We start from the raw sequence: 144,179 nt of genomic DNA on the forward strand, positions 1-144,179 counted from the left end.
TGCCATTAAAACTATATAAACTGAGAACAATACATTTATCTCTTTTTGTAGCAATCTTTCATTTGTGTATTTGTTTTGTTTTTGTTTTGATAAAAATTAGTCCAAAAAAAGAGCCTATTGTGATATTGGAATATGTAGCTGTTAGTTATATTGATTCTGGAGAATTTGTTTCCTGTAACATTAAGTAAATTAAACAAGATGAAACATTAATAAGCATTAAATAAATAACCTTTAACTATATTTTTAAAGTATTTTTATGATGGGCTTAAATGCATTACTAGTGTTTACGCTATTTATAAAAGAAAAAAGAGTGAGCATGGAGAGAGCACCCACAGTTCTCAGAAAAACAGGCTTGAAAGCCTTTCAGTGGGAACAACGTTTTCAATAAGCATGCATTCTGCAACAAAATCTTGCACGTTCTACAGTACTCCCTTAGCTGAGAATCTTACTGATGTGTTGGATTTTTTTTTATAGAGTACTTTCCCATTAGTAATTGATTTAGAAGGACTTCAGGAAGTTCAGCAATGTTTGTGGCAGGTTGGAGAAATATGCTTTCATCAGTATCCATAGAGAAAAGAAAGTGGTGATTTGTACTAAGGAGATGCACTTTGTGTCCTGACCTTTTGCTGGAATTGCATTTTGTTTCTGTGAAGAACATTTTATGTGGAAGATCGACTAATTGCCTAAACTTTTCAATACAAATTAATTTTGTGGGGGAAAAGTTAAGACCTGGAGCCTGATTCTCGTCTCACTTACACGAATATGTAAAGCATAAGTAACGAGGCATTAAGCAGGAATAATTCCACTAAGGTCAGTGGAGTTTTGCCAGTATAAAAAATGGGTATAACAGATGCTATTTGGGCCATCTGTCTACATTAGGAAATTGATCGATTCCAGACAATGCCAGCTATGGGCCACCTGCATTGCTGTTGAACATTGTCTGTGTATTGGGGAATTTTTTTTTTGGTTAAGTATAATACTGTCTTAGAACTGAGCTGAGTCTGAATCAGTTTAAGAATCAGTCTCTAAGAACAGGTTATACGTACAAACACCTGTGAAAGATTATCTAGGTATACTTGGTCCTGTCCCACCATTGGGGGACCTCTCAAAGTCCCTTCCAGCCCCACATTTCTGTGATTCTTGAAGATGAACAGGTGAGTTCTTAATGGGAGAATTAGTATAGATGAATGCTGGTTGGAACATTAACCTATCATCATAAGATAAATCATGAATGCATTAAATACTATGGTCCTGATCCTTATTTTACATCACTGTAAGAGTGTAAAAGGGCATTACAGTGAGCATATATGTCCATTTTAAGATCCTTGACACTGCCCAAACATTGCCTTAGTATAAACAAGAATCAGGCTCAGCGTTATATTTAATAATGTGGCCTACAAAAAGAGGTTAATCCTGACAAGGAACGAAAGTTATTTGATGTAAAACAACTTTCTCGTTTGTCTCTATCAACCTTTTGGAGACCACATGGTGAAATACTGAAAAACTGATTTTTGCGAACTTTGTTTTGAATTCTGAACAGCTGTTTGGTTGGTTCATGGCCATTTAATTCAATATTAGTAGTTGAAATACCATGTTGTTGCATGGGTGTAATTTGTAAATTCACATGTGTAAGAAAGCAGCAAGTGGCTTAGAACTTACAATCCAATTTTTAACAGACCACAGATTCCACTGATGATTGAACCTGGTAGTATTCTGAACAAACAGGGCTCTCAACCATGCTAGTAGTTGTTTCCATTTCTTCTCATTGACTCAACAGACATCTAGTCTTTAGAGCCAGGGAGGGCAAACTACGGCCCGCAGGCCGGATTCGGCCCGTCGGGCCTTTCCATCCAGCCCGCAGGATTTGCCAGCCCAGCGGTGCTAAGGCAAATTCACTGCCTGCCCTGGCCCCGCACCACTCCCGGAAGCGGCCAGCACCACGTCCCTGCGGTCCCTGGGGGAGGAGGGAGCAGAGGGCTCTGTGCGGTGCTCTCATCTGAAGGCACCACCTCCCGCAGCTCCAGTTGGCTGGGAACGGGGAACCACAGCCAATGGGAGCTTCAGGGATGGTACCCGCAGGAGATGGCAACGCGTGGCAGAGCTGCCTGCCCTGCCCCGCCCCACCCTCAGGAGCCACTGCTGGACACGCTGACAACTTCCAGGAGTGGCATGGGGCCAGGGCAGGCAGGGAGCCTGCCTTAGCCCCGCTGTGTGCCGCTGCCACCCCGGATCCGCTCCTGCACCCGGCACCGCAAACCTCTGCCCTGAGCCCCCTGCCGCACCTGCCCTTACACCCCAACCCCCTGCCCTGAGCCCCTGCCATCCTTCCTGCACCCCCAACCCCTTGCCCCAGTCCTACATTTATGGCCCTGTATACAGTTTCCCCACCCAGATGTGGCTCTCCGGCCAAAAAGGTTGCCCACTCCTGCTTTACAGAGATGTTGTGGATTGTGTTGAGTTGGTGGTGGGTTATGTTGTGCTGGGATAATTCTGTACACTTGTGCAGGTGGCGAATGAGGAACGTGTGCTGTGTTGAGAGGCTGTCTGTAATTTGGGTTTAATGTGTGTGCTTGTGTTCTGCTGGAAGAGTTGTGTGTGCTACTGGGTGTATCATTTGGGCCAGGTGTGCAGTCTTCCTCATTCAACCAATGAAATTGTTTCATGCAAATTAGCTTTAGAGTAAAGCTAGTGTTTGGTTGAGTTACCGGAATGCTTACAAAAGAGAACTTATTCACTGAAATCAAGATTGGTTCATGAACAGAGAAACATAGATTAAATTTAGAGAATTTCTTTGCAATGAATAATTTGCTTAGTTGCAATATTTAATAATCATAGAATTTGTTAACCATAGTAGACAAAGGAAGAAGTTTTGTACCATTTCAATGCTGTTAATATCATCTGGCACCTAAAATATTGCTTGTGATTTATCTTGTTTCATTTCCCCAAAAAGATTTTTATGATGGAAGGTTAATCTCTTTATGCCAGTGCTTGTGCAGATCTTTAATAATGTAAGGTAGGCCTGATCATCTTGTATTAATGTATGTAGTATTGTAGCCATGATGCTCCCAGGAAGTTAAAGATGGCAGGTGGGTGAGGTAACATATTTTATTGGATCAACTTCTTTCAGTAATAGAGACAAACTTTTGAGTTTACACTCTGTGTAAATTCAAAAGCTTGTGTCTCACCAACAGAAGTTGGCCAAAAAAAGATATTACCTCACCCACCTTGTCTGTCATCTTGCATTAGGGTTGCCAGATGTCCAGTTTTTGACCGGAACGCCTGGTCAAAAAGTGACCCTGGAGGCTCCGGTCAGCACTGCTGACCAGGCCATTAAAAGTCCTGTCAGTGGGGCTAAGGCAGGCTCCCTGCCTGTCCTAGCTCCATGCAGCTCCCGGAAGTGACCAGCATGTCCTTGCAGCCCCTAGGCACAGGTGTGATCAGGGAAGCTCTGCGTGCTACCCCCGCCCCGAGTGCCACCGCCGCAGCTCCCATCAGCCAATGGGAACTCCGAGGGTGGCGTGTTTGGGTATGGGCACCATGCAGAGCCGCCTGGCCATGTCTCTGCTTAGGGGCCAGATGTGGCAGCTACTTCTGGGAGCAGAGTTAAGCCAAAGCAGGCAGGGAGCCTGCCTTAGCCCCGCTGCACTGCCGATTGGGAGCCCCCTGAGGTAAGTGTCACCCAGCCGGAGCCCGCACCCCTAACCCCTGCCCCAGGTTGGAACCTCATCCCACACGCAAACACCCTCCCAGAGCTGGCACCCCCTCCTGCACTCCAATCACCTGCCACGGCCCTGAACTCCTTCCTGGAGCCTGCTCCCCGAACTCCCAGCCCTCAGCCCCCTCCCGGAGCCCCCAGCCTGGTGCCCCCTCCTGCACCCTGAACCCCTCATTTCTGGCCCCACCCTGGACCCTGCACTCCCAGCTGGAGCCTGCACCCCTTCCCACATCCCAACCCCTGCCCCAGCCCAATGAAAGTAAATGAGAATGGGGGAGAGTGAGTGACGGAGGGGGCGGGGCTGGAGTGAGTGGGGCAAGGATGTTCAGTTTGTGCAAATTAGAAAGTTGGCAACCCTAGGTTGCATTGAGGCTATTTATTATGATTTTTAAATTTTTACCGTTGTATAGTTTTCCTTTATTATATCCTATGACTTGCGTGAAGACATTTAGCAACTAATGGTTCCAACCTGTTTTATCTAATAAGCACACATTTTAATACAATATAAAACACAAACATTAATGGTACATTACCACTCTGCATTTACAACATTTGTTTTCCTATTTGCAGCTGAAGCACATGTTTGTGGATGGTTTCCTTGTGCTTACCAGTGTCTCCAGAAGAAGTCATCTTATGTTTTATTTTGTGTATATTCCTTCCCAGTATACGTTTTCTGAAAAAGCAGCATTTTTCTAACAACTGGGGGGAGGGAGGGTTAAAAATGATGGCTATGGTCTCTTTTAATGCTTTTTGTTTGTTTGTTTTAAAATAAGTTGATCTTGAAACTTGTAAATTTCAAAGCTTTAAAATGTGATGAATCCTTAGTGCATTAAACTGAAATTAATTTTCAAGGGGTCAGAACGTGCTGCCATGACTCTTCATGTGAAGGAAACTAACAGACTGCCAGAAAATGTTTGATAACAATATGAAACTGAACCACAGAAAAGGCAGTCTCTCCCCCATCTCATTCTTTGAGGAGTCTAGGTGATAATCCTAGCAAACAGAACACTTTTGTGTTTGGTTTAAGGGAAAAGTGCATGAAGTGCATAATTTTCCCAGCAGTTGAGTGCTCTCACAGAAGTATTATGTTTCCATGGTAACTATTAACTGGGAAATTGCTCTTCACTGGTTTCCCCCCGACAGCTTAAAGTGCAACAGTGTTTGGTACTTCCCCCTTTTGCATTGGTGCTATGTTCCCATGATATGTTAGTTTTGCTCTTTTATGCAGAGTTGACTTTTGAAAGCAATCATTGTATTTTGCATAGCAATACAGTATGTGCATACCCTCTGCTATAATTTACATGCTCAGCACACAATTTAAAAGTGATCTCCAGTATGTCAGATAACATACTGGGGCCTGAAAAACTGTGCCAGGTACTAGACAAATCTCTTTATTATGTTGTCTGTGTAAGAGATGCTCCTCCCTCTAATTTTTGTTGTTGTACATACTCTGTAAATTGCACAGCACTTTTCCATCGTGTGTGTTAGCAATGCACTACCGTACGCATTAGCAGTATCTTCGATTGGGCTTGCTTTCTGCTCTTGGAACTATTATATTACATTCCACAATTTATTTTAACAACAAAGTTCACCTGCATGCTGCTGTTCAAGAAAATGTACTTATTTTAAAAAATTTCAAGTGTAAGTAGCTTTATATTAATGCTGTATACTGCCATGGGGAAGATGTTCATTCATTTTCCAGTCTCCTTAGGCTTGTTACAAATGGACTAAAGAATGAATAGTGAAAACAGATATGATATGTTCATTTGAGGATATTTACTTTGCATATTTTGATATCTGATGTTGACAAGTTTTCAGTGGTTTATAAAGCTTTAATATTTTGAATCTCAACATCTACTGTCACTAAATAATTGTCTGACCTCCCCATAATTTCACGCAACTGTGAAAATTTTAGTAGATAAAAATGGGAAAAAGTACTTTAAAATAAACATCAGTGTTATCTGTTGAAATTATAAAGACTTAAAAATCAAATTCTTCCAAGCCTAAATATAAGTGCAGTATAATCTGGTTCTGGACCCAGATTTAAGCAACTAATATAAATCCCTTGGAAGGGAAAAAATCCTTTGTTACAAAACAATTGCTTAAAGAACAGCATTAACATATTTTGATGGAAGCCTAGCTATGAGGTGGGAAAAGGCTGTGTAATGTAGAAAGAGGGATTTTTAACTACTTTAAACAAGTTATCAGCTGAATGTCAATCTGGTGAACATAATAATGAGTAAGCAACAGGGTTTTAACTAACACACAAGCTGATAAGATCCTTTTTTTAATAATTTTCCTCCTTGTAATCAAATTATATTGTATAAGATAGATAAAACATTGCTGCCACCTAGAGGCTCTTGCATATTTTGCTGCATGCAATGTGCAATGCTGATATTTGACAAGTTCACCCCAAATCCTCAGGTTTTGCTGCATTAGGCTGTGTTTTACTGAAATTATTTGTTTGTGAGAATTTAAAGTAGGTCATTTTGTTGTTCTGGCAGACAGTCACCAAGGACATATTGAGGCTAGAGTGGATTTAAAGCACATTGTTTTGGGAGGAGCATCACTCCTGACTGTGGTGACTACCCTGGAGAGATGGGAAAGGGTGGAGAGATGATCATATGAAATGAGGACATTTGGAAGGAGTGAAGTTTCAGTGGGTAGATGCAGTGGATTGGGGTTTATGAATAAAAAGATTATGAATGTGTCTAGTGAACCCTGAGAGGAGAGGACTGCTGCATTTTTCCATTTCTTTGGTAACTAAATAGTAGCTGCTTTCTCACAGTTATTTTTGTATTTTCTTTTGAAAGGTAATTCTTTCTAGAGCAACTACATTTGCGTATTGTAATATGACTGTTCCTTTCAAATGTCCAAGCCTTTAAGATTGTAATAATAATACTGGCCTAAAATTTCAAAAGTGACTTGATTTTGAGTGCCTCAATTTTTAAGTCGTCAGCCTGATACAACTTTAAAGGGACTTTAGTTTCTGAGAGTGTGGGCCTCAGTACTTCTGTAAATCGGGCCACATAAGGAGAGCATCTCGAAATTGAGTTTCCAGAATCATTGGTCATTTATGAAAACTTAAACTAGCACAAGTAAACGGTACAGTTAAGAAAATTTATAAAAATAACTTTAAAATCTCTGTAAAAGATAGCAACAAATAAACAGTTCAGTTTAAATCTGATCAACTTTTAACCAGAAAGTAAACAAAAATTTCTTCAGAACTAGGGGAACTTGGATCAGTCATTAAGTGAAGGCAGCTTAGATAGGCAAGCTGCCCACCACTGCAAAGAAATCTGCTGATTGAGCTCTGCATAACTACACCCATTGGGCTACATTCAGGGCCTTCCATGACTGTAGGACTGGATTTGCCCCAATATGCACATAGATACTGCCCAATCAGTGATTTTTCCATTTAATTGTCTGTGAGATTTACCTTAAGGGGGTGGAGGGGAGAGAAGGGGCAAAAAGGATGTGGGAACTGAGGGTGTATGGAATTAGTAAATGACTTCTGACTGTGTGTTCTTAAATAGAAATTGCATCCGTTTTCCAGAAAATGGGTGAATTAATGTGCCAGTTGTTTCTGGTTCTTGTGTTCTGGTGTTCTGTAGATACAGCCTTTTTTGCATCTGTGAAAACATGAGCTAACGGCTCAGGCAGACTTCATTCTCACAATGAACTTCTTGAAAGGAAATGACAGGCATATATTGAACTATGGAAGTGTGGATACCTGTGCCAGATAATCTATGATATAAATGCTAACTGAATATTTTAATAACTTGTTCCTACTTTCAAATACATGGGCTCACATTGCTGGGTAAAATCGATGAAGATTTGTGTGAGCTTAGTAGGTAATTATATCAGGTATATGGTGATGCAATTTAATTATCTGAGGGCAAGATTGCACTTTTTAGAAGTAAATAGAGCATTGATTTTTAAAATATTAATATTTTCAAAAATCAGTATGTGCAAAGTAAGTTGGAGATAATATAAAAAACTAATGTCCTTGGCGCTTTTATTACAGTCAAAGACTAGAAATGAAAGCACAAGTTACAGGTGCTTTCATAGAAAAATTCCAACTGAGTCCAGATGAAATGAACGTTCTTCGAGGCACAAGAGATGGCCCAATTACTGAGGTAACTCATAATACATTATAAGTTTTGTGCTGAGTTAAAAACACAATCGTACATTATAGACCTTCCTATCACATTACTTTCCTATTATATAGAATGAATTCATCTCTTAATAAAATGACGAGCTTCTGATAAATTTCAAGTGTGTGTGTGTGTGTGTGTGTGTGAGGATATCGTAATGAGTAAAAATAATCAGAGTAAAAATTTCTGTTCTAATTAATGACTTTGATGAGGGGCAGTAAAACTGATATTTTAATGTTGTATTTCTCCTCCACTACAAAAATTTTTTTTAAAGCCTCAAATTCTGTATTTTTAGTTTGTTAAAACTCTGTCTTGACCAAGTAAAGAAACTGAACAGTTTGTGGTACTTTCAGATCATGTAACACCACTATTGTGTGTGTGTGTGTATATATTTTGCTTGGCTACTGCAATATTTAAAGTGTTTAAGATGATTTAAAGTAGGACTTTCCCTCATTGTTTCATTTGTTGTTGTTTGAAATATTAGGTGCTGACTCACTTATTTTTAGTCACCTTCTAAACTAAGTTTTTAAACATATTGATATGTTTTTGCTTAAAGCATATTGTTCTTTGGTGAAAGCAGTTAAAATATCCAGAGAATTAAGTACATTTAATAGCTTTTATTATTTTAGTTACATGGAAACTTTCAATGAAATACTGAGTCTCAGTAGGTATTCTGTATCTCATTTCCACAGACATCCTGTTAGCAGTGAGAGCATTATTAAAGACATGGAGCAGATAGCCATAAACAATACTAACGAAAGCACAAATGAAAGCATGTTAAATGATCATGCACTTGAGTAATTGCCATGTATTTAATAAAACACCAAATGTTACCTTGAAAGAAACATTTCATTTGTGATAGAAAACAGTAAGTTCAAAATACCGACATTTTCATAAAGCAGTTTTCTCAAATGTTTACTTCTCAAGGGTCTAATCCAAAACTCCTTGAAATTTTTTTTTTTTTTTTGACTTCAGTGGATTTTGGATTAGGCTCTAATCTTTATTTCTGTAGTTATCTCTATGCTCCTCCTCGCATTTAGGAGGCGATGCTGCATGCCCTCTAATCCAATACAGTTGAGGGAGTGCAGTAGCTCACAAGATCAAGTCCTAAAAGATTCTCTTACCCATTCCTGAATGAAGTTGCTGAAGTTCAGACTCTGACAGAAACTAAACTAAATCCATATCCTAACCCTTCTCACTACACCACACCTGTGAAAAAGGGAGTTCTCTGCTGTCTTCCTCCTTGCCTTCCTGGAAGAAAATGTATATTTCTTCCTGGTGAGCTCTCCAACAATGGAAAGAAGATCATTTCTCCCTATGTCCAAATGGAGTATGAGCTATGAATTCATGAAACTCCTTTCATGTTTTCTCTCTCCTCTTTGTGTAGGAAGGGATGGAGAAGAGTAGGGAACATGAGCACCTACATAACTGAGTAAATTTACTCAACATTTGGGTCAGGACAGAGCAGGGAACATTCCTTTGTTATGCATTCTTCTTAATCTACCTAAGACTGTGCAGAAATTGTGGGAATAGAATTGCAGTTGGGGGTACTGAAGCAGCAGACTAGATGATGCACAATCAGCTAGTTACAAGTCTAGTGTGCACCTGGACTGTAGATAATTCCAGTGCTTTTTAAAAATATATTATTGTAGGACTTGAGAATTGCATTCTTCAGAATTGAAAAACACAGTTGGTAAAACTGTATCAGAAGATGGTTTTATTTGAGTCTTACCTTTAACACAGGTGATAACAAAATACAGTAGTTGATTATACAATCAATGACTACTTCAAGTAAACACAACAATTTTAAAAATTAGATTTCCTGTGTAAAAGTATAGTGGATGTCTAGTGGACCATGATGACCTCATGTGTGTCCTCCAATAATTAAGCACAGTAGGGTTAATTCAGAAAGCTACCAGACAACTATTGTGCTATGCTAGCAGAAAATTTATGGTGCATGTTTGCTTTGATTTTTTTGCTTTTATTATTTTCTGTCAGAAATTTACTATTTTTGTTACGTAGCTTACAGTGTGTGAATTTGCAAAGCTGTTCTCAAATCCCATTTCCCTCACTCATGCATTAAAAACTTTAAAATACCAGCCTCTTTAATCTGAAAGTATCTGTAGAATAATTTTTAATCTGTTGTCTAAACTCATTTTGGCCAAAGTTTACTGTGCAGGTTCACATGCATGCACTACAAAGTATTATGAACTTCTTAGGAAATAAAAAGTTGACACATGCCCAATGTCATTGTCTCTAAATCTGAAATAGTACAGACACATTTTTAAACTATAAAAAACACTTCTGAAGTTGTTTCAGATTTCAGATATTTTCTCTGGAGAGACCTTGTATGTCAAAATTAGTCAAAGATTAACTTTGCCTTTTAATTTTTATTTAAATGAAAGAAAACCTATATTTTGCTACCATGTGGGTTATAAATCCCCCAAATCGGGGACAATAATGGAAATATGGTGCATCCTTAATGATAACATAAAATACAAAAAAATGACTCCTGTGGGAGTCTTTTTAACTGCTGATAGTGTATTATATATATTTTTGGCTTTTATTTTGATATGCAGAATGATTTATGATTAAAAAACTCTGGATTTTATTTTGTCTACTGCAAATACTTAGTTTCCTTAGTGGATTATTATTCCATTCATATTTGAACAAGAATTAATGGAGAAGAAAGAGTCATAGGAAGGAATGATAAATTCAATTTTTATCGTATTTGATTTGCAATGGCAGTGGGTTCTTCAATTGGATAAGCAAGTGAAGCTGCTGGAGATGTGAAATTGAACCCAATGTGGGAGAGGTCAGACGGTAGATGTAAGAAATGTTTGTTGAAACTCTAGATATGGCAGAGGTCACAAAGTGGAATGTGTGCAGAGCAGAGGTTTCCTAATTATGATCCATGGAACAATTGCTGGTGTTCCAAACAGGCTTCTTATGTGCTGCTGGCTGTTGCCATTTTTATCACTGGAGAAAAGCCGAACAGAAGAGGAAAAGCAGGTAGTCTGATGGCTCTGTTTCAAAAGAGGAGAGAAAATATTCATTGCACAAAAGTCATTCCAGCGTTACTTTTCCATGTATGTGGTTGCTGTGGTTGCCACAAGGCTGCTGTGAGCATGTGTGTGTTGTGGAGGAGATGTTCTGCCCAGATGCATACACCACTTCATCCAAAAATCCTGACTTCTAATATCAAATAGTTGACAGTACAACTTCCAGTATAGCATTTTAGTACTATTATTAAGTTTTATTTTTCTTCATTTAAAAACTGGAAATGTTTTAAATCATGAAATTCCTTTTTTAAAGGATTTTTTCAAGGCATTAGGAAGAGTAAAGCAAATTCATAATGATGTCAAGATTCTTCTCCGTACAAACCAACAGAGAACAGGGTGAGTTTAATCTGAATAACTGCAAAGAAGTTATTTAATAGTTAAAGCAGTAATTGTATGGAGATGCCTTATTTGTTCTTTCAAATGATGACAAAAGATGCTGCAAACTGAACAAAACATAATATAAGTTATTCATTTTTAAATTTCCATTTCTTTATAATGCTAACTTTTTAAATTAGATTTTAGATGCTTCTATAAACATCTAATAAAATATTTTTATTTTGTAGCCTAGAAATTATGGAACAGATGGCTTTGCTCCAAGAGACTTCTTATGAGCGACTTTACAGATGGGCTCAAAGTAGGGTTACACCTTTGTTTTTGTTTTTAGAAGATTTAGATTTATGAATATTAGGGTAGTCAACTTTTTAGTGTTTTAAAATGGGGGTAATCTTAGCTGGAACCTTTTCTTTAACTAAATCAGAAGGACATCTAAGACATTACAATGTAGAACAGTTGTTTTCAAACTGCGGGTCACGACCCAGTACTGGGTCGTGGAATATAAGGTACTGGGTCACGGCGTCTCTAGTTAGCACCACTGACCGGACCGTTAAATGTTCCATCGGCAGTGCTACCTGGCTAAGGCAGGCTAGTCCCTACCTGTTCTGACACCGCGCTGCACCCCAGAAGAGCCCAGCAGCAGGTCTGACTCCTAGACAGGGGGGCCACGGGGCTCCACGCAAAGCCCTTGCTCCGAGCACCAGCTCTGCACTCCCATTGGCTGGTTCCCACAGCCAACGGGAGCTGGGGGAGGGCGGTGACAGCGGGCGAGAGCTGCGCGGAGCTGCTTGCGCATACCTCTGTTTCGGAGCCGGACTTGCTGCTGGCCGCTTCCGGGGCGCAGCGCGATCTATGGTGGTAGGACAGGCAGAAAGCCTGCCTTAGCACCCTCCTGTGCTGCTGTCTGGGAGCCGCCTGAGGTAAGCCTGCACCCCAAGCCTGGAGCCCCTTCTGCACGCCAAACCCCTCATCCCTGGCTCACCCCAGAATCCCCTCCCACACCCTGAACCCCTCATTCCTGTACCCCAACCCTCTGCCCCAGTCCTGATCCCCTCCCACATCCCAAACCCCTCATCCCCAGCTCCGTTGGGTTGTGGGTATCAACAATTTTCTTCAACTGGGTCGCCAGAAAAAAAGTTTGAAAACCACTGCTGTAGAAAGACCTGTGTAATTGGCTAGCAGCTGGGAACTAAACCAGTCACCAAGAGATTCTGTTCCTTCTCTTTGAGCTGCCCTTATATTACAGGGCTGATCTGGACTCTGTTGTTAAAACCAATTTCTTGCTTGTCACATGACTTTCTTCCATGGCTAGGATCCTAAATGAATAAAATTTGGTACACCAGGGACATACTTACTTACTACTGGGACATAGGATACCATGTTCTGACTTTTTGATGGTTTCAGGAAAGTTCTGATTGGTGCTATCTGGCAATCACTAACTGTAGTTTAGAATGTAGGAGTGGTTTGATGCTACAGAAAGAGTATTTAATTTTGGAATGTTCTTTGTTTCAATAGTAATATTTTATTCTTTCCTCATATAACTACTTTCTATTTTGGTTCTAAGATTAAAGATTTCCCAAAACATGTTGGCAATGTAAAATGCAAATGTTCTGTATCTCTCTTCTCTAAGAGATTATAAGGGAGATTCCTGGGACCAGCTGATACAGTCAGTGAATTTATGGGTTAGTTTTTAGTCATCGGAGATCTAAATTTATATTCATCTCAGATCACATGGAAAATGAGATTGATAGTTGCAGCCAACTCCTTAATGGAAGTTTATCCATATCAAAAATCAAACTACACAATTTGACATGATTGTATCAGCCTTTTCTCATGAATTATATAAGACTAGAAAGTCATAGTATATCCATCACTTAAAAAAAACCACTCATGTATAAAGCTGCTCAAAACTAAATTTGCTTTCATTTTCCCAATAATTGTCATAAAATGTTGCAGTTCCTTATTTACTGCCAGAGTTTTGCTGGTTGGAAGCTTGTACAGCTCTTACCTGTATACAACCTGATGCTAAGAGCCGTTTGTGTCTCACTTCCATGAGAACCAAATTCACTTGGTAACTTTCAGAGTTCCTAAGCATTTGCTCTTTCCATTGATTTTTGTCTGTAGTTGTGGGTGCCCAGAACTTCTAAAAATCATATGTTCAGTACACACAAACTGAAGCACTCAAAATCAATGGCCAGTGTGAGAATTTTGCCTTTAAATGGCTTTATTCTATTTTGAGCTGGCTTGTTTCTTGCAGTATAGGAGTGTCTGGTTATCTCTTTGTAGGCACTGCTTCATTTAAAATTGAGGTAAAATGTGCAGTCTTTTAAAACCATCTTTATTTAAATTTGTATACGGTAATACTCCTGGTTTAAAAATAGGAACTTGATGGCATGCACAAATCTGTATTCAGTAAGCCTCATTTTATACTGTTCATAAAAATTGTTAAAAATTGAGAACCACATCACTCGCATAGAAAACTACTGCTCATGGGGAAATGATAGTGATACAGATATGGGCAACCTGTTACATATTCTGAAAGTTATATTGTAAAATGAAGAGACTCTACTTGTAACCTAATATCTTTCTGGGACTTTCTCTCCTAACTCTTTTTGTTTCCTGCATGATAGCAAGACATAAGAGATGTTATAGCATCTTTACTGTCTCAGTAACATAGGTTTACCTAATATTGTATTGCTATTTTATAGGTGAGTGCAGGACTTTGACACAAGAATCATGTGACATTTCTCCAGTTCTCACCCAGGCCATGGAAGCCCTGCAGGATAGACCTGTTCTGTATAAGTAAGTAAGCGTTTATGATTATTTCTAACACATGTAGGGTATCTTTTCTTCTCTTAGCAAATAGATCCATTCTAAGTCTGAAACACATGTACAAACAATGATACTGAACATGATGATGATTAGTCTGGCATAAAATTTTAAGAAAGGCATGTTTCAGTGTCTCTAAACTTTCAGGTTTCAGAGTAGCAGCTGTGTTAGTCTGTATTCGCAAAAAGAAAAGGAGTACTTGTGGCACCTTAGTCTCTAAGGTGCCACAAGTACTCCTTTTCTTTTTTTCTAAACTTTCAGTATATTCTTTGTGCAATCACTGTACAAGAAGTCTCACTGCTGGTCTTCTGCAAACATATTTGGGATTTATTTCAAATAAAATGTTATACCAGCTATTCTTTCATCCAATTAAAATGTGAAAGTGTGTGCTTTCTCAAGGTTTTTTTGTTTTGTTTTAGTGGGACTAGTCTAGGTTTCTTTTGTCAGAATGTAAGTCATCTAATTACCCTATTTACTTGTGGAAAGTAAAAATTTGCCAAAGCCTACTTAATTTTTATACAGATTCTACCAATACTTAGAGTATTTCCTATTATGTTAAATATAGTAGTCCATTAAAAGCAATGTATTGTATATATGCCCTACATGCTTTCTTTTCGTATAAAGAACGCACTTGAAGATATTAGGTCTTCCAGTTCAGTGCATTGCTTAAAAAGTTAATGATGAAGTATAAACTACTGTATGTGGTTTAAAATGGAGATCATCTGACAGCCTCATTTCCTGCATTGTTGGAGGCTCCCAGTCAAGACCTTGGTCAGGATTTACAGGACTTGATCCAAAATGCACAAGTACATCTCTTCACTAGTACTAATGGGGGACAGGGTGAATTGTGTGTTCTCCAGGATTCCATCTTCCTCATATCCCCTCCTCTCTTGGTCTATGTGTAGCCTTTCCCACCAACATGAATAAAGTTAATTCTGTTTTTTTTCTGTCTTTTGAATTCTTTAACTTTCTACTTTAATAACATAACTTTAACTTTTAAAATACAAATTTTTGTTTTATAAAAAAAGGACATTATATGTGTAACTATTCTATTGACATCAAGAAAACTTTATTTCCTGCACTACGTTAAATGGATTGCACAAGCTAAAGAGTAACTAGTTATCTTCTATAGTGAATGCTTAATTCTTGATCAGAATTTTCTAACAAGATTTTTAAACCTAAATCCAGTTTGCAGATAACAAATGCAAATTAACCACAAGGTGGCACTATCAGAACTCTTTGTTTTTGCTTGGGATGCTCATGTTAGCATGTTATGCGTTGTACTGCATTTAGCCTGGATAGAGCAAAATACTTAAGTGTGTCAAATTGTTAGCAGACGATTAGTCACTTTGACTTCAATATGACTACTTAAGTGCTTAAAGTTAGGTAAGGGCTTATGTGCTTTGCTGAATTAGGGCCTTATGAGCAATATTATTTGTGGCAGAATTGAAAGAAAGTAATCATGCTGAACATCACTCTTGAAATAACATCAAAAATTCATTTTCTTTTTCCAGCCATTGTGGTGGTGTGTTGTGACTTAAATGGAGAGTTAATTTTCAGTAATTATATGTATAAGTAATTTGAAACAAAAGTAATTTTAAATAGAAATAAAAAATATATTTTTATCTCCTTCTGGGGATAAATGGAGATTCCTTAAATCTCTCCCCAATGCCCTTTTCGGACCAGTTTAGGGTAAGCCACAAATTGCTCACTATATTTTATTAGGGTCAAACTATACAGTACTTCTACAATAAATACTGTGTTGTGTTTAAATTATCCCACTTCAAAACCTTGGAAAGTGCAGTGATGTGTTGTTAACCTTTACAGCAAGTTTCTGATCTTTGGTAATGCCAGTACTACTGTCTGTGTGAAAGATATTTCAGATATCTTTTGAAGGTTCTTTGTGATCAAGTCAGATGTCTGTTCTTGCTGCAAAACTAAGAATGTGAAAGAAATTGTTTCCCATAAATGAAAAGGTAAACACTAATGAAACACCCTGTTGGTGCTTTATAAAATCTCAAGGAACACAGCTGCTACTCCGAAACCTGTCATTATGCAAGGTACTGAATTTAGCCATATGGAGTGGAAATTTATCAACTTCCCACTGAATGCATCCGATGAAGTGAGCTGTAGCTCACGAAAGCTTTTGCTCAAATAAATTTGTTATTCTCTAAGGTGCCACAAGTCCTCCTTTTTTTTGCGGATACAGACTAACGCGGCTGCTACTCTGAAACCTGCTTCAATTAAAGGTCTCTAAGGGCTTGTCTACACTGGCACTTTACAGTGCTGCAACTTTCTTGCTCAGGGGGATGAAAAAGCACCCCCCCCCCGAGCGCTACAAGTTTGAGCTCTGTAAAGACAGTGCACCAGCGCAGGGAGCTACTTCCCTTGTGGAGGTGGGTTTTTTATAGCGCTGGGAGAGCCACGGCAGCACTTTAGTGTTGCCAGTGAAGACATGCCCTAAATCTTTACTAGAGCCAATAGTAGACTTTCACAAAAAGAACAGAGGTGGTAGTTTATGATATAATTTACCAGCCATAAAGTTTCTACCTAATTAGGAATAACATTTAAAGTATGTTCAGTTTTTTTTCTGAGTGAGAGCGAATCTTCACAGCAAAGTCGGGTTGAGTTATAACTGAAGTTTTCCCACGAATTAAGTGGTTTATTAAGCTTGAGCTAACTAGTTCAGGAAGGGGGTTGAAACTTAAGCTGGCAATGCAGTGGAGATGCAACAGCTTGAGATACCACAACTCCTCTGCAGCTAATATTTGTGCTGCTAATCAAATCGCTCTGTAACTAGAGTGTGGTTTTGAAGTATGGTCACTGGAGCTAGGCTAGCTCAAGTGCAGTTACCTCGTGTGTGCTAATTTGAGCTAACTGTGCTTTGATTGGTTAGGAAATGATCATTGTTTTTATTAAGTGTTTCAAGAATGGCAATAATGTTTGTCATAATCGTAATATTTTATGACACAAAGGTTGCAATGAAAAAATTTGTTCAAATTAGTTTGTAAAATCAATGTATTTTGGAAACATTCTCTGTATTTTAGAAACTTAATTTCTCATTAGTGTTCATATAATTTTTTAAATTTGAGAGATACTTGAACATTTTAGATTAATTGTGAGTCCAGAGTGATACCAAAAAAGGAGGAAATGTACATAAAGTGATACTGTGTTATGGTGATTTGAATTGAAGATTATATTTTTTTACTCTTTTTTTCCATTTAAAAACAAAACCAAAAAAACACAGCTATTCTTGCACACAATCCAGTAGTGGAACAAACACTTCAGAAGTGTTCAAATCTGGTATTGTCCTCCTTGATGAGATGTTCAGAGATTTAAACAGTGCTGTTGTGCAAAGTGAAAGCCAGCTGTCTTCCCAAAAAATTTGTGCTTACATTTAATACAGAGTCTTCCTCGGACAAGCAAAAGTTAGGAAAATGTGGAACAGGTAACAGTAGAAAAATCTGCAATTTTTCTTTCAATATTTTGGGTTTTGTCTTGTTAAAACTTAGTTAACAAAACTTAATAGCAATACTGACATACTTCCTGGAACTGCAGTCAGTCCAGAGAAACTGAAATAAATGTGTCATCTGGGTCTTCACTTCCTCTTCCCAACTAGAATAAAGACAAATTTGAAAACTGTGGGTTTTGTAGATGACGCATGAGCAACCACAGCAAGAAAGGACATTTCCCTGTTGATTTCTCAAGGTTTTCTCCACCCTCTTCCCTCCCCAGTCTCCAATTATAGCTCCACTGGGAATATGGCCTGTTGTTGAAAGAGAAGCTAAAGGAATCCAAATACTATTTTCCTTCTCCATAATGAATACTTATAATAAAGCTGTAGTAAATACACCATTTCAAGTGCAGGTAATAATTAGTTATTGCTGAATTTTTATACAATGCAGAACTTATGACATAATTATATTGTATTCTATTGAGGTAAAAAGAAAAATGTAATTTTCTATTTCCTCTTGCAAACATAATTGTCAGTATTATGTTACAGTTCTCGAAACCGAGGAGGACAAAATTACAAGATCTAGTAATTTGCCAAATCTGATACTCTGTAATATCATTACTTGTTTGGAAGAAAGAATCAATTTGGTTTGTGCAAAACACCTATGGTCTTGTGCTGTTTTTTTCGGGGGGGGGGGGACACACCACGACTGCTGTCCCTATGCTGTGGATAATGAGTTGACGTTAGCGCTCTAGTACTTTAACCAGATACTCTTCCTAAATACTAAAATTCATTTAAAAATCCATCTTTCACTTGATTCACCTAGCAGTAGCATTTGTTTTGTTTACATTTTTTTTTTACCAATGGATGGCAAGCAGACTTAGTTGGTTGGTAAAAATATAATGGATTATGCAGAAATTTAAGTACCTATCAATGTGCTTATTGTTTGCAAAAAAGTAACTAGCAATTTATAGTCAAGATAAAGAAGGACTACTTGTGGCACCTTAGAGACTAACAAATTTATTTGAGCATAAGCTTTTGTGAGCTACAGCTCACTTCATCAGATGCATGCAGTGGAAAATACAGTGGGGAGATTTTATATACACAGAGAACATGAAACAATGGGTGTTACCCATTGTAACGAGAGTGATCAGGTAAGGTGAGCTATTACCAGCAGAGGGGAGAGAGGAAAAAACAAAACAAAAAATCTTTGTAGTGATAATCAAGGTGGGCCATTTCCAGCAGTTGACAAGAACGTGTGAGGAACAGTGGGGGAGGGGAGAATAAACATGGGGAAATAGTTTTACTTTGTGTAATGACCCATCCATTCCCAGTCTTTATTCAAGCCTAACATAATGGTGTCCAGTTTGCAAATTAATTCCAATTCAGCAGTCTCTCATTGGAGTCTGTTTCTGAAGTTTTTTTTTTGTTGAAGAATTGTGACTTTTAGGTCTGTAATCAAGTGACGAGAGATTGAAGTGTTCTCTGACTGGTTTTTGAATGTTATAATTCTTGCCTTCTGATTTGTGTCCATTTATTCTTTTACGTAGAGACTGTCTGGTTTGACCAATGTACATGGCAGAGGGGCATTTCTGGCACATGATGGCATATATCACATATGCTTTAAAAAGCAAATACCCTTGCAATCTCAGTGTATATTTTAAAGAAAAGTACTTATTGGTACATGACTGTCACACATCTTTCTTTACCTTATGACATACAGAATGTGATTCTGTCCTCACAAAATTTATCGAAAATGCTGTAGAGCTTTCCTCAGCCTTTGGAAGCTGGGGGGGAGTAACACCCCTATTTAGAACATTCTGATAGTATATGATTACTTTTTCCTCTTTTGCAGAGAGACAAGATTGCCAGAATTTGTATAAAGTTTCAAGATGCATTTGCTTTTAGTGTTCACAGGCTTAGAGGGGAAGTAAAAGTAGATACACAAAATAAAATAAAATAAAAAGAATAAAGAGGAAATATACTGTAGTAATTAATATAAACCAGAAGCTAGGAATTATAGAAAATTGATACGAGAAGCAAAAGAAAACAAGGAAAAATCTGTATCCAGCAGAGATAAGGACCCATAAGGAGGAATTTATGTATACAAAAATAATTATAACAGTGATATCCGTCTGTTACTAGTTGGAAATGGTAGAATTGTCAGTAATAATGCAGCAAAGGCAGAAGTTAAGTATTTGGGAAAAAGCTAGATAATGTAGTCATACCATATTATGATAATACTACACTTTCCACTAGTAACTCAGGAGGATGTTAAAGAGCGGCTACTAAACTAAACATTTTAAAGTCATCGGGGCTGGATAGTTAGCATCCACAAATTTTAAAAGAGCTGGTCAAGGAGCCCTCTGGACCATGAATGTTGGTTTTCAGTAAGTATTGGAACACTGGGGAAGTTCCCGAAGACTTGAAGAAAAATATTTGTGCCAATATTTAAAAAGTTTAAATGGGATGATATTGGTATTTATACTCCAGTCAGCCTGACATTGATCCTGATCAATAATGTAATAATGTTGGGCAAAATAATGTAATGATTCATATAGAACTCTATTAATAAAGAATTTAAAGGAGGGTATGTAATGGGGTGTTCCCTCACACTAGCCTGGAAAGAGTTAATGTGGCCCTGTTAGGTCACACCTGAGGAAGAATCAGGCTTGATAAGCAACCACTGATTGAGAATGAAGTCCAGCTGAGCAGACAGGGCTAGTATAAAGCCAGGAAATATGCAGCAGAAAGAGAGCTGCAGCATGAAGGCCTCTAGTAACTCCTCCTTTCCCCTCTCTAAACCCAGAGAAACACAGGAGAATAGAAGCCCTGGGACCCTGGCCCTGAGGGAAAGGTTTACCCAGAGGAGGGTGGACAAGGAAGCCTGATGGGGTAGAATAGGGAAAGGCCCAGGAAAAGGGCAGTAAGGTTTTGGATGGTGCAGACCATGGCTGCTGGTTCAAGGGTCCCTGGACAGGAACCCAGAGTATTGGGCAGGCCCAGGTTTCCTTACTAGCTACTGGGAAAGTGAGTTGAAGGACTGCTGGGAACGATACCATCAGCCAATCCTGTGAGACTTTGATACCTTATTGTGATCTGGCCAGAAGTCCAAGCCTCGAAGAGGGTTTTAGTTTTCTTAAAAAGAAAAAATGCAGAGAGGGTCATTGTGAATCAGATTTTTACAGCTAAATCACAAACCTCAAAATTTGAACTTTGTATCGTGGAAACATTGACACAACCATATATATATATATATATATATATATATATATATATATATATATATATATATATATATCCATCCATCCAAATGAATGGGCACTAGTACAATGCTCTTAAATTAGGCTGATGTACATTGTGAGGGATAAAATGTTATTTCTGAATATCTTCATGTTTCAATTGTAGGTACACCCTGGATGAGTTTGGAACAGCTAGAAGAAGTGCAGTAGTCCGTGGCTTTATAGATGCTCTTACCAGAGGAGGTCCAGGTGGTACTCCCCGACCTATAGAAATGCACTCCCATGACCCTTTGAGGTAGGATAGTAGTGAAACTGTTCATTACATAATCTTTTTGTCATTCATACAATAAATCCTTTATGTGGCAATTCTTGTTTTCATTTAGATATGTAGGAGACATGTTGGCATGGCTGCATCAAGCTACTGCTTCTGAAAAAGAACATCTGGAAGCTATGTTAAAGCTTGTAACCACCCAAGGTATTATTAGATTTTAATGCGTATTTTGCAAATCATAGAAACTGAAGTTAGTGGTGAGCAATATGCCAGAAAACTACAACAAAACTCCTAGAGTGGACTTCAGTTGCTCCGCTGAGGGTAAATGGTATTGTAAATGACTTCAGAAAATGTAATAGTTCAGTTTGCTAGGAAGAAAACCTTTAATCAAAGAGAATATTTCAAAATTCACTGTTGTGTGTATTTTCCTGCCCTCTCAATATATTTAGATTTAGAAGTTTTTTCATGCTGGACTTTTCATGCTGGACATCAGAACTCAAGTGCATTTCTGAAAAGGAATTTTGTAAAAATGCCATTGTAGGGTACCCTGCTTGTATCTTGGGGATTTTGGTATCAGATTTACTTTTTCTAGAAAACAAATTTTTTCTAACAGCCTGTCCTGTGTGCTCCTGCTCAGCCTATGGATCAAGTCTGGCTTCTTTCCATCTTGTACCATATCACCATTAAAATGGCCCAAATGCCAAATAGGGACCCTGCAACTCCATAACCTTCAAATTCTTCTGCATTAGCTAGTCCACAGAGCCTGCATTGAGTCTTCAGCCAGCTTGCAGCTTTTGAGGCAGATTTGGACCTGTTCTCAGTAGTGCAATGGTAATTCCTGTAGAAGATGCCAGTGTGATCTACCTCCATAGCTACAACCAGGGGCTTGTTACAGCTGAGCATGCAATCCTCACCTATAACAAGTATTGAGAGTTACCAGTGAAAGCCAAGTTTTTGTCATACTGAGATACAAACAGCTACTTGGACCTTAACTGGTTCACAGGGCCCTGCCCTGGGATTTAAATTTAATCTGACTTGTTTAACGCACCCTTATTTTCCTGTACTTTTGGAAATAGAAAGTGGCATTCCTAATAGATGTCACGTCAACAAGAAGGGTGTTGGAAGAGCTCCCAGTTTCAGTCAAACCACAATAAGGCCAAAGATTGAGAAGTGTGGAAATTTTGTCTATTTTGTGGTTATGTATATTTTGTCCTTTGAAAATGTTTAAACATTTTCTACTCCTATCCCCAGCTTTCACCACATTTAGTTCTGCTCCAGTTATAGGCATGCTATAAAAGTTGAATACTTTTTTGTACCATGTTTAATACATTTTAAGAAGCAAAAAGTCCAGACAATGCTGTGGGGTGTGGAAGAGGAAAAGACATGTCAATTCCATTAATTTTACATGTGCCACAGGAGCCCTATGCTTCCACTTCTTTTAGGAGAAGACACTCTTTTAGGAAGCGCTCTCTGAAAGCTGGAATCAGAGTCCATCTCCATGCTCTGCTTTTGCTGTGTGCTTTACAGCCACTCTTCTCCCCACAGCCTCACCTCCTACTCTGAAATCACTATATACTAGAAATGTAAGGCTCTCTCCTTAAATGCTCCCTTTGAGGTCAAATAATCAGAATTGGGGGTTAGATGCTCTACCACACACGCTCGTAGTATCTGTAGCCATAACCACCCTTAGCCATAGATTGGACCAACATATCTGAGGATATGAAAAATATGAGTGTGCATGGCAAGAGTATCTGACCACAATTCCCTGTTTAGTTTTCTGGGAGAATCTGGCACCTAACTGAGAACCCACGACAGGCTGTCCAAAACTGGGAGTCTCCTGGGGAAAGCTGCACTCCAACTATGTAGTCTTAAGGTAAACCCAGCATTTAAGCTCAAAGTAAAATTTCATTTCCCACAAAAATAGATCACTTGTCATTCTCTCCAAATTCCAAGCATTCTGGAGAGAACATGGTGCACAGAGATGTTAAAGACTGATATCCTGCTTGAAAATCCTCCTGCAGTGTGTGAGGAAAGGACTCCAAATCATCCATAAGCCTGCTAGGTGAGACTACTCACTAAGGGCCTATTCCAACTCCTATTGAAATCAAGTGGAAGGCTTAGGTGGGAACTGGATCAGGTCATAAGCAGTAGCTACATCCTGAGCTAAGAGATTATATGCCTCATCCAAATAAATATGGAAAGCTGCTACTTTGTCATTATTGAGTATGTCAGCTAAGGTAATAAAAGATCACTGTGTAACCCTCAACTGATGTAGCCTTCAGATGACTGGTATTTCACAGTGAGGTAGCTCAGTAAGATGCCACAACTTAATTCTATCATAATATTTGTAGTTAAATAGTTGTTAACCTCAATGATCTGCCTCCCAAAATTCACACTTCTTATGAAGCCCCCTGTAGTCCATGAATCCATCAGCAACGAAGAAAAGAAAAACGTATGAATACGAAAACTTCCTTTAGTCTGCAAACACAAGGCCATAGATCCATCCCTCCCTACAGAATGCAGGGTGTTGGGCTCGGGAAGAGTGAGGAGGATGGAGGTTTGGTGTTGATGGAGGAAAAACTGTTCAAGGCTCAAGTGACACATTTGAAGAAAAAAGTGAAAAGTCCAAGCTCACATTTTAAGAAAACTGCCCTTTGTTTTTTAATAAAAAATAGTCAAATAGAACGTAATCACATGATTGAAAATAGTTTTAAACTATTTAAAAGCTTTGCATTTCAAATTCTAACTTTTAATTTAGTCCAACAATTGTGCTGTTTTAAATTTGAAAGGGCTAATAGCAAGTGCAAAAAAATTTAACCCCCCACGTTGTAGAGCCAGAAAAGAGAGATTCTCTCTCCTTCTAGGGAGCTTAGTTGCTCCGGCAGAAAGAAATAGCAAAGACTTTCCTCTCTTGCAGAGTTCCTGAGCTCCACAGGAAGGGAGAAATCTCAAGAATTCTGCTAAAGGGAAGCAACAGAGACTCCCCATCCTGTGAAGTTAAAGGGACTCCACTGTAAAGAAGCATCCAAAACTGAGTGGGAGAAAGATACTTGATATGTTCCTGCCGGTTACTCACATCTGTTTTCTGCCACTGTGCAGGTGCCTTCTAAAGCTCTGTGACTTTGGGGAAAAAAAGTATCCTGTAATCTTTTGGGTCAGTGTGGCAAACTATTGTGCAATTAACGGAGCTGGCAGGTTTATTTTTATTAAATGAAAATTACCAAATTAAATGCAAAAACAATGTACATTAATGTGCGTATGTGTATGCAGTATGAACAAATCATTGTTGCTGTGTGTAAAGTATTACTATCTGAATTTTTACTTTTCTGCAACTTAAAATTTAGCCCATATGCATTAAGATAGATTTTTTTTTTTTATTATTTTTAACCAGTTTTTAATCGTCTGTGTATGTGGGCAAGGATTTGTTGTTCTGATGAGCACTAAAATGTGAGGGCTCCAGATAGCCTTACAGGTAAACTATTAAAAGGGGTAATGCAAAATCAGGAACATTTCTTTTAGATAGTAGTAGTTACAAAATAGGTGTATCATGCTTTTTTGTGTTAGCTGATTTCCCTTATTGTCAATGTTTATACGTGTTAAATTTCTGAGTGACTATTGATTTACCAATTTATGGCATTAAAACTCTTAATTCAGTGTAATTAAGAACATAAGATTGGCCATACTGGGTCAGACCAAAGGTCCATCCAGCCCAGTATCCCGTCTACCGACAGTGGCCAATGCCAGGTGCCCCAGAGGGAGCGAACCTAACTGGTAACGATCAGTGATCTCTCTCCTGCCATCCATCTCCACCGTCTGACAAACATCGCTAGGGACACCATTCCTTACTCATAATAGCTAATAGCCATTACTGGAGTTAGCCTCCATGAATTTATCCAGTTCTCTTTTTAAACCCTGTTATAGTCCTAGCCTTCACAACCTCCACAGGCAAGGAGTTCCACAGGTTGACTGTGCGCTGTGTGAAGAAGAACTTCCTTTTATTTGTTTTAAACTTGCTACCCATTAATTTAATCTGGTGGCCCCTAGTTCTTATATTGTGGGAATAAGTAAATAATTTTTCTTATTTACTTTCTCCACACCACTCAGGATTTTATATACCTCTATCGTATTCCCCCTCCTTAGTCTCCTCTTTTCCAAGCTGAAAAGTCGTAGACTCTTTAATCTCTCCTCATATGGGACCCATTCCAAACCCGTTCTTATCATTTTAGTTGCCCTTCTGTGAACCTTTCCTAATGCCAGTATATCTTTTTTTGAGATGAGGGGACCACATCTGTACGCAGTATTCAAGATGTGGGTGTACCATGGATTTGTATAAGGGCAATAAGATATTCTCCGTCTTATTCTCTATCCCTTTTTTAATGATTCTTAACGTTCTGTTTGCTTTTTTGACTGCCCCTGCACGCTGCGTGGACGTCTTCAGAGAACTATCCACAATGACTCCAAGATCTTTCTCCTGATTTGTTGTAGCTAAATTAGCCCCCATCATATTGTGTATATATAGTTGGGGGTATTTTTTCCAATGTGCATTACTTTACATTTATCCACATTAAATTTCATTTGCCATTTTGTTGCCCAGTCACTTAGTTTTGTGAGATCTCTTTGAAGTTCTTCAGTCTGCTTTGGTCTTCACTATCTTGAGCAGTTTAGTATCATCTGCAAACTTTGCCACCTCACTGTTTACCCCTTTCTCCAGATCATTTATGAATAAGTTGAATAGGATTGGTCCTAGGACTGACCCTTGGGGAACGCTACTAGTTACCCCTCTCCAGTCTGAAAATTTACCATTTATTCCTGCCCTTTGTTCCCTGTCTTATAACCAGTCCTCAGTCCGTGAAAGTATCTTCCCTCTTATCCAATTACAACTTAATTTACGTAAGAGCCTCTGGTGAGGGAACTTGTCAAAGGCTTTCTGGAAATCTAAGTACACTATGTCCACTGGATCCCCCTTGTCCACGTTTGTTGACGCCTTCAAAGAACTCTAATAGATTGGTAAGACATGATTTCCCTTTACAGAAACTATGTTGACTTTTGCCCAACAAATGTGTCTGACAATTTTATTCTTTACTATTGTTTCAACTAATTTGCCTGGTACGGACGTTAGACTTACTGGTCTGAAATTGCCGGGATGACCTCTAGAGCGCTTTTTAAATATTGGCATTACATTAGCTATCTTCCAGTCATTGGGTACAGAAGCTGATTTAAAGGACAGGTTACAAACCATAGTTCTGCAATTTCACATTTGAGTTCTTTCAGAACTCTTGGGTGAATGCCATCTAGTTCCGGTGACTTGTTACTGTTAAGTTTCTCAGTTACTTCCAAAACCTCCTCTAGTGACACTTCAATCTGTGACAATTCCTCAGATTTGTCACCTACAAAAGGCTATTCAGGTTTGGGAATCTCCCTAACATCCTCAGCCGTGAAGACTGAAGCAAAGATTCATTTAGTTTCTCCGCAATGACTTTATCATCTTTAAGTGCTCCTTTTGTGTCTCGATCATCCAGGGGCCCCACTGGTTGTTTAGCAGGCTTCCTGCTTCTGATGTACTTTAAAAACATTTTGTTGTTACCTTTTGAGTTTTTGGCTAGTTGTTCTTCAAACTCCTTTTTGGCTTTTCTTACTACATTTTTACGCTTAATTTGGCAGCGTTTATGCTCCTTTCTATTTACCTCACTAGGATTTGACTTCCACTTTTTAAAAGATACCTTTTTATCTCTCAGTGCTTCTTTTACATGGTTGTTAAGCCACGGTGGCTCTTTTTTAGTTCTTTTACTGTTTCTTAATTTGGGGTATACGTTTAAGTTGAGCCTCTATTATGGTGTCTTTGAAAAGTGTCCATGCGGCTTTCAGGGATTTCACTCTAATCACTGTACCTTTTAATTTCTGTTTAACTAACCTCCTCATTTTTGCATAGTTCCCCTTTCTGAAATTAAATGCCACAGTGTTGGGCTGTTGAGGTGTTCTTCCCACCACAGGAATGTTAAATGTTTAACAAAAGTTTCCCCAGTTCCTAATAAATCTAAACCCCTCCTCTCTACACCCTAGTCTCATCCACTCATTGAGACTCTGAAGTTCTGCCTGCCTACCTGGCCCTGCGTGTGGAACTGGAAATACTTCTGAGAATTCCACCATAGAGGTCCTGTATTTCAGTCTCTTTCCTAGCAGCCTAAATTTAGCCTCCAGGACGTCTCTCCTACCCTTCCCTATGTAATTGGTATCTACATGTACCACGACCACCGGCTCCTCCCCAGCACTACACACAAGTCTATCTAGATGCCTCGAGAGATCCGCACCCTTCGCACCAAGCAGGCAAGTCGCCATACGGTTCTCCCGGTCATCACAAACCCAGCTATCTATGTTTCTAGTGATCGAATCTCCCATTACTAATACCTGCCTTTTCCTAATGACTGGAATTCCCTCCCCCAGAGAGGTAACCTCAGTGCGAGAGGATACCCCATCATCATCTGGAAGGAGGATCCCAACTATGGGAAGTTTCAGAGTGGTTTTCCTGTTGACTGCACTCCTTCCCTGGGTCTTTCCTCCTCCTTAACAGCGCAGGAGCTGTCTGACCAGAGGTGGGACAAATCTACAGTGTCTTTGAAAGCCTTTTCAACATATCTCTCTGCCTCCTTTAGCTCCTCCAGTTCCACCACCCTGGCCTCCAGAGCCTGTACACGCTCTCTGAGGGCCAGGAGCTCCTTGCACCAAATGCACACACATGCCACCCGCCCACAGGGCAGGTAATCTTACATGCTGCACTGAGCACAATAGACAGGCTAGCCTCCACTCTGCTGCTGGGCTTCTGCCTGCATTCTCTCCTACAGCTGATTAGGTTAATGATAAGGTTTTTGTTTAAATCAAGAAGTTTTGATTAAAGTTTAGTTTAAAGGTTTTAAAGAATGGCAAGTGTACCTCGCCCCCTTCCCAACTCCCTCTCCAAGCTCCCTGTTAGCACTCCCTGGTCGCAAAGCTCTCTGGTCACTTGCTCACTGTTTTAGAAAGCCCTGGCCTTCTTGTTAGCCCCACCCCCTGACTAAGGCTCAGTCAGTGAACAGAGGCTTCTAGATTTCAAACTTTGTTTAGAAGCTCACAGCTTCCAACTGCTGGCCACAGCACATAGTCCAAACAAACAAACATTCAGACAAACGCAAGCTCAGCACACACCAAGTAACCCCCAAATACAAACACACACTACAGACAGCCGCTTACCCCAAGGGTCCCGTATTTGCTCCTCCTTGAAACTCCCTGTTAGCAGTCCCTGTTCACAAAAGTTACCTTGTTTTAGTTGCTTCTGCATAAGCAACCGCTCTCACGTTAATACAAAATGATGTGGCTTGTCTCTGTTTCTGCGTCTTGCTTCCCAAGGATTACTGTGTTCACAATTCATGTCTTCGTTTTGTGGCTGAAAGATAATCTGTTTTGGTGTGAAATAGGGAAGTAACATGGCCTAGTGTCACCTGATTTTATCACATGGCTTCACCACACTTAGTTGCAGTTTATCTCTGAGGTTGATCTCATTTTGATAGGTTTTAACTTACAATAAGAGATTTACTGATCCTATTAATATATTTTGAGACAATATTGTATTGAGACCTATAGAGCAGGTATTTCTGGATGGAAGGTTATGTTTGCACTATTCACTTGAACTGGTTAAGGTCCCAATGAACAAGTACACCTCTACCCTGATATAACACGGTCCTCGGGAGACAAAAAATCTCACCGTGTTATAGGTGAGACCGCATTATATCGAACTTGCTTTATCCCCTCCCCCCATTCCTTGTTCCCTGACCACCCCCTTCAGAGACCCCAGGATCCCCCCTCTACCCAACCCCCCTGCTCCTTGTCCCCTGATTGCTCCAATCCCTATCCCCACACCCCGGCCCCTGACGCACTCACCAGCCGCGACGGGAAGCGGAGCAGCTTGGCCCCAGCCCGCTCCACTCCGCCACCTCCCAGCCGCGGTGCTCCACTTCCCGCTGCCGGTGAGTGCGGGGAGGTTGGGGAAAGAACGCCCCCCATAGTCCCCTGCGGCGGGAAGCAGAGCACCGTGGCTGGGAGCTGGCAGAGCGGGCTGGGGCTGGGCTGCTCCACTTCCCGCCACCGGTGAGTGCGGGGAGGTTAGGGAAAGAATGCCCTTTGTACTCTCCGGCGTCGGGAAGTGGTGTGATGCAGCCCCAGTCTGCTCTGCTTTCTTAGCCCCCTGGCTCCAGCCATGTTGCTTGGGGGGGGGGGTGTTGGGGAAAGGTCCCACACTCACCTGCGGCTGGAAGCAGAGCGCCGGAGCTGGCGGAGTCGAGCGGGCTGGGGCCGGGCTGCTCCACTTCCGCTACCGCCGGTGAGTGCGGCAAGGATCCCTTCTCCTAAACCCCCTCCCCCGAGGGACACGGCTGAGGCCAGGGCGAGGGAAGCGAAGCCGGCTGCTTCTGGCCCTCCACTAATCCCCCAGGCCACTCTGGGACTGCGGGGCCCCCAAAAGTGCCCCCCCCACAGCTCCTGCCTGCCAGACCCTGGGAGGGGGGAGCCCCTGACCTCCCCTTATCCCACCCCTCAGCCCAGGCTCGGCACCCTTAACACACCACTCAGAGCAGCGGTTGGAGCTTTACCGCTTTGTATGCGAACCCACGTTCTATCGGGTCGCTTTATATCGGGTTAGAGGTGTATGTGTTATGGTATGCTATCGCAGGGAAGTAAGTGTGGTACATAGTGCATATGTACCTTATGTACTAGTTTTTCCAGTGTGCACGTAAATTGCTTTTAGTGGAGAGGTATGACCTAAGATGAAACAAAATTGGCAAATGTGTGGAAGAAAAGAAACTAAAGTAAATTTGTATAATGCTTACTGTATGTTTTCTTTTAACTTTAGGTGTGGAAGAAAATGTACAAGAAGTAGTTGGGCACATCACAGAAGGTGTCTGCAGACCTCTGAAGGTGGACTATTTTGTTTGTGTGTGCCTGCCGCTCATTAAAGCTGTATTGTGTTTTTATTGCAAAATGCATTTTGTCATATATCTCAAATGAACACAATAACAGTGTATTACCACAAGTGGTAGATACATAACTTGAATATTCAGGGATTTTATTAGGGCCCTACCAAATTCACAGCATGAAAAACACATCATGGATCATGAAATCTGGTCTCCCCCCGTGAAATATGGCCTTTTGTGTATTTTTACCCTATACTATACAAATTTCACAGGGAAGACCAGCATTTCTTAATTGGTGATCCTGACCTAAAAGGGAGTTACAGGGTGGGGTCACAAGGTTGTTTTAGGCAGGGTGTGGTATTGCCACCCTTACTTCTGCGCGGTTTTCAGAGCTGGGCGGCCAGAACGCAGTGGCTGCTGGCTGGGCACTCGGCTCTGAAGTTCAGTGTCCCGCCAGCAGCAGTGAAAAAGTAAGGGTGGCAATACCATCCCATGCCATCCTATGCCGTACTTACTTCTGTGCTACTGCTGGCGGTGGCTCTGCCTTCAGAACTGAGCTACTGGCCAGCATCTGCTGCTCTCTGACTACCCAACTCTGATGGCATCACTGTTGCCAGTAGTAGTACAGAAGTAAGAATAGTAATTCCACAACCTCCCCTACAATAACCTTGTCAGCCCCCTACAACTCCTTTTTGCGTCAGGACCCCTACAATTACAACACCATGAAATTTCAGGTGGTAATATCTGAAATCATTATATTTGATTTTTAAAATCCTATGACTGTGAAATTGACCAAAATTCCATATAATCTATAAATCAGTTGTTTTTTAAAGTAGAAAAATTACGATATTTTAAGGAATTTTATTCTATTTGACTAGTTGACTAATACTGTAAAATGTCTGGTAATCTAAATACTAAAAAGCAGGCTGTGGCTGAAATATCCCCATGTCATAGAATCATAGAATATCAGGGTTGGAAGGGACCCCAGAAGGTCATCTAGTCCAACCCCCTGCTCAAAGCAGGACCAAGTCCCAGTTAAATCATCCTAGCCAGGGCTTTGTCAAGCCTGACCTTAAAAACCTCTAAGGAAGGAGATTCTACCACCTCCCTAGGTAACGCATTCCAGTGTTTCACCACCCTCTTAGTGAAAAAGTTTTTCCTAATATCCAATCTAAACCTCCCCCATTGCAACTTGAGACCATTACTCCTCGTTCTGTCATCTGCTACCATTGAGAACAGTCTAGAGCCATCCTCTTTGAAACCCCCTTTCAGGTAGTTGAAAGCAGCTATCAAATCCCCCCTCATTCTTCTCTTCTGCAGACTAAACAATCCCAGCTCCCTCAGCCTCTCCTCATAAGTCATGTGCTCTAGACCCCCAATCATTTTTGTTGCCCTTCGCTGTACTCTTTCCAATTTATCCACATCCTTCTTGTAGTGTGGGGCCCAAAACTGGACACAGTACTCCAGATGAGGCCTCACCAGTGTCGAATAGAGGGGAACGATCACGTCCCTCGATCTGCTCGCTATGCCCCTACTTATACATCCCAAAATGCCATTGGCCTTCTTGGCAACAAGGGCACACTGCTGACTCATATCCAGCTTCTCGTCCACTGTCACCCCTAGGTCCTTTTCCGCAGAACTGCTGCCGAGCCATTCGGTCCCTAGTCTGTAGCGGTGCATTGGATTCTTCCATCCTAAGTGCAGGACCCTGCACTTATCCTTATTGAACCTCATTAGATTTCTTTTGGCCCAATCCTCCAATTTGTCTAGGTCCTTCTGTATCCTATCCCTCCCCTCCAGCGTATCTACCACTCCTCCCAGTTTAGTATCATCCGCAAATTTGCTGAGAGTGCAATCCACACCATCCTCCAGATCATTTATGAAGATGTTGAACAAAACGGGCCCCAGGACCGACCCCTGGGGCACTCCACTTGACACCGGCTGCCAACTAGACATGGAGCCATTGATCACTACCCGTTGAGCCCGACAATCTAGCCAGCTTTCTACCCACCTTATAGTGCATTCATCCGGCCCGTACTTCCTTAACTTGCTGACAAGAATGCTGTGGGAGACCGTGTCAAAAGCTTTGCTAAAGTCAAGAAACAATACATCCACTGCTTTCCCTTCATCCACAGAACCAGTAATCTCATCATAAAAGGCGATTAGATTAGTCAGGCATGACCTTCCCTTGGTGAATCCATGCTGACTGTTCCTGATCACTTTCCTCTCCTCTAAGTGCTTCAGGATTGATTCTTTGAGGACCTGCTCCATGATTTTTCCAGGGACTGAGGTGAGGCTGACTGGCCTGTAGTTCCCAGGATCCTCCTTCTTCCCTTTTTTAAAGATGGGCACTACATTAGCCTTTTTCCAGTCATCCGGGACTTCCCCCGTTCGCCACGAGTTTTCAAAGATAATGGCCAAGGGCTCTGCAATCACAGCCGCCAATTCCTTCAGCACTCTCGGATGCAATTCGTCCGGCCCCATGGACTTGTGCACGTCCAGCTTTTCTAAATAGTCCCTAACCACCTCTATCTCTACAGAGGGCTGGCCATCTCTTCCCCATTTTGTGTTGCCCAGCACAGCAGTCTGGGAGCTGACCTTGTTAGTGAAAACAGAGGCAAAAAAAGCATTGAGTACATTAGCTTTTTCCACATCCTCTGTCACTAGCTTGCCTCCCTCATTCAGTAAGGGGCCCACACTTTCCTTGGCTTTCTTCTTGTTGCCAACATACCTGAAGAAACCCTTCTTGTTACTCTTGACATCTCTTGCTAGCTGCAGCTCCAGGTGCGATTTGGCCCTCCTGATATCTTTCCTACATGCCCGAGCAATATTTTTATACTCTTCCCTGGTCATATGTCCAACCTTCCACTTCTTGTAAGCTTCTTTTTTATGTTTAAGATCCGCTAGGATTTCACCATTAAGCCAAGCTGGTCGCCTGCCATATTTACTATTCTTTCGACTCATCGGGATGGTTTGTCCCTGTAACCTCAACAGGGATTCCTTGAAATACAGCCAGCTCTCCTGGACTCCCTTCCCTTTCATGTTAGTCCCCCAGGGGATCCTGGCCATCTGTTCCCTGAGGGAGTCAAAGTCTGCTTTCCTGAAGTCCAGGGTCCGTATCCTGCTGCTTACCTTTCTTCCCTGCGTCAGGATCCTGAACTCAACCAACTCATGGTCCTTGACTGGAGAGGTGAAAAATTGAAAGAAGGATCAGAAAGGGGGTGTGTTTGTGAAAGAAAAGACAAAGGAGAGAGCACCATTAATCATGTAACCACCATAACATTTCACAACTTCAAAACTTGCTTCTTATGATATACCACAGCACCATCTTTTCCCTAAGCATTTGAATGTTAAATGTTAGTGTAACACTTATTTTAAGACGGACTTGCTTTTTCTTCTTTGATTACGTCTGAATATATACCAGATTGGATATGACTTTTTTTGATGGTTTAGGCTTACTTATAAAGATGTCTCTTTGCTTGTAATTTCCTAACATTTGAAGAAATAGTTTGGTTATATGGAATAGAAATTGTCCCATTTCTTAACGATATTTTACTTGTGCTTGTAGATCTTAAAGGTCACCATTTTCAAGCTTGGATGCCTAAAATAAATGAGTTAAAATAAAAAGTAGGGCTGTCAATTAATCGCAGTTAACTCAAGTGATTAACGCAAAACAAATTAATTAGATTTTTTTAAAGTTGCAATTAATCACAGATTTAATTGCACTGTTAAACAATAATAGAATACCAGTTTAAATTTATTACAAATATTTTTGGATGTTTTCTACAGTTTTAAATATATCTATTTCAATTACAGCACACAGTGTACAATGCTCACTTTATATTATGTTTTATTACAAATATTTGCACTGTAAAAAAGATAAACAAAAGATGGTATTTGTCAATTCACCTCATACAAATACCGTAGTGCAATCTCTTTAACAATTTAGCAATCTCTAGTGCAATCTCTTAGCAGTTGGCTGAACAAGAAGTAGGATTGAATGGACTTGTAGGTTCTAAAGTTTTACATTTTGTTTTTGAGTGCAGTTTTTTAAAAAAAATTCTACATTTATAAGTTGTGATTTCACGATAGAGATTGCACTACAGTACTTGTATGAGGTGAACTGAAAAATGCTACCTTTTTTTTCTTATTTATTGTGCAAATATTTGTAATAAAATAAAATATAAAGTGAGCATTGTACACTTTGTATTCTGTGTTGCAATTGAAATCAATATATTTGAAAATGTAGAAAAACATCGAAAAATACTTGATACATTTAAATTGGTATTCTATTATTATTTAACAGTACAATTAAAAGTGATTGATCGTGATTATTTTGTGTAATCTCATGATTAATTGCGATGGATCATTTTTTGAATTGTTTGACAGCCCTAATAAAAAGCAGCCTAATTTTCAGAGTGGCTGAAAATCTGCAACTCGCTTGCTTCTGTGGGATTGGAAAAATAAGGCCACTTTTATTTAGGCACCTGGATATGAATTAAAGTAGAAAAATTTGATCTGAGTTAGACTAACTATCCCATTTCATCATGGAGGAGACTGTGGTTAAAAATCACAAAATATTTTTTTCCTTCTGATTTTAAAAGGTTTTGATATTCTACTAAAGACAATTAAATATAGAACTCCTAGCATCCTATCTGTCCTCCCAAAACACACAACCAAAAAAAAAAAAAAATCAGAAAGTGTGATGGTGATAGATGTCAGCCTGGCAAACTTGTCTACGGGGGCAGAGGAGCACCCTTATAACTTTCAGCCCAGTAGTTAGGGTATCCACATCTGGGATGTGGGAGACCCAGGAGCCAGTCCCCCCCTGTCCAGTGATTTGAACTGGGGACTCCAACATCCCTGGTGAGTGCCCTGACCACTGGACATTAAGTTACATGGCCTCCCCTTGGCTTCTTGCTAAAAGGCATAGCTGCCTAAAACCAAGTGAGGTTTTGCAGCTGAGAATTCCAAGCAGAGGGAAATGCCTCCTTGCAGCCCAAACAAAGGCACTTATCCCCAAGAGGGGTGAAGTTTAATATATGCCCTTCGCTTGGCACTTCCCATTGACTAGCTTAGGCGAGGAGCTGCCTAGGGTGCTGGCTTTTGTAAAACCCATTCTGATGCACCTATCTTTCCCCATTCATGGAATAGGGAGCCTATGTGCCAAACTCAGGCTTTGTGAATCTCAGTGACCTTCTAGGTGCCTAAAATTTAGGCATGGCAATGCTCAGTGTCACCACGCCTAATATTCTTTGTGAATCTGACCCTGGGATGCTATACTGAGCAGCAGACAAATAATTTCGAAGGATGATGAATGGTTAGCAATATGTCGATGGACTTGTCACATATGCACTTGGGGAATAGTGCTATAATAATCACTGACCATGATTGCTTCCTAAATGCCTAAAACTGATTGTGGGGCAGCCCCCTTATGATTGTGTTGAGGCTGCATGTGCCATGGAGACACACACACCAAAAAAAAAAAAAAAAAAAAGTCAGGCCTGTTTTGCTCAGTAATCCAGCATCTCTTTGCCCAGTCAGCATGTCAATAAATGTTTTGTAATAGCTTCAAATATATCTGCTTACCTACTGTTAGCATCTCTTTTCAAGATAAAGTACTGACTAGAGGTCATGACTAGGAGGTGAGATTAAATCGGGTAAAAATAAACCCCCTGATAGATCAGTTCTGATTATTCTGCATCTCTGCTGAGTGCTGTCATTGATGATCTGTTGTAATTTGTTGTAGAATGACTGTGCCTAATAGGGTACAAAATGTGAGCGAGGCCAAACAGCAAAAATTAAGATGTTTATACACCAATGCGAGGAGCCTAGGTAACAAAATGGAGGAACTAGAGCTACTGGTGCAGGAAGTGAAACCAGATATTATAGGGATAACAGAAACATGGTGGAATAGTAGTCATGACTGGACTACAGGTATTGAAGGGTATGTGCTGTTTAGGAAAGACAGAAACAAAGGTAAAGGTGGTGGAGTAGCATTGTATATCAATGATGAGGCAGAATGTAAAGAAATAAGAAACGATGCAATGGATAAGACAGAGTCCGTGTGGGCAAAAATTACATTGGGGAAGATAACTAGTAAAGCCTCTCCTACGATAGTGCTTGGGGTGTGCTATAGACCTCCGGGATCTAATTTGGATATGGATAGAGCCCTTTTTAATGTCTGTAATAAAGTAAATACTAATGGAAACTGCGTGATCATGGGAGACTTTAACTTCCCAGATATAGACTGGAGGACCAGTGCTAGTAATAATAATAGGGCTCAGATTTTCCTAGATGCGATAGCTGATGGATTCCTTCATCAAGTAGTTGCTGAACCGACTAGAGGGGATGCCATTTTAGATTTAATTTTGGTGAGTAGCGAGGACCTCATAGAAGAAATGGTTGTAGGGGACAATCTTGGCTGAAGTGATCATGAGCTAATTCAGTTCAAACTAAATGGAAGGATTAACAAAAATAAATCTGCAACTAGGGTTTTTGATTTCAAAAGGGCTGACTTTCAAAAATTAAGGAAATTAGTTAGGGAAGTGGATTGGACTGAAGAATTTATGGATCTGAAGGTAGAGGAGGCCTGGGATTACTTTAAATCAAAGCTGCAGAAGCTATCGGAAGCCTGTATCCCAAGAAAGGGGAAAAAATTCATAGGAAGGAGTTGTAGACCAAGCTGGATGAGCAAGCATCTTAGAGAGGTGATTAAGAAGAAGCAGAAAGCATACAGGGAGTGGAAGATGGGAGGGATCAGCAAGAAAAGCTACCTAATTGAGGTCAGAACATGTAGGGATAAAGTGAGACGGGCTAAAAGTCGAGTAGAGTTGGACCTTGCAAAGGGAATTAAAACCAATAGTAAAAGGTTCTATAGCCATATAAATAAGAAGAAAACTAAGAAAGAAGAAGTGGGGCCGCTTAACACTGAGGATGGAGTGGAGGTTAAAGATAATCTAGGCATGGCCCAATATCTAAACAAATACTTTGCCTCAGTCTTTAATAAGGCTAAAGAGGATCTTAGGGATAATGGTAGCATGACAAATGGGAATGAGGATATAGAGGTAGATATTACCATATCTGAGTAGAAGCGAAACTGAAACAGGTTAATGGGACTAAATCAGGGGGCCCAGATAATCTTCATCCAAGAATATTAAAGGAATTGGCACCTGAAATTGCAAGCCCATTAGCAAGAATTTTTAATGAATCTGTAAACTCAGGAGTAGTACCGAATGATTGGAGAATTGCTAATATAATTCCTATTTTTAAGAAAGGAAAAAAAAGTGATCCGGGTAACTACAGGCCAGTTAGTTTGACATCTGTACTATGCAAGGTCCTGGAAAAAATTTTGAAGGAGAAATTAGTTGAGGACATTGAAGTCAATGGTAAATGGGACAAAATACAACATGGTTTTACAAAAGGTAGATCGTGCCAAACCAACCTAATCTCCTTTTTTGAAAAGGTTACAGATTTTTTAGATAAAGGAAATGCAGTGGATCTAATTTACCTCCATTTCAGTAACGCATTTGATACGGTGCCACATGGGGAATTATTAGTTAAATTGGAGAAGATGGGGATCAATATGAACATCAAAAGGTGGATAAGGAATTGGTTAAAGGGGAGACTTTAACGGGTCCTACTGAAAGGCGAACTGTCAGGTTGGAGGGAGTTTACCAGTGGAGTTCCTCAGGAATCGGTTTTGGGACCAATCTTATTTAATCTTTTTATTACTGACCTTGGCACAAAAAGTGGGAGTGTGCTAATAAAGTTTGCAGATGATACAAAGCTGGGAGGTATTGCCAATTCGGAGAAGGATCGGGATATTATACAGGAGGATCTGGATGACCTTGTAAACTGGAGTAATAGTAATAGGATGAAATTTAATAGTGAGAAGTGTAAGGTTATGCATTTAGGGATTAATAACAAGAATTTTAGTTATAAATTGGGGACGCATCAATTGGAAGTAACGGAAGAGGAGAAGGACCTTGGAGTATTGGTTGATCATAGGATGACTATGAGCTGCCAATGTGATATGGCTGTGAAAAAAGCTAATGCGGTTTTGGGATGCATCAGGAGAGGCATTTCCAGTAGGGATAAGGAGGTTTTAGTACCGTTATACAAGGCACTGGTGAGACCTCACCTAGAATACTGTGTGCAGTTCTGGTCTCCCATGTTTAAAAACGATGAATTCAAGCTGGAGCAGGTACAGAGAAGGGCTACTAGGATGATCCGAGGAATGGAAAACTTGTCTTATGAAAGGAGACTTAAGGATCTTGGCTTGTTTAGCCTAACTAAAAGAAGGTTGAGGGGAGATATGATTGCTCTCTCTAAATATATGAGAGGGATAAATACAGGAGAGGGAGAGGAATTATTTAAGCTCAGCACCAATGTGGACACAAGAACAAATGGGTATAAACTGGCCACCAGGAAGTTTAGACTCGAAATCAGACGAAGGTTTCTAACCATCAGAGGAGTGAAGTTTTGGAATAGCCTTCCAAGGGAAGCAGTGGGGGCAAAAGATCTATCTGGCTTTAAGATTCTACTTGATAAGTTTATGGAGGAGATGGTATGATGGGATAATGGGATTTTGGTAAGTAATTGATCTTTAAATATTCAGGGTAAATAGGCCAAATCCCCTGAGATGGGATATTAGATGGATGGGATCTGAGTTACCCAGGAAAGAATTTTCTGTAGTATGTGGCTGGTGAATCTTGCCCATATGCTCAGGGTTTAGCTGATTGCCATATTTGTGGTCGGGAAGGAATTTTCCTCCAGGGCAGATTGGAGAGGCCCTGGAGGTTTTTCGTCTTCCTCTGTAGCATGGGGCATGGTTGACTTGAGGGAGGCTTCTCTGCTCCTTGAAGTCTTTAAACCATGATTTGAGGACTTCAATAGCTCAGACATGGGTGAGGTTTTTCATAGGAGTGGGTGGGTGAGATTTTGTGGCCTGTGCTGTGCAGGAGGTCAGACTAGATGATCAGAATGGTCCCTTCTGACCTTAGTATCTATGAATCTATGAATTTAGGGATTTTGCAGCTGTTCTTGCTATTCGGGGCTGGGTGGCATTCCAGTATGTACTGGTACTAATCCACAAAATGATCCCATTATATAGAAATTTCCAGCAACAAGCTACATACAGAACTATGGGAAACAGGGACATTCTTAAGGAGTGGCATACACCTGCTTGTTTTCTGCCCTTCAGCTTTCTGCAAAGAAATGCCCTATTGAAGAGGAATCCTGCAATATAAGTGGATGATGTGATGTTCTTATGCTTCTTGCAAAGTTTATTTGTCCATGAATATTCCTAATGCACGTAAAAGCATTGAGGCTGTTTTTCAGAATATGCCTATACATAAAAATGATTATTTTTTGTTCCACAGGTCAGAATTGAGCAGGTGATCATTGCTGAACCGGGAGCAGTTTTATTATACAAAATATCTAATCTTCTCAAGTTCTATCACCATACAATCAGGTATACAAAATTACAAAACTTGTTAAGTAACTCTCCTGTTTGAACATGCATCAATTCTGGTACAGGAAAAAACACTCCCTCTGTTTTGCTTTGTTTTGTTTTTTTTCAGGGGGAGGTTGTTGGTTTGTTTGAGTTCTGACTGTGCTCAGCCATTTACAGAACAGAGGAAGACACAGCCCTGACTTGAAGTAGTAATCAATTATTTTAACAGAAATCTGTCTGTAAATGGAAAAAATATTTAACATATAGACATACCTTATCACTCTGCAGCATTGTAGATATTAAAGTTCACACAAAAAACTACATTAAAAGAACATTAAGGTTGCAAAATTAAAAACACTCAAAAGTTAGGAAATGCCAGAATTAAAGTTACCTGTGCAAACTTTAGCTTCATTTTAAACTCTTTACACGTCTCTGAATATGTACACTGAGATCTTTTTTTTCAGAGGTTTATATCTTGGCAGTTTTTCATGGGAACAGTAAAAACCACATCTGACAAAGTCAGCCTGCCTGCCAAGTTTTAATTCCCCATTCTAAATGAGGCAGTACAGTTTCTCAGTAAAACAGTTGTAAAAAAATTTTTTTAACATAAGTTAAACAGCATATTTTCTCCTTATCTTGATCTCAAAATGACAGAACCATTTTTGCTAAAACTTTCCAAAAGTGGGTGAGGAAGACAACCAGAATATTTTTTTTTAAGCCCAAAGTTTAGCAGTTACAATCAACTGAAAACAATCTTATAATGGGGACTGTTTTGCAGCCTTAACTATAGGCATTGCTGCCTATACTGTATTGTTTAAAGATCAAAGATTATATTACTGATCCTACTAGTCAAATTTTTTTTCAAAAATAGAGGAAAACGGATCTAATTACTATAACAAGGTCTAATTTGAGAGATGACTTTACTGGGGCTGATGGTGCTCTGAAAACCAAGCTTTTTTTTTTTTTTTTTTTTTAAGGAAGTCGCATTATTCCCACTCAGATATGATAGTTTTTACCCAAGACAGTCTGTAACTTAGAATTACTTTTAGTTTAGACAACAAACTCGTATGCAAGAAGTGTGTAGAAAAGTGTCATGGCATAATGGGTATAAAACAGTTTGTAGTAAAACTAATAAACTAATTTTACACTTCCAGTAGCCAAGCATGTACTCTTTAACACTTTAAAAATGTACAGTTTTGTATGTGAAGAGACGCATTTACCTGGAAAGTAGTGGAGGTGGAATGATGTTATCAACACATCTTTCTCATTTGAATTTTGTTCTCTGTAGCAGAAACAAAGTTGAGTATTTTTTCCCACTTATTTAAAAAGACAGTAGCATATTGGATAGATGTTTTTAGCACATCTTAAAAAAATAAAATGTTAGTTTTATGCACTACATTTTTTGCTGTAAAACTGAAAATTTAGCATTTTCTCTTCCTTGTTGGCTTTAAACATTCAAACAAACAAAAATCCACCAAGGCAAAACCTGAATTGGATGCTTAAGTAATTTTCTTTTTAACAAAGCTGTAATTCCAGTATTATTTTTTATTGAATATATTACTTAATTTAAGTTATGCATATGTTATAGCTGAGATAGTATCTAGTTGTTTATTATCTTCGCTGGTGGTGCTTGTTCTCACTAATCATCCTATCTTACAAATTACTATTAGAATTAGTTAATAGGGGAAGCTGTTTCCTATGACAGTTCACTGTGCATTTCCAACTTTTAGACTTGGTGTCATATTCTTGAACATTGACTAAAATATCTGGATCTGTTTTATATTTCTTTCTTGGATTTAACAAAGTATTTTCTTTTTGGTTTCAGTGGTATTTTGGGAAACAGTGCAGCCACGTTGTTAACCACAATTGAAGAAATGCATTTGTTAAGCAAAAAAATATTCTTCAGTAGTCTGAGCCTACATGCAAGTAAACTAATGGAAAAGGTTTGTTTCAGAAATATAAGCTTTTTATATTTTAAAACACATTATCCAGTTTTTCCTTAACGTAAGGAGACTGATGGAGTAAAAATTTTTGCTTACATTTTGATTCATTATCTTAAAATTGACATTTCATGTTGCTATGTACTCTATAACACATACAGTAAATGAGGTTGGGATGAATTAATTATTATTATTCACGTTATTTTCCCTGCCGGTTGCCCAACTATAGATGTGTGCGCATTTCTGATCAAAGACGTTTCATTGCAGCGTCTGCAGATCCACGCCTGCCCCCTATATACCCTTGTGCTCCAGACCGAGGGTATATAGGTAGGGACAGAGGCACCCCCACTCCAGTTCCTTCTCAGCCACCTGTGTAGCTTGAGACAGAGTGTTGCAGTGTTCGCTAGCTAGCTCCTTAGCTTGCCTGTTTTCTTCTTTACTTCATTAGTATTTTGTCCTTTTTTATTTAGTTTGTAGTTTTCTTCTCTATTTTTATAGCATAGGTTTGTACTTTCATGAGGGTTCCCATCCCATTCATAGTCATGGCCTTCACCCCCACAGCCTCTCTTTTGTTTGCGGCCTGTCTTACATGGGTTATGCCCAAAACTATGGGCTTCAAACCATGCCAGATCTGTCCCTGGTCCTTTCCCCTCAGCAAGGGTCATTCCAGCTACCTCAGAGTGTTCTACATCCCATTGAATGTAAGGTCTGCTCCGGCTTCAAACGTAGATCCAGAAAGATGAGGGACGACAGATTGAAGCTACTCCTTATGAATTGCTCCTTGAGATCTGATGAATATACAGACCGCCCATCTGTATCGTCTCTGGTACTACTTGACACATCTGATCCTGAGGAGTAGTGCCCAGGGTCACCAGTACTGACCATGTTTCTCTTCCATGAGGTTCTCCAGCTGTTGGAAGGACTGAATCCCTCTACTACAAGTACCAGAAAGGCATTTCCTGCCAGTACCAACATATATGCATGCACTGACATGTCCTCCAGTACCTCGTACCTTCACACACAAAGTCAGCCACCAGTACTGATGTGGATGCTAGTACTCTCTTGGCCTCCAATACCAACATGGCGACTAGTACCAACACCCCTACCTCTTCCCTTGGATGCAGGGGATGACACTTCCTCTGACTTGGAAATTTCTCTCCGTGTGGTGGAATCTTTCCCATTCCAGCCTCCTTTGGTGGCATACCCAGATGATGAGACTCTAAGAGCTAGTCATTGTCCAACCCATCCTCCCTGGCAGGAACACCTTGAGATTCCTTCCTCTTTGCTTATGCTCCTCCACAGTGTGTTTTTTGGAACCTGGGGCTCCCTACAGTGACTAGTTCTATAGGATGTCCCCACATAAGAAGAACCATCAAAATGAGTAGGCATCAGTAGATGGGACTCACTTCCGTAGGGAGACCCTTTGGAAGAACAGGAACTAAGGGCAGAGGAGGGGATACACCCTTCAAACAAATCCTCTTCCTCCCCAGATGAAGTTGTTATGCCTCCTCCTACATCCTATGCTAATGATTTCAGCATCTTTCGGAAACTGATCAAGAGACTGGCTGAGACTTTGCAGATCCCTCTAGAGAAGATACAGGAATCTCAACAATTGTTGGTAGATATCTTGCATACCTCTCTTCAAGGCAAGCCCTGCTGCTAATGATGCCCTCTTGTTACTGGCCCATCCCATTTTGCAAACACCAACTACCCTCCTACCTACATACAAGAAGGCTGACAAGCAGCACTGTGTGGTAGCCAAGGGCTCGAAGTACCTTTTTTCTCACCCTACCCCAAACTCTGTGGTGGTCAACGTGGTTAACAAAAGAAAAAGATGGTGCTGATCCAGATCAGCTTTTCACAATAAGGGGCTCAAATGCCTGGACCTTTTTGGCCATAAATCAATCTCTGGCTTCACTGCAGTTCCACCATGCCTTGTTGGCAAAATGTGATTACATGAAATATAGTAAAAAATTTTTAATTTTATTGACCATCTACCACAGAACCATCTACCACAAGCCCTCATCTCCAAGTGCCAGATGACAGCCAAGGCTTCTCTGTAGGCCTCTCTTGACACAGATGATACTGCATCTTGCTCTATGGCAATAGGCATAATTATGCATCAGACTCCAAGGCTGCAGTCCTCTGGTCTCCATAAGGAAGTACAGCACATAGTGGAGAATTTTTTCTTTGAAGAATTTGAAGAATTTTTTTTTTTTTTTTAGTGACAGCATGGACAGTCTCTCCACTCTCTCAAGGACTCTAGGGCAACATTGCGATCCCTAGGCATCTACGCTACTACAACAAAAAGAAAATGTAGATCACAGACAACCCAGTGATTTCTCCCAGTACAGTATTTCACCTCCCAGAGGAGGACCAAACCTCCCCAAAAGAGGCCCAGAGTCCACAAGCAGGGGCCATCTTTCTCTGTTGCCTCCCAAGTGACCAGTTTGACCCATTGGTAGACTGTCATGAATCACTCCATTGCCCTACCTTCCATCTACCCTCTGGGGACTGCCTCTCCCATTTCCTACTGTTCTGGGACGTCATTACTTTGGACAAGTGTATCACAGTAGTTTCCACAGGTTATTCTACCTAATTCAGTTCCACCCCCTTTCTGCACTCCCAGTCCCATTTCAGGAACTCATCTCTCAAGAGTCTCTAAAGACAGGAGGGTACAATCCTGCATGTTCCTCCCAACTTCAGCAGAAAATGTTTCTATTCCTATTACTACTTAGGCCCCAAGAAAAAAGGAGAATGGAGACAGATCTTGGATCTCAGGACTTGGAACACATTTTATCCATGCACAGGATGGTAAGCCCTGCAGCAATAATTTCAATTTTAGGTTTGGGGGACTGATTCATTGCCCTCAACCTCTAGAATTCATACTGTAGCTTGATTTATAGGTTATGTATTAATTATATTGATTACAGTAGAACCTCAGAGTTACGGACACCTTGGGAATGGAGGTTGTTCGTAACTCAGAAATGTTCGTAACTCAGAATAAACCATTATGGGATGCTCCTCAGGGCGGACTGCTCAGAGTGGGGGCTCACAGTTGTGCCTGCAAACTTCAGCGTCTTCACCTCCTACCTATAAGTGGCTGCCCAGTGGGTGGATGTGTGCATAGGCGGCTGGTTCTAGCCCCTTGGCTGCAAGAGTGATGAGTGAGGCACCCTGAGGCACTGCAGTGTCAGTGGGCACATGGTGCCCTTTAAAACTGAGCAGCTCCTCCAGAGCGCAGCATGTAGGCAGAAGCTTGGGTTCCAGCAGCAAACATTCCAGACCAGGTTCCAGCAGAAGCTTAGGAAAGGGGAGGAGGGAACCTGTGCTTCTGGTTTACAGGAATGCCACAGACCCCAGCACTGCTCCTGCTCTGGGTGTCACAACTATGCCTGTGAAACCCACCATCTTCACCTCCTACCTGTAAGTGTCTGCCCCCCATGTGGTGGGGGAAGAGACAGGCAGCCCAGATCTGCCTACCTTTAAGGTGCAATACAAGTACAGTATTTGCTGTTTTTTTTTTTTTGTTTCTGCTGCTGCCTGATGGTGTCTGGTTGACCAGTGAGTCTGTAACTCTGGTGTTCGTATCTTTGAGGTTCTACTGTACTTAAGAATTCCCCATTATCACTTTGAGGTTTTACAGATTCTTGTCCCAAGATCAGGCTCAGTATTATTAAAATTACTGTATAGTTGGGACCCCCTGTAAGCACAGTTGCAACACTCTGACTATATAGGAACCCTTCTATATTTACAATAGTTTATTAATATGTTTAGCAAAATCACAAACCAATAAGGTAGATAGAGATAATATAAAATGTACATCTGAACATCCATATACTCAGATCCATATACTCACAACATCCCTTCAGAACAACTTGTGATGTTGGCCATTATCTTCCTCATCACCATCACTTTCCTCCTGAGGACTACATCTCTCTCTCTCTCTCCCCCACTCCCAAGCACAGGCTGGGATACAGCTTTTATGTTACGCTGACACCGCTATGTCTAATGCGTATTCAGGAGGGGTTTCTCCTCTCTTATTTGTATTTCCTCACTCTACTAATGTTGGGGTGTCATTCTCTTGTAGGTTAGCATATTAATGATCTCAACTTATTATCATGTATGTCAGCTCATTGCCACGGCACTCTTGTGGTCAGACGTTTACGGATGGTCTATCCAAAAACTGGTGTTAGCTCATGTTCCTGTGACTGGCTGATGTCATTATGGACAAAATCCCGCCCCGATTCCTGCCCCACTGTGTCGCCATGCCTAGAGTAGGCCACAGATGAGAATGCCCAGACTCAGGACAGAGTGCTAGAAAATAGGGCAAACCGGTGGTGTATTCTATCATTAGATTTCACCACACCAGTAATAAGAGTACTCGTGGATCACTGTACTAGTTTACCACAAAGTACAGACAGCCAGGCAAACTGGATCTTATGATGTTAAGTTATTAAAACAAAGCGACCACACATTACGTTTTTCCAGACCCAAAGGGTTGGTCACTCACCTGAGTTCACTGGATACTTCAGGATCTCAAACAATGCCGTTAGCTAATCCTTAGTAAACTAACTAAATATATATTAATTAAGAAAAAGAAATGAGTTATTAGAAAGGTTAAAAGCAGATAAAATACATTACAGTTGAATCCGAATATGAGCCCACTTGATTGCAGAGATACTGTGTCTGCTAATTCTCCTTTAGTCTTTCAAGGCTTTCCCAAAACTAGCTTTTTGGGGATTTCAGTCCAGTGGCTCAAAACTCCCCCTGTTTAGAGTTCAGCAGATTAGAGATGGCAGGATCATGCCCAAGGCTTCTCTTTTTATAGTTAAAACAGACTAGCAAGATGACCATCGTTATTACCATGTGGGAATTTCCTTTGATGAAGAATAGGTAATTCAGACAGTCTGTGAATCTCCATTGCTGGCCATTCATTATAACAGGGATAGATAATTGAAGACAATACAAGTAATATCATTAGTTTCATGCAGTAAATACACATCTCTGATCTGAAGGTTGATTGAGTACAGGATACAGACAGATGAAAACAATACTATCCATATGTTCCTTGATCTCTTATCAACACAAGTGAATGGGCTAGTGTCTGCTGGCCCATTTAACGTCCCTTTGATACAAACACACAATTGAATTAGCCTGACAACATTGCACTGCCCCTTGACATGCCTTTAAAGGTTACACACAAGTGAACTGGCCTGTTAATTTTAACCTGAGCTGGTTTGTCGGCGTCACGCATTCTGTTTCCAGTTCCTCAAAACTTAAAGGTGACCATTAGGTTATTTGTCTGTGCCAAAGTTCATAGGCCTCAAGCCTTAGGCTAACTGCTGAAGCCAATGTCTTACAGGGTACAGGCCTGTAAGTTCCTTGCATTACTGCTGACTATAATAAAAGACAGAATATAATGAAAGCAAGACAGAGAATATAATAATGGTAAGCTAGCCCTATGGACTACATTACTTCCATGTCGCTGTGCCTCTGTGCCACAAATACGTCCTACAGTTCATTGTGGGCAAGGACCATGATGAGTGCAGAGTTCTTCCTTTCAGCCTTTTGACCACTCCAAGGGCCTTTACAGAGGTCCTCTCAGTAGTTGCAGCCCATCTTTGACAGCTGGGAATACTCATATTCCCCTACCTGGACAATTGACTCCTCAAAGTTTGTTCCTTCCAGAGGTTCAGTCAGCAATCAACAAGGCCCCTAGCCCTCTTCCAGTCACTGGGTCTTTGTCTCAATGCAGAAAAATCGACAGCAACACTTGTCTAGCATATCAACTTGATCGGAACCATCCTGGACTAGACAACCTGCGTGGCTGTAATAGGGTGCAGGCAGGCCCCTCTATCTTCTGCCTCTTCTGCATCAACAAACCAGCCAGAGATCTCTGCTTTGGTGCAATCACCCGTGCTCTTTATTTACAGTACAAGTTCCCACCACCTTGTAGATACAGACAGCATCAGGCTCACAGCCTCAGGGACTGCTAGCTTTTGCAGCCAGCAGGGGAGAGCAGCCTCTAGCTCCTCCCTTTCCTCTCTCCTGGCTTCCTTCTTGCCAGCCTTTATGTAGCCCCTTGCTAACGAGGCTGGCAGCTATCCCCTATTTGCCATTTAGGCCTGGGCTTACTCAGCCAGCTCCAATTCCCCTTTCCTGATTGGAGCTGGTGTACAAATCGCCTTTAATATCCGGCCAAGCCTAAGAATGATTGGGCCTGTTTCTTTGACTTTGGGACAGGCCACTTTTGGATAGCATCCACTTTGGCCTGTAGGAGGTTGATAGTTCCTTGATCCACCTGGTGTCCAAGGTAAGTCACTCTGAGGCCTATTTGATACTTCTTAGCCTTAAGTTAGTCCTGCCTCCCTTATGCGCTTGAAGACTTTTTGTAGATGTTCCAGGTGTTCTGCCCAGAAATCTGAAAATATGGCCACATCGTCAAGGTAGGCGACTGCATATTCTCCCAATCCCACTAGGAGACCATCTACAAGTCTTTGGAAGGTGGCAGGTGCATTCTGCAGCCCGAAAGGGAGCACATTAAATTCATACAGCCCGAAGTGTGATGAAGGCTGACCTTTCCTTGGCGGATTTATCTAGCGGTACCTGCCAGTACCCCTTGGTTAAGTCCAAGGTAGAGATGAACTGGGCTCGTCCCAGTTTCTCCAACAGTTCATCTGTGCATGGCATTGGATAGTTGTCTGGGCGAGTTACAGCATTTAGCTTACGGTAGTCCATGCAAAAATGTATCTTCCCCATCAGGTTTGGGAACTAGAACCACTGGAGATAGCCATGCACTGCCAGAGGGGCGAATTACACCCATCTGTAGCATACCCTGGGTCTCCCGTTCTATAGCAATTTTAGCTTGAGGAGACACCCGATAAGGTTGGGCTTTAATTGGGTGAGCATTACCTGTGTCAATGGAGTGGTATGCCCGTTCAGTCAGTCCTGGGGTGGCTGAGAACGTCGGCACTTAGTGCACAGCTCCTTGATCTGCTGTCACTGCATACACCCAAGGGTCATGGAGAGGTTCACCTCTTCCACGCCACCATGACTTTTTTCCCTTCGTAGTAGACACCTTCAGGCCACTCAGTGTCATCCCCTCCCTGGGATGTAAACTGACAAACCTTTAATTCTCTGGAATAAAAGGGCTTTAGAGAATTAATATGGTACACCTTAGGCTTTTGGTTGGAGGTGGGGAATGCTATGAGATAATTAACAGCTCCCAGGCGCTCTTGGTCCATGAATGGCCCTTCCCACGACACTTCCATTTTATAGGCCTGGAGCGCCTTTAAGACCATGACCTGGTCCCCTACTTTGAAGGAATGCTCTCTGGCATGTTTATCATACCAGGCTTTTTGCTCTTTTTGAGCATCCTGTAGGTTTTCTTCGCAAGGGCTAAAGAGGTTCAGAGGTTTTGTAGGTTGGTTACAAAGTCCAGAGTGTTAGTTCCTGGAGAAAGTATAAATCCCTCCCATTGCTGCTTCACCAACTATAATGGCCCCTTAACCTCGCAGCCATATACAAGTTCAAATGGTGAAAACCCTAAACTGGGATGTGGTACAGCTCTGTAGGCAAAGAGCAACTGCTGCAACACGAGGTCCCAATCATTGGAGTGCTCATTTACGAATTTGTATATCATGGCCCCCAAAATTCCATTAAACTTCTCAACCAGGCCATTTGTTTGATGATGGTAAGGGGGTGGCAACCAAGTAATTCACCCCATGAGCTTCCCAAAGGCTTTCCATATTTCCTGCATCTGTGAGGATGTTGGAGGGTCAACCTACCCTGGAAAAAATGTCTGTTAGTGCCTGGCACACACTTTTAGCCCTGATATTGCTTAGAGCTACTGCTTCCGGCCATCGGGTGGCAAAATCCATGAAAGTCAGTATGTACTGCTTTCCTCTGGGTGCCTTTTTCGGAAAAGGACCCAGAATATCCACAGCTACTCACTGAAATTGAACCTCAATGATGGGGAGTGGGTGGAGAGGGGCTTTGACCTGGTCTTGGGGTTTTCCCACTCTTTGGCACACCTCACAAGACCGGACATAGGTAGAAACATCCTTGCCCATTCCCTCCCAGTGGATTGACTTTCCCAAATTGTCTTTGGTTCTGTTCACCCCAGCATGGCTACTAGGAGGATCGTGGGCTAAGCTGAATAGCTTTACCTGGTACTTAGTTGGAACTAAGTACCAACTGTCTCTGAGGAGGCCAGTCTTCCTGGTGTCCACCAGAAAGGGTTTCCTTGTATAAAAGTCCTCTTTCTACAACAAACCTGTATCGATTAGAAGAGCTGAGAGGTGGTGGGTTGCTCCGTGCTGCCGTGCAAGCTCCCTGGAAGCTTTCATCTGCTTCCTGTTCAGTCTGGAACTGTTCCCTTGATGCTGGAGACATCAGTTCCTCATTGGATTGTGGACCTGGGCTTGGTCCGTCTGGAAGAGATGCAGGTGATGGGGCTGTTTTCGTTGACTGTGAACCGCTCTCCGCTGGTGCACTATGTTAGGGTTCAGGCTCTAGCTGAGCCTCTTGTTTAGGGTTATCTGCTGGTGCCAGTGCAGGTTCAGTGTGGCCCTTTGGGGTTGGGGTTGCAAGTACTGGATTCAGTGCTGGAAATGGTTCTGGTGCTGGTTGTTCCGCTGGTTCCGGTTCTGGGACTGGCTCTGTCTGGGTCTCGGTGACTGAATCCACTACTGCTGTTGCAGATGTTGGCATGGGGTCTAGTTCCATCATCTCTGACTGGGTCCTGGTAGAAGTTTCCGGAACAGAGCTAGGTGTGACAGCTTGCTTAGCCTGGCTGCGGGTGACCATTCCCACCCTCTTGGCTAGCTTACATGATAGGTCAAGTCTTCTCCCAACATCATGGGAATGGGATAATCATAATAGACTGTAAAAGTCCACGTTCCTGACCAGCCCTTGTACTGGACCAGCAACTTGGCTGGAGGCAAGTCAAAAGAGTTTGACTTGAAGGGTTGAATTGTCACTTGGACCTATGAGTCAATTAAATTGGGGTCCACTAAGGAAGCATGGATAGCCAACACTTGTGCTCTGGTCTCTCTCCACACGGTAACCTTCTTCCCACCCTCACTCAGTTTCCCACCGCTCCGAGGGTATCTGGGCCTGAGGACCTCTGGTGTGATTCCGGTGCAATTAACTGTAATCTGTTGGGGTTCTTGGGACAGTTGGCCTTTACATGCCCCAGCTCGTTACATTTAAAACATTGTCTAGCTGATGCGTCACTGGGGCAAAGTGGGTTGCTGAAGAACGGTGTGGCGGGATGATAAGATGGCTGGAGGGTTCCTTGTGGAGGAGGTGGGGCCTTGGGCTGCCCCCGGTAGTAGGATGTGGTCTGAGGTTGTCCCTTCTGGTATCCGCTCCAACTGTGACCAGTTTTTTTCTGTTCTGCCACCTCCACCCATTTGGTTCCAATCTCCCCCGTCTCTATTTGAGCTTCCCATCTAGGATGTACCTTTCTGTTTCCTCAGGAACACCCTCTAAGAACTGCTCCATTTGCATTAGGAAGTGCAAATCTTCTGGAGATTTAACACTTGTTCCTGATATCCAGGCATCCCAATGTTTCACAATGTGTTAGACATGTCGGGTAAATGACACATCTGGTTTCCACCTTCAGGCTCTGAACCGCTGACGGGAATGCTCGGGGGTTAGCCCCATTCTGACTCTTGCCTGGGTTTTAAACAGTTCATACTTGTTCATGTGTTCCTTAGGCAGTTCAGCCGCCACCTCGGCTAAGGGTCCATTGAGCTGCAGCCTCAGCTCTACCATGTATTGGTCTATAGAAATGCTGTACCCAAGGCAGGTCCTTTTCAAGTTTTCTAAGAAGGCCTTGATATCATCGCCTGCCATGTAGGTGGGGAATTTTCTGGGATGGGAAGTGGTACCTGGAGAAGGATTGCTAGGGTTTGTTGGTATATTCTGCTGAGCCTTTGCCTTCTCCATCTCCAGTGCATGCTTCCTCTCTTTTTCCTTCTCCTCCAGTTCTTTGTCCCTTGCCTCCATAGCTCTCCTGTGGGCAGCCTCTAGGGCTTTTTTTGCCTCTTTCGCTGCCTCCAGTCTGGTTAACTCCAATTTGTGCCTTGGTTTCTGTCATCTTAGACTCTCTGTTTTTAACTAACTTTACACCCGAGAGTTAGAAAGAAAACCACAAAAAAAAAACAAAAAAACCCTGGCTTGTAAAATTTTGCTGTGCTGTAACCTGATACCTATGTTGTCTGATAGCTATTCTCAGCCTACAGAAAAATCCTTTTAAAAAAAACTAACACCTTTTGTCTCCAGGCAAATAGACAGAAAACCCCTCTAGCTGCTCTTAGCTTTAAAAAAAAAAAAAAAAAAAAGTACCTCTTCAGGTCTGTGAAAAACATGTGAATTTCCCTGCAGGAAGTTAACTACCCTGCCTTTAGGTAGAGAAAACTCCAGCTCAGAAAAGAAAGATCCCTTTGTTATGCCTGCTGCTCCATCCCCCCAGGCAGAGACATAAAATTTATAGCTGCAGTCCTCTTTTACAAAACCTTTTAAAATCTTGCTCTGTTTCTGGTGTTCTTCAAGATATTTTGCTCCATTATCTCCTCTTTTCCTCTCTGCTACAGAGTCCTTGTCTTTTTAGACTCTATGGTTGAGAAGAATGGGAGCAGCAGCAGGTCCATCCCTCCTTATATATTCTCAGTCCAAAGCACAAAGTTGTGTAGGGCTTAGGTGCAGACCTATGCACACTGCTGATGAAAAATCTCTGATCAGATGCACAGGAGCATGCACGCGCACATCTGTAATGGAACACCCATCGGGACAAAACATCTTGAAGAAATTGTTACTGTACAGATAAGTAACTGCTTCTGTTTTTCCCCCTCCATTTTTATCCATTTTATTTCCATGGAAATTTTCCAACAAGTCTGCTAGTACATAGGTCAAAATTATACTGATGTAATTGTTACTTTTACTATTATTTTTATATTTGCACTGTTGCTTCAATATTTATTCAGAAGGCAGTACTGTAATTTTAACTTTCTTACAATAAAATGAAAATTTATGTAATAAAACTTGCCTAAAGTGACCAGTGAATACATGGTCCAGCAAAAATCAGTTTATTTATTGATAGGTGTTCTGTATTCAGAACAGGCTTGGACCTGCAGACAGTTGCACTTTATTACTCATATACGGAGTCCCATTGATGGGAATACTTTCGGTCAATCTTTTAAGAAAAAAGTGTGTGTCAGGCTGTTCCTTTTTACAGATTAGCCTTTATTTTAATGTATTTACGTTTTGAGGTTTTCATGTTAACCCTTCTGGCCCACAAACCAAATGTAAAATTAGATTCTGTGACTGATTCTAAAGAGTAATAGTCAGCATTGTTCTTTGCATTTATTAGAATGTCATTTTTAATTCTTTGAATCAGATTATCCTTGAACAAGTTTTGTTACAACCCTTGGTGAGCTCCCCCTTGTGTACTCTCACCAGGTTGCTGTACTTGGATCCAAACCTCTGGATGCCATCTGTTGTTGACTTGCTAGGTCTGAGGAGTCTAAAGTATGGTTTTGGGCTCTGGGGCCCTTGGCACACTCTCAAGTTACAGATCCTCCATCTAGGACCCTTCCCCGAGAGATGAGACTTTGCACACCCCAGTTCAATTGCAAAGGCCTTGAAACAAGTACAGGCTCTGCCAAACATCCCCATTAGGTCTTACATGCTCCCAGAGTTCTGTTGAAACTATGGACACACTGCAGTTACTGTTTCACTCTTCAGGAATTAGAAAGCAAGAAACACACAGACTTTGCAAAGGAATTTCTAAACCAATCACGCTTCACTCATAGACACAGCACATGTGATATACAGATCTGTGGAAAATAACCAAAACCTACATATACAACGCTGCCTGAGTTTCCACACCACCTCTACAGTCCTTTGGAATTTGGTCAATGTTATTTCGTGATCCTAGGACTCTTCTTTTGTTCTTTCTCCTGCTGCACAGCCTTGCCTTCTCACCCGGGTCTCCTCTCTCTCTCTCTCTCTCTCTCTCTCTCTCTAAATGGCCAGGGAGAGAACCTTCCTTTTATAAGTTTCTGGTCTACACATTTAGTGACTCTTCTTATTGCTTTTGTGTCCCATGTCAGGTGGTCTATTGCTTGGCTGTAGCAAGTGTGCAGACTGGTATAGCTGCACCTAGACTGCAGACGGATTGTTGTCCTAGGATGCTTCCATTTTAATGGAAGACCATCCAGCTTAGCAACTTCTGATTGTTCTGCATTGTTAGCCCTCTGCTAATACCTCTTGGAATCCTTGTCTAGATTGGAGGAAAAAGACAACAGTGAAGGCACAGTATAGTTTTACAGTCAAAATGGCTTTCACAAAACAAATGGAGTTTGCAGAATGATAGATACCTGCAGACATATACTAATTTATCACAACCTGCTTTTTGGTTTTAAATATAAAATAAAGTCTTACTGTATTTTGGAGAAGTATTTTCATACTACAGCAAACTAGGAAAATAGACTTTCATGTGCACTTCTTACTAGGCTCTGTGAAAGGGCATTGGACCTTGGAGCAAATCCAAGGACATTACAACCCTTGGCCTTTTAAATGTGGGGGCTGTAGTTGTAGGTCATGTGGCTGCTTGGGGTGGAGAATAGAAGGAAGGAAAAAGCTAGGTCAAAAGGAAGCTGTAAGGAAGGATATATATCTCTCTCTCCCTTTCTGGCTGTCAAAAGCAAAGAAGGTCTGTGGGGAGCCACCTGCCCAGTATCTCAGTTGATTTACTTTTGGGTTTCACCTTTATTTAATGGATAACAAGCAAGCTCCATGGAAAGGGGCCTTAAAGGGACTAATATTTGGGGCTTTATTTTCATTCTTTGACAGATGAAACTGCCCACCATCTTAATGGCTAGTATCCTTCTGGTTTCCTTTTGCTGATGATATTTGTAGTTTGATAAGTACTTGCTTCCCCATATCCCTTATCTTCTCTTTAAGTGATTCTGTAGAGGAGTCATAATTCTTGGTATAAAGTGTTTATATCACAAATTCAGAGTGGTTTTACTACAGGATCAAGTAAGATAGAACATAGACATAAACTATCAGTTTTCAGCAAAGCAAAATGTTGAGTGGATATCCCAAAGATAGGTTCTAGGATTGGTGGTATTTAATATACTTATCAATGATGGGAAAATGAGTGAGGTGGCAAAACTTTGTAGATGAAAAGATTGTTTCAGTTAGTTAAGACTAGACAAGGTTATCAGGAATTTGAAAAGAACTTAACAAAGCTCGGTGAATGGGCAGCAGGATATTGATTGAAAATCAATATTGACATATGCAAGATAATGCACACTAGAAGGAATAGATTATGCTATTCATACATCTTACTGGGTTCTAAAATAACTGTAAGCTCAGGTTAAAGATCTGGGCATCATTGTGACCAGCTGAATGAAGATCTCTGCTCAGTGTGTGGTGGTGGTAGTCCAAAAAGCAAACAAAATGTGTATGTGTAAACAGTGGGAGAGAAAATAATACAGAAAATATTACAATTCCAATATATAAATCATTGGTGTTCTCTTAACTAAAATTTAACACTGTATTCTGTGTATCTCATCTTAAAAACTGATATAGCAGAAGTAGAGATGTAGTGTGAGAGGCAAAGTGAATGACAAGGAATCTGGAAACACTTTCAAATGCAAGAGGACTGGGACTATTTACAGAGGAAATAAGGGGTGTTATGACAGAGGTATACAAAAAAATGAATGGTTTCAGAATGGTAGCTATGTTGGTCTGTATCAGCAAAAAGAACGAGGAGTACCTGTGGCACCATAGAGACTAACAAATTTATTTGGGCATAAGCTTTCGTGAGCTAAAACCCATTTCATCAGATGAATGCAGTGGAAAGTACAGTAGGGGTGTGTGTGTATGTGTATATATGTGTGTGTGTGTGTGTGTGTGTGTGTGTGTGTGTGTGTGTGTGTGTGTGTGTATATGTGTGTATATATATACAGAGAGAGAGAGAGAACATGAAAAAATGGGTGTTGCCATACCAACTATATCAAGACTAATCAATTAAGGTGGGCTATTATCAGGAGAAAAAAAACTTTTGTAGTGATAATCAGGATGGCCCATTTCCAACAGTTGACAAGAAGGTGTGAGTAACAGTAGGGGAAAAATTAGCATGGAGAAATAGTTTTTACTTTGTGTAATGACCCATCCACTCCCAGTCTTTATTCAAGTCTAATTTAATGGTGTCCAGTTTGCAAATTAATTCCAATTCTGCAGTTTCTCGTTGGAGTCTGTTTTTGAAGTTTTTTTGTTGGAGTTTTGCAACTTTTAGGTCTGTAATTGAGTGACCAGGGAGATTGAAGTGTTCTCCAACTGGTTTTTGAATAGGAAGCTCTACTATTCTTGAGAGTATAGTATAAAAACTCTATTCTTTTTCATAATGCTACAATAAGATATTCAATAAACTTAAGTTTAAAAACTGATAAAAATATTCATATGGTAATATATGCAAATAAAATATTTTTAAGGGTTAAGGGAGTTAAGTGTTAAAAATGGTTAATGAGATTAAACCAGCTGCTAATTGCCTCATGTTAGGAGGCGGGCTCACTTTATTGGCAGGTTATTCCATAATTGTCCCTACGGGGTGTTTTTCACATTCCTCTGAGGCATCTGGTTCTGTTTCCTGTTGTGATAATTGGGCACAGTAATTTACCCTAATTGTGGGCTCAACTGTATGTAAAAGTTCATAAAATGTCACAATGATATATAATAACAAATATTTATGGGAAAAGACAAGAAAGGGAGACAGACTATTTTAATCCAAACTACTGATATAACTCCGATGAAGTGAGCTGTAGCTTATGAAAGCTTAAGCTCAAATAAATTTGTTAGTCTCTAAGGTGCCACAAGTACTCCTTTTCTTGATATAACTCAAGCACTGCGTTAAGACCATGCTTGGTAAACATGGAAAGTGTGGACCAGAAATCAGTGAACCAAAATTGGCGTGTCGGAAACTAGGCCTAGTTGGTGGACAAAATGATGAGGGGGTAGACTATATTTCTCACCATTCCCTTTGTGGGTCCTGAAAGAAAGAGCCTTTGGGAGAGAAATTGGCTATTGGAGGGAGCTTCACCTTCATGGCTGCTACCTCCACCATCTCCTGGGACCCTGGGCCTTCGTCATCCTGATCCTGAGAGATGTCCTGACCAAACTGGGCCAGAAAGAGGGGCCCAAATGATATTACCTCCACCATGCTCCAGCTGAATCCCAAACACCATCTGGAATGAAATGGGATCAGACTTTAACAACAGCAGCGGCTCCAATCTATTTCAGCTAACTGCTTCCTCTCTTTTCACCAGAAGGCCAGATATTATCATCTTTGTTACCATGTGAGACTGTCAACAAGGGGAGGAGAAGGGGGGATTTCTTTCTAAAAACTCCAGCTAAAGGATAAGGAATGTTGTTAAATGAAAGCCTTTCCTAATACTTTACATTTCAAATGCTTTAACTTGTTTTCCTTCCCCCCCCCTTTTTTTTTAAGGGAGTGTTTGCTATGGCATTAAGAGATCTGAGATCTCTGTATACCAAACCCTGGACCTTGTTTAACACAGTTTAATGTTGGACAGTGACTAGATAATGTTAACACCTTTTGGCCCGTATATTCCATTTAAATTAATACAACATGCATCTGAGACATGGACCACTGGTTTGATCCAGTGTAGCATTTCCTGTGATTCAAATCAATTCTACATTGATTAAAAAAAATTGCAAAATTGATGACATAACTATATACTCAAAACAATTTCCATAAAATAAAGTGTTTTGTTTAGTTGTAACTAATTTTCATTACCTCTGTAAAAGTTTAAAAATGCAGACAATCAGCTAAACATTTATACTGGAGCTTTTTGTTGATTTTAAGTTAGTGGTGAATGTCTTTTTTTTTTTTTTTTTTTTAATTAAGAGGGATCACAGGGTTATATTTTTAATCATCCAGTTTTTTATTATTGTGTTTCAAAACCGAAGGGGGTGGGGGCTTTTATTCACATCCCTACCTTTTTACCAGTTCATTGGATTGTGCTTATGTGCATGTATCAGCACACTTAAACTGTTTCTGAAAATGTTATGGTTTTCAGGGAAGATTATAGCACTAGAAAGTCTGTTGAGCTTAGTGTACCATTTGCTAAGGATTCAGTGCACATCACCTGGCATGCACACTTGAGAATACTTGTTTGTAAAAGTAAAATGTGCTTATTGTTTCTAGATTGTTTAACAGTTTCCCCTATTCTTCATTATTGCTTGAATTATGTATTTTAAAGCAACTACTGTAAGATCTTAAGTCTCTTGATTGTTATGCCTGTTTCAGAGGATATTGAATATTCATTAAGTATATAAATAAAATAAAATTAATTTATAAAGCAATTAAAAATCACTTTAAAAACTTTTTAGGAATACCAGTAAGTAATTACTAAACTTATATTTTGAAATCCAAATGAAGCCTTTTTTAATTTAGACTATTTTTGTGTGAGAACTAGAAAAGAATCTGATCTGGTTAAAATATAATTTTGATTATAATTCTCCCTTGATAGCTTAATTTTGTTTGGGGTAGTCCAGAAGTCTTAAACTGTTTATCCGGAGATTTTAAATAAATTGCAGCTTAGATTCCTGGAACTGCTTTCTTTTTAAAGGACCTCTCCAGTTTTTGGTAGTTATTGTTCACATGCTGAATTCCAGGTGATTAGACCATTTATTCCTGCCTATGCTCTATACATTTGACTTAGGGCTCTTTTATACCACTTGCTAATGCTGAATTGGAAATGTACTTTTGCTGTAGTGAGGGAAATAATACAGAATGACTGTCTAGATTAAACTGAAATGTCAAGTCTCACACTATGGATGCAGTGTTGCCTGTTTTGATAGATCTACGTTCTATGTCTAGTAGTCTGTGGAGAGAACAGAATCACATTTGAGCAATTCTTGATCTTGAGTACTGATGTGCCCCACATTATATTAGTAAGTAAAAAGTCTCATTAGTACATAGAGTTACCAAAGTGTGTTTTTTTTCTCAAGATACCATGAGTTCAGGATTCTTGCTCTTTGGTCCTCATGCATTCAGTATAAGTTATGATGGAAAACCCCTTGCTCTTAAGATTTTTGACCCTATGAGGCACATGTGAGCTTGTTCAAGAGCACTGCACTAGTGAGCATACTTCCAGTGTCTCTGAAGCTCCAGTTCTGTGGTCAGCCAATTAAAGTTCCCAGCAGATTCGAACAACACAGTTTCAGTTCTTGCTGGAATCCTTTTTCTGCTTCTTTCCTGCTTCTGTTCAGGCTTCTGATTTGGCTCCTTAGGAGCTGTAATATTGTACATCGGTAACACATGTAGATCCTCAGCTTGGTGTCTGAGGATAAGTAAATCTTGGCCTGTGGAGAGTATAGGCATTGGGAAGTTGTCTTGGTTCCCCAGACCACGCTTGAAGCATTGACACCTATGGCAAAGTTTGGTAGCAAGGGATCTTCTACACAGTACATCGGTTGGGTGGGTCTTTCCATCCCCACTCAGTACCAAACAATGCCTCCTAAGGACAAGAGCCTGTACAGGAGCTCAGTGTCAGGGAGTCCTTCCCATGCCACCTCGGCTTTTGTATGTCAGAGCCAACAGATTGGTTGAGCAACAAGGCCTTTCCCAGCACCTCCTGTGTTCAGCGCATCAGCACTGTCAGAATAATGTGTTACCAGGGACCTTTCTTGAACTTCCTCAGGATTCCTATCCTGAAGAAACAGTTCAGCATCTGTCTTCTCCATGCCTTCTTGAATTTGGTGCATCAGTGCTGGTGGAGCAGTTTAGAACCATAGTCAGAGTTATTGGCATATCATTGCCTCATTGGCTTTCTGGACTGGTGTCATTAGAATTTGGGTACCTTTAGTAGTTTGAGCCCTCATATTGTGTGGTTTCTGGTGTTCCCTGCACATTCATTGTTTGGTGTTAAATGCCTGAAGTCCTACAACTATGATGCCAATTGTCCTTTCTTAACCAGAGCACTCCCCCTTTTTGGTTCTGATTTTTTGCCTTCCTCTGTAGCATGGGGCATGGTTTACTGGAGGGAGGCTTCTCTGCTCCTTGAAGTTTTGAACCATGATTTGAGGACTGCAATAGCTCAGACATGGGTGAGGTTTTTCATAGGAGTGGTGGGTGACATTCTGTGGCCTGCGCTGTGCGGGAGGTCGGACTAGATGATCAGAGTGGTCCCTTCTGACCTTAGTATCTATGAATCTATTCAAGAAAGCTCTGTTATCCCAGCCTCTGTGGGGGATTTGTAGCGCACTCGTTGCAGGATTTTGTCCACTTGATAGCCTCTGTTCCTCTGATTACTTTTCTTTCTGGAAACTGTGCAAGGTGTCTAAATTATTTGTCCATTATGAAAGGCTGTATAAATAGCACGATGGGCTATTGACTCACTTCCAGCACTCCAAACTTCAATAAAATGACTTAAGAAGTTTATATTTTCCTCTCCATTTTCTGAAGCAGCCATGACGCATGTTGCTGAATACTAAGTTTAATGCTAGATATGACTGAGATGTCAGGGGAAGGTTGGTTTTCTTTATTGTCAGTAAGTGATATTGTAACGCTGCAAGTCATAGGCAAGTATATTTTGGAACAAGTTATAGATCTGTCCAGTATCAAAATATTGAACTCCATCTCTGCTTGACTGTGTGTGACTTTACCAGTAGCTGATTGGTACCTACTAACATGGATACATACTGCTTATGATTTCCTGTGAATATATAGGGAATAAACTATCTGTTGTCCAGGTTGAACTCCCACCACCTGATCTTGGCCCAAGCTCTGCACTGAATCAAACGCTTGCATTGCTACGTGAGGTTCTGGCATCCCATGACTCATCTGTTGTACCACTGGATGCTCGTCAAGCTGACTTTGTACAGGTATAATTTGTAGAGTTCATTTGAACACAGAGAAATATGTGCATAATTTGGTCTCAATATAAAAAATACCGAAGAGGCATGAATTTGGTTTGCCAGAAGCTGGAAATGGGTGACAGGGGATGTATCACTTGATAATTACCTGTTCCGTTCATTCCCTCTGGGGCACCTGGCATTGGCCACTGTTTGGAAGAAAGGATACCGGGCTAGATGGACTTTTGGTCTGACCCAGTATGGTCATTCGTATGATTTTTGTCTGCAATTGTTTATAGGCTTCCTCCCCCCCAGATTTTAATACTGATAACACTGTGGCTAATAAAATTGATAATTACATTACAGCATGGAATGTCCTATTACAATATCCACATTCTATTATCCTATTGATAGTTATTTTTCTTAAATTACATATATATAATATGCACACATGTTTGGTCCTGACCCAGTGTGGGCATATGGACTAGGTGACTCTTGAGGCCCCTCCCACCCATACATTTTTATGATTCTATGAACCACCAATCTTCTCTTCTAAGTTGCTCCATCTCCTGTGTGGGTAAAATCTGTTAATTTCAGGTTCTTATACCACACCACTAGTCTGGTAGCTGATCATCTGCTGGTCAAGAGCTATTTTCCACTAGATGTCAATAGGGGACCTCTCATTTCTTTTTATTTTGTTTTGGGAAATAAATAGATGATAAAGACAAAATGGTCATTACCCTGCAAGTCTAAAGTTTCATGAAACATTTTTTTCCCTCTTGTTCATATTTCCCTTTTAGGTTCTGTCTTGTGTGCTAGATCCATTATTACAGCTATGTACAGTATCTGCTAGTAATTTAGGCACAGCTGACATGGCAACCTTCATGGTGAATTCACTTTATATGATGAAGACTACCCTGGCTCTCTTTGAATTTACTGACAAACGTCTGGAAATGTTACAATTTCAGGTAAGTGTCAAGAATAAGTACAAAGGTAATTGCATATTGTTTTGTAGCTGGTAAGCTGTGAATAGCAGACATAACCAACGTTTTCAAACTTGGGTGCCTAAAGTTAGGCTTTTAAATCCATATGTAGGCACCTAAATGAGGCATTATTTTCATAGGTGCTGAGCAGCCCCACTTCCACTGAGATCAGTGACATCTGAAAGTACATAGCATCTTTGAAAATTACACCTCTTTAATTTAGGCACCTAAATATTGATTTTTAGGAGCCACATTTCAGGCACCCAGGTTTGAGAATTTTGACCTATGGTTTTTATCTGAAAGTAAACCAATATAAGTGAAAGTATTTATTATTCCAGTCACTCATTTTTTAAGACAAACGATCTGAGATAGTTCAAACAAATGGAAGTGTAAACACCAATATGCAACATCACTAATTATCTACTCCTGGGGGAATTCTGCGCCATTGCGTGCATGCCTAATTAATGTGCCATGGATATTTTCAATTTTATTGCAGAAAATAATTTTGCTGGCAAGTTGCTGCAGTTCCACCTTTTGCCCACTTCCAGCCCGGTAGAGAAGAGAGAGAGCCTGCAGTGCCTTCTTCACAGCACCTGTCGGGCCAAGTCAGGAGACAGGGGATATGGGGAGACAGACAGCGTGGGGATGCTGGGGGTGGGGAGGGTCACAAACAGAGGCTCATAAGAGCTAGTGGGGCAGAACAGACTGGGGCAGAGGCTGAATGGGAGTGGAGGTGCAGGGCCACAGGGGGGAGGAAGGGGTGCAGGGCCACATGGGAAAAGGGGTGGCTGAGTGGGGGCACAGGGACACATGGGGACAGGGAGTGCAAAGTCGCATGGAGTTGAGGGGAGGGGGCTGGCTGAGGAGGTGCAGGGACACATGGGAATGGGGGAGGTGCAGGACCACATGGGAGAAGGGAGTTGCTGAGTGGGGGCACAGACACATGGGGATGGGTGGAGGACGCTGGCTGAGGGGGTGCAGGAACACATGGGGACGGGGAAAGGGCTGCATGGAGAAGGAAGGTGACTGAGTGGGGGCACAAGACACATGGGACAGGGAGGGGATGGAGGGAGGGGTGTCTGAGTGGGGGTGGAGAGACTCGTGGACAGGGGGTGCAAGAATATGTGGTGCAGGGACACATGGGGATAGGGACATATGTGGCTGACTGAATGGGAGAGGCTAGGGGTCAGCCAGCGTCTGCATGGAGGAAGCACCCTAACAATCCCTGCCTGCCCCCTCCAAAAGCACCCATTCCTTACTTTTCCCACCTATACCCAATAACCCTCCCAAGTTCACACCCAGGCTCCTTCCCAACAATTACTTCCCTCTCCCTCAGTTCCTCCGTTACCCCTGACACCCCAAGCCTTTGCACTGCTTCTGAGGGATGCAAGTAATATGGTTCTGTATTGTAGTTCAAATGAATTATTACTATGAGTTCTATATTAATATTCCTAGTAAGGAATCTATTTGTCAAAAAAAAATTCCTGAATCTTTTTTGTTGTCTATATTGTTAGACATACTTGCTGACAGATATTTTGGAATAAATTACCAAAATAACTGAAACTTGTGTGATTATATTGTGATATTTTGACAAATAAAATATGCAGAATTTTAAAATATTGTGCACAGAATTTTATTTTTTGATGCAGAATGTTTGACTTTTTGGTATAGAATTCCCCCAGGAGTAATGATCAAAGTATGATCATCAGTCAGTATATTTTTTTTTTTAATCTCCTTACTCTGAAGCGTCAGGGATGACCATGGCTGGAGATTGGACATTGAAAAGGGAGAGCTAGGGCTCTGAGCTGGCACCAGGCATTGTCTCTTTCAGGTGCTTGGCTGGCTGGTTCTTGCTCACATGCTCAGGATTTAACTGGTCGCCATATGTAGGGACAGGAAGGAGTTTTCCCCCAGGACAGATTGGCAGTGACTTGAGGGGTTTTCATCATCTTCTGCAACATCTGGATGTGGATCATTTTTCCCTGCGCGGGAAATTGGGCACTGGTGCACCTCAGTCCCTCCTATTCTCTGTCTGTGGTATATAATAGTCTAGTCTTCTGTGGGCTGTAATACTTCGGTCTAATTTTGATTTTTGAGTTTACTGAGCAGGTGCTTGGTGGTGCTGGTGTCCTGTGATATACAGGAGGTCAGACTAGACAATCTGGTGATCCTTTCTGGCCTTAAACTATGATTATGAGTAATCAAATTCTGTTTCCCTGAACATGAGGCTATATCCATGGTAGGATTAGATGTTACGTTTTTTTCCCCTAGTGCTTGTTTTTACTTAACATGCCAAAATAATATTTTACATATTGTAGTATTTTGAAGTAATAAATAATGTTAACACTAGCCACAGTTCACTAAGACATTTAAAAATATATGCTTTTTGGATTGTTAATTTTGGGACACATTTGGCACAATCCATCTTCAGATGTATAGATTATTGGTTCACAAATTTGTTCTGCCGCTTGTGCATGGAAAGCCTCTGGCAGGCTAGGCTGGTTTGTTTATCTGCTGCATCCACAGGTTCGGCCGATCGCGGCTCCCACTGGCCGTGGTTCGCTGCTCCAAGGGACGTGCTGGCCACTGCTTCCAGTAGCTCCCATTGGTTTGGAGCAGCAAACCGCGGCCAATGGGAGCCGCGATCGGCCAAACCTGTGGACGCGGCAGGTAAACAAACCGGCCCAGGCCGCCAGGGGCTTTCCCTGCACAAGTGGCAGAACAAGTTTGGGAACCACTGGTATAGATTCCTTATGCCCGCAACAATTTTGCACTGCATCCCATGTCCTGATTTGTTCTATAAATTTTTCCCAACAGGAAGCACAATTACAAGGGATTTCTTTGGATAAGTTTTAATTAGTGACTCTCCTATACTATTTCAGAGAGTTGTGGAGGTTATCTCTTGCTCCTCTTCATTATCACTGCTATGTCATTAGCAATAGAAACTGTGGCACTTGAAGCTGGCCATTTAACTAATAAAAAAAATTCAGATTGTATAAAACCAAACTAATAGTGTGTTTTTTAAAGATACTTCTGGAATCCATTTATTCTGCTATTCAAAATCTAGAGACTAAGTGGGAAACATTTGCTACTAACCCAGATTCGCTTTCTGTAAACATTTCATAGTTAAAACTAAATTGGAAGGGATGTCTTGAGGTCGTGCAGAAACATTTATTGGGGGTATTCGTCAAAAATAATTTACTGAATAGGAAAATCGAAACCGTTGAAAATTATTGAAATCTCCATATTCAAATATTGGGTTTTCCTTAGAGATCAGGCTGGAAAGATATATTTTATTATATTCTAGTTTCCATAAATTCATTAGAAAATGATGATCCTTCTCTGGAGATATCAAAGATTTGTAGGATACCCAATAAAGGTTCTGTATCTGCTATATCTATTAAATTACATTGGACTCTTTTTTTGTGCTCTAACAGAAGTTTTTTGTTCCTTGTGTTGACCAGGAGAGAAATAAAGTGAATGGAGGATTATGTATTTTAAAAAAAAGTATATTTCTTCACTTCTGCCTAAGGCCACTCAAACCTGAAGGAGAAAATTGCTGCTCCTTTGCATTAAATTGACTGGATTTGGATTCTTTGTTTTTATCTCCAGCAAAGTTGCAGTTGTACAAAAATTATAAAATTATTTTATGAATATATGGCATTTTTGATGTCTCAAGTTATAAGGAAGTTTTTTCTGAAGATGATAAAAGCACAGCTGACACTTATACAGCTCTTCATTGCCTAATTTTTGAATAGGTGCTTGTAGTTAACTTTCTCTTTCTTTAAAATAAAGTAAATTATGCCTTTTGAATCCTATACTGATTGCCTAACATGGTTTAGGTTTCAGTTTTATTCTCTTCATGAAATCTTAATGGTTTCATTTTATTTTTTGTTTGATCTTGTCTTGCACTCTTCAGCATTTTCAGCAAGAATTTGATTTCTTTCATGTAGGTTCAATGAATTATATCATTCTAGTTTTGATATTTTACTATAACTTTTTGAAATTTTAATTTTAAGCATTAGTTTTTGTCTTTTATGGTTATGGGTTTTTCAGATTTGAGCATTTAGGCCACAGGATTACAATGTGGGCAGACCCATGTGTCCAAGTCAAGCCCTGCTGAAGTTAGTGGGGTTTCATCTGTGCGCAGGTTCTTCCTTTGTGGAGCTCACTGCAGGATTGGGACCTCACTTTTGGCAAAACATCTTGCTTCATTGAGCTCCTTGGTAATGTAAAATAATCAAGATCCAAATTGGCTTTACAAATTAAACCTTGGTTTTCTGTAGTGCATGTGATTTGAATTCTTAGGTGCTCATTCTCCTTTTATTCTGAGTTGATTTTCTGGATGACTACTAAACTGTCACTTTGTAATTTAAGAACAACTTTTATTTAATGTTTCTTTTAAGTTTTTCTTCCCCTGCAAATTTCAGATTGAAGCACACTTGGATACGCTAATAAATGAACAAGCTTCTTGTGTGTTAACTAGAGCCGGTCTAAGTTGCATATACAAATCTGTGCAGCAGCTCAAACCAGAGCAGGTAAGTATTTACTTTTTCATTAGCCAATGGAATACTTCGTTTTGCCTGATACTTTTGAAAGTGTGATGCTATCTGTTCTCTGTTGTGGCTATCCTAACTTCAAGACCGTCAGAACTAGCATGACACAAATAAGATTTTACTATCCATTGAGAACCTGCAATCTTAGCTCCTGTTCACTCATCTTTTTATGTAGCTAATTTGTTATACTACAGATATTATTAAATTCCTTTTCTCTTCAGCTAGATTTTTGTCCTTTGTCTTTTAACTTCAGTGAACTCAAAATTCTCTGATTAGCTTCCCATGATTAAAAGTGATAAATTAAGCATGTGTTTGAAGAGAGGGTAGTGTATTGTTCTGTAGAGGAGGATACTTCGAGTTAGGTTTTTTGTTTCCTAAACCAGTAGCGAGATTGATTGGGGGGGGGTGTGTATGCATGCTCCAACATAATGGGGAAATAATGTTAAACATGCATTTTTAAACATGGCAATCCCCATTGAGATGCTAAATTTGATTTCTTGGTCATCAGAGGCCCATTTCTATTCTAAGCCTATTTTCAAACTCTGTTCTAGATTATATTGATTCGATGAAACAATTTGTAATACAGCAGAACGGTGGAGATTGTAATGATGTTGTCTGTGGTAATGAAAAGGGAGGAGGAGGTGGTTGGGAGGACATATGAGGAGCTCAGTTCTAGTTATTTTTAATTTAAAGAAGTGATAGGGAATGATCAATGACCTGTTTTAGTGAATGTATTACTTAATATTATTACTGTTTTCCTGTACCTTCAGGTGTAGTTGTTGACAGTCATAACAGGTAGTTAGACATGGTCCCTGCCCCAAAAAGTTTACAATCTAGTGTTGGATTACAATAAAATCTTAATCTAGGCTTATTTTCACATTTTATCCACTTGTTTAAAATGCTGCTTTATTTGATTACCTATTTTAGGGACCCCTGGCAAACTTGCCTAGCTTGGATTCAGTGTCACTGAAAGCTGCAATGGTGAGCTTTTTGCAATTTCATGTTCAGCTACGTTGTTGCTATGACTTTTAAAGGAATACTGTCCAAGTTATAAAACAAAAATATTTATCAAAAAGTCTGTGTTTTGTCTTTGGAGCTTAATATCTGTATTTCTTCTATAAACATTTTTCAATCCATTCATCAGATTCTGAGGTAAAAAAAAATTCTAAAAACCATGCATAATGTACTGTTTTAAAGTTGTAGATATGTACTATAACAGAAGGAACTTCTAACAGAATTAAGCCAAATTGTGCATTTGCTTTTCGTCCTGTGACCCTATAACTATGTTTTCATCTAGCTGTAGGTCTTAACAAATCAATTATACTGTTTGGAAAAGAAAAATGAACATTTATCTTGTACAGAAATTATTCAAGAATAAAATGGGGTATTTTGATAGATGGTAACGTGTGTTGTTACAAAACTAATTCAAAGACTTCAAGAATTCACAATATTTTTCAACTGTTTCCCATAGCAATCATGTCATAAAGAAATTTTGTAATGTTGTGTTGGGTCATAACTAAGGCTGTTGATTAATCGCAGTTAACTCACGCAATTAACTAAAATTAATTGCAATTAATCACACTTTTAATCGGACTGTTAAACAATAGAATGCCAATTGAAATGTATTTAATATTTTTGGATGTTTTTCTACATTTTTAAATAAATTGTTTAATTACAACACACAATACAAAGTATACAATATTCACTTTGCAAATATTTGTAATAAAAATAATCATATAATGTGAAAATGATAAACAAAAGATACAGTATTTTTCAATTCACCTCATACAAGTACTGTAGTGCAATCTCTTTATCATGAAAGTGCAACTTACAAATGTAGATTATTTTTGTTACATAATTGCACTCAAACAAAAGAATGTAAAACTTTAGAACCTAAAAGTCCACTCAGTCCTACTTCTTGTTCAGCCAATCACTCAGAAAAACAAATTTGTTTACATTTAAAGGAGGTAATGCTGCCACTTCTTATTTACAATGTCACTAGAGAGTGAGAACAGGCGTTCGCATGGCATGTTTGTAGCTGGCATTGCAAGGTATTTAGTGCCACATATGCTAAACATTTGTATGCCCCTTCCTGCTTCGTACACCATTCTGGATGGCATGCTTCCATGCTGATGGTGCTCATTTAATTAAAAAAAAAAAAAAATTAAGCGTAAATTAAATTTTTGACTGAACTGCTTGGGTGAGAATTGTATGTCTCCTGCTCTGTTTTACCCACATTCTCCCATAATATTTCATGTTATAGCAGTCTCGATAATAACGCAGCATGTGTTGTTCATTTTAAGAACGCTTTCACTGCAGATTTGATAAAACACAAAGAAGGTACCAATGTGAGATTACTAAAGATGGCCACAGCACTCGACCCAAGATCTAAGAATCTGAAGTGTCTTCCAAAATCTGAGAGGGAAGAGGTATGGAACATGCTTTCAGAAGAGTTAAAAGAGCAACAGTCAGATGTGGTAACTTCAGAACCCAACCACCAAAAAAGAAAATCAACCTTATGTTGGTGGCATTCTGACTCTCATAATGAAAATGAACGTGCATTCGTCCACACTGCTTTGGTTCGTTATCGAGCAGAACCTGTCATCGGCATGGATGCATGTCTTCTAGAATGGTGGTTGAAGCATGAAGGGACATATGAATCGTTAGTGCATCTGTCACGTAAACATCTTGTGACGCTGGCTACAACAGTGCTATGTGAACTCCTGTTTTTACTTTCAGGTGACATTGTAAACAAGAAGCAGGCAGCATTATGTCCTGCAAATGTAAACAAGCTTGTCTGAGCGATTGGCTGAACACGAAGTAGGACTGAGTGGACTTGTAGGCGCTGAAGTTTTACATTGTTTGTTTTATTTTTGAGTGCAGTTATTTTTTTTGTACATAATTCTACATTTTTAAGTTCAACTTTCATGATAAAGAATGCATTACAATACTTAGGTGAATTGAAAAATACTGTTTCTTTTGTTTTTTACAGTGCAAGTATTTGTAATAAAAAATAATATAAAGTGAGCACTGTATATTTTATATTCTGTGTTGTAATTGAAATCAGTGTATTCAAAAATGTAGAAAATATCCACAAATATGTAAATAAATGGCATTCTATTATTAACAGTGCTATTAATCACGATTAATTTTTTTAATTGCTTGACAGCCCTAGTCATAACTTGTTGAACTACATTAATCTTGCATCACATAATAGAAACCATCACACTCTTCTGAAATGCTTGTATTGAAATTTAAAAATCCATTAAATTGTGTTTTGGAATACTTTCGTTGTTTCTAGTAGTGGGCCTTTGATCTATTGAAGTAGTACAAATATAAAATTAGTTGTGAACTGGTAGTAAGACTCAAGTTTCTAAGCCTTGAGAAACAAAATGTTACACTGTGAAACCTTTTGAATTGCTTAGAGCAAATATTAATTCTAATGAGCTCTAATCACTGAGATTTCTTTTGCTTGAGTGCTTTGAAATACAGGAATTATAGTTATAAATGATAGGGAAAAGTAAAGCTTTCATTTTATGCAAGTAGTTCAGTGAAGCTCAAAAGTTAGGTACTGGGCGTATGTCACAGTTGATTTTTTTTTTTGTTTTGTTTTTGTTTTTGGGAGGTGTTAAGTTTTCATTAAACTGTAGATTTAAAAACATCAGTTATTGCTTTTCATCTTAAACAACATGCAAAAGTTAAATGACACGGATGCAGTCTCACAGTTCAACAGCTAGCTATAAATGAACTGTCAATCTTCTCAGTAAACCTTTAAAGTACAGTTTGCTAAAAAGGCGACTGTATCCACAGCTATTTGGATTCAGTGATTTCCATATGAAACTTGCTGAGTTCATAAATGAAAAAATTATTTTTTTTCCTGAGTTCTAGCCTTAAACTCAAACTGGATTGTGTAGGTCATGCTGTATATTTTGATTCATGCATTGTCATTATTAATAAAGATTCTGCAGACTAAAATCTGCCCTTGGTTATGTCTGTGTAACCCTTTTTTCCTCAAATTATGCTGTTAATTAACACCAGTGCAACTCAGTTGTGTTCAGTGGGATTGTAAAAGTGTTCCTGCAAATGCACTATAGTTAATAATGTTGTTGGTTAATTAGTGAGAAAAAAAATCAGTTCATTCTCTCATAGCTATATTATATCTGTAAGGTTAATACAACTAACAGTGTGTGTGTGTGTGTATATAGGAGCTAATTGGCTGAGTAAGAAGGTGCCATTTTAATATAGTCACTTTTCAGAGGAGGACTGTATTTTAGAAGAAATTTGCATGTAGAGGTCTGTAGCATGTTCTTGATGCTTTGGTATGGTGTATGTTGCAAAGCTCTTACTTTTTATTACTTCTTTTAGGTTCAGTTTGATCGTTACCTGTCTGCTCCTGATAATCTGTTAATGCCACAACTGAATTTCCTTCTAAGTGCTACTGTGAAGTAAGTGTTTTGACTGAATTTCTATGTTCTGTACCTTTTGTAATGTGCAAAAGTACGAACTTGAGTGGAATATAGCAGAATATGTTAGAAGTGGAATTATTCTATTGTAAATGCTATTCAGATATGCTTTTAGGTTCTTCTTTAATTTGTTGAGGTTATGCTTTCTTGAGCAAGTAATTAGTAAGGAGTAATTTTATAACTTTCTAAAGTAGCTACTCTAGAGTTCGTGGGGGCACTGACATGACAAATACAGATTGGAAATAAGGCATAAATTTTTTAACAGTGAGAGTAGTTAATCATTGGAACAATTTGCCAACGTTTGTGATGGATTCTCCATCATTGACCATTTTTAAATCAAAATTGGATGATTTTCTAAAAAATATATGCTCTAGGAATTATTTTGAGGAAGTTCTCTGGCCTATGTTATACCGGAGGGTAGACTAGATTATCACAATGATCCCTTCTAGCCTTGGCGAACCTGTGAATCACACTAATCTATTTAGAATATGTTCCCTGTATCATTATCAGTTTTTTGTCTCTGTTGGAAATTTTTAGTTATTTTGTAAGCCTTCCATAAAAGATTTTTCTTTTATCCCTATTTCTATATCTACTTTACAGAATTCTACAACTTTGTGGCACTGTATTATAGAATATTGATATTCTTGTCTCATTTAATATAGTGCTGCAAATTATTTTTGCAGAATTTTGTGACTTCTACTTTGAAGTATTAAAGTGAGGATTTTATTATGTATCTCTCCTCTTGTTTCATGAATATATTTTAAAATATGACACATTTGGGCATAATCAACCCTAAGGCTAGAATATGCCAAGAATTTCTTTCCAATTAAATGTGAAGCCCATGAAGACATTGTATAACACTTATATTCAAAAAATTAGATATGCTACAGTGATCAAAAGGTCTCTTGCCACTATTTTTGGCACTTTGTGAAAATACACCGATTATATAGTATCATATGAAAAACTGTTAATATGACATTAAATTTATTGTTTTAATACTACAGAAGTCAGCAGTATCAGCAACATTAACTGTTCATTTGTATCTGTACATTACACAGGACACTGTCTTGTCAATAAAATGGTTGTATATATGACTGAAAAATTATTTTTGCCACCATAAAGTTTAAGAATCACTAGCATTTCCCTCCCCTGCTTTCTTGCTGCTAGCAATGTTGATGAGGCCTGCTGATTAGCGCTTGCTCTTCTTTGTTTGGTATCACAGGAGTTTTGCCTGCCTGATGTTGTGTGTGTGTTTGTTTTTTTTTTTTGTTTGTTTGTTTTTTTTAAGAGACCTGGGCTGTGGCAATGCAAGCTTCTGCATGCTGAAGTGCCTCCGTTTTACAGAGTGACCACCTTTAAGGGTGATAAAGTATTTCAGTCTCTGTGCCTATCAGCTCAATGGCCTTTTTATTAGAGGCTAAGTAACAAAAGTAATAAGATGTTTTAGTTCAGACGAATTATGGGTGCAGTTCCTAATCAGTCAGCAGCAGTTTTCGCTACTCAACACCTGCTTGGCCTGCATTTGGAGAGGACCAAAAAGGAGGCCAGCTGAGGTCATGCAGACTTATAAATGTAGGTGCCCTCTCATGGGATCCCAGTTGGGAGTTGGAATCTCCTGGAGAAACAAGGAGACTTAGAGGAAGTGCAGCAAGATGTTCTATCCATGGACGTTCCTATAGTCTCAGCTAGGTTGCTCCTGTCATAGCTGTCACCCTCAGTTCCTGGAGAAGATTGTGTAGAGTGCCTTACAGCCCTTCTGTGCAACAGCAGAATTCCATGATGGGAGCTGTGACAGGAATCAGAGGAATAGCAGCACAGCAATGGCAGACAGGGTCAGGAGACAACCTCAGTGATCTCAGTTCATGGGGAGCTAGACAGATAAGTATGCAACAGCCTCCCCAGAAAGAGACAAACAAGATCTCCCTCAGTAGAAATCTGGAGCCTTATGTATCCTGCTGCTTGGAGCAGCTGTGGGGTCTATAGTAGATATCAATTAATGAACAGCTGTGGGATCTATTAATACTAGAGTTAATGTGGCACCAATAGATTTCATATAGGTTGCCAAACAGCCATCACTAGACATACATTTGGCACTCTTTAGAGAAAGGAAAGGAATGTGGAGCACAGCTACCATAGCTGGACAGGCCTGATGACGTCAAGACATCACGAAGACTGTACAGAGAATAGCTAATGTCAAAACTGGATACAAAATACCCCTATTTTTTAAAATGTATTATTAATACAACAAATTATAGGGTAGTATACCAGACTTCGGATGTGTCTGTATGAACACTAAGTTGACAGCAAACTGGGGTATAAATCTGCCCCACGCCTGCGTGCCGAACACTTGTTCTGTCCTATTGGGAGCTGAGTGCTGATTGTTTGTCTCTATAAAGTAGGCCATGTACTTGTAGCAAGAGATTAGCCATATTATTGATTCATTCTGATAATTTATTTGTAACATTTAAACACTATAACCAGGAAAAATATTTATAGTGTATTTTGTTGTGCTTGTTTCCAAATTAAGAAAATTCCTTTAACTGTTTAAAAGCTATGAATTAATATTTTAGTTATGGCTATAATAAAACTCCATTTTAATTTGAGAAGGAAAACAGAAACTGAAAATTGAAATAAGATGCTATTTTTAGAAAATGCAGTGGTTTGTATTGATAAAAATTGTATTATGACATCTGAAATCCAAATGCAATAATTAATGACAGATACACCACTGACACCAGTTGTTGAAAGGGCTCAGATGTTGATACAGTTTAGTACTTAAAAATATTTTTGATAAACTGGTTTTCCATCAAACTATTTTAACTGAATATTATCTTATGTAATTCAGTTTGCCAGCTCCAGATGAGTAGCTGCATAAAATATTTGCTTGGAGATTTTCACACTTCAGCAGTTTTAACGTTTTTAGGTTGTGCTGAGAAGAGAGTTGATAGAAAATGTGAATGTATTCCTATATTTGCAGGACTTACGGATTTGGTACTGTCTGATCCATTTTCATGTATTGTAATAGTCAAGAAATTTAGGAAATCCAAAGGCCTGATTCTTAGCAGTGTATTAAAAGAAAATACAATTTAATAATAATTTATTTCTGCTAATCCTATTTTCTATAAATTCTGTTGCTTAGCGTTCAAATATTTAAAAGCAGGGAACTCTGCTGAAAAATAGTTGGAAACATACAAACATACATCTTACAAACATACATCTTGAGATTCTATTAACTTCTCAAATCCCACTAGTCCAGCTGACCTGGTGCTAAATTGAGACATGGCGTTTGTAGGTGTAACTTCTCTGGAGTTACTGCATTTTACACCAGATGTGACTATGACCCATGATCATCCTGATGTCATTGAAAACTCCCAATGTTTGTGAACCTAAATAGCAGAAGTTACAATTACTGTACAGTTGATCTACATCTAGCTATGTACAGTAGATATGCATAACTATAGACAAGTTATGGTAACTAAAGCATAATGAATGTACAGGTTGAAAAAATATAACACTAATTCATTGTTTAAAATGCTAAAATATTTCTGGAAATCAGAATGTTATGATTTTAGTCTCCAAACTCTCCTACTTCCAGTAACATTCATTTCTAGCCCTGACAATTAACAAGATAACAGAATCTTAATACTGTTTTTGGTGCAAAGTAAAATATAACAATACACTGGACAGAACTGGGAAACTTTCAAGATGTGCTCATATTTGAGCCATGTTGTGAGATAGGATATCACAAGGGGAGTAAAACATTTTAGTGGTAGATTCTTTTTATTTTAAAAAAATAGAAGCTGAGGAAAAACCACTTGATAGGATTAACATTCTATTAGTACTCCCAGCAAATTGCAGGTAAGAAGATCATGTATGCAAATTAAATTCAGTTTATTCCATTCTTCGCAGTTTTTCATGTGGCAGATATAAAGAGGCTTATTCCATGCTTATCAAGATCATATATGTGGTTGTGTGTGTGTGTGTGTGTGTATATATGTGTGTATATATATATATAGTGTATGTATGTATGTATGTATAGTACACAGACGCAAAAAACATTTTTGTTGTAAACTCTAAGCTGATTATTTTCACTGTTGAAACAAAGGACTTGTGGTGCATCCAAAAATAATTGGAAAATCTTCCACACATATTCTGTTACAGATTTAATATCTTGATCGTAACTTTACTGTACACTCTGTTCACATAACTTTTTTTTTGTTTTTTAGAGAGCAGATAATAAAACAGTCCACAGAACTGGTCTGCAGAGCCTACAGTGATATATATGCAGCCGTGATGAATCCAGCCAATGAATATAAGGATCCAGAAACCATAGTACACAGATCTCCTCATCAAGTTCAGTCACTTCTCTCATAAACTTATTTTCCAAATTATGTTGCAGAACACTGACTGTAATGTTTCATAACATTACATTCCCTCAATATTAAAGCCCTGAATATTTGCAGTCTGCTTTAATATTTTTGAATTTTGATTATAACCATGCAGTTACCTTGAAGGGCAGTGATGGGGTTTTGTTTAATATATCTAACAGAAGTCTGGCCATTTCTATACACTTTGTATTGAGTTCTAGATATAGACAAGAACAAGAATATAGAATATAGATTAATAATTATTTTTAATTTATCCTTGGAAAGGAAATGAAGGATTATGACAATTTTTCTGATTAGAAATGAAAAAATAATCTGCTACTTACTACACCTAATCCTTTGAATAAGATGTTGAAACACACTATCTTCTGACATCATTAGTGAACTAGCCAATACTCTCTTAATTGCTGTTTCTCCTTGCTTTTTTCCATTCTATTACTAGGTGCTTTATTCAATACCCTATTGCAAGTAAGCATAATGTTGTTGTTCGTATTGTCATAGCATATAAGAGCGCTAGTCATGGACCAAGACCGCATTGTGCTACATGCCGTACAAACACAGAACAAAAGTTTCCCTACTAAAAATACATAATTTGGATATAGCTGATACACGTCTGATTATCTAGAAGTAAATCAGCTTTACATCCTGTATGTCATTTCAAAATATTTGGCACTGCGGCATACTAAGGTTCTTTAAATCCCACTGATTTCAAGTCTCTGGAACAAGATAAAAAAATCAGTTTTGTTTGTTATTGATTCTGGTATTTTTCTTGATGCCAATGATACCCATACTAAAAAATCTAAATTCAGAGAACAAATCATTGCCTTGCAAATGTAAAAGAGAATTTAGAAGGTTAGTAACATAACTTTGAATTATATTCCATTGTTAACAGGGAAAATAATTCAGACCGTTAGGCAGTTAAAAATTTGTAACATATTTCCAATAAGAACAGGAAATACAGTAGATTCCACTTACTAGTACCCTCTCAGTTGCCAGCAAATAGTTGCTATTATCCAGCCGTTGCTAATAAGCAGAAGGCAGGTTTGCTAGGCAACAGCCAGGATAAGAAGTGCTGGGATGTGTCTTCCCTGGCTGCAGCCTTGCAAACCTGCCTGTAGACAAGGCAGCAGCGGGGAGGAAGGCTGCAGCCTGGATGCCAGGGCTTTCTATATGATGCTGTGGGGCTGTACCATACCTCTCCCTGCTCTCTCCAAGGGTTGGGAATCAGCATGTCCCAGCACTTCCTTCCCCACATGCAGTCCCCTGGCAGGATGCAGCACAAGGAGAGGTACCATGCAACTGCGGCATTCATGCTGTAGTCCCCTTCCCCGCTACTGCCCTGTTCACAGCCTCCACTGCCAGACCACAGCCCCTTACCTCCTGTGCAGTACCTGTGCACAGCCAGGTTTCCAGGACTGCAGCCCCATAAGGAAGTGCTGGAATGGTCTGATCAATGGCCCCGGGCATGTTTCTGGGACGTCAACCAGGGCAGGCACATTCAGCACTTCCTTCTCTGGCTGCAGTCTTGCAAACCTGCTTGCAGGTGGTGCTTTTCTTCCGAAAAGCATTGGCAAGGGCACTCTGCTTATTAACAATCTCTGAATCCCATTAATGTTAGTCAATAGATTGGGATTGGCTCCTGGCAAAAAGTTGCTATTAACCAGAAGTTGTTAATATCCTGGTTGCTATTAAACTTAATCTGCTGTATTTCAGTTACAATACTTTTCCTGTACACATGATGCACACAGTCTGCACTCTCATGCAGTCTGTGGTGTCATTCACAATGTGGGCTGGATGTAAAATTCAGTAGAAACCCTGCAGATATCCCAACAACTCTTGCATGATTCCATAAAACCTGCTGGGGGTGTAGTTTTTAGTTGGTCATAGTGCATTTTTCTCTCATTCTAGAAGCTGAAGAGATGAGCCATTTGTGTTTGATTAAATGACTTTTCTTTAAATAATACAAATCATTAAACAAAACAAAACAAAAAAGTCATTTTTAATCCTTGCTTGAAAACTGTACTGTTATGGCCAGAGTATCAGCAGTGGCTTTGGGTACCTTTGGAAAATGAAGAACTGTTTTGTATGGTGGTCACCATTACATTTTGTCTTTGCAGGCTCATGGTCACACTGTGTGTATTGCCTGTATTTAGCACAGAGAGTACTTTCAAAACAAATTAGATATGAACTACTTGCCTTTGTAAATAAATTACTGGTGACCAGTGTAGGATTTTTACTCTGTAATCCAGAATTTAATAATTTTTTTTTCTTTTCAGAACCCCATTTTACTGAGGAGGGAATTTGTTTGAAATTATTTATTCTATATGCATTTTTATATTAACTGAAAATCACAGATCTTGTGAGGAGTGATCCACAAAAATCATATGGAATTAGTGAATCACTTCTTTGCAAACATTTTTTTTAATGGTGTAGAAAAAGTCCACCTGCTCTAGGGCTAACAAATTTGTTCAGTTAATCATGTTAAAGAGATTTTAGTGGTTAACAAGTCTGCAGTGGTTCTCTTAAAAATACAATTGCGATCAGTTGTGGCAGTTGTACACTGTAGTGCATCGCCAGCAGTTCAAACTGCTCCTCCACAACATAACTCAGAGTGGATTTGTGCAAGATGATGCAAGGTTTGCAATTGTGCTTGGCCAATGAGTGGAGTGAGCAAGAGAGAGTCCCTGCTCCTCTCTCCATCCCATCACTAAATTACTCAAGATAGTTAAGTCCAAAGCAGACTGTGAGAAGTTACAAAGAGATCTCACTAAACTGGGTGACGGGGCTACAAAATGGCAGATGAAATTCAACATTAATAAATGCAAAGATGGAAAAAATCATCCCAACTATACATATATAATAATGAGTTCTAAATTTAGCTATTACCACTTAAGAAAGAGACCTTGGAGTCAAAGCAGATAGTTCTCTGAAAACTTCTGCTCAATGTGCAGCAGCGGTCAAAAAGGCTAACGGGATGTTAGGAACTATTAGGAAAGTGATAGAAAATGTCTTATTGCCACGTATAAGCCCATGGTGCCCTCACATCTTGAGTACTGTGTCCAGTTCTGGTTGCCCCATCTCAAAAAGGATACAGTGGAACTGGAAAAGGTGAAACTGCCAGGAGACGTTGTGATGGCCAAAAGTATAACTGGGTTCAAAAAAGAACTGGATAAGTTCATGGATAAGTCCAGCAATACCTTTTAGCCAAGATTATCGGGGGCTCAATCCTGCACTCGGGGCAACCCTAAAACTCTGACTGCCAAAAGCTGGGAGTGAAAGATAGGTGTATCACTCCATTAACTGCCCTTTCTGTACATTCCCCAAGACGCTTTGGTACTGGCCACTGTCAGAGACAAGATACTGGGCAAAATGGACCATGGTCTGACCCAATATGACAGATCTTGTGCTTTGTATGCTAGTGTGGCAACCAGGCACAAGCTGTACATTTGTGCCTTGTCACTTCCATCTAAAACCTTTATATCTGTATCCTGCTTTTTCTAGAAACCTGCTTTTCTTTTTTTTTTCTTTCTATGTTTGTGGTTCCAGTTAATTACATAAATATAGACAGCTATAGTGCAGATGATCTATGCTTCCAGAAGGAGAGTAAAATATATAATAGAAAGTTTACTGGATTTCCAACTGACCTGTTGAGACAGTGAAAACATTATTATAAATTGAGAATATTTGCTTCATTCAAGAAATCCTGTCTGGAAAATCAGAGGTTACCAATAAGGGATCTTTATACTATGGAAGAAGGAGGCACGGGTGGGAAACATTTCTTTGGGAGACCTCTGTTTCCTTGTTTTCTTTTCCTCCAAAGTTTTCTGTAGGAGGTGGACAATGGGTTGTTTCAGGTGCTTCGGTTTAAGCTGGTGCATACTTAGATGGGATGAGCTACCATTCACATAGAATTGTGTATTATGTATTTTAAATTTATGGGATGTGCATTGTGATGAGTTGGGGACTCTGTACAACTTATGTATTCTGGATGATGTGTTGTATCATGACCATTACTGTGTCACTGTAAGCCTATACGTGTGTGGATCCGCTATTGCTAACAAGGCATACTGCAAGCATACACTGCAGACTGAGAACAGTGGGGAATACTTAACATTAATGATAGTGCTTTGACCATACAAAGGTTATGTTAAAGGAGCAGTGGAAAATTACCAAACACAGAACAAAGAAAGCAGGGATTTAAATGAGGAAACGCACAGGAACAGAGAGGGTGCAGTTGAGGGACGCTGAGGGAGAGGCTGGGGAGGAAGACTCCATGAGGAAGAAGCCACTCAGTATGTATCAGCCTGCATGAGGCAGAGAAACCCTGCCTGCCTTCCTGAGCCTAAGTGGCCTTCCAAGGGAAAGGTGAACTAGCAAGGGGCATTGCAGCTAGGATTTTTTTTTTTCTGACTGATACATACTCTTGTGCTTGATATGATTAAGAACAAGAAATTGTGTTATATGCTTCACAATAACATGTGCCTCCTGAAAGAATTAAACTGTAAACCAGAAGGCTCTCATTTTTCCATGAGATTCTGGGATGGTGTGTTTAAGAAACCGGAGTATCTTAAGGGTCAGTGCTGATCCTGGGGGCCTAGGACACATGGGCTGAGAAACTCTGTGTAGGGTTTGCAGACAGTCATTGCCCAGGAAATGTTCCAGAGGCCAAGGAAGGACAAGATACTGGGCAAAATTGCTGAGACCCAGGAGAGGTTTAAACCATGGAAGGATTGAGGCACCGAGAGGCTTGGCATCCCCTCATAGCAATGCAGTAGGTGGCCTGCAGGGGGCACCTGACCGAATCTGTGACAGGCACCTGTAGAGGTTTATATAAATAATATACCTCCATGCCAGTTATGTGCTAATCAGCGGCCACATCAACGGCCCCGTGTATGTCTGTAAAAGAATCACTGGCAGAGAAGAACAGCAACTCAGAATTTAATCCTAGAAAAATAGTCCAATCCAACTATCTGTTAGGAATCAACTGCAGTGGTAATGTCACAGGACAGCGATCATCTTCATTTTCTAATGTATAGTATACTTTACTGGCATAATATAAAAGAACTAGAAAATAGAAGTGTCCTAGATCTCTTAGAATAAATTATTCTGATCTGTTATAAACATGATTGTTATGGGTATTTTGGATCTTTAAATAATTTAAAGGGAGAGTAAAAAATATCGTATCATTTTGAATTCTTAACATCATGCAAGGCAAGAAATCCATCAAGCCTGGAAAAGGCTTCATATGGAGAACCCAGCCCCAATTCATAAAACACATCTGAATTGAGGAGTTCCCAAGGAAAAGAATTCTTCAGTACTTCTCATTCATCTGTTATCAGGTGAGATATCTTCAATTGTTTGAATTTTACATTACCATGATATGTATGGAAACAGTTTTGTTGAAGTTATGTAATGTGCTGTATATACTATTGTTTAATTAACATGTTAAATTATGGGAATTGCATAACAAGTAGTAAGAGGACAATAAACATGGGCTTGTGATAATAGACACATGAAACTGAACAGTTTTTGGCTTTGATGTTTAAGACTAAACAAATATTTCCTCCAGTCACAGAAACTGACCGCAAACTTCAATAAGCAGTCAATAGCTTGCAAAAGGATTTGTGAGAAGTTATTTGCTATACTTGAGTCCATGCTGAGACTTCTCCATGATGTGCCTGAACTAACCCTTTCATCCTTTCCTGTTAGTAATGTAAAGGTCATAAAGTTACTTTAAAAAAATAAAAATCAATTGCTAATTTTGGCTTGATCAATAGAGGTGAACAACAAAGGATCATAGTTAAGAAAATTAATCAATAAAAGCTTGAGTAACTGATTATGTCTTCCTTGGTGGTGATGCCTGATTTTTCCTCTTATTCTCTGAAAGGAAAAAAAGACTGAGCTTTTTATTTGCAGTTTCCGATTTGTAAAATAAAAGTCAATAAGGAAAAACCTGCCCATGTTGATCCTGTAACACATATGCATCAGAACATGTGAAGCAGTGTTGTCCTTGCAGAGGGCCCAAAACTGCAGACACCTACTACTCAACATTAGCACTTACTCCTGTAAGCAGTCCCATAAGTATTGTAACAAATGGGATTACTGGTGGGGAAAAGGACTAACTTTCACTTATTATCATTGTATGCAGTATTATTGTAGCCATGTTGGTCCCATGATATTAGACAGACAAGGTGGCTGAGGTAAAATCTTGTATTGGGTCAACTTGTATTAGTGTGAGAGACAAGCTTTTAAGCTTCCATGGAAGATTTCTTCAGGTGTCCTGACGCTTTCACGTAGGTTTTGCTTTCTTGTGTGTGTGTATACAGTTATAATATGTAACCACTAAGAAAAGTAAAATAAAAACTGCTTTCATAATAGTAGCAGGAGCCATGTTTATAGTCCTTGTAGAGTTAAACATATGGTTACGGTGTTATTAATAAGCAGGTTTACATATTGCTGCTTGTAGGCTATAATGGTGCATTTCCCATATACCATGTTGTGCTGAAACTACATAGGGTGTACTGTGTTAAAGTGTTGGGTTTTTTAGAAGCAGCTTACTTTTAGCCATAGAGATTTAAGGCTAGATTTTCAGAATTTGCATGCCTATGTTTTAGGCCTTGGGTTTCAAATACTGTACCTGATACAGAATGTCGATGTTGTACAAACACAGTTTTGGCATCTATGCATATTGAAATCTGTTCTTTAAATACAACTTCCTGTTTTTAAAGCTCCCATTGAACAACTGCTTTCAATTTGAACAGGTGTGGATGCACTCATGTTATTAAGTCTATCAAAATCAAATTGGGGAAGCCAGTGAATTTTTAAAAAAGTAATTATTTCAAGAGGATTCAATGGACAAAATAGAACCAAAGTAAAAGCAAATATAACAACTGAGCTGAATTCAGAAGAAAAAACTGTATTTTCAATGCCAAATTGTGCACATGTAGGGATAGGTTGGTGGCATGTTAGCGGGAAATAAGTGTTTACTCGTGTTTTTGTGTGCATGTGTGAATGATGGCACATTACACCTTTCTTGATGTTTTTACAATAGTGTGTTTTTCTTCCACATGGGGGTCTAGGATATTTCATCTCTTTAATCTGGAGAGCCACCAGTTTGCCAACAAGAAAATAAATCTTGCTATTGTAACCTGACACCTTCAGTCCTGAAAAAGTGGATAAGCAGCATGTTTAAAACTGAACCAAATATACCACTCTGTAAATTAGCCCACAGGAAGTGCAAATGCAGAAACTAGCCATCTGTACACGCCTCTGAATCCAGCCCTCCTGTACTGCACAACTGTTACCTCACGTGACATAAGGCCAGTTCAAGCTTTCTTGATATATACGTTTAGGCTGAACATGAGGAAAAGCTTCCTAACTGTCAGGGTGGTTAAGCACCGGAATTAATTGCCTAGGGTAGTTGTGGAATCTTCATCATTGGAGATTTTTAAGAGCAGGTTAGACAAACACCTGTCTGGGACGGTTTAGATCAGTGGTTCTCAAACTTTTTTTTTTCGCAGACCACTTGAAAATTGCTGAGGGTCTCGGCGGACCACTTAATTATCTTTCCAAATGTCGTTTGTACTGTTAGCTAACTATTGTAAAGTGCTTTGGATAAAAGCACTATATTAAAAAACTCGTAATAATAATTAACATTTTTTGTTCTACAAATAAAAGTGCATAACTCATATTTTAATATCAGTAATCTTACCTTTCTAATGCAATGGATGTGCCCTCCTTCCCTCGCTGTGGCAGCCCCTGAGCTGGGGCTGAGAAGGGGGGGGTCTCTCCCTCTCTCCCCCACTGTAGCAGCCCCCGAGCTGGGGCTGGGAAGGATAGGGGTCTCTCCCTGGCAGCCGCAGCCCTGGTTCTGGGGAAAGTCGCCTTTTTCTCTGGCTGCCGCAGCCCTGCATGTCCCAAATTCCCCCCACCTCTTCTTCTCACCCCATTGCCCCCTCCCACCTACCCCCTGTGCCCCCCAAGGGCACCACCTCACCTTACATGTGCGTCTTCTCTAGGGTCAATGCACCTAATGAGTGGAGCCACGCCTGTGCAGCTCCACTAATTTTTTGGGTGGCCCTTCATACTCTCGTGTGCGACCGCCCAGGTGCGAACCTTAGTGGGAATCGTCAGCGGACCACCTGAACAGAGCTCGCGGACCTCTGGTGGTCCACGGACCACAGTTTGAGAACCTCTGGTTTAGATAATACTTAGTTCTGCCATGAGTGCAGGGGACTGGACTAGATGATCTCTTGAGTCCCTTCCAGTCCTATGATTCTATGATACTTTATCCCACATACTTTAAAATAATGCATCACTGTTTGTCTAGTTCTAGATTAATCTTAATCACAGCTTGAAAAGTCTGTGACCTGCCATATTGACTCTTGTGGCAGTGCCAAAATAACACTAGATTGGGGAACTAGTAAGTGTTTTACAGGGCAATGTCTCATGAAATAACTAAACAGGAAATAAATATGCTTTTAGAAAGCTGGCAATCCCAGCTGCTTAGTGATGTGACACATCTCAATTTGTCTTGGCAAGTTATTTCAAAATCTTATAATTATGTCATCTGGATTGCCATCTTGCTTAGTTTTTCCCCACTTCACCTGCAGTGTGAATTTAGCATCTCTTTTCTCCAAGTGACAGTGATAGAAACAGTTGTTTTATACTTTCTGAATGCTTGGAATGTCAACTTTCAAATGTTATAAAGTATTAATCCTGAATTTTACCAGTCCGTGAGATTTGCTGCCAAAATCATATTACAATTTACGTGCGGAAGGAAAACAAGATGTTCAGGATGTGATTTTTAAGGTCTAACATGATGTGATATCGGACCCTCACTAAGTGGTAAATAGTGGAGTCCTTTATTGAAAATCTTGTCTTAAGATCTTATCTTTATATATTGGCCCAGACACTATGTTGATTGGTGCTGTATATGGTGCTATGTAGACAGGACAACAAAAGAGCAATGTGATTTTACGTTCTGATTTCCCGCCAGGATTGTTTTTTATGATCTGTCACAACCTCTGGGAGCCCTGGACGATCTCTTTAAAATTACACTCAGAAATAAGAAGACTCACTTTGTTTACTCCCACATGACAGTACTCCAGCAACAACAAAAATTTAACGTACCGGAATCCTCACCACAGTGAGGCTGTGCCTGCCATTCCTCACCTTCGGAGTTGGGGATAAAAGACTAGAGAAAAACATGGCACTTCAGTCAAAATGCTTTCAGTGCTTATTTCAGAGACCAGGTTCAGGCAATTTCTATCATGCCCAGCTTTGGCTGGCTGTTGTCACCTCTTCTTTTTTTAAAAAAAAATTATTTATTCCCCTCCGTCCCCCCACAAAGGACAGAAAAGAATTTGTCTCCTCTCCCCTTATGTCCCTCCTCAATTTTTAAAGTTTTGTTTTTCCTGTTGCACTATGGCAGTCCCCTGCAGTAGAGCTTCTGAATCAGTTCTTCACATTCAAGGGGTTGACATTTCTGATGCACCTTTGATCCTCTGATTCTTTGACATCTTTTATGTCTTGTGATGGGTTTTTTCCCTATATGTAAGATTTTTTTTGTATTATGCCAAAAGTATGTAAAATACACTCCTTTTATTTATAAACACTAGCTAAAAGAGATCTATTTCTCCCTCTGCCTGTGGTGCTCATTTTTGTACTTTTCAAGCGGTATCTAATTTTTTTTAATGTTCTGTGTAGGACTGTTCAGAAAACAAAAATTTTGTTTTATTAAAAGTTTCAAGGTGTTGATGTTTGTTTCCATTCCAGAACTACAAGGAGCTTTAGATGTTGTCAGGGGGAGGAGGAAGGAAGAGACACACACACTCATTCACTCACCTGGGATGTGAAAGACTCAGGTTCAAGTCCTAGCACTGAACCATGATGGAATTTTGGCTCAAAATGAGAGAGAAACCCACCCAAGAATAGGCAATAACCCAGTGATTAGAATACTCACCTTGGATGCAAGAGAGACAGGTTCAAGTTACTGGTCTGAATCAGGCAGAGCAGGGACTTAAACCTGACTCTCTCATATCACAGCTGTAAGAAAAGGAGTACTTGTGGCACCTTAGAGACTAACAAATTTATTAGAGCATAAGCTTTCGTGAGCTACAGCTCACTTCATCGGATGCATTTGGTGGAAAAAACAGAGTAGAGATTTATATACACACACACAGAGAACATGAAACAATGGGTTTATCATACACACTGTAAGGAGAGTGATCACTTAAGATAAGCCATCACCAACAGCAGGGGGGGGAAAGGAGGAAAACCTTTCATGGTGACAAGCAGGTAGGCTAATTCCAGCAGTTAACAAGAATATCAGAGGAACAGTGGGGGGTGGGGTGGGAGGGAGAAATACCATGGGGAAATAGTTTTACTTTGTGTAATGACTCATCCATTCCCAGTCTCTATTCAAGCCTAAGTTAATTGTATCCAGTTTGCAAATTAATTCCAATTCAGCAGTCTCTCGTTGGAGTCTGTTTTTGAAGCTTTTTTGTTGAAGTATAGCCACTCTTAGGTCTGTGATCGAGTGACCAGAGAGATTGAAGTGTTCTCCAACTGGTTTTTGAATGTTATAATTCTTGACGTCTGATTTGTGTCCATTCATTCTTTTACGTAGAGACTGTCCAGTTTGGCCAATGTACATGGCAGAGGGGCATTGCTGGCACATGATGGCATATATCACATTGGTAGATGCGCAGGTGAAGGAGCCTCTGATAGTGTGGCTGATGTGATTAGGCCCTATGATGGTATCCCCTGAATAGATATGTGGACAGAGTTGGCAACGGGCTTTGTTGCAAGGATAGGTTCCTGGGTTAGTGGTTCTGTTGTGTGGTGTGTGGTTGCTGGTGAGTATTTGCTTCAGATTGGGGGGCTGTCTGTAAGCAAGGACTGGTCTATCTCCCAAGATCTGAGAGAGCGATGGCTCGTCCTTCAGGATAGGTTGTAGATCCTTGATGATGCGTTGGAGGGGTTTTAGTTGGGGGCTGAAGGTGATGGCTAGTGGCGTTCTGTTGTTTTCTTTGTTGGGCCTGTCCTGTAGTAGGTGACTTCTGGGTACTCTTCTGGCTCTGTCAATCTGTTTCTTCACTTCAGCAGGTGGGTACTGTAGTTGTAGGAATGCATGATAGAGATCTTGTAGGTGTTTGTCTCTGTCTGAGGGGTTGGAGCAAATGCGGTTATATCGTAGCGCTTGGCTGTAGACAATGGATCGAGTGGTATGATCTGGATGAAAGCTAGAGGCATGTAGGTAGGAATAGCGGTCAGTAGGTTTCCGATATAGGGTGGTGTTTATGTGACCATCGCTTATTAGCACCGTAGTGTCCAGGAAGTGGATCTCTTGTGTGGACTGCTCCAGGCTGAGGTTGATGGTGGGATGGAAATTGTTGAAATCATGGTGGAATTCCTCAAGAGCTTCTTTTCCATGGGTCCAGACGATGAAGATGTCATCACCTGCTGAAGTGAAGAAACAGATTGACAGAGCCAGAAGAGTACCCAGAAGTCACCTACTACAGGACAGGCCCAACAAAGAAAACAACAGAACGCCACTAGCCATCACCTTCAGCCCCCAACTAAAACCCCTCCAACGCATCATCAAGGATCTACAACCTATCCTGAAGGACGAGCCATCGCTCTCTCAGATCTTGGGAGATAGACCAGTCCTTGCTTACAGACAGCCCCCCAATCTGAAGCAAATACTCACCAGCAACCACACACCACACAACAGAACCACTAACCCAGGAACCTATCCTTGCAACAAAGCCCGTTGCCAACTCTGTCCACATATCTATTCAGGGGATACCATCATAGGGCCTAATCACATCAGCCACACTATCAGAGGCTCCTTCACCTGCGCATCTACCAATGTGATATATGCCATCATGTGCCAGCAATGCCCCTCTGCCATGTACATTGGCCAAACTGGACAGTCTCTACGTAAAAGAATGAATGGACACAAATCAGACGTCAAGAATTATAACATTCAAAAACCAGTTGGAGAACACTTCAATCTCTCTGGTCACTCGATCACAGACCTAAGAGTGGCTATACTTCAACAAAAAAGCTTCAAAAACAGACTCCAACGAGAGACTGCTGAATTGGAATTAATTTGCAAACTGGATACAATTAACTTAGGCTTGAATAGAGACTGGGAATGGATGAGTCATTACACAAAGTAAAACTATTTCCCCATGGTATTTCTCCCTCCCACCCCACCCCCCACTGTTCCTCTGATATTCTTGTTAACTGCTGGAATTAGCCTACCTGCTTGTCACCATGAAAGGTTTTCCTCCTTTCCCCCCCCTGCTGTTGGTGATGGCTTATCTTAAGTGATCACTCTCCTTACAGTGTGTATGATAAACCCATTGTTTCATGTTCTCTGTGTGTGTGTATATAAATCTCTACTCTGTTTTTTCCACCAAATGCATCCGATGAAGTGAGCTGTAGCTCACGAAAGCTTATGCTCTAATAAATTTGTTAGTCTCTAAGGTGCCACAAGTACTCCTTTTCTTTTTGCGAATACAGACTAACACGGCTGCTACTCTGAAACATATCACAGCTGTGTGACCTAACCAGTGGACTGTTGGGTACTGGTGAGAGGAGTGGGGCTCTCTGACTAGAAACTCCATCCATTTCTTCCTGAAGATAGTTTTGTTGAATCTGATATTTTCCATGAAAAGTTTTCAGTTTTGATAAATTGACATTTTCCAGTGAAAAAGTCTTTGGTTAAAAAGTTCCTGACCAGCTCTACTTCTGTGCAATTTGTGATTCTATCCATGCATTTTCTCTCAAAAGAATGCATAATTCTTACTTCAGAAGCTTAATTTTTTAAAAAAATTAAAGGCTTTCAGGACCACTCATCTTTTCCAGTTTAAAAATTACTGCCTTTTTTAACCTCTGCTTGCCTTGCTGAGTCATTTTCCAGTGAGGAAAAAGGTAGAACATTTTGAGAATAAATGAAGGGGTAAGACTGACTTTTATGACTAAAAGATGGTGCAGACGTGGGTGTATAGCTGTTTGAAAGCTACTGTCACCCACTTGTAATGAGGGAAAGCATTTGTTTTGTAGGAATGCAGCAATTCTATCTAACAATGACAGTGGGCCGAAAACCATCACAGATGTATGATGTTTAGTTAATCAAAATATAAAACACTATAATATAAAAGGATGTCCAGATGTATTGTATAACTGTACTTCTTCGAGTGTTGCTTTTACAGGTTAACAAACAAAACCCACATGACTCTTGAGATGCTTAGAAAACTTTCCTTGTTGTAATTAATTAATGAATCATGAGCAGGATGTTTGAACTGATGGATTACAGCTAGGTGGAGAAAGGTAATTCCATTTCACAGAGGATTTTGATATTTTGAAATTTGTTTTCATTCAAATTTAGAATCTGTGCCTGGTCTCCCTAGCAGCCCTCCAGATAACTGCAATGAAACCGGGTGGCTGGTTTCTAACAAAATCCTGCCCAAGTTCTGTCAGCACTTCATCAAAATCAGTCTCTGCAAAAAATTTAGATTTCAATGAATCAGCAAATTCCAATTAAAAAAAAAGTTTTGGAATTTCTCCAACCAGATCTACATTGGATCCTTTATGGCAATCAAATTTCTCCTTTTATGTGCCCTGTTCAATCTAGAACTTCAGCAAGTGCGTAAATCTCTTGAAATCAGTGGGACTAAAGAATATATTTTAATGTGAAGCACAGGCTTAAATGCTTTTCTCAGTTGGACCTCAGTGTCCACTTTGTAATTAGAATTTTCACCTCCCTGCTGTATTTATTATGCAGGAGTAGATTGGTGCTAAACCAATACATTGGGTCAGGTCTCAGTCTAGCTATAGCAGTTTAGTGCCGCTCTAGCATGAAAATCTTCCCTTCAGTTGATTTATCCAGCTATTTGAAGATTAGCACTGCATCCCTGTGGAGCTAGAGCCAATTTAATGGCCCCTCACACAGGAGGTTTGGCTGGGGTAATGTGGCCAGGGCCTCCCCTATACCTTGGTGGTCCTCAGATAGTTGAACAGCTGCTGCGGGGCCAGCAGCAGTGGTGCAGTTTTCCAGGACTAGGGGACCAGACTGGTGCTGAGCTTCCCAAAGGTAGGTAAGGTACACAAAGAGCACCTTTTCACATGATTGTGAATACACACTCCCTGAGCTGCAGGAAGTATTCCTTGGCCACAGCTCAAGGTCTGACCCATTAACGATACAGACCCCATACAGGAATTCGATGTGCGTTAGAGAGGTGAACCTCACTCAAATGCATTTTATTTTTGACTGCTTTGTTCAAGTTTTAAAGGAAACTTAAATGATCAAGCAAGATATGGTTGGAAGACGTGAGGTGTCATTAATGTAAAGTGGTTGAGTAAAAACACCATTAATCTGTTGAGTGTTTAATGTGCAGTCAATAAAGTTCTCATTGCTAGCTAGATCACAGATGTGGTATTGTCAAATTAGAGGAAAATGCCTGCCAGGCAGGATCACTGACTATTTAGGGAGAAGACATTCAGAACATACTATTTATAGAACCCACACAGATACGCTCAAAGTTCTTAATCTGCCAAAGATAACATTAGTCGTGATTTATCAAAGTAATCTTTATACATTTTCAGTAAAATAGTGTAATTTAATCCTTTATGAATGTATTGTACATTTCACAGGATTATTTTTGTTGATAGTCATTTGTTGCACTGGTTAAGCCAATTAACCTGTTTCTGGGGTTTAGAATAGAATAAAAGGTGCTCGTGAATGGAAAATACGGGGGTTTTAAAGTTTGTGAAAGATATTCACTGTGCTTTGCAAATCAATATTCAGCTCCAAACATTTTCTGCACTTAAATGCAGCCTTGTGTCAATTTAGATCATACAGACAAGGCAGATCTATTTTCATTTCCTTAGTTCCTCACTGTACTATTTTAAAACTGCACCTTTTCTCTGGTTTGATCAGCAACTAGGTGGACCCTGGTTGCTCCTCACTAGCTGCGCTGAAGGCAGAATGACAACCAATTAAATGATAAGATTTTCACGCTCTGTGACGCATCCTATAATGCTTTATAGAAATATGCTTATGAATGTAAATGACATAACTGGAATATGTTTTATGCTACATATGCCATGTAACATATCTTTGCAAAGATTATGTTCTACTGAATGTATTTATCCTATTCATATGCATGTATCATTTTTATATCTGAAGTTATGAGTGTTGGCTCTATGCTTGTATTTAAAGTGTTTGCTGTAGGAAGTACATAAGACTGATTTGGTCAACATAGTGTGAAGGGGTTATTCAAGTAATTGGGAGTACTTAACTAACAATGAATGTTGAAAGAGGCCAATCCACATCTGAGCTTTCCTGGGAATGTTCAAACTAACATGTAGACAATGGCATCGGCCTGTAAAGAATTGAGTCATGTATGGACATGTGACTTGCCCATGTGATTCCAAAATTCCATCTTGTAGCTGTGATTCTACACAGGACGAGAGAGGGGTTTCCACCCACAAGAGAGAGACTATATAAGCACCTGGAAACCCTCCACTTTGTCTTCAGCTGGCTCAAGAGAGAGCCTCTCCACCCCAAAGAGATGCCTGAAAGAAACTGGAACAAAGGACAGTATGAGTGATTGCTGGACCCAGACTAGGAGGAAGTCTAGTCTGTAAAAGAAGCATATTGGAACATCTCTGAGGGTGAGATTTTACCTGCATTTAGTTTCCTACTGTATTAGGCTTAGACTTGCGTGTTTAGTTTTATTTTGCTTGGTAATTCACTTTGTTCTGTCTGTTATTACTTGGAACCACTTAATCCTACTTTTTATATTATTAATTAACCCAGAGTAAGCAATTAATTCCTGGGGGAGCAAACAGCTCTTTATCAGTGTTATAAAGGGTGAACAATTTATGAGTTTACCCTGTATAAACTTCATAGAGAGTAAAACAGATTTATTTGGGGTCTAGATCCCATTGGGAACTGGGTATCAGGGTCTTGGAGACGGGAGCACTTCTTAAGCTGTTTCAGTTAAGCCTGCAGCTTTTGGGGGATGTGGTTCAGACCTGGTTCTGTGTTTGTTGCAGGTTAGCGTGTCTGGCACAACCAGGCAAGGTACTGAAGTCCCAAGCTGCCAGGGAAAATGGGCTCAGAGGTAGTCCCAGCACATCAGGTGGCCGTTCCCAAGGGGGTTTCTGTGACCCAACCCATCACACACACACCCACACCCAACTCCTTGCTTAGAGGCAGGCTCAATCTAGGGAGCAAGAAGAAAGGTGACTTCCATGACCACTCCTGGCTGCTATTTGATTTTTTTTTCTCCCCCACATGCAGACAAATTCCAGGAGTCATGGAGAAGGCAAGAGTAGGGAAATAACAGCAGTCTTAGTGCTTCCTACAGCAGTCCTTTGCTGCCAGCACGTTCAGCCCTCAACAGGAGCAGGTCCTGCTCACAATGGGAGGTGGAGCAGCCTCTCCTGCTGAAGCTGCACAGGGCCTTGACTCTGCAGAGGTACAATCAGCTGGCTGGATAAGTAGGAAATGAGCTCACTTTCTGGGATCAGAGGAGGAAAGGAGGGCACAATTAGGATATAAAACAAACCCACCGAAGGAATGCCACGCCCAACATAACAGTATAAAAAGGAGGACTTTATTGGGAGCAGGAAAATAGGACCTGGAGAAGGAAAAGGTTAGGGTTAACTAATAAGTACTAAACATTAACAAATTTACCAGTTACCTACCTCCCGACACTCTCACAAAACTTTGCAATCCCTAGCTCCCTCCCTGGCACCTTCCCAGGCAGGTAGATGATACGCCGAGGTTGAGTTGAGTGCTTCAGTGAACGCTGGCCAGCTTAAACGAAAAGGTCCCCTGAGTATGTCTGCGCCCTGGGGTGAGGAAGGGTCCCCTCCTGGATTCCTGGTCTGGAGTTCTGTGGTCTTGGCTGGCTCTCAGTTGCTGGCACTATGTTGGATCTCTGGACTCTGGTCTCTGCAGAGCTGGAACTACCTGGCCCAGGCACTAGATCAGGGGTGGGCAAACTTTTTGGCCTGAGGGCTGCATTGAGTTTCTGAAATTGTATGGAGGGCCAGTGTTTGGGAGGCACAGCCTCTCTTAAGCCAGGCATGGCCTGGCCCCTGCCCTCTATCTGACCCCATTGCTTCTCACCCCCTGACAGCCCCCCCAGGACTCGTGCCTCATCCAACCCCTCTGTTCCCTGATGGCCCCCAGGGTACCCCTGCCCCATCTAACCCCTGCTCTCTGTCCCCTGACCGCCCCCGGACCCTCTGCCCCTAACTGCCCCCTGCCACCCCATCCAACTCCCCTTTCCTTCCTGACTGCCTCCCCAGAACCCCTGCCCCATCCAACCACCCCTTCTCCTTGACCGCCCACAGAACCCCTGCCCCGCTGCCCCATCCAACCCCCTCCTTCCTTACTACCCCCGGGACCCCTGCCCCCATTCGGACCCCCTGTTCCTTGCCCTCTGACTGCCTGGACCCTTATCCACACCCCTACACCCTGACCACCACCCCAAACTCCTCTGTCCTCTATCCAACCCCCCTGTCCCCTTACTGTGCTGCCTGGAGCACCAGTGACTGGCGGTGTGGCTGCACTAGGACAGGCAGCCGCACCATCTGGCTGAAGCCAGCCAAGCACCATGTAGCACAGAGCACTGGATCAGGCTGGGCTCTGCAGCTGCACTGCCCCAGGAGTTCACTGCTCTGCCACCCAGAGCATTGTACCGGCGGCACGGTAAACTGAGGCTGCGGGGCAGGAGGCAAGCCTCCCAGGCCAGGAGCTCAGGGGCTGGGCAGGATGGGCCCAAGGGCTGTAGTTTGCCCACCTCTGCACTAGATCCTACCGCAGTTACAAGATGCCCTCTGTGGAGAGGTAGGGGGAATTAATCAGAGACTCTCTGAGGTGTTCTGCTGCTTTCTCAGCTCCAAATTCAAAGATTAAATTTGAGACTAAAACCAGTCTCCTGTCTTTGAGTCAGGCTGTTCACACCCACTGAGGGGCTGAGCAGCCCTGGCTCATCATTGGCCCAGCAAATTGTTTTTCCATATCACCCCATGTAGAAGCCTCCCTATTGGGCGCAGCAGAAGTTTCTAATAGTCAATTCTGTCCCCCACCCCTGACTCCAACCATGCTGGGAAGTGGGAAATGGTGTCAGAGGGCTCTGGTACCAATTATAGTTGTAGTCCCTTGATGGGAACCCCTAGAGGCTCTGTTTGGCACTCCAGAAGCTGGTAAACTCCAAATGTGGGTTTGCAGAAAGTACTGTCCTCCACTCCTGGAGTGAAAACAAAACCTTCGGTAAAGAGAGATCCTAAGCCATCGTGTCCTAGTTCCAGAGACAATGGAACCGCACAGGTGTCTGCCTCTGTTAGCAGAACCAATCCTAATGGAAAGTGCCCCTTTGGATCAGATTCCTTCAGCTCTGGATAAGAGTATGACATGAGCTACAGGTTCTGTTAGCAGGGCCAATCGCTATTCTGGGTCTCTCTTGGATCCTTCAAGTTCTGAAAATGTCCTCAGAACCTAGGCCAATGTTAATGACATCGCACAGGACAAATCCTTAAAGAAGGATCATGTGACATTCTCTCAGGGTGTCCAGGACTGCATTACTGTGTTACTCTCCTGCCTCCAGTGAGAAGGAGTCTTGCTTTTGGTAGCTGGAAGTCAGCTCCCTGACACTGACACCCCTTCAGCCATTCAATTACTCTCCTCAGGGCTCTGCCAGCCCCTTCTTTGCCTTTCAGGTTAACGCTTGGTGAGCCCCTGTCCCTGAACTCGTCAGAAGCGTCCCCCTGTAGTATCCAGCCCCTGGACACTCAGTAATTAGATAATCAGATAAGCTATCAGATAAGCTATTAGATAATCAGATAATAATCAGATAAGCTATTTGACAAAGAGACAGTGAACCCACAGCTTGACTGGTACAACGCAGGACCAGGTCCTTTATAGCAACACAGCACTGGAATCTACTTATAGAGAAAACAAATATATGTTTATTTGCAAAGATTAAGATTTAAATGTTCTTCTTTGCATAGATGCAGCCACATATTCCACTTAGGTGTGTGTACACCAGAGCCAGAAAATTTTGTCTAGCATGATCCATAGGGGGTTGGTGCTTGCCATCTTATGGCTATAGCCTCTCCCCTGGCCATATCAGGTGGCACCTCCCCACCCAGCTTAGTTCCTTCTCACTGCCCATGGCTAGAGTAGCAGCTCTGTGTGGTTTTCACCTCACAGTCCCTTCTCAGTTACTGAGCATTTTCTCTGTATATCGTTTTCACTGTGGTATACCCCATTTACTGTTAGTGTTAGTATAGTTAGTTGCCCTAGGTGATGTCCTCACCGGGGTTCCAACACTGTCTGTTGCGTGAAGGGGCAATCTCCACCAGTGATTTTTATGAGGTGTTTGCTCTGTTTGGGTGAGGGTCATGCCAACACATGGTGTTCGATCTGTAAATTGTTCACTAAAACGGCTCAGGTGGCTAGAGACCTTTGCCTGAAGCAGCACCTCCTCAAGTACAGCATGAGGCCTGTTTCAGCACTGCAGCTCATGTCGGATCAGTGGTCACCCTCAGGTTCAGTGAATGACTCTGCTCTGCATTCCAGGGCTGGTATCTCTTCTGAGAGATGAAGACGCCATTCTTCCTCGAGTGCACCAAGGAAAAGGTCTCAAAAAACCGATTAGGACTGCAACAAGTCTCCTGGAGACCCTTTTTTGTCTAAGAGGAATACAGACCAGCGCTACACACTGCTGGCACATGGGATGGTGCAGATCCTTCAAACCACTCCCTGGTATGGCGTAGAGATATTCAGGAGACCATACTGTTGACTGTAGTTCCAGCCCTGGGGTGTCTGTTGAATCCGGTACTGACAACATTGATGCTGGCATCAGCTGTCTCCATGCCAGCAGCATACCAGGCAGTGGCAGGACTACTCTGCCCATCCTGGACTTTTTTCTGTGGTGGACAGTTCAGGATAATGTATTCCAGGGCAGTCCCTTTACTTGGTCCCCACTGAGGAACACATCTGGGGCCTCTGAGAGCTCAGGGTCTGTGGTAAGAACAGGAAGCTATGTTTCATATCAACATTCTGGAACTTTGGGCTATTTAGAATGCATGTCATGCCTTTCAAGATTGCCTCGGGATGGGGGGCTCAGTAGTACACATTCTGACAATACCATTGTGATGTATTATGTGAATAGACAAGAAGGAGCATGCTCGAGAGTGTTTTATCAGGAAGCAATCAAGTTTTGGTGGGTTTGCATCAGAAAGAACATTACTCATCACTTACTTGGAGTCCAGAATCAACTCACAGATTACCTCAGCAGGAATGTATCCCTGAGTCACGAATAATTTCTGATGCCTCGTGTTCTGTGGTCCATCTTCGCAATTTGGGGCATTCCTATGATCAATCTGTTCACTATGAGAGATAACAAGAAATGCAGTCTATTTTGTTCTTGAGAGAGCCTCAGTCCAGGCTCCCTGACAAACAACTTTCATCTGGGTTGGGAAACAGCATTTCTGTATGCTTTCCCTCCAAATCCCACAGGTAATCCCACAGGCAATTGTCAAACCTTAGATGGACCATGCCAAGGTCATCCTTGTTGCTCCAGCATGGCCGAGGCAATGTTGGTTCTCGGGCGTTATTGATTCAGCCTCCCATATCTCTTCCTCGTCATCTTGATCTCCTGAACCAGCATCATGATCAGATCTTGAATGCCTCACTCAGCTGTTTGCATTTCACTGTGTGCTGCTCTATGGTTAAATGAGGAAGAGGAGATTAAATGTTTGGAGGCTGTTGGACAGCTTTTACCTAACAGTAGGAAACCCTCCATCAGACAGGCTTATTTGGCCAAATGGAAAATGTTTTTCGCTGTGGTCATTGGCTTGTGGGGTTCAACTGATGTTGACTGGGATTCAGAACATCTTGAAGTACTTGTTGCATCTTCAGTCTTCATGTCTTGCACTCAGTTTATTGAAGATTCCACCTGGCTGTGGTTTCAGCAGTTCATCCACCCATCCAGGTGAAGCTGGTATTTTTGAATGCCATGGTAGCAATGTTCTTGAAAGCAGTCCTTCACCTCCACCCACCAGGGAGAGTCCCTTTGTGGGACCTCAGCACTAGAATGGGTTACCTAGGGAGGTGGTGGAATCTTCTTTCTTAGAGGTTTTTAAGGTCAGGCTTGACAAAGCCCTGGGTGGGATGATTTAGTTGGGAATTGGTCCTGCTTTGAGCAGGGGGTTAGACTAGATGACCTTCTGAGGTCCCTTCCAACCCTGATATTCTATGATTCTATGATTCTATTACATGAATATTTCTTGAGGTTTGAACAGGTTTGGTAAACTTTTTCTTTCATACGATTTCTGAGCTCTTTCCTTGGCAAGGGTTGTAAATTGAGCTTTTCTACGAGAAAAGGGCAGGGCAGATTCTCAGCTTGTGCAGGTCTGATGGGACCTCCATTCAAGCCTTTGGTGGTCTTCTCCTTCTCCTCTTCTGTGTCAAAAGGCGGTATTTCTAGTGGCTTGAACATCCATGAGGAGAGCGTGTGATTTGCAGGCTTTGATGGCTGAGCCTCCTTACACTCAGTTTTCTTAAGACATAGTGACCTGGTGGCCACACCCTAAGTTTTTATCTAAAGTGCTCAGTTTCACCTGAACCAGGCAGCGTATCTACCTGTGTTCTGTCCTAAACCACTTTCAACCCTGGAGGAGCAGTATCTTCATTTGCTGGACATCAGGTGCTGCCTCGCCTTTTACCTGGACAGGATTAAACCCTTTCATTCTTTACCTTATTTGTTTGTGTCATATGCAGACCAGATGAAGGCACAAGGAGTCTCTTCACGAATTACCTCTAGGTGTATAACTTCCTGCATCAAGACTGCCTATGATCTAGTGCAAGCTATGCGCCCTCGAAGGGTGCAAGCTCACTCTGTGAGGATGCAGGCTATGTCAATGGCGTTTTAAAGTGACATTTCAGTATTGGACGTTTGCAGGGCTGCCAGTTGGTCATTTGTGCATACGTTTACCAACCCTTATGCCATTACCAAGGCAGCCAGAGCAGATGCAAACTTTGGTAGAGCAGTCCTGCAATTCTTGTTGAAGTAGACTCCAGGCCCCACCTCCTGTGGGTACTGCTTGTGAGTCACCTATGTGGAATACACGGCTACATCTACTCAAAGAAGAAACAGTTACTTACTGTAACTGTAGACATTGAAATGTGATGCAGACGTGTATTCTACCACCCACCCTCCGTCCCCTCTGCGTTGGAGTTGTTAGGTGAGAAAAGTTAAACATGAAGCAGTTATGCCAACCGAACCAAAGTCAGGCTGGGAAAGTCTCTGAAAGTAGAATGAAGGAATACTTGTTTAAGTTACAGAGAGCGAGAAAAAAGGGGAGGCCTGCGTTCCTGCATTTTGTACCAGATGTTCTGGGAACAGTCTTTGAGATTCGGGGGCACTGTTTTCCACTCCCTGTTTTTGTGTTATGTCTGTTCTTAACTCCTTGTCTCCTGGTTGACACCCATACCAATAAGTTAGTGAAGCATTACGATTTGCTAAAAGTTATCTACAGTAAGGGGGTAGAAGTGCATGCATAATAGAAAAAGAGGATTTTAACTAACATAGGGGAAGGGTGGGCTGCTTTATGAATAAATCTGTGACGCGACGGGACTGTCTATAAAAACCTATTAGTTTTATTTAGAGGCGGCTGGTTCTCTTTGGAGATGGGTTGCTCTCTATTGTTGTGTGCACGCTTCAATAAAGAGTTTTGTGTTCGGACCTTGCTGGTGTTGCCTGTCTCTCTCCGGTCAGACAACGTGCCATCTGGGGTTCGAGTCCTTGACAGAGTCTTCACACTTTGACATTCGGTGCAAAAGAACTGAGGGGCATCGGGGCAATGCCGCTTCATATAGCCAGTGGAGGGGCTATGGCCATGAGGTGTGAGCATTGTTCTCATGGGTACTGTTAGGCAAAATTCTTCAGCTCCAGCGCACTGGGTGCACACATGCCAAAGTGGAATACAAGTATGCATCACATCTTGAAGAACCACCATCCAGTAAGTAACCATTTCATAATGCGCAAAGATAAGAAGACCAACAGGTTACATGTAAAACAAAAGGTATAACGTGCTTCTTAGAGTCTAACCTTAACAGGCTAAAATCCTGGTCTAAAGCAACTTCTCACCTCAAGCAACCTCTCAGCATCAGTACCCCACAAGGCCAGGATCCAACTTTCATTAATGCAAAAAATTTGCTTTCTCAAGGAAGGATGACAAAATGTCTTTTTGCTTCTCCTCATATTTCCCTAAATTAATTGTTTTCTCCCCCAGAGACAGGATGACCACTGTGGTTACCCTTCTGAGCTCCAAGGTGTCATCCCATACTGTTTGTTTCAAATCCCCCCATCGATCTGTTTTTCTTGTTGAGTTTCACATATAAATGGGGCTTCCACTGTGTTGGCTTTACAATGCTTAATCTACATATGAACCTAGGCAGGCATCTGAAAATATATCCTTCTGTCTGGTAATACCAGTTTTTTACCTCTGCTGGGGAGTAACAGCTTCATACAAACTATAAGGACGTATTTTCAGTTTAAAGACCTAATGTTTTAAATATAATCAGTGCATACATTTCATAACGGTATTAATGACCAGCATGGCCCTAGCTATCATTTAACATATCACTCAATATTCTTTATAGATAAATACTATGACAGCAAATACTATGACAGGTGAGCTTGTCAGGCATGGTAGGAGTTGTTGTCACAGAACAGTGAACCCTTTTCCAGTTGGCATCAAGGGGTTCTTAACATCACAGGTCATATTATAACAAGTCTACTAGTTCCAGATGTCAGTTCCCGTTCCTTGGTGCTGCCAGCTTCCATTATGACAGTAGATGCTCTCTCATGTTGTAGAGTGGTGTTGTGTTGTCCATAACTACTTAGGGTACCTTGCCTTTCAAGTGAGGAAGAAAAGATCTGAGAACCCAGTGAGTGGCCTGCTATGTTGCTTATGTGGCTTCTTCGCCACATGGTTCCAATTACCATGAATTCTTAGGTCACTGAAGTGGGCCCTGTTCCAAGTTGGAAGTGTTAGAGGCTGTAGTTGCTGATGGAGCTGTGGGGTGTTGAATATTACTTCTTTAAGGATGTTTAGACACTGTATCCTCCATGGAGGGACAGGAGCACTTCTTCTGGAGAGTCACTTTCAACACCATGCTGTCTGAATGTGGCTGATAGTGTTTGGCTAGCCAATGTTGCTGAGTCCTCACTCTCAGTCAAGTATAGGGGTTTACGTATGCAACTGAGGCCAAAATGCCCATTGATCTGAGGAAGAACATGACTGTCTGGTTGGAGTTCTTCTGAAGTCTGAGCACAGCTGACTGAATGTTCCGGAATCTTTCTGGTGGATGGAAGGTTCTGCCAACGTCAAAGTCCAGAATCACCCCACTGACGGGGGGGGGGGGGGGGTAAATTTTGTGTAGAAAGCAAACTGTGAGGATTTTTTTTCACCATTTCATTCTGAGTCTTAATTCTGATCTTGGAACGGAGGAAATCTGAGCACCACGCTTCCTGTATAGCCTCATCCTCAGAACATGGAGGCACAGGGAGAAGAGGGGTAGGAGGAAGGGACACAAGAGCACTCCAATGAACTCTGCTACAAACTGTTCCACCCTCAGAGCTGTGCTGCTGGTACATCCCAGGAGTGTGAACATGCAGAGTCCATCTCAACGAACTCCAGGTACAGGTGAGTAACCTTCATTTTCTGTCATCACCCCTGTGGTAGTCCCACACCCTCAACGTCTCTTTATGTTCTGTACCCATCTGCTATGTCTTTGTCTTTGTTCAGACTCTTCACTCTTTGAAGATGGAGCAATGTATTTTGCTTCTCTTTATACACTGCCCCTCACAATGGGCCTCTGAGCTCAATTAGGGCATCGGGGCAATAACATAAGAATAAAGTTGGGGAAGGAGAGTCAGTAGCAGCAGGCAGTAGGTTTCTGTGTTGACAGCAAGAGAGAATGGGGCAATCAGCAAACAAAGTGCCAGTGCTGCTCGTATAAGCCTGTGGAGACTGAGCTGGTGAGGGAGAACGTTAGTTTACGCAGTCTCCATCATGATGAGGAATTGGGATGACAGGCTTCTCACTATCACCACAGCTTTTTTCTCGTCTCTCTTGGTTCTGTCTTCCACTGTAGAGACTGGTCAATCATGTACGTCTGCATTTACTATCAGTGCAAGCAGAGGGCAAAAAGCTCAGCTCCTATGTGTGTAATTACCTCCTTATTAGGAAATCAAAATCTAGGAAATGAAATCTTCAGCACAAATGGGAGAGCAGAATTTTGCTCGTACAATTCATGGAAAAAATTAGCTGTTTTGCTTGTATTTTTTATTTAAACACCAAATGACATGGCTCTTAGTTAAGGGAACAAATGTGGATTGGCAAAATATCAGAAGTCAGATGCAGTATTTTGCCTACCAGTAAGTGCACCCAAGAAATGCCAAGGGTAAAGTAAACAGGTGGGGTTTCTGTGATGTGGAACATGTTCTTCTTTTTCTTCTTGGAAAATCACACTCAATTAGTCTGGAACATTGAATAAGCTGATGCTAATGAAGTAAAAGGCTTCATTAGGTTCCACAACAATATATGCTATGGGTAAGGGAACAAAATTAAATATTTTCTCTGATTCACAATAGAGTCAAAACACCAGGAGTATCACAAATAAAAAGAAAAGGAGTACTCGTGGCACCTTAGAGACTAACAAATTTATTAGAGCATAAGCTTTCGCGAGCTACAGCTCACTTCATCGGATGCATTTGGTGGAAAAAACAGAGGGGAGATTGATATACACACACAGAGAACATGAAACAATGGGTTTATCATGTTTATTCATGTTCTCTGTGTGTGTATATCAATCTCCCCTCTGTTTTTTCCACCAAATGCATCCGATGAAGTGAGCTGTAGCTCGCGAAAGCTTATGCTCTAATAAATTTGTTAGTCTCTAATGTGCCACGAGTACTCCTTTTCTTTTTGCGAATACAGACTAACACGGCTGCTACTCTGAAACCACAAATAAAAAGGTTTGAATATTTAAAAAAATCCTACAGCCTCAATCTATAAGCAATGGTGGAGATTATGGAATATAAAGGAGTAGAATTGCATAGACCGTTACTTAAATAGATCCTTTCTGACTCTCCACTACAAATTGCTTCTTTGTAATAGTTGCCACTCCAGCTCACCACCCCAGGGCATGTGGCCTATGTTGATATGTCTGCACTGCAGCTGGAAGTGTGCCTCTCAGCCTGGGCAGACAGACTCACGCTAGCTCAGCTCCAGCTAGTGCACTAAAACTAGCCGTGTGGCTCAGGGGGCAGCACGGGTTCTCAAGCCTAACCAATCCCCTGGCTCCGAACTTGGGTGGCTCACCCAAGTCTCCGCAAGAACTGCAACATCCACACGGCTATTCTTAGTGCTCTGGCTTCAGACGAGCTAGCACAAGTCTATCTACTGAGGCTGGGACACTGAGTCCCTGCTGCAGAGTAGACATGCCCAGTAGGGCCAGTTCATCAAACCGTTCCTAATTCAGCAGAGCACTAAAAACTTGTGCTTAAGTCCCATTGACTTTACTAAGATTTAAGCATGTGCTTAAATTTAAGGTGCATGAGAAGATCTATTTAAGCAAAAAGCCAATGTTGGCACAAGAACAAATGGGTACAAAGTGGCCATGAGTAAATTTAGGCTAGAAATGAGAAGAAGGTTTCTGACAACCAGAGGAGCAAGGTTCTGGAACAGCTTCCCAATAGGAGTAGTGGGGGCAAACACCCTAACTAATTTAAGATGGAGCTTGATAAAATTCATGAGCAGGATTATACGTTGGAATTGCCTGTGATAACCGGGGACTGGATTCAGTGACCAAGGGGGTCACTTCCAATCCTATGTGCTTAAGTGCTGTCATGAATCAGAGCCTATGGCCCTGAGCCAGATTCTATTGAAACCAATGGCATAGCTCTTAGTGACTTAGGAGATGTCTACACAGCAAATAAAATGCTGTGACAGTGAGTCACAGAGGCCAAATAAACTGACTCAAGCTCACAGGGCTAAAAATAGCAATGCGGATGTCGGACCTCAGGCTGGAGACCAGACTCTGAACCCCATTGAGGGGGGAGGGCCTTGAACCCCGGGCTCCAGCCCCAACATCTACACTGCTATTTTTAGCCCTGCAGCGCAAGCCCTGTGAGCCCAAGCCAGCTGACCCGGCTCTGAGACTTTCTGCTGCGGGTCTTTATTTGCAGTGTAGACGTACCCTAACTGGTGCAGTATCAAGCACGAAGTATGAGAGTGTTCTTCCAGTGACAGAGTTTGCTCTCTTTCAACAACAGGACTTTGCAAGTGTACTCCTAGCATCTTAGAGAGCTCTCAGAGTGCTACAAAACAATACACATCATTCTAACAAAGCTCACAAAACGTGCATGCTGCTGCACAAGCCATTTCACGTTTTTCTTCTTCTTTGAATAGTCACGCAGGTGTAACAGTCCTGAGCACTGGCTACCACGGCTTCTGTTTCAGTTGTGAGTGGGTAGCACTGATACACAGGACAACTGCATGACTCTCTTTAGACCAGCCTGAACCAGTTTGAGGAACAAATAACTGTGCCCATGTTCCACCTGGAACCAAGAGTGGCCCTATTTATATATTTTATTTATTTAGATTCAAATAATGAAAAGACCCCATCCAAGGCTCTAGGTGCCATATGGTACCATTAACACCATAATCAAATCTCAGCAGCAGTAAAATAATTCAGCAGGAACCACAAAATGCTTTTCTGCCCCTTCATTGTGGGAAGCATTCCCTCAGCCCTCTCCAAACCCCTTTCAAAGAGGTGTCTTTTGCAATGTGCCCTGAAAATCACCAAATGTGCACTATTATGGGCCAAGGGGGAGAGCAAATTCCAGAATCTTAAAACCCTGCCAGCTGCTCCCCCCCCCTTTTTTTGTTTTTTACAAGGAGGGGAATCCAATTTGAGTACCATAGCTGATCGTAGCCGTGACAGCATGACACAAGGAGAGAAGTGAGCCATCAGGTAGGTCAGTACCGGGCTATTTAGGACTTTTAAAGTCATAACTGACACCATAAACTGCACCCAGAAACCAATGGGTGGCCAGTGTAGATACTAGAGTCAGAAATGACCCGTGCCTGCCAATAGTGGGGGGAGAGGGGAAGAGTTAGGGCATCAGGGTTACAGAGCATGCTCTGTCCATGTGAGCATGCTCAGTACAAGCCAAGCAGCAAATCTGGGGGGACATGTGACCCCATATGCCCCCTTTCCTCATGCCTCACACTGCAGCACTGTGTGGTGTTTGCTTGAAATGTCCTTTTTTAAGTCTCTTGCATGGCTGGAAGATAGAATTCAAGTTAGCTTTCATTTAACTTCTTCTGCTAAAGAGGAAGGCTTTGTGCTTATAGATCATAGAGATGGTGGCCTTGTGCAGCTTACCACACCAGTGCCCTCTAATCCATCTCCTCTGGACTTACTCCTGGCCTCTCAACAGCTTCAAACACCTCCCACTTTTATAAACCATCAAATGGAAACACTTCTTTTTTCTTCTTCCCCAGCCCCCGAATACTGAATTTCCCCCACAAAAATAAAGGACATCTCCTATGGCTTAGAATAAGTGAGGAACAGTTCTGCACTAATGATAGCTTTTCTATGCATAAAAATGTCATGGCTTTAAAGTCTGTTATCATGTCTAGGACTAGAAATGGACATTCTTTTCAGCTTCCCAATGAGCCCTGGCCCAAGTTATCAGAGTTTATAGCCACAACTTTTGTAGGGTTAGAAAAACTGCCTAAGTGTTGTCAAGGCATAAGAAATGGATCACTCAGAGCTCTGTCAGAGATAAATACAATCTGGCTAGTATAATCAGATGGGGTTTTCAGTAATTAGCTTCTTCGATAAGGTCCTGATTTGGCAAAGAAAGATTTACACAATGTGTTGAAGTTTACACGTATAAGTTGTCCCATTGAACTCACCTATGTAGAATTAAGCATGTATCTTTGAAGGATGGGGTCTCTGAGGCCATGTCTACACATCAATTAAATATCCACAGCTGGCCCACGTCAGCTGACTCGGGCTTGTGGGGCTTGGACTGCAGGGCTGTAAAATTGCAGTGTAGATGTTCGGGCTCAGGCTGAATCCTGGGCTCTGGGACCTTCCTCCCTTGTAGGGTCCTAGAGCTTGGGCTCCAGCCCGAGCCTGAACATCTAGACTATGTTTTTACAGCCCTGCAGTCTGAGTCCTGCAAACCCAAGTCAGCTAACATGGGCCAGCCACAGCTGCTTAATGGCTGTGTAGACATACCCTGAGTGTGTGTGTTCTCATGGAGTTCAATAGTTACATTAACAAAAGCATATAATGTTGCATTTCAATAGTTCTAACACTTTACTGAAGGTGCAAGCTATGATTAAATGCTGTTGCTGCTCTGTACGGTGTAAGTTATTTATAGCAGCAAATAAAAATAATTGTGAGGATGATGTCTCTACGGAAACTTCTGGTGGACTAAACCTAAGAGGTCTCTTACAAGAAATCTCTTTTCTTTGTTCTCTCCCTCAAAGGTCAAGAACAGATTGTTTTCTTAGTCAGGGTTGGTAGAAATTGATACATTTGGCAACTGAACGTTTTTTTATCTCTTTCATGAATAACAATCTAAACATTCACATTTGACAGGATTTACTTAAAAAGAATTGTACTCAGTTAAAATGTATCTGTGTATTCATTGCGTTAAGAATTCTATTGCATCCCACCCCCCATTGCAAAAGGGGAAATTCCAAAATAAAAAACCTATATTAACCTGTGATATCCATCCCTAAATAATAGAAACACTAAATATACCCCCCCCCCAAAAGTTACAATTTTGGCACAAACTTTGGAAATTTACTCGTTTAAACGTAATACTCCAGTTAATTCATATATATACATATAATTATCATTGAATGTCATGATCCCTTTTATACCAAAAATGTTTGTTTGGGATGCTATGAATTCAGTGACACCAGACCTTTATTTTATTTATAACAAATGCTTTCTGTTTATCATGTATAATAATTTGTGTACAATGTATTTTATATTGAAATACTAACATTTTTGTTTAATCTTTCAATTGGTTATATTTGTTACATGGAATTGTTTCCTCATGGTCATCTTATTTGCTGAGTTGGTACAAAACTGTTTCAGGTGCCAACAGCTTGGGAAAATATTTAAATACACAGAGGAACATTGCTATTTCCTTCTATTCATACTCAAAGAGCAAAAGAAAGAGAGAGAGGTATATGATGTACCTTTTAAGACAAATATAATACAAGATTTGGTCAGAACACTTCAGCTGATGAGTCAAAAGTGAACACATTAGCAGCATATAGTCAAGAAATCCCAGCTTCTGAAAACAGGAAACTGATTGGAGTTTCAAAATCACAAGACTGTAAAGAAGAAATGCATGGATTGGAGAAGTGTTATGAATAGAAGCAAGGAAAGATGTATGGTCTGAAGAGAGAAATGATGTGCAAAGTGCTTACTAGAAAAGCAGAGCGATTTGGGACAAATGGAACAGAAAATATTACAGGAAACTGTAGACATTGATGGCAGGATGAGAGGACAGAGGAAGGAATGTTAAAGGCAGATAACGGACACTGGCCATGGGGATTTTGATTATCCTGACACTGACTAGGAGAGGTAGTTACGGAATGAACCAGGGAAGGTGTGTGTTTCTGGAGATAGCGCAGAGCTGTTTCTTCACACAACTTGTGCAGCCAGCTGACAAGATCAGTTTGTTTAGAATGTAGTTCTAGGAAATGAACCAGATAGGATAAATAAGAGAAAATGTAGTGATCACCTGTGAAAGAGGGATCGTACATCACTTTAAAAATAAAACATGACCTGAGAGAATAAAGGCTTTTCAGGTTTCAATTAAAGATATTTCAGACAGGCCTGCCTGCCTGTCTCAAGAGCAGGTAATAGTAATACAGTGTTTTGCAGGAGCCTGAATATATATATACATTAAAAAAAACTACATTAAAAGAACATTAAAGTTGCAAACTCAACACTCAGAAGTTACAAAATGTCAGAGTTAATGCTGCCTATGTTACCTTAATTCAGCCTCCTTGTATGTATGCATTATGATATGGTCTTTAATTACATGGTCACATACTGGTTTTTTTCCATAGGACCCCTGCCTCAGTCAATGCACAGACCTATATGAATTGTGGAGCTGGGGGCATATGGAGCCATCGCACTCAGCACCAGGGGTGAAAGTAAGGTGGTACGGGCTGGTATGGCATACCAGTAAAAAGTAGCCATTGGTACCGGCCTGTACAGCTGACTTTAAAGTGCTGCCACAGCAGCCCTTTGATGTCGTTGCCCCTTTTGCCCCTCCTCCCCCAGGTCGCTGATGGGGAGGGGGCAAAAGGAGTAGCTGCTCCGGGGCCAGCAATTTAAAAGGGCCCAGGGCTCTGGCCACCACTGCTGCCACCGCAGCAGCAGTGCCCAGAGCCCTAGGCCCCTTAAATCACTGCTGGAGCCCCGGGAGGTGCAGGCCAGGCAACGCAGATGGGCTGGCTGGGGGATGCTGACCCTCCCAGCCCCCCCCCCTTCTGCCCAAGGCCTTGCCCCTTCCAGAGGGACCAGAGCCGGGCCTGTACTGATAAGAGTTCAATTTTACTTTCACCCCTGCTCAGCGCACAGGATGGATCTGCTTTGTGGATGAATCAGAATTGCGTAGTGAAGATGGCTGCTGATGGGAGGAATCCTGTTTCATTTTGTTGCAGAAATTAGAACGTGTGCAGCGAAGGAAGCTGGGGATTGCAAGACAAGAAAGGAGGTAACATGGGTGAGTTGACTAAACACAGTATTGAAAGCAAGGGACCTCCTGAGTTGTAATCCCACTATAACAGTTTCTATGGGTTTAGTCAATTAACTTATCCTCTCAGCCTCAGGGTACTCAGCTCTAAAACATGAAGAGAATTCTACCTTCTGCTTACCCCCCACGGGGGTTAATCTTTATAAAGTGTTATTAGAGAAGTACTGAGAGTCACCTAATTGTACACAAACCCAGCAGTTGCTGGCATCCTAAGAGTTCCCTCCCCCTTTCTCCAAGCTTATCTGCATAAATATCCTTTGAAAAACTAGCCTAAATATTGTAATTGTGTAGAAATCTCAGCAAAAGTTCCCTGGGCTGCAGCTCTGCAGGAGGAGGCTAGTGGTGGCGAGAAGTTCCCATAGCCATTTTCTATAAACTTCAAATGCTATCACTTCACAAACTGATGTGAGCACAATGGAGTGATTTTCTTGGCAGGGGGAGGGTGAAACTGTGTTTTGCAGGGTAGGAGAATTTTGTGGTTAAGGCACGGGACATGAGGCAGGAAATCTGGGTTCCTTCCTGAGTGCCATAGACTGTGGGTAAATCACTTAATCTCTGTGCTTCAGTTCCCCGTCTATAAAACAAGGATAAGAATCGGTAGCATTCGACAGGGGTGTTGTGAGGCTAATTGTTAATGTCTATGAGGAAAAGCCCCCATTCACTATGTGTTTTAATCAAATTATAGCACTGAATAAGCAGGTATTCTAATAATTTGATGTATCCATAATGTGAATCTTTTTGTTCTGTTTGTGCCCTTATCTGGCCACAGCATGCCCTGGGAAGGCATGGAAAATCCCCTGCCTACATCTGATCGCACACCCTTTAGCTGCCACTGAGATAGAAAGACAAAATCGGATAATCTGCTTTTCCAGCAGGTTTTTTTACATGAATGTTAGATCTGCGGGAAGATACTGTGCCTGAATGAGATTGCTGCCATCAGCTGTAAAACTATTTAACTAAGGCCCTGAGACAGCAAGGTACTGAAGTCAATAGGAATAGGAGACATATGTGGGAAGCAGAGGATCTCCCATCTGCCTATTGTGGGGTAACTATATACCTTTTTCTGAAGCATCTTGTGCTGGCCACTGTCAGAGATAGGATCCCGGACTAGATGGATCTTGAATATGACCCAGTCTGGCAATTCCTGTGTTTCTATTTATTACTCATAGAACTAAGCAATTTGTTTTTCATGAGACGTTTTTGTTGAAAAATGAGCTTTCTACACTTCTACATTTTTCCACAATATCTTTTACCAGTACTCCCATGCTTCAGGAGGCTTGATTCAGTTCAGCTCCAGGGCCATCAGTCTTGTCATTTGATTTAATGGAAGCCAGATCGATCCTGAATCATCAGTGTTCCATGAAAACTCATGTTTCTTGGATCATGAATCCAACAGAATAGGAAAGATGCCCTCAGGGAAATAGTTACTGATACTATCTAAAATGGCCACATAAAGCTACTTGGGAAATTATTCCAGTTTTAAGCATTGATTTTTTTTCAGGTTTTGTTTTGTTTATTAAAAATGTTAGTGTTTTCTTTCTTGGCAGGTGAACCTGGTGGCTCATTTATAAGGATAAGAATCAGTTTGTACTAATACAATAGAACCTCAGAATTACAAACACCTCGGGAATGGAGGTTGTTTGTAACTTTGAAATGTTCATAACTCTGAACAAAACACTATGGTTGTTCTTTCAAAAGTTTACAGCTGAACATTGACTTAATACAGCTTTAAAAGTTTACTATGCAGAAGAAAAATGCTGCTTTTAACCACCTTGAATTAAATGAAACAAACACAGAAACAGTTTCCTTTCTTGTCAAATCTTTTTTTTTAAACTTGCCCTTTATTTTTTAGTAGGTTCTATTTAACACAGCACTGTACTTTTTTTGCTTTTTTCTTTGTCTCTGCTACCTTATTGTGTACTTCCGGTTTCATATGAGGTGTGCTTTCAACAGGTCAGTTCGTAACTCTGATGTTCATAACTCTGAGATTCTACTGTATTTTAAAAGTTATCTTTTTTAAATTACATCAAGAGTTGGCCCTCTGTGATGCTAGGTTCTGCTGACCCACTTGGCACATGACACTGTTACAATGGTGAATTAGGAGTATCAAGTATGTCTGTTTCACAAAAAAATACTTTGAGGTTTTTGCTTTCATGTACTAGTCCTGACCGCAGACGACCCAGAGAACCTCCAACGTATGCTAGATGCCACCAGTCGAGCTGCCGATTGGATGGGGCTCCGCTTCAATACAAAGAAGTGTGCATCTCTCCACATCGATGGCAGCAAAAGGGACTCATGCAGGCGACAGGGTTCCAGATCCAGGGCGAGCCCATCATCCCTCTGGCAGAGGGGCAGGCGTACCGGCACCTCGCACACCAGCGGGTTTCCATGTCTGGCAGACACCCAAGGACACCATCCAGGAGATCTTACAGAATGCCGCCAAGATCGATGCCTCCCTGGTAGCACCATGGCAAAAGATAAACGCCCTGAACACCTTCCTGATCCCCTGCATCTCTTTCATCCTAAGGGGGTCTACCGTGGCGAAGGTACCCCTCAACAAGGCAGACAAGATCGTCCAGCAGCTGGTGAAGAAGTAGCTGTTCCTTCCCCAGAGAGCCAGCAACAAGCTGGTCTATATCGCCCAGAGGCATGGCGGTGACAATGTCCCGCACATGGGTGACCTGTGTGACATCGCGGTGATCACCCACGCCTTCCATCTGCTGACGTGTCCCGATGTCATGGTAAGGAACATCACAGCAAACGCCCTCCATGACGCAACAAAGAAGCGGATCTGCAGAGCCCCCTCCAACCAAGACACTGCCAGATTCCTGAGCGGTTCTCTGGATGGCGAATTTGGACGGGATGGTGGCGACAACGCTTCACTGTGGTCCCGCGCTCGCAATGCCACGCGTCGCCTGGGGAAGTGCATCGGCTGCCGCTGGGAGTGGTGCAAGGAGCACCAGGAGCTGGGAGTCCTGGTGCTGCAGATCAGGTCTGATGACAACACCATCGTCACCCCGAGCGCCAGGGGCATGCTGGAGAGGACCCTGAAGGCGGCCATCCACTCACTGTACATGGAAACCCTGAAGCGTATACCAGACCAGGGTAAAGTCTTCGAACTTACCAGCAAGTGGGATGCCAGCAACCTCTTCCTCGCCAGGGGCAGCTTCACCCGTTTCGCCGACTGGCGGTTCATCTACTGTGCCCGGCTCAACTGTGTCCCGCTCAACGGAGCTGTCCGCCACGGGAACCGAGACCAGCATTGCAGGAAGTGCGGCTACTCCAACGAGACCCTGCCCCACGTCCTGTGCAGCTGCAAGCCCCGCTCCAGAGCCTGGGAGCTGCGCCAGAACGCCATTCAGAACTGCCTGGTGAAAGCCATCGTACCGCGCTTGGCGTAGGTCACCGTGAACTCCACCATCCCCGGGATGGACAGCCAGTTGTGACCTGACGTGGTAGTCACTGACAAGGACCAGAAAAAGATCATCCTCATCGACATCCTTCGAGAACAGGACCCCGGCCTTCCACGAATCCCGAGCTTGTAAACTGGAAAAATACATCCCCCTGGCCAACACCCTGAGAACGAAGGGCTACGAGGTGCAGATGGATGCCCTGATTGTCGGAGCCCTGGGCGCTTGGGACCCCTGCAACGAGCGTGTGCTGCGGACCTGCGGGATCGGTCGATGGTACACATGGCTCATGCGGCGCCTCATGGTCTCAGACACAATCCAATGGTCCAGGGACATCTACATCGAACACATCCTGAGCGGCCACCGACAATACCAGGAGGTGTGAGCCGGTACAACATCGTGCATCAACTATGGGTAAGGGACTGAGAGACTTTTTTTTCATTGGACCATATGAACTGGAACCATAAACTCACTGAACATTAAATCCCACCAAATGAGGGTAGATCCATCCTCATCATGGCATCCGCTCATTATACTCCACACCTGAGCATAGCCATTATATGGACAACATACTCCCATATTTCAATGTCTGTACTTTGACCCGTTAAACTTTTACCCCCAATCAGGGAGATTGCAGATTATGTATTCCTTACACCACCCACTCCTAAACTGAATTTCACATCCCTTGATAATCTGTACCTTATTCCCTGATAACCAGAAACTTCTATGCCTAAACTCTGTACCATTTTCTTTTTACTTCAACATTAGGAGAATTTATCTTAAAAATGGAAGCTGATAGTTTTAAAGCCCTGATTCTCTTTTGGCTAGCTTTTAGCTGCCCTTGTCTCTTACATGTTGGATTTATCTGATTCTCAAATTATTCTTGAGGGGTTGGCTCCCCATTCTCCAATTCCAATACAGATTTTCTTTAACTCTTAGATTTTTGTGGAGCCTGTTGTAATGCCACATTGTTTGGTTCTTATAGTCACATCTTTTAACCTTCTTAAAAAGAAAAGGAGTACTTGTGGCACCTTAGAGACTAACAAATTTGTTAGTCTCTAAGGTGCCACAAGTACTCCTTTTCTTTTTGCGAATACAGACTAACACGGCTGCTACTCTGAAACCTTTAACCTTCTTCTACACTTGCTGATTTTAATTCTTACTCCTGGATGCTTGTTACTAGCTAGATTTCTTCATCGATCCCAAATTTTCTTTCCTGAAATCTTGTACCTTTGTTCTGCTGCATGTTGTACTACGCTGAATTCAAGTAGCCTTATGGTCATTAGTTCAAGTCTTCCTTATTATTCTCAGTCAGCTTCTCTTTATCATTAAGAGGTAGGTTCAGGATGACTTTTCCAGTCATTGAGGTGTCTGCTTTGAGTATCATTAAGCTGTATCATGTATCATATGGGGACTTCCTTGATAATGTGTGTTTGGCTGCATTTTGTTTACACAAACTGGTTTCTGTCTCTTTTCGCCTCAGTTCTCTATCTATGAAATGGGAATAATACTTCTTTTCTCCCACTCTGTCTTGTCTCTTTAGATTGTAAACTCTTTTTGGGCCAGGGTCTGTCTCTTACTATGTTTTTGTGCAGTATCTAGCACAATGTGGAACCTGATCTCAGCTGGGGCATCTTAAATACTACTGTAATACTAATTATGCTACCAAAAATAATGAATAAATGGGAAATGTTTGTGATCTGTTCACAGAGTGTGGAAATACAATAAATAAATTCATGGAAATTAAAAGGTAGGAAATTAAAAACCAGGAAAAGGAAATACTACTTCTCTCTCTCTCTCTCTCTCTCTCACACTCACACTCACACTCACACTCACACAAACACACACACACACACACACACACACCATGTAATTAGATGGTGGTACTCATTGCCACCGGAAGTTGTTGAGGCCAACAACTTAGCAAGATTCAAAAAGGGACTAGATATGATAAATATGCAGAGTTGGCATAATTAATAACAAAAAATTGGAAGATCTATTAGAACCCATGGTTAAGGGTTTAAGCAAATCTCTAACTACTAGAGATCAGGGTGAGACCTATATGGGAGGCAGATCTTCCCACATCTGCCTATTGTGGGGTTATTATACCTTCTTCTGAAGTGTCTGATGCTGGCCACTGTCAGAGACCGGGTCCCAGATTATATGGACCTTGATTCTGACTCAATCTGGCAATTCCCATGTCTCTATTTATTACTCATAGCTAGTCAATTTGTTTTTCATGATAATTTTTTTGTTGAAAAATGAGCTTTCTACACTTCTCCATTTTCTCACAATATCTTTTACCAGTATTTTTATCAATCATTTTAAAAATATTTTCAACATATTTTTGTTCACTCAAAACCTGTTTTTTTTGCTAAGAAAATGTACTTTTGGTGATCAAAAAATTGATAATTTCTAAAACAACTAAAATGTCAGTAAAAATATTGTGTCAATTTTATCCACAATGAGAAAGGAGTCCATTTTGTACCATGCCAAATGAAAACAACTTTGAAATTTCCAAATATTTCACAAAATCTTTGTCCTGTTTTTTTACCAGCTCTAATTACTAATTATTTACTCAGATTTACATTTTAGTAAGAAAGAGACACCGACAGAGTTCTGAAATGGCAGTTCTATTTTAAAACTTTGGATCAGACTCAGTGCTGATGTAAATGGTGTTGTAGGTCACAAATCAGGTTTATGTTGTTTATAAAGTGTAACTGATCTGACATTCGGGGAGTGTGCAAAACTGGTGTATTTTACAAACTGAATGGAGATAGAAGAAAGTGATTAAGAGAAAAAATAAATTAACAGGAGGCTGTCAAATTAGGCAGCCTCAATTGTACATTATTTCACTGCTTCATATTAGCATCTTTCCCCCCCTTCATGAACATCTTTTGCTCCCACATGCTTATCTGTATGTCCACTGAATGCCAGATTGGTGCAAGTGACACTACATTGACTCCCATTTATACTTGTTTTCTGACCAGCTTACCCTATCGTTTTCAAGTCACAGCAGAATTTGTCCCAAACATTTCTAATGGAGCTGCATCAACTTCCATCAAGTTGGAATTTGACCATTTCTTTTTAAAAACAGTTAAATTCACAATACAGACATAATAAGAAATGTTTGCTCACTATGTGAACTGTCAGAACACAACTCTAAGGAAAGTGGATGCTGTTAACTTCGATAATGGGGAACCACTTTTATTGCCTTGTCACATCATGGAGGAGGAATTTTTTTTATAAAAGTGCTTCCAGGTGACTGAATCCTCCAGAGGTGCTGCAATTTGTCACATTAGATCAAGCTTTTCTAAAACGTCTGAAGAACCTTCAGATGAAAGTGTTCCTTGGCAAACAGTCACTCTCAGATGGTGGGCTGTACAATCTTCTAAAATAAAACTGCAATTAATTTGGAAACAACCACGATGCCAAAGAGTTTTCATTACACTTAAACCAAAAATGTAAAGCAAGCCATTACTGAACATATTTGTTGTGGGGGTTTATCCAACTAACCTTGGCACTTTTAGCTAGAGTGTTTTGTTACTGCGTGCTTGATTCTTGCTTGGCATAATAATTTGTAGTTGTACATAGTCTTCGATTACTACTGTACCTGCATAGGCTCTGATTTCAGACTGTTTGAAGAACATTCTGCTAGGATACCGTTCAAATATGCAAATACACACTGTGGGAATGCCCAGAAAACACACTTTCCCATTCAACTTTTTATTTTTGTAACGAAAGATAAACATTAAACAGTGGAAAGAACAAAAATATCCTAAGGGTTGTGAATAGGAACCAACATGAGATGATGGAGAAGTTCTCCAGATGAAAGTTCTTGCAAAACAACAAATACACTATCCTTGAAAGTCATGAACATTGTTTTCATTTAAAAGCAGCTCTCACATGGGCTATGTAGCAGGTTAAAGAACTCTGATTAAATATCTTAGACTACACTGTCTGATATTTATTATCAGAGTGTCTAACCCCAAACACCCAACACGTAAATCTGCTGATGATTTACCTAATTTATAAGGTTTTTTTTCCCCTTTGCTGAGAACATCAGCTAGGGCGTCTGACTCTTGTGTATAAGTTTGAAACCTCAGCTGGCTCAGACCAGAGGCAGGGGGCAGACTAAGGCAGTGGTACTGTCTGTAGAGGAAGAGGGAGGCTTATGGAGTTCAAGGCTGGGCTCAGTCAGCACTAGTGCAAAACAGAAAAAAAATGATCAGGGGGCTGGGGCACATGACTTATGAGGAGAGGCTGAGGGAATTGGGCTTGTTTAGTCTGCAGAAGAGAAGAATGAGGGGGGATTTGATAGCAGCTTTCAGGTGTATGTTGAAACCTGAATGCAGGTTTCAAAGGGGAAGGAGCTCGGCTGTTCTCAGTGGTGGCAGATGACAGAAGAAGGAGCAATGGTATCAAGTTGCAGTGGGGGAGGTCTAGGCTGGATATTAGGAAACACTATTTCACTAGGAGGGTGGTGAAGCACTGGAATGGGTTACCTAGGGAGGTGGTGGAATTTCCATCCTTAGAGGTTTTTAAGGCCTGGCTTGACAAAGCCCTGGCTGGGATGATTTAGTTGTGGTTGGTCCTGCTTTGAGCAGGGGGCTGGAATAGATGACCTCCTGAGGTCTCTTCCAACCCTAATCTTTTATGATTCTATGATTTTATTCTAAGTTTAGAAAGCAAAGGGGAAAATGGTAGAGTCCCTTCCTTCCCCTTAACAATCTCAAAGGCTCCTGAGTGCAGAACATGGCCTTTTAAAAAGGCATTTTTTAGATATTCTGCAAATGTTTGTGTATTGAATTATTTCACTCTTAAATTCTGACCTGTTGCCAGCACCAAATGATTGAGAGCTGTGGTTTTGAGATTGTTACAGTTACGCTTTATCTAGCAGGAAGGGTGCTTTGCAACATAATATGATGCAATAGCATATTGGGTATGACTGAGGATGAACTCCAGCCCTCACTGAATTGAGATGACTTCAGTTACTCCATTTCAAAATTTCTCTAAAACACTAACCCATTTCTAGTCCACAGCACAAAGGAATTTTTTTTTTTTTTGCTAGTGTGAGATCAGAGTGGGGCCCCGCTTCCAACACAGATACAATAGAAGAATATTCAAATTGCTCTCAAGGATATTTATTGGCTATTGTGATACAGGCGCCATGGGTTACAATGCAGATATGAATTTTAAAGGGAAAAATGGCATGGCTGAAAGGTAGCTGGTAATGAGCTAGGGAGCCTTTCTTCTCAAGGTGACCAGCTCAAAGCCAGATTGCTTTGGTAGTTGAAAGTAGTTTGGTAGTTATCAGATGGCAGCAGTTCAGTGTCATATGTGAAATGAGTATAGTTGCTAGCGACCAAGGGGTCTGCATCATTAAAACCACCATCACAACTGAAACCAAGTAGCACCTTTGGTAGAGAGTCCAAAACGGGAATGGAGATGGAGACTGATTTGTGATCTCACCCTTTGCTGTACAGATTGCGGCAAATTAATTAGGCAGCATGGGGAAAGCTGCAGGGCCTGTGCCCATGCCCATTCCATGGCTCTATGGCTTTGAACTACAGAAAATATCCTTTGGCAGATGCTTAATGCTTCTGATGCAAAATGAAGACAAAGCGTGCTTGTTGTCTCTCTCACCCACAGAAGTTGGTCCAGTAAAAGATATTTCCTCACCCACCTTGTCATTCCAACTGGCAGCAGTCACGGGCTCACCAGCAATGGTATTAACTAAAGGCTCAACGTTACAACCCAGGGGAGGAGATTCTTTTAATTTGGTGCCCTTGTTTTCAACTGCTACCTTTACAAGTGATTAACAGACTTTCATTGATCTGATCCCATTCTTGTCCCTGCAGTGAGGGTCCCTGTTTTTGCAAAGCAGAGGGCCTCACCTTGTGAGGAATTATGTGTCTCCTGGGCCATACAGTCTCTTCACTCCCATTGACTTCACTAGGAGCTCCAGGCTCTTGGCCTATCCCATGAGACGTTCAGCATCTTGCTGGATCTGGCTCATAAGTTGTTATTGTGGCAGTGCCTACAGCTTCCAGTGAGGATCAGGATTCCGTTGTCCTAGGTACACATACATATATCAAAAGATGGTCTCTGAGACAAAAAGCTGAAATGTACACATAATTTATCCAATGTGCCTCTCACCTTGGTGTCTAGGCAATGAACAAAATCATGGGGAGGCATAAGAATAAAAAAGATCAAAAACATACAGAGCTAGATACTGTGTTGTGCTCTGATCCCTTTGTGCCACTCAGGTAGCACCAAAGGATGGATTCTGTCCATAAAGAGTGGCTGGAGAATTCCCTGGCTAGTTAGAAATGCCCAAATGGTGTCTAGGGCCCTTAAGCAGGGCCCAAATCGCTCACTACAAATCTCCCCACCCTCCCCACCCTCTCTCAACTCATTGGGCTTTGGAACCCATGTCCCCTGTCTAGCAAGTGCCGTTTAGTTGAGGTTGAGTCACTCAATCAGGGTACGCCAAGCACAGTTCTGCTGCTTGTGATTCACACAACAAGGATAACAACCCTCTATTGCTCCTGCCCCAATCAACAAGGTGACTGGGGATCCAATACCAGTCAAAAGTGATCATTTGGGCAAGCATTTGACCCTTCCTCTCTCCATTGTGTAATAGAGTTAATTTAGACTCAGTTGAGAGTCTTATTACACTACAATAATACAAAAATAAAGTTTAAATTACAATATTAATTAGTAAGAAGAGAAGGATAACTTGCCTTTCACAGAAATGTTTTATTTTTATTATCTGTGGGGGCTGGTACCTTCTGAAAACAGAGATGTGATTTTATAATGTAGGGTACATTTGATTTTATATGATTTTGTTTAAAATTTTTAATGTGAGATTAGTGTGTGTACTCTACTGCAATCTAATTTCAAAGGAAAAGTTGGGTAATACCACACCAGACAGCACTGAGTTGCATAGAGGATGTTTAGGTGAGTGGTCACTGTAGTTACACATTAATTAAAATCCAGTATGGGAAGCACTTTATTTGATTGATTGAAGAACCATAAATTACTTGCTATAATTGATATTGATCTGCAGTGAGGAACTGAAAAATTATCTGTTTTAGTGAGAGGAAAGCACAGTTCACACCTGTCTATTTATATTCTGCACAAAGCATATCCAGTTTCCAGGAACTGAATTTATAGTTTCAAAGTGTTCAACTAACCCTTTTTGTGTCTGTTCTCATTGTAAAAAGTCTCCAGACTACTGCTGGAGCTCAGCTCTACAGTCACTTAGCAACAGACATTGCAGTTACAAAACTACTAAAACTTATCCACAGCTATACCACATGAAGCTATGCGGCGATCCTGTCAGATGTCTTAAGGTAAGCAGGCTTAGATTTGGCCAACACTGGGATGGGACTGGAATTTGTAAGGTGCTTCAGGAAGTGGTGTTAGTGATTAAGAAGGTCATATATTTCACTCAGAGTCAATACTGAAGCAATGCCCAGACATAGTATTAGGGAGACTAGCCCTCACGGAGACACCATCTTTAAGATGGAAAAATCACGGAGCAGGTCCTCAAGGAATCAATTTTGAAGCACTTTGAGGAGAGGAAAGTGATCAGGAACAGTCAGCATGGATTCATCAAGGGCAAGTCATGCCTGACTAACCTAATTACCTTCTATGAGGTCATAACTGGCTCTGTGGATGAGGGGAAAGCAGTGGATGTGTTATTCCTTGTGTAGCACCCCCTCTCTACCCGGTTACCTTCTTTAATGCCAATCTGCTTACAGATTTTGACGGACAGGTCTGGGTTCTTCTGGATCCTGCCACCCACTCAGCAGAGTGTCTCTTCTTTATTTTTTCCTATGAATTTATTTGGCAGTGCCTCCACCTCTCTTACTCCTTCCTGGCAGGGTCACCAAGGCAGCTTGGGAGGAAAATTCTAACCACAGGGTAATGCCCACTTACTTGCCAGATAGTTGGAGACTTCCAAGAAATAACACAAACACATACATATATATTCAACACAATAATTATATTAAACAGGAGACAAATATAACATAACAAGGTAAAACACTATTTTTAGGTTCACCGGTGCCCACGCTGCTAATACCTGTGACTTTCCCCAGTCACGTGACTTGATGTAGCAAAATGTAAGATTAGTGTCCCGTTGGTACATGTACTTTGTTGGGGCCCTTGATGACCTATGACCACAAAATTCTTCACTGCAGCGGTTTAGTAGTGTGGCTGACTGGGTTCAGTACAGCCCAAAGGACTCACAAGTGGGAGAAGATGGTAAATCCTTCCACAGGTTTAACATGCAGCAGGTTATAAAATCCCCAAACCCTTACTCCCTGGCTTGAGGACAAAGTTCAAGCAGCAGGGGGACCCAAATCAAATTCCCTGACTAACTAAAGGATGGTGCACTCAAGATGGTGTAGTCTCCTAGCCCAGAGTCCAGAAACATACACAGCAGGCAGCATCCCTGAACTAGCAGACAGCAGAGCTGACCATGTGGTCCCTGGTCTTACCTAGGGAGCTGGAGGGCTAAGTCAGCCTGGCTGGGGAAGTTTCCCAGCAAAACTCTACAAACTGGGAATCATCAGTGGAGAAGGAAAAGCCCAGCTGAGGGATCTTGCTTTCAGGTCTCTAGAGACCAGTTTTCAGGGGGAACCCTGCATGCAGATCTGGGACTCATCAGCTCCCCACACAGCCAGTCCTGCCCTTGCCCTGGCTGGCTCCAGATTGATTCAAAAATGGCTTCTCCCCTTTTCTGAACTCCCTTGGAAGGGCAACTCACGCCCTGTTGATTGCAGACTCTGAGTTTGCCTTGGCTCCCCCTTCCTACCAGGGACAGTGTGCCTCTCCCTGAGTTGCCAGCAGACAGAGCCCCAGGAATCTAGGTAATCTCCTTGGGGGTTACACTTGACTTTAGCTAAGCTTTGGATATGGTCTCCCACAGTATTCTTGCCAGCAAGTTAAAGAAATATGGGCTGGATGAATGGACTATAAGGTGGATAAAAAGCTGGCTAGATCATCGGGTAGTGATCAATGACTCCATGTCTAGTTGGCAGCCAGTATCAAGCGGAGTGCCCCAAGGGTCAGTCCTGGGGCCGGTTTTGTTTAATATCTTCATTAATGATCTGGAGGATGGCATGGATTGCACCCTCAGCAAGTTTGCAGATGACACTAAACTGGGAGGAGAGGTAGATACGCTGGAGGGTAGGGATAGGATACAGAGGGACCTAGACAAATTAGAGGACTGGGCCAAAAGAAATCTGATGAGGTTCAACAAGGACAAGTGCAGAGTCCTGCACTTAGGAAGGAAGAATCCCATGCACCGCTACAGACTAGGGCCCAAGTGAGTAGGCAGCAGTTCTGCAGAAAAGGACCTAGGGGTTACGGTGGACTAGAAGCTGGATATGAGTCAACAGTGTACGATTGTTGCCAAGAAGGCTAACGGCATTATAAGTAGGCTGTATAAGTAGGAGCATTGCCAGCAGATTGAGGGACGTGATCATTCCCTCAAATGGAGTACTGTGTCGACTTTTGGGCCCCACACTACAGGAAGGATGTGGAAAAATTGGAAAGAGTCCAGCAGAGGGCAACAAAAATTATTAGGGGGCTGGAGCACATGATTTATGAGGAGATGCTGAGGGAACTGGGATTATTTAGTCTGCAGAAGAGAAGAATGAGGGGGGATACTTGCAGTATCGCTGTGGCCAGGCCTACACCACAAAGTTTTGTGAGCATAGCTGTGTTGGTCAGAGGTGTGAAATGACCACACCCCCTAGCCAAGGTACTATCCCAACAAGAGTATTTCTGTCAGCATACCTAAGCTTATAGAATCATAGAAATGTGGGGCTGAAAGGGACCTCAAGGTCATCAAGTCTAGCCTTCTGTGTTGAGGCAGGACCAAGTAAACCGTCCTAGACCATCCCTGACGGGTATTTATCCAACCTGCTCTTAAAAACCTCTAACAATGGGGATTCCACATTCTGCCTTGGAAGACTATTCCAGAGCTGAACTACTTTTATAGTTAGAACAGTTTTCCTAATGTCTATCCAAAATCTGTCTTGCTGAAGATTAAGCCCATTACTTCTTGTCTTACATTCAGTAGATATGGAGAACAATCCGCCTTATAGCAGCCCTTAATGTATTTGAAGACTTTTATCAGGTGCCACCTCAGTTTTCTTTTGTTGATGTCAGACCAATTCTCCAATTCATCAAGGTTGTTTTGAATTCTAACCTTGTCCTCCAAAGTGCTTGCAACCCCTCCCAGTTTGATGTAATTTGGAAATTTTATAAGCATATTCTCAAGTCCGTTATCCAAGTCATTAATTAAAACATTAGATAGTGCCAGACTCAGGACTGACCCCTGCAGGACCCCACTAGATTCGCCTTCCCAGTTTGACAATGAACCATTGATAACTGCTCTTTGAGTATCTTTCTTTCAACCAGTTGTGCACTCACCTTGTATTAATTCTGTCTATTCCACATATTCTTAGTTTGAGAATGTCATGTGGAACTGTGTCAACAGTCTTACTAAAATCAAGATGTATCATGTCTACAGCTTCCATCCTATTCACTAGACCGGTAACCCTGTCAAAGAAGGAAATTAGGTAGGTTAGCGTTATTATTTTTGACAAATCCATGCTGGCTATTCCTAATAACAAGAATTTTAGTTATAAGTTGGGGGACGCATCAATTGGAAGTAACGGAAGAGGAGAAGGACCTTGGAGTATTGGTTGATCATAGGATGACTATGAGCTGCCAATGTGATATGGCTGTGAAAAAAGCTAATGCGGTTTTGGGATGCATCAGGAGAAGTATTTCCAGTAGGGACAAGGAGGTTTTAGTACCATTATACAAGGCACTGGTGAGACCTCACCTAGAATACTGTGTGCAGTTCTGGTCTCCCATGTTTAAAAAGGATGAATTCAAACTGGAGCAGGTACAGAGAAGGGCTACTAGGATGATCCGAGGAATGGAAAACTTGTCTTATGAAAGGAGACTTAAGGAGCTTGGCTTGTTTAGCCTAACTAAAAGAAGGTTGAGGGGAGATATGATTGCTCTCTATAAATATATCAGAGGGATAAATACAGGAGAGGAAGAGGAATTATTTAAGCTCAGTACCAATGTGGACACAAGAACAAATGGGTATAAACTGGCCACCAGGAAGTTTAGACTTGAAATTAGACGAAGGTTTCTAACCATCAGAGGAGTGAAGTTTTGGAATAGCCTTCCAAGGGAAGCAGTGGGGGCAAAAGATCTATCTGGCTTTAAGATTCTACTCGATAAGTTTATGGAGGAGTTTTATGGTTTATGGTATGTTGGGATAATGTGATTTTGGTAATTAATTGATCTTTAAATATTCAGGGTAAATAGGCCTAATCCCCTGAGATGGGATATTAGATGGATGGGATCTGAGTTACCCAGGAAAGAATTTTCTGTAGTATCTGGCTGGTGAATCTTGTCCATATGCTCAGGGTTTAGCTGATTGCCATATTTGGGGTCGGGAAGGAATTTTCCTCCAGGGCAGATTGGAGAGGCCCTGGAGGTTTTTCACCTTCCTCTGTAGCATGGGGCACGAGTCACTTGAGGGAGAATTCTTTGCTCCTTGAAGTCTTTAAACCATGATTTGAGGACTTCAATAGCTCAGACATAGGTGAGGTTTCTCATAGGAGTGGGTGGGTGAGATTCTGTGGCCTGCGTTGTGCAGGAGGTCGGACTAGATGATCAGAATGGTCCCTTCCGACCTTAGTATCTATGAATCTATAACCCTATTATTCTGCAGGTGCTTACAAATTGATTGTTTAATAATTTATTCTAGTAGCTTTCCAGGTATTGAAGTTAGGCTGTGACTGCTCTGTAACTCTCCAGGTTTGCTTTCTCTTTCTAAAGATAGGTACTATGTTTGCCATTCTCCAGACTTCTGGGACCTCACCCATTCTCTGAGTTCTTGAAGGTAATTGCTAATGGTTCCAAGAGTGCTTCAGCTAGTTCCTTAAATACCCAAGGATGAATTTCATCAGGCCCAGCCAACTTGAATAATCTAACTTATTTAGATATTCATTAACTTGTTCTTTCCTTAATTTGGCTTGCGTTCCTTCCGCCTTCTTGTTAATATTGATTGTGTTGAGTATCTGGTTACCATTAACCTTTTTAGTGAAGACCGAAGCAAAATAGGCATTAAACACCTCAGCCTTCTTGATGTTATCAGTTATTAGCTTTCCTTGCCCCCTAAGTAGAGGACCTACACTTTCCTTTGTCTTTCTCTTGCTTCTAATGTATTAAAAAAACCTCTTCTTAATTACCTATTATGTTCTTTGCCAGGTGGAACTCATTTTGTGCCTTAGTCTTCCTGATTTTGTCCCTACATGCTTGTGTTATTCTTTTATTACTCCTCCTTAGCAATTTGTCCATGTTTCTACTTTTTGCAGGATTCCTTTTTGATTTTCAGGTCATCGAAGAGCTCCTGATGGAGACATATTGGCCTCTTACTATTCTTCACATTTTTCCTTTGCATTGGAATAGTTGGCTGTTAAGCATTTAATATTGTCTCCTTGAGAAACTGCCATATTACTTTTCCAACAAATGTCTGGGTCATTTGGAGAGATGGTATTGCCATGTTGATAGAAAAACTCCTTCAGTCTGCATAAGTTTAATCTAAACTAAGGAACTCTGCTGGTATAGCTATACCAGCAAAACATTTGTAGTGTAGATGAGGCCTGAATGTATCTATTTAAATGTGGAATCTTCCATGGACTGGCAGGGCTGTGTCATGCCTCTATCAGACCAGGTAAAATGGAGGGTCACTGGAACTCAGTGGCCACCAATTCAGGTGGAAAGACCTGAATGACTATGGGTTAGCTGGGAGCTTAGGAGAAGACACTTCCGTCTACTTCTCTAAAGGGAAGGGGGAAGTAGAGGGAGTGGAAATTCCCAGAGTAGGATAAAGAGTCAGAGAGCTAACAAAAGAGGCATTTAAAAAGGGGTCTATAATAGTCTAGCCCCACCATAGGCTGGGTCGGCCAAACTAAGTCCCTTGGCCTCTCAGAAACAACTTTGTGCCCCTTCTTGGGTTGATTTTATTAATGTAAATTAGTCAAGCCCATGCCTCAAGTCCCTGAATTGTAGTCCAGACACATATACCTCTGGCCCTTTCGTGTCACCACCTCCAGCCCTTAGGCTTTGCTGCCTCTGCCGTTCACAGCCTCTGGTTTCCCAGGTTTCCTCCTGGCTCAACACAGTCTCTGCCTCCATCACTCAGGCCCCCCTGCTTCTGGTCTCTCAGCCACCTTTATTCTCCCAGCCCTTATATCTCCTTGGAGATCTCCTAGCTGAAGATACTACCCGTGCCCCCTATCAAGTTTGACAAGGGCACAAGTGTTCAGGCACAAGAGGATTGAGTCTACTTTTCTTAAAGGGATCAGACATCTTATGATAGCTCATGGGGGAATATTGAGGGGGACACACAGGAAGTTTTGGGCAGGAGAGGTGATGGGGACAGGAACAGACTGGCCAGGATAAGGGATGGCAGGGTAGGGGAGAAGGCTCCATGTTTCATAACACCATGCATGCATGCAGCAGAAGGAACTTGGCTAGCCCCAGACAACTCTGACTCTAGCCCAGAAAGTGTTCTGGAGTGGTGAGGAAACTGAGGCAGGGAAATGCATGTACTTTCTATTATTTTTGTATAAATCTCTGCATTTCTCATGAGATTAAAAGCAACAGTTTTAGAACCATGTGCAAAGTCTGTCTGTGTGTTCTAAGTATTACTCCACTCACATGGCCCCGACGAAGTAGAACTGAGGGCCCAGAACACCACATGACCAGAGTTCTGAGATAGGGTTTAGTTAAGCTCTAGGGAGACTCTGAGGGGTCAGTATGGTTTTCAGGGCTGGGCAGAGTGTTGTGTGGGCACAGCTCCCAGGAAGGGTGCCAGATAGAAGATTTACACCCCAAGAGTGTGCCCAGATACCCTGAGACTCTGTTCAGACATTAGGGATTTAAAACATCTGGGGATTCAGCAGCTGGATCCTCTCTCAGCCATCTGGTGAGCGGCCAAAAGAGGGTGCTGACTGGCGCTGTGACATAAGTATTGTGAAGTCTAAGTAGTGTGTATCATCTTACAAATTTGTCCTTCAAGATAATACAAAATGAGGCACAGCCAGTTAAGATATTAATCATGCGTGTTTAAAGTCTCTCTCGATGCTATTTTATGAAATAGCTTTTAAGGCAGTTATAAAAATGGTTCTCTCCCCATTAACACCTACACACACATTTCATCCGCCTTTATTTCACTTCTGTAATCTTATAGCTGGATTACTCTATTGTGAGCAATAAACTTGCTTCTTATTTTATTCTCCTCTGATAAAGAGTGGAGGTTACTGATTCAAATGTGGAGCCAATTGTTTGACTATACTGGTGATTCGTTCTTAAATGTTCAAGAGACCAAATAACCCAACATAGCCAAATTTATTGTCTAAAGAAAAATGGTACAGCCCCAAAAGGAGACATACATACCCTCCTTCTAACAGTGCGTTCACCTTACACAGAAGGTGTCAGAGTAGCAGCCCTGCATGCATCCGATGAAGAGAGCTGTAGCTCACAAAAGCTTTTGCTCAAATAAATTTGTTAGTTTCTGAGGTGCCACAAATACTCCTTTTCTTCTTACACAGAAGGTATGCTTCAAAGAGACACATTTCAGCTAGTGGTATAGGGTGATTTCACAAGTTACAAATTTCTTTACACATCACTAAAATCTAATCCTGCCCATTCATAACAGTTCCTTAACTCATTTTTTTTCTGTACTTTTCTTCTCTCTGTTTTGGACACTAGTTTTCAAACGATGGGCATAGAGGTACATCCCAATCTGTACTAGGACACACCTTTCATGTATCTTGGCTTTGACAGGCTTCCTATTTTCTGAGGCCAAAGCTGACTTCAGCTTTGCAGTGTGTTGTGGGATACTTGACATGGGTGAATAGAATTGTGGAGAGAGCATAATACATTCAGTTAACATAATTTCCCAACACCCAGATATATAATGTATGTTATATTAATACCATGCACGTAATACCTGTTAATCTGGTTTATACTATGCCTAACATACATTTATTGGCTAACAAGGTAATCTCAAAATGTCAATTTCCCCTGTATAAATGCAGAGTCATGGGAATAGTTTCTGGAGGCTGCACAGAGAGTACTATGTATTGCCAGGGGATAAGGCCAGGTCAAACTTAGATCTTAATGTGGTTCTTTGGGGAACAGTAAATGTTAGGACTGTATGCGCATATTCCATAGAAATTTGATAGCGCCTGGTTTGTCCACTGATGACAAAAGTTTGAGGTATTGGGGGAGGGGAGTGAAGAGGTGCTCAGTCAAAAGCTGTTTTGAGACTCTGCACGTGCAAATAGCCATCATGTTACATTATTCTTATCAAGCTTTTCCTCCAGTACAACTACTTTCCCTTATTTATCTGGGGAACAGAAGGTTATTGGCACAGTTTAGGTGACCACAGACTCATCTGTAAAAACAATGAGCAGTCCTTGTGGCACCTTAGAGACTAACACATTTATTTGGGCATAAGCTTTTGTGGGATATAACCCACTTCATCAGATGCATGGAGTGGAAAATACAGTCAGCAGGTACAAATATACAGCACATGAAAAGATGGGAGTTGCCTTACCAAGTGGGGTGTCAGTGCAAACTTGACACCATCAAATTAGGCCTGAATAAAGACTGGCAGTGGCTGGGTCACTGCAAAAAATAATTTCCCCTCTGTTGATACTCATACCTTTTTGTCATACCTGATGGGAATGGGCCACATCCATTTTGATTGAATTGACCTCATTAGCACTGACCCCCCACTTGGTAAGGCAACTCCCATCTTTTCATGTGCTGTATATTTATACCTGCTTTCTGTATTTTCCACTGCATGCATCTGATGAAGTGGGTTATATCCCACGAAAGCTTATGCCCAGATAAATGTGTTGGTCTCTAAGGTGCCACAAGGACTCCTCGTTGTTTTTACTGATACAGCCTAACACAGCTACCCCTCTGAAACCTGACACTCATATGTGAAACTCAAATAGGAATTGCCTCTGAAGTTTTCTCTCACTCTCCTTTGGGAATCTGCTCTTCTTTTTTCATTTTCATCTTGCAGCTCACTATCTCAGCCAGCATGCTATATTTGAATACATTCATTTTTCTGTTATTATCTGAAATGGATTGTTATTATTTGATTGACACAAGAGTAAACTAAGAACCAGTATACAGAGAGTCTTTTTCTTGCTTAACTGCTGGGGCAGAGAGAAAAGGAAATTATTTGTCACTCTGTAGGGATTAGACATTTAAATGGATAATGAGAATATCCACAATTACGCTAGATAGGATAAAAGAAAGTTAGGGATATATAAGCGCTCAGGCTTCAGGGGATAAATCAACTGTTAACTGATGGAAGTTTGGAAGAAATTTCCTCTATAGATGACAAAATCTTTCATCACATGGGTCCACCGCAGTGTCTGGTACTGGACATTATCAGAGGCAGAGTACTGGATTAGCTGGATCAGTAGTCTGATCTAGTACAGCAATTTCTTTGTTCATGGAGGAGAATAAGGATACATGTGACTAGCCTCATAATGCTGGAAGGATGGGTGGTTGAGACACAAATAAATAGCTAAGAAGAATAATTCCAAAAAAAGATTTGGTCTGCTTCTGGATTTGGTCTGGCAGGGATATAGGAGATCAATTTACAGCAGGGGCCAAAGATGCTAGGCAATTTGTTTGGGGCTGCATGCTGCCTCCAATCAATATCGCACTGCTGTGCACTGATGGTGAAACAAACAAGGATTCTTACTTTTTACACCGATACCAATGAACACCAAAAGAGCAGGCAGGCAGATCCTGCACAGATTTGGGGGTAGTGGTATAGTGGGGTGGGAAGGAAGTACAATTGTAGGTATAAAGCACGGTCTGTTTGTTTAATGGGTGCATTTATCTCAGTGCACTGGAAAGAGCAAAAGAGAACTGTAACTCCTCCAGTGTAATACCATCTAGCATTGTTATGCTGGAACACAGGCAGAGTTAGAGCTTTGACTTTTCCTCAGTAAATGCATCTTGTGTGCGTAAAGAAAATGTACTGGGTCTGACACTGGTCTCTCTTTTCCCCAGAGTGAGACCTCAGTTTATCAAGGCTCTTGAGCATGTGTGTAACTTCAGTACAGTCAGCAGAGTTACATCCATGTAAAAACTGGTCTAAGTGAGAGTAAAATTGGGGTTGTTTGCTTTTTTCTAAAGTATATTGCATTTTTGGACAAACAGTCAAATTTTCAGCTGGACTCCGTACCCGTACCTACAAAATATGTCAGCACATCTGATTTGCACATGTTCCTGCTGCATGTTGTAAATTCTGCAGCCTCCATCAGGGAAGCCAGCTGAAAGTTTGGTCACATAGTGCCCAGTGGTGTACCCACATTTATACCATTACTCCAATTATTTATTGATTAATATTTGTATTACTGAAGCATGTAGATGCATCAAGATCTGAGTCCAGTGTGCTAAGCTCTGTACAACAACATTTTAAGAGACAGTACCTGCCCCAAAGAGTTTACAGTCTAAACAGACACAACAGAGATGAGGGGGTGGGGGAGAGAAAACATTATTATCCCCATGTTACAGATGGGGAATTGAGACACATAGAGATGCAGGCCCTGATTCAGCAATACATTTAAGCACATGCACTGAGAGTTAAGCATGAACTTAAGTGCTTTGCTCAATTGGAGCCAGACATACCTAAGGTCACAACAGAAGATATGTGGGAGTACCAAGAACTGAACTCAGATCTCATAAATCTCAGTCCTGTGCCTTAAACACAAGACCACCTTTAATTTATTTTTAGCTTTAAGATACTCTCAAATGATAAAAACATTCTATAATTAATTGTAAAGAGTTTTTTTAGCAGCTCCCAAGATTAAGGGGATGATGATAAGAAGTGCTGGGTCTTTTCCAGTTCAAGAAGTAAACAAAGAACTAGTTCCATTTTCCAGGAAAACTACATTAGCCTTCTAATTGGTTCTTTTGCTTCTAGGAAGTCCAATAGACTTAGAGTTTCCTGTTGAAGAGAGGTGTGTGACTGAATTTCAGGCCATTAATTTGAAGTGACTCTAAAACAAATATTTGTCTGAACTTTGAATACCAGAATCAGAAAAAAAATGTTTATAAACATATACTGACGTTATTGATGACATATTTTGCTCAAATAACAAAAGCTTATCAGCATAGAGGGGCTCCAAAAGTAGTATTTATAAATGCATAATATGTGTGTAAGTGAGCAATTTCCTGTAAATCAATGTACCTTACTTTAGATTTCAGCTTAAATAGCAAACCTGACCTTGAAAACAAGTGACACAATTACTTTTGATCTCTTTATGAAAAACGCCACATACCTTTTGCTATTTTCGCTTCTCCTTCTAGCAGAAAATTTGTAGTCCTAATAAGCCTCAATTAAATTAAATGAGCAATATAAATCTGGAATACCTAAATGTATAATCAGTGAACAAAAACGGAGTCCTTGAATGTTCTTTATTAGAGGATGTGCCTTAATAAACAGATAACTACAAATGCTATAGATGATGACACAATAATGAAAGGGGACCTTGTTTTTTACTGTTTCAAGAGTGGCCTATTCTGGTCATTAAGAAGAGGGAAAGTAAACATAGGAAGCATTGATTTAGAAAACAAACATCTATCAACCAACCAAAGATAAAAAGCACATTCATATTCAGCCGTAGTATCACAGATGACAGGCTAGTGATGTTTGCATTTTCTACATGTCTAGTATTAGCAGCGTTTTAATGGGCAAGATTCTCAACTGATGTAAATAGACATCACTGTATTTGAAGTCATTGGATCTATACCGATCTACGTCAGACTGAGGATATGGCCATATCTTCTTCATCTTTGTCATTTAAAATATAACATGATAAACAGAAATCTAAATTCACTATGCCCATTGTAAGTGGGTTTAACACTATTGCTGAGTTGGGTTCCAAGTTCCATCTTGCACTTAATTTCCAAATCAACATTTAATTCTAATGCACCTACCCTGCCTAGCCGAAAATTTTAAGGAGATTCATTTTATTGTTTCTTACCAATACAGTTCATGCTGTGCCTTTTCTTATAAAGTTAAGGGAATAAAAAACTGAATTGCCACAAAGAGACGGCCTTCAAAGAAATGGTTCAACACGTGTTTTCTCTTTTATAAAGAACTGTAAGCAAACAAAAACTGTTGTATCTCTCCCTCAAAGACATCAGATTATCAGGATGTCTTTCAAAGAGCTGTCCCATTTGCTCAGCTGGCAGCTATATTTGCCAGGTGACGTAGGTAAATATGTAACCCTCTGCTCGTTGAACTAGTACTGTTTGCAAACCTTTGCTCTGATAGAAGAGATCTTGGTTCTGGTTTCACATGTGATATGAATTTTTAAATGAAGGGAAGAGAAAGAGTCTTCATTTTAGTATTGTACATGGGTAATAGAAAATATTGTCACCACTGTATAGGAGACCTAAGTTCTTAGGCATCTTCAGGAATCCACCTCCATTATTAGAGAAGTGTTATAGAGAAACCTCTTACTCTGTGCAGAAGAGGATATATAAAGAGATAAGATTTTGTAATTGGCCTTCCAAATAGAGAGTAATTACAGACAGCGAGCGAGCACCTCATGTATCTAAAGCACTGATGGAGTTAAGGGGAGATAAAAGTTAAAATGAGTATGTTAGAGCAGGCAACTGGGAACAGGGACTGCAGAGCTCTATTCCTAGCTATGATTTTGAGCAAGTCCTATAGCCTGTCTATGTCTCAGTTTATTAGTTAGTAAAAGGAATATTAGTATGTACTTATCCTACAAGGTTTTTATCTTGTGAGAGCCACAATTTTTCTGTGGCTTTCTTTTTAGTTTTCTCTGCCATCTAATCTGTTAATATTTCTCTGAGCAGAGAGGATATCAAAGCATTTTACAAACAGACATTAAGGTAAAGTTAAAAAGAAAAGGGGGCTTGTGGCATCTTAGAGACTAACAAATTTTTTTGAGCATAAGCTTTCGTGACCTACAGCTCACTTCATCGGATACATGTAGATAAAGGTAAAGTAGATATAGTATTCTTGGAGTGATCTGACCAGTCTCTTTTTCATTAATACTGAGCTTCAAGAGGCCAATATCAAACCAGGTACAATTTAAACTGGCACAACTATTGACTTCAGTGAATTTGCAATAATTTACACAAGTCTGAATGGGTCATGTTATAGCCCTGATCTTGAAAAATTGGCACACATAAGTAACTGGGAGCATAAGCATATAGGAACCCAGTAGGACTACTCTTCTTGATAAATGTTTTCAGGATTGGGGGGCCTATATGTTGCTGTTTGAATATTAATAATATTGCAAATGACTTTTACAGCATTTAACTGAAATATCCACTATTTCTAATTTTACTCTTTTTATATAAAACTAGGACTTAAGCAAATGATAGCACCATTTGATCTGAGACCTACAGTCTGCAAATACAGAAAATCAGAATTATTATTAATAGCTTGAACACCGATAACTGAGAATACCACCTACAGTATATTGTAAAATGGTACAAAAGACAAAAAAATCATCTCAGTAATGAATATAGACCTACAGTACACAAGCTGGTTCAGGCTTTAATTGATATCAAAGAAAAAACATTGACCTCCGTAGAAATAGGAGCAGGCCCTCTGCATTGATGGCTTCAAGGAGTTCTTTAAAGTAACCTTTCATCCTTTTCCAGTTCAGACTGTTCCTCTTAATCTGCACTACAATATAGTCTCTGTTCTGAATAGCTCTCCCTAGAATATTTATTGTATTTTTGTCTCTGGCCCATTACACTGTATTTTTTATGTTGAGGGCCAGTGATTGGAAGGACTCAAATCCCTCAGCTGTGTCTGCATTGTGGCTTATTATTTTGTGCAGGTGAGCTGGTCACCCAACACTGTATTTAAAATTCCAGCTCTGTTCTCCACAGAAATCTACCTTTGTGCAATTAACCCAACAAAGCATTATCTCCATGCAAATGCCCCCATACAATGGCAATAAAAGCCAGAGTCATATCTTTTATTGTGTGCTTCAGCCCCCCCCCTTTATTCCCCCCGCACAGTCTCCCTTGTTCCAGCTACTTTTCTGTGAAACTAGCCCAACCTTCTCTCTTCACCCCATTCCTTCAGCCACAATTTAACAAATGACCTGCTGCATCCTGAGGTAAAGTTTAGCACAGCTGGCAAAAAGCAGGTTCCAATATAGTTCTTAATACTGAAATTGTGCACAATCCCTCGGATTCTAGTGGATTAGCAGAGTGATGAGTTCTGGGGCCGGTATCAGATGTGCTGTAAGCCTTGGAATTCACTTACTCTATGGGAATGTTCTAGTAGAGAGAGTGTCTTGCCTATGTTGTTTGAACCCCATTTTTGGAATAAGAAACTAATGCATTAATCAAAAGCTCAATGAAGCTGGTGAAGTAGATAGTCTGGTTGTAATGTCTAACCATCCCTTACTGCCCTATGTAGAGAGGCTGGTCTATAACTGCCCACTTCCCCTGTATTTTCCACCTCAGACCACGTTGGGATGCAATCACTTCTCTATCTTGGGCTTTCCATCTGTGTAAAATAAAAAGGGCCAGATCCTTTTCATTAACTTCAATGGGCTGTATGTGTGGGATTTGAAAATGTTACATTGTTACATATTACCCTTGTGAAATGCACTGCCCTTATTCACAGGATAATTCAATAGACTGCACGGAGGACTATTCAGATGTATAAGGGCTGCAGGATCATGCCCATTATCTGTTTAGAAGTATATGTGATAAGATATAAGAAGTAGCATGCAATAGTACTGCTGCTTTTAGTGTGGTGAGTCCCAATTCCTAGTAAATTCCCCTCACATTTTTGATATTTTCTAAAACTAAAAGTCAGAAGCATGATGTGTGCTCACTTTTACTTTAACGTTTGTCCTGGAAATAAATTTCTTGTTCAGTCCTTTACTTACAAGCTTATGCTCAAATACATTTTTTAGTCTCTAAGGTGCCAGAAGTACTCCTTTTCTTGTTACAGGGAGAATAATCTATATTTGTACATTAATGGCTACCATGTCTTTGTTGCCAGATATAATGTTACTGTCCGTTTTACCACAGCTAATGTTTAAATAGTATATATAATTGCCCAATAACGTTTTTTGTTCTGTTAAGATTGCAAACCAAACAGGTATATTGTGAAACAATGATGCAATAAACCATTTTATTACATATGTCCCTTGAATGCACTGAGGTTCTTATCACAAAATCAATAAAGAGTTAGGCCAAATGGGTCAAGTGTGATGTGACAGCTCTCTGTTTTGTAGGAATTCTCTCTATCCTGTTCCCACCAACATCATGTCTGATCAATTTTTAAGTATACAGTAATGGTGACAACCATCTCCCTTGAATGACTCTTTTAGTAGATTAGGCTGGAATTTTCAAGGGAGTGTAAAGGAGTTAGATGCTCAAATACTATTGAAATTCAATGGGAGCTGGGTCCCTTAGGCCCCCTCTCCAAATCTCAGACTTAAGGTTTGATTTTGTAGGGTGCTGCAAGATATGCAGACCCAAAGCACCAGCACTGAACATCTGCAGAGAGGCATCTTGTAGGGTAGGATCCCATTAGGGCCTGAGTACTATTTCAATAATCTAAAAGTATTAACTATTATATAGGTGTGTCCTGTTTGCAGTGTTCCATTGTGATTCTTTCCCACGGTCTTCCTGCTAATGGACTTGTGAGGAACAACTCCTTTTCCTGATTCTGTATACTTCTGCACTTCAGCTAGGCCACCATACTAGAATTTTAGTTTTTGCGCGGCTCTTAGTCACCCTAGTAGGCTTTGTATAGCCAAACAGAAGTCTCATTTCACAGGTGCCAACTGAGATACCATAAAGCAAAAGGAAAGCACAAAGTTTCTCACAGAATGAATACACACTCTTAGCAGTTAGAAGAAACTTCATTTTAATTCACAAACTAAGCAGAATTGACCTGGAGGCAATGAAATAATCATGAAATGCCACAATGTCATCTGGAGTTATTTTTCAAAGTAGAACCACACTTTTCAGGAATGATTTTCAAAAAGTCAGCTATGTGAATGTGTGCACAAGAATGTATCTGCATCTTGGCATGCGCTTCACACAGTGATCAACCAATGTGGCATTTATGTATGCAATGATCGGGGCGCTAGCTGAGACTGAGATCTTGGGGAAAGCTTTTATGGTTTTCACCTGTTTATGCTATGTGGGCACACACACATACATCTCATGCTGCCTTTTGGAATGGAGCGTTAACTGGCTTCCTTAAAACAACACCAAAATTCTCTCTGGCCTGGATCCATGAGGATATTTAGGTGCCTAAACCCCAGATTTAGACACCTATCTCCCACCTAAACCTCAATGCCATCCACAAAAGCGGTGAAGTTGGCAGAGGAATGCCTAGCTCGTCTTGGGACCCGACCCAGTAGGCATGCTCAAAGGCTGCCTAACTCCACAAAACAGCTGGCGGGGTGGGGTGTGGGGAGGGGGAACTTTGGTGGGTCATATTCTCAGGTGCCTATCTCTCCCGGTTCATTGTACAGGGAGCCGAGGTACCTCGCTCAGGCTTTTAGATCCCATTGTTGTTCCAGTGATTTCTAGGCACCCAAAAGTGAGGCATTGCAGCCCAACGCCTAAGTCCCTTTGTGAGTCCAGGCCGTGGTCGGCGCTGTGCAAGTCACTAATAATGACATTTTGTCTACAGCATAAATTTTCCACTGAAGCTGCATCTTATTTTTCTGCTTGGTTGCTGCGATGAACCTGCCAAAACACTGAGGTCTCCCAGGACAGCCAGTTAAAATGAAAACAAGTTGGGACATTAAACTGAGGCTTTTCTGAAGGGAATTTGTAGTCTTCTGAAGGAAAATACTTTCTGACGCTGTGTCATGAAGGGACACAGGCCACATTATGTTTAGGCAGAGGTAGAATTTTATTTTTTGACCGTTTTGATGGATAGTAGCAAAGTTTATTTTGAAGCGTTTATTTTCATCTTTATGTAAATTTTCATAGTTGTGGGAAATCATAGAATAATTATTTAATGACAGTAGAGGTTGAGATTCAAAAAGTGATAGCTTTATACCTGTTAAAACCCAAATGATCAATATCACAGGTCAAAATATACAAAGTAAATCTCTCTAAACCAAACTCTAATCAGTTCTCAAGCAGCGTGTTTCTCACTTTGCCTAGCTGTAAATTTTTATTGACGGAAATATTTTTTCATCAGTTTGTGTGTGTGTGTGTTTGGTGACATCAACATTTACTGATTAAAAATCTAATCCTTCCAAGCCTCATTACATTGGTTCAACAGCAGGTTTTTATTTAAATGCACAAGCAAAACGGATTTTCAATCTGAATCTTTTCTGACATTTCCATCTTTCAGCCCCTGTCTCCTATTTGCATTCTGTTGTCTCCATCCTCAAAGATGCAGGACTTTTGAAGAGGAAGGATAGTCTAACTTGGCCCTAGCCTGGGATTCAGGATAATTGTTGTCAATTCCCTGTTCTGCCACTGACTTCCAGTGTGTGTAACCTTGAGCAAGTTATTTTGTCTGTGCACTTTATCTGTACAATGGGGATAATAATTGTGGATTCTGGCTCCACATAGAAGGTGGTGAAGGGGGGTCTAGGAGTCACTTCACCACAGCTTCTGTCCACTAGATAATGGGAGGGTGGGAGATGGGGAGGAAGAGGAGGAAAAAGACTCTCCAGTAGCAACCTCCTTTTCCACTGCTACATTGTTTCACTGTACGCTCTTCAGGGCAGGGATTGTCTTCTGTTCTGTGTACCAGTAGTGACGAGTACAATGGGGCCTCAACCTTGGCTGACATTTGTAGGTGCTACTGGAATACACAGAAGAATGGCAAAGAGGTCTGTCTATCTTTTGTAAACTAAGCTTTTCCTGTAAACTGGCCTGAAAGCTTGAGTATTCAAAGTTATTGGCAAGGTCAGTGAAAAGCATCATTATCTCCGATGGTCTCTTCTTCCCAAAGACCCAACATGGCTACAAGACACTTGACATTAAACATTTTTTTTTATAAATGTCCAGCATGTATTTTGTTGCAGATACTGTACCTAGTGTGGGAATAAAGTGTCTTATTTAATGATTGACTTATACAGTGGCTTTTCTGGTTTCAATGAAAATAACTGATCCCAGACACGCACATGCCACATAACTTCACCACGAGCTACATACTGAACTTAAGCTTGTAAGTACCAGGCTGTTTTTGATATTTGCAAGGCAACGGATATCTTTATTTTCTTGTGAGTAACTTTTTCAGATTACAATGGTTTATGTAACAAAGTAGAGTTATTTCCTGGTTTATTAGTTCCTAGTTGATCGTGTAAGTATTACATGGTGCACTGATGGCATGATTCTCTTTCAGATACTGTAGTGCCTAGCAAATAAGTTACTGAAAAGATGAGTAAAACATATTTTATCAAAAAACTCCAAACCAATCACGTACGCTAGTTCACAGTATAAACAAAGCCTCAAAGGACAAACTTCTGTGGCTAAACAAGGAGACAGGGTACCACAGTCCTGGACTTTAATCATGCGTGTAGTGTTGTCATGTGAGTCTGGGATGCTCTCCTCTTTTCTCTCCTCCCAGTTTCATCTTGTTTTTGAACTTTGCTTGCCGTTCTTGAAGGTCATGGAGCGAGTTCATGGCTGGCACACCAACATGAGGGTACCCACACACTAGGCAGGGTGATGATAGGCTCACGTTACTAGCAGGTGCATGTGGGTGTGTTTGTTTTGTACGCTGAGTGTCTGGAATGAACTCACTTTTACCCCTTCTCTCCTGGCAGTACAGTAGAATCCTCACCTGCTGACTGAAGAGGTTCATGTTGCCTGAGTCATAACAAAGCTTGTACTATTGTGTAAAGTTCTCATCTTGTCATACAGACTCTCCTGAAACTATTTTCTGCAGGGTATAGCCCACAGGTACAGTCTGCACTGCAGAAAGTACAAATCCACCATGGTTTGTTTAGGCTGAAATCCTCAACAAGGTCATTGTTTCAGAAAAATTCTCGGGAGGGCAAAGTTGTCAGTATATAGGACATTATATGTGATTAGATTATATCAAAGTGGGGGGGAGGGCAACTGCCCCTGTCCCCCTATAGCAAATTATGCCCCTGATCTTCAACAATGTTCACTTATTTTGGGTGTCCAACTCTGAGATACCTTTGGCCTGATTTTCAGAGCTACTGAATACGCACAACTCCAAATGTAGTCAATGGCAGCTATGGGGGTTCAGCACTTATGAAAATCAGGCCTAATGTATTTCAAACTGGGCAACCAGTCACGGATACAACCCAAATTAGCGGCCCCTTTTGGAAAATCTGGGCCTTCATGTTTAGTTTAATGGGCTTTCCCATATCAATAAAAATGGATATAAAATATCACGAACCATTTTGGATAAGATAAGATCAAACCCTAATATTTGAATCAAGTGGAAGCTTCTTTTTTTTGTGGTTCAGAAAAGTTTTGTTCATATTGTTTTGGTTGGTTGGGTTTTTAACTTTAATGAAATGTCCTGGCTTTGTAATTTTTCTCTTAGCTTCCTGGGCTTGACCATCATTAGTGCACCACAAAAAAGCCTCACCTGGCAGTATTTCCAGACTAAGGGAGAGTTGGAAAATGCATGAGACAGAGGGTTCTGATGAAATTTCCAGCCCAAATTGCTGCTGGTTTGTTTAGCAGCTTCTCCTTTCAGGGAATGAGTTGGGAGGAAGTTCTCTGGTGTGGGAGATGGTTAGTCATGTGGCTTTCATTTGCAGCCAGAGCTACAGTTACGTAAAAAGGGGGGGGGTGGGCAATGCCAACATCAGAAACATTAATGAATAAAATCCAAACAAATGACAGAGAGAGAATTGCAGTATGACACCTCAGCCAGAGATGCATAATGGAGCCAGGAGTTCCAGAAAGCATGCAAACAGAGATCAGAGAGGGGCCTGTTAGCACCTTCAGTCCATCCCTGGGGGAGCAGCCCATAAGTTTTTTCTACAGTGTGTATTCTAGATTTTGTTTCTACTCTTGTTTTATATGTCCAAGTGATGATGCATCCCTATGAAATGGCTCCTAACTCCATACAGAAGAAGGGTAGGATGGGGGTTCTTTAATAGATCCTGGAGATCTGATTAGGAGTTAGGCAGGGGTGCAGCCTACAAAATTAATACTCCCCTGAAACCCTCCCTGCCAAATAAGATGGTGCCAGAAATCCTGGTTCACTGAGGGGAACCCTCACCCTGTTTTTCCTGTATTTTTTTCAGCCGGTCAAAGGTGATCTGACTCCATGACTAGTGTTTTACCCTTCAGAAGTTTGCACAGATTGAACCTATACAGCATTCACCCTGCAAAAGGGGGATGTTTGCATTTTGTCAGCCTCCTTCTCCATTAAAAGCTGCACAAAAGCTGTGTTCTTTGTTGCTCCCTGTTAAAGAGCCAAAAGCTCCCCAGTGCACTGCATTTCCATCCAGATGCCAGCAGCAAGAGGGGTATGGGAGAAGGGTAATGATAAATCTATTTTATAAAGATGGGCTCAAACCAATCAAAATAATAAAGGAAAGAGCTACTATGAAGCTTAGTTTTACTGCATACCTTTCATCACCACAAGATGGTGATCTGGAGCAGTGTTACTTTAGTGAAAATTTTGACAGGTTTCAGAGTAGCATCCCTGTTATGTCTGTATCCGCAAAAAGAAAGGAGTACTTGTGGCACCTTAGAGACTTATGCTCAAATAAATGTGTTAGTCTCTAAGGTGCCACAACTACTCCTTTTCTTTTAGTGAAAATGTATCCTTTGGTAAGAGTTTAATGCTATTGTATGTGTGATAGATAGCTATGTCAATGATTGGGTTTGAATTCTCTCTCTGTAGATAGCTGTTTAAAAGTTTGCATGACTTAGATTTGCAAGTTGTATTCTGTGCTATTTGTGGGTGCATGGGGAGGGGGACTTCCTGACAAGATAGCGAGGGATGAGAAACCCTCAAAGCAAGTGAGCTTGGCTCGGTTTTTCCATTTTTGCACCGCTCTAGTTTCTCAGTAATGAAATTAATTTGATGTTTTCTGTGCCCGTAAACTCTGCTTCGGACAGTTTGGTTCAAACTTTGGGAAGAGCTGATCAGAACCAAGTCTCCAAACCTTTTACACTTTAACCAGAAACAGCTAGCTTTATTACTTCACATTCTCCTATGTTATGATCAATGAGAATGTGGGCCCATAGTGCACTTTTTGACAGTGTTTGCAAGCAAAATTTAAAATTAATGTAGAGTTAAAGTGGAGCATTTAAACGAAACCCTTTTTGAACTCTCAGCTAGTGTGTTCACCCTTGCTCAGTTACAGGGGTCACACACCTCTCCCTTTACACCAACCTTCCTGTTAACTGTACCCCTTATTCCCCAATGATCTTCTCCAATTTACCCTCCTTCATCCGCTCTCCTAATACAGGAAGGAGATTCCCTCTTGCCATGCCCCTGCCCACCCACTAGCTGTGTGCATTTCCCTCACAACTCAGTCCCCACTTCCTACCTTCTACATCCAGCTGCGTGGAATGAAGATCTCCCACTTCTGCCACAACTTTAGCTCTGCCTTCTTTAGCATATACATTACTGTGTCCTTCTGTTCTGTAACATGGCTGTCATCCTTGCCCAGTGCTTAATTTGTAATGCAAGAGGTGTTTGGAGCTCACATTGGGTGGCTGGAGAGCAGCGGCTGCTGGCTGGGCACCCAGCTCTGAAGGCAACACTACTTTCAGAACTGGGCTGCCGAAGACTAGTGGCTGCTGGGCGGAAGCCCAGAGGTGCCAGGGCTATGAACTGCCAAGCCTAGAGGTGCCGGGGCAAATTAAGCACTGTCCTTATCTATACTGCAGTGGTTGGTAAGAATATGAAGGAAGGTCTCCAGCCCCTGTGTGTGTGTAGGTTCTTATAATGACACACACACATACATACACCACTGCTGCTAACTAAAGCATGTGAACTGGAGTCTAGCTATATCCCCAATGACTATGCCTCCTTGAGAGCTTGAAGCACTAGTGGGTACATTAGCTGGCCTCACCTCCTTGTACTCAAGAGTGTATTTAGTAGTCCTTCTTGCCCTTATCCTGCATGGGTGCACTGGGGAGTCACTTCCTGGACCTTCAGCTCCCCACTAGTGTATTGTATATGGAACACAGGGCAAGATCTTGCCCATAGCTTGGAGCTCTGCCTCCTCAAAGAGAAGGGATAGAATTTTCAAAATCACCTACATGAGTTAGTGATTTAGGACTATGGCATTTATGCTCTTAAGTCACTTAGATGCTTTTGAAAACCTCAACCAAGGTATAACCCTGGCTTGTTTTCTGCATTTGTGATGGTAGCTTACAGAGAATCTCTCATTTAAAAGACTCTGTAAATAACATGAACTGTGCTTGTTCTCCATGTATCTTAGTAGTTGTGCACATTGTACTCGGCCCATCAAAATAAAAACAAACTAAATCCTCCAAAATGGAAACAAGTTTGGTTATTAAGAATGGGAATGTTTCCAAGATGTGGAATTTAGTTTACCTCACACAGATTACTAACTGCTCTGTATTATGTTGTTCTGATGATTTTCCTAAGCTTTCCAGTTCAGCAGGCCTGGCCTGGCTATTAAAGAAATAGACCAGTTCTTACACCTTTTAATCATTTTGTGGTTTTCCTCCGGCTGAAATTCTTGAACTCTATCCTAATTAGTAATCAAACCCTCCCTCCTGCTCTTCATAGCAGTGGAGTGCAAGCAAGACAATTTGGAAGAGAGCATTTCTTTCTGCTTTGGTTTCTAAAGGTATTTCAGCTTGGCTGCTGCCTAACACTCTGATCTTTGAGGGCCTGATCCTGTGGAGTTGAGAGCATTCAGGACCACACTGGACCAGGCTCTGCAATATGTTGATAACATGACACAGAAATCAAACATTTGTAAGGCTGAAACTAAGCTTGAACGGTAGCTTTCCTGTTGCAGGGAATATGTTGTTAGTTTTCATTCTCTCTCTAATTTACCAGTTTAATTGTGTTTTATTAGTCCCATTGTGGAATTTTGGCTCATCGCTGCTTTGTCTATAGTGAGACTATAGAAAAGGCTGATACCACTGCTGTTGTTGCATGGAGCTTGTTTGCAAAAAGTAATTTTATCAGCTGCTGCCAGACATACACACCCAGTGAGACACGGGAGATTAGTCTTGTCCGGAGAAAAGAATAGATAAGACCTGTTCTAAACTCTTTGGAGGGCTAATATTTCTATTACCTGTATAAAATACTTACAGTAAGTGAATGTAATTGGAATATTGATCCTGTTGCAGTAAATGTGTATAAGTGATCCTTTACTTATTTAATATTATGTATTATTTCTTTGGATGTATGAAAATGTATTGTTTCTTTTATCTTACACAATACTTTACTTCTATTTTAGGGACTGTCCATAAATCACTTAATGCATTAGGGAATAGGTGGGTCCTCAATTTTGCATGTTTGTTTCAGTGTTACAAAGTATTACAAGGGATGGGCGGGTCTTGAAAATCACCAAACTATATGTTATATAATTCATTAACAGGTCCTTAGCATATATATTACTAGTATATGTCTAGGACTAAAATGTATTTTTGGTAAGGATTTCTTTTCCTCCCTGGGTAATAACTATCAACAATATGGAGGTCATAAAATAGTGCTAAGAATTAGAATCTTACCCCATACTACGGAATTCAGACTTCATCAGCTGTGGTCCTGCCTTCATGCTATACATGCTACCATGTTGTGAGATCGTCTTACAGCAGAGTACTCCCTTGATGTGATTTAAAGCATGATACAATCTTGCAGTGTAGATCAGATAGAATCTTGTTCCAACAGCAGTTGTATACTATGCTTGGAGGGATATGTCATAGTTTATAGTCATGATTAAAACATAGCTCAGTTTGTCTATATTGCCAGACCAAAACAAATCATGTTTTCAGCATGTCAGGGGACTATAGTGGAGGAACCAAATTATACAGCATGGGAGCAGTAATGACACTGCTGAGATCACATCAGAACCTTTGAGTTGAGGGTGTAAGAGTAACTCTCCTGATCTTTAGGAGCCTGCATGAGTAATAGAACATTGTGTTTTTATTTTACATCCAGTCACACCAGCACTAACAGGATGAGGGATCACTTGTTTGGATGGGATTGTCAATGGCTGACTCAGAGAGAATCAGCTTTTCCACACAAACTATGCTACCACTCTCTAGGGGTGTCCCAACATGTTTCCCAACATGTTTCACTTTCCTTTGGGCATAAAAAGACTTGAAGAGATATTGTCAAGGGCAATAGTCTCAAAATTTAACATACCCATTTTCCTTAAATTTAGTGAAAAAGTCAGTGTAATTTTGTTTGTTTAAGCAAATGTGTCCCCTAATTTGACAAATGCTAAACCTGCCAGCATATATGCAACATTAATGTTCAGAAATGAAGCCATAAAACTTCAGGAGAGGCCAGCAGGGAAGGATGCTCGTACAACGCTTGGTCAGCCATGCTGTGCATTCTTTTACTTTGGCTCCAGTACTGCTCCAAACTAGAGCCAAGGGCAAAACTCTCATTGACTTCTATTGTATTTTTTACATTAATACCCAAAGTAACACGTTAAGGTTCACTTCTAGGCAGAAAAACAAGACAAGAAAATACACCATGTACACTGAGGTCAGGTTAAAGTTGTGGAAGCAATCTTCACTGTTTGGGGATTTCCTGATTTTGAGTGCTTGATTACTTCAAGGTAATGCTACTTTAACATTATATTTTGGTTCTTAGTTTCCTTTAACAACAAAATAAATCCATAGCTATTTGGTGTGGGGATTGTTGGCTTCCCTGGGTGTTTTACAAGTTCCTTGATACAGAGCCATTTGGCTTTTTCCATATTTTTGTTCTCATTTTTGCATAACTAAAACATGGATCAACTGATTTAGCTCACACATAAAAAAAATAAAATAACAGTTACCTTTTGGGCAAAAGGCTGACTCTGGAAAATGTCAGCTCACAAGGAATATAACCAGAAAGTAGCTGATAAAGAGGGGTGCACTGTAAGCCACTCATACATGTGGAGGGGACTATTCAGCTGCAAGGATATGTGCTTTAACAAGGGGTATCTTGTTTTATTCAGTCATAATGAAAGTGACAAACTTATTAAAACAGTCCCAGTGGAGCTCAGGTGTTATACTGGATTAGCAAATCACCGTCCACCTCTGAAAATGGGGGATCAAATTCAGATTTGGGACACAAGTGAAAATAAATGTATTGATTTCTTGGCCTCTTTTATTCCATATCATAAAAACAGCACATAGTGTGGGACAATTCAAGGCTGATGTACAGTACTGCCACTCAAGATCATGGCATGGAATCCTGGCAGTGGAGCTGGTTGAAGAGTTCAAAGAAAAATGTCAACTTTTTCATGAGAAACAAGTGACAAGTTTGCCCTACTAAGTCATAAGGTCAGATATTTTGATGCTCATAAATATTAGGATGACATCTGGTTTGCTAGTGAATCCCAAAAGTTTGTATCCTGAATAATTATTTGTACCCGAAATGTGAGATATATTGTTTTTTGTTCTCCTGTTAAGGAGTTCCAATCTCCCAGTGAGGGAGCAGAAAGAATGCCCTGTGACTTGGGTGACTAGCACACAGCATGAAGAATGACTAGTGTGTAACTGAAATGAACACTTCATGAACAGCCCACAGGCTCAGATTTGTTCCCATGCACCTTTAAGAATAACCAGTCAATTCACAGAAATCAGAACTGGCTCATGAAGGATTCAAGAGTTCTGTTGATTGAAGCATTTGTTCTGAATAAATGCTTCAATCAGCTCTAACGAGCAGAACTGCCTGGGAAGACACTTGCACCCTACTTAGCTGCTGAAAGGATCAGACCAGCCCTATCAGTCCCTTTCTTTTATTAACACTTAATTAACAAGCACATTTAAAAACCAAATGTAAAAAGGATTCTTCCCAACAAACCAATCTCATTGTTTCATGGTGACAGTTGCAGTAGATGTCACTGAATAGTCCCCTTTGTAACTGTAAGGCATCTGGAATCTTCACTGTCTTTTCACCTTTGCTTCCTATGATACACAAGTGACTTCTGTCTTAGGGCTGCTAATCCTGGCAAACTGATTGTTACCAGCATCATTAGCTGTTGAAGCGAGTGAGCGCCTGCCTGGACCAATATCCCATACAATAATAGGGGATGTGTTGCTCTTACCCTTTCAAAGTTCTGCGCCATTATTATTTGGCAGTAAAACTTTGCTCACACCTGCCTGCACCTCAGATTTCTGCTATTCAGTGGACTGCCTCACTAGCCTCCGGAGCAGCTCATCAAGACGATGGGCGGAGGGTGGGGGGGGCAAGGGGGCAATTGCCTAGGGACCCAGCCAATTTAAAAGGTCCCGGGGGCCCCCGGCCACTGCTGCTGCTATGGTAGCGGCAATGACGGCTGGGCGCCTTGGGCCCTTTTAAATCGCATGTGCGGGCTGCAGGGCTCCTAGGCACACCCAACCGCTCCAGGCCCTGCTCTTTGGGGGAGCCCCACAGACTGGCATGAAGGGCCCAGAATTGCTGTCGGTGGGCCTGTGTTGGACGTGTCACGGACCATGAAATCTGGTCTTCCCCATGAAAAGTGGCTATTGTAGGAGGGTTGCGGTGTTGCTGCCCTTACTTCGCTGCTCATAGGTGCCAACTTTTCATTGTACAGGGGGCTGCTCTGCCTCAGGCACCACCCATGCTCCATGGCTTCCCTCAAGGCCACACCCCTTTCCGCCCCCGCTCCTGCCCCACTCCACCTCTTCCTGCCCCATTCCACCCCCACTCCCGAGCACAACATGTCCTCGCTCTTCCGCCATCCCCCAAGCCTCCCACATGCTGCGAAACAGCTGATTGCGGCGGGAGGGAGGCAACGGGGAGGTGCTGATCAGCGGGGCCTGCCAGCGGGCAGGAGATGCTGGTGGGGAGGCAAAGGTACTCATAGACTTTAAGGTCAGAAGGGACTATTATGATAATCTGATGGGGGATCCCAGCCCGGGAGCACCCACGGCATCAGC

At 41.1% G+C, this 144,179-nt stretch overlaps 1 protein-coding gene across 1 annotated transcript; it reads left to right on the top strand.

Annotated features, from left to right (window-relative positions):
* The first annotated feature begins 7,717 nt into the window (after nt 1-7,717).
* On the top strand, nt 7,718-74,757 carry COG6 (component of oligomeric golgi complex 6). Its single transcript, XM_038408182.2, has 15 exons — nt 7,718-7,854; nt 11,188-11,270; nt 11,498-11,568; nt 13,976-14,069; nt 20,959-21,087; nt 21,176-21,267; nt 29,942-30,006; nt 39,386-39,477; nt 41,285-41,402; nt 60,195-60,326; nt 61,097-61,264; nt 65,710-65,817; nt 66,763-66,816; nt 70,201-70,280; nt 74,525-74,757. The coding sequence occupies exons 1-15, from the start codon at nt 7,756-7,758 to the stop codon at nt 74,670-74,672; spliced, it is 1,533 nt and encodes a 510-aa protein (XP_038264110.1). The 5' UTR covers nt 7,718-7,755; the 3' UTR covers nt 74,673-74,757.
* The last annotated feature ends 69,422 nt before the right edge of the window (nt 74,758-144,179 follow it).

This window comes from Dermochelys coriacea, chromosome 1, assembly GCF_009764565.3.
Source record: "Dermochelys coriacea isolate rDerCor1 chromosome 1, rDerCor1.pri.v4, whole genome shotgun sequence".
In the NCBI taxonomy this organism is placed as follows: domain Eukaryota; kingdom Metazoa; phylum Chordata; order Testudines; family Dermochelyidae; genus Dermochelys; species Dermochelys coriacea.

Excerpts from the sequence above, each read along its gene's own strand:
- COG6 (XM_038408182.2), top strand. The coding sequence starts at position 7,756 with ATGAAAGCACAAGTTACAGGTGCTTTCATAGAAAAATTCCAACTGAGT. Across the intron at positions 21,268-29,941 it reads AAAGCTTGTAACCACCCAAG|GTGTGGAAGAAAATGTACAA; the intron begins GTATTATTAGAT and ends TTTTAACTTTAG. Across the intron at positions 41,403-60,194 it reads CAAGTAAACTAATGGAAAAG|GTTGAACTCCCACCACCTGA; the intron begins GTTTGTTTCAGA and ends TCTGTTGTCCAG.